A 130,830-nucleotide genomic window follows, 5' to 3' on the forward strand; every position below is an offset into this window, starting at 1 on the left:
TTGTGAAGTGGAAATGTCTAGGCCCCACAGTGCTCTGCCGCATAGTGGTAGGCCACACAAGCTCACAGAAAGGAACCACCAAGTGCTGAAGCGCGTAGCGTGTAAAAATGGTCTGTCCTCGGTTGCATTACTTACTACCGAGTTCCAAACTGCCTCTGGAAGAAGCTTCAGCACAGCCCTTTCCTGTTTTGACTCTTTCCTGTCTGTGCACAAAGCAAGGTCTATAAAGAAAGGGTTTGTCGAGATTGGTGTGGAAGAACTTGAATGGCCTGCACAGAGCACTGACTTAAACAATATCGAACACATTTGGGATGAATTGGAACGCCGACATCGAGCCACGCCCAACATCAGTACCCGACCTCACGAATGCTCCTGTGGCTGAACGGAAGCAAGTCCTTGCAGCAATGTTTTAACATCTCGTAGAAAGCCTTTCCAGCAGAGTGGAGGCTGTTATAGCAGCAACGGGGGACCAACTCCATATTAATGCCAATGATTTTGGAATGAGATATTCGACAAGCAGGTGTCCACATACACTACATGACAAAAAAGTATTTCAAATCTTCGCAATTACAAACATCAACAAATGTGTAAACATATCTGTGCCTTTACTTACAGACTTTATTGTACCCATGGGGAAATTTTGTTGCAGCGTCATGTACACTTTTAAAGTGGCATTTAAATGCAAAACAAAATAGACAATACAAACTTCATGACAGTTACATACCAATAAAACATTATTTTTTGAAGGAGTAGCCTGCTGGCCTTACTGAGTCGATAGGAACATTAGCCTGAGCTATTTAGGAGGGATATCACAGCTGGCACAAATGATTGTCTAGTTCTGTTTTTCCTGCTGAGGGTGCCCTATACCGGCACCCAGAAGGGAGTAGTTCAAAGTCCGGGTACGGGGGGTGGCTTGGGTCTAAAATGATTTTGTGAGCCTTGCGGAGGGCCCTGACCTTAAAGATCTCATACAGGCCTGTCTGTTTGACTCCCAAGTACCTTGCTTGCTGTGGTGATAATCCTTCTCAGCATATTTCTCTGGCTGACAGTGGCATTGCCAAAAGATCAGGTCTGTACATTTACTCCACTGACGCTTATTGTCCAAGAGGACACACAGGTATTTGTATTCCTCTACAATCTCTATATTCTGACCTCTGATAGATGTTGCAGAGATAGGTGTTGTACACTTCCTGAAGTCTATGCACATCTCTTTGGTCTTGTTGGTATTGAGGACCAAGTGTGACTCCTCACACCACTCTAGGACCGGGCCATGATGTTCCTCGTCATCATGCAACAGGCTGATCAAGGCAGTGTCATCAGCGAACTTAACAAGGTGTCTGTCAGAATGGGAACTAATACAACTATTAGTGTACAAGATGTACAGGAGTGGGGACAAAATGCATCCCTGAGGAGAGCCTGTGTTGGTATTGCGAATGTCCGATACGTGGGGACCTATTTTGACTCACTGTGAGCGTTGGCTCAGGAAGTCCAACAGCCACAAAACCAGCCCCCCCATCTAAGGAGAAGTCCCGAATGAGTCTCTGTGCCAGAATGTAGGTTCTGGATTGTGTTGAAGGCAGATGAAAAGTCAACAAACAGAACCCTAACATGGGATTTGGCACCCTCTAGGTGTATATAGATCATGTTAAGGAGGGTAAGAATGGCATCATCAACTCTTCTGCAAGGCTGATAGGCAAGCTGAAATGGGTCGAGAAGCTTCTGGGTGAAGATGAGAATATGACTTTTCGCAAGTTTCTCAAGGCATGTGTTGCTGGTCGAGTGAGGATTGGAAAATGTCTAAAAACACCAGCCAATTGTTCAGCACGGTGCTTTAACACATGTCCACTCATTTTGTCTGGGCCTGGGCTTTTGTATGTGTTACATCCCCCTGAACAACTTTAAAACATCAGACTGTTTAATAACAACTCTCTCAAACATTTGTAATGATGCTTCCATTTGTTTTACATCCGACACAAAGTTGTCTGATTCAAATCTTGAGAAGAAAACATTCAGTTCATTAGCCATGTTCTGGCCCTCATATCTCCCAAGGTCAGCACTCTTTTTTCCGCTGCCTGTGTGGAGGGCACTAGCCATGGATTTAATCCCTGGCCAGGCCAACCTTACATTTCCTGAGGAGAGGGTCCACTCCACCCTTTGATTGAATGCCTCCTTGTCCACCAGTATCTCTTTTCATCTCACGTTGTACATCTCTTACAGCCTGTCTATCACCCTCAACATAAACTGCCTTCTTCCTATCAAGTAGTGATTTTTGATACCCAAGGGTTATTGTTAAGGAAGATTCTACAGGTTTTCGTAGAAACAGCTGACTCAACACAGAATTGACATAGTTTGAAACAACATCTGTGAGTTCATCAAGATCAGAGCTGCTGTCCTCAAATACCTCCCACACAGAACAGTCAAACACCTGTCGTGTCTTTGGCTATGCCAGATTAAGTGATATGACATGCTATTCTATAAAATAATTTATCCGTAATTAATATTACCTGATTGAGCTCATCATGTAAATGTAATGAACTAGAGAGTCGGGGCACCACAAAATAATATTTATAGAGATGTTATCTTCCGAAAAAACTCTTAAAGACCTAGTAATATTTTTCATCAATAGCAGTCAATATTAATCGTCACCTTATTTCAGTCTCATCTGAAAGTTGTAAATTCTTGGATATCTTCACGAACCCTGGCTAACAAGTTCAATCAGCAATACAAAATTGATTTTCACTATTTATTTACTAAATACCTAACTAATCACACAGAATTACACATACACATAATTAATCATAACTTGATTACAAATTACGTCATAAAGTAAAACGTCCATAGCGGGCGGAACAGATATGACAGCTTGTTACATAAAAGAAAAGGGGCTGGCTTTGAGTGAAAGAGCGGGAAGACTGAGGAACAAAGGGCGAAGCTGTGCTATCGTACATTATCTTATGCATTCTAAATTACCGCCCATTTGGAATAGGAAAATGCAATAAATATTTACTCTGAGCTGCGCTTCAGTAGGTTGGTGGTAGATGGAAGGCCGTGTTGCAAAACCGAGTCCTTTGAAGAATGTTTCTGGTGGTCAATTGGATACGTTGTAGTAACGTCATTGTGTGATAGACGGGATACTCTGTCTGTTCCTTTCTAACCCTCGTTTGCAGCTGCTGTTGCTAACTCAACGGCTAGGAGGTATGTCTTCTGCAGTGAATAAGAGTTCAAAGTTCATACTATTTGCAACCAAAGCTCATGCTGATGTTGGCTTCGTTCTGTAGTTATTATCTGAACCATTCTGACATCGGGCCGTCGTCCTCACATCCTCGGAACAGGAGGTTATATTGTCGTCAAGGGCTTATATAGTGGAGCGAGAAGGGTGTGTCTGAATTTTTATAACCCATGACTCTTTACAGGGGCAGGCCACTGATTGAGCAGAGCCCTAACCTTATGGAAACCCAATTCTCACATTTTAGAAGCTGAAATCACATTTCATCCCATCACAAATAATTTCATATTCAAACATTTAAATTGAACAACAATTCCATGTGAATCCGATAACTCTGATGTGTAAACTTTCCACTGTAGTTTGTCATCTTATCATTGATGAGAATGTCTCAGATGCCAACCGAACTGACATCATTCATTAAGTACCACCGCATATGTTCAATTGGTTGGATTACCAGAATATAGTTCATTTCCCCCCACCTTCTGATGTTCCCAGAATCTCTATGTTAACCAAGGGGTTTGCAAATGTAACATCAGTAGGATAGAGAGAGGAAAAAGGGGGGAAGAGGTATTTATGACTGTCATAAACCTACCCCCAGGCCAACGTCATGACACACCCCTGGAGACAAGTGATACTGTTGTCATTCCAGATCGGGACAGTTTTAACTGTGGGTTTCTCCCTCTCCAGGAGCTGACAATAGGTTGACCTGGTACATTCATAAATTACGTACTATTTGGAGATTGGGTTGTCAAGATAGGACTGACTTGTGTCAGTCAGAGAAGAGATTGTGCTCATCACCACCATCAGTTTTTCTCTCAAGAATTCAGAAACAGCTCCTTTCTGCCCTTAGTGTATGTGGAGCCAAACTCCCTCTCCCCAGATATCAGCTCCTGGTTCCTATTCACCTAATGCATTATCGAAAGCTATTTTTGCAGCCAGTCTCTGAGAGCAAAAGTATTGCTGTTGTCCCTTTTGACATCACAGAGAGAGGGGAGTTATATTTTGGGATTCATCTTCGCGCCCTTTTTTGACTCCCCTCAAGCATTTCTTTTTTCAACATCTGCTTTTGTCTCAAGTGAGCCAGAAGAACACGGGCCAAATGGTTTTACCATAGTGTTGATGTCAGCGTTAGTTAACAAAGAGAACACGGAAATCATGTCACAGCAGTAAACATGTGTATACAAACGTATAGGACAATAGAGACAACTATTACGGTATTCATTTTCTATGTATAGAACAATATCAAGCAGTATCAGGAGTACCTTTGAGGGAACTGTTAATAACAAAGTTGTTCTTTGAGGAATAGAAATGTATCCTAATTGTAGCATAATTTTTGTGTGAATGGAATATGAATCACATCACTAATGCTGGCTTGTCACTCAAACAAACCCCATTGTGATTCTTGTAATTTGTGAGTTGAAGATCTATTTTCATCATAATTCATCATAATTTTGTTCTTCCCTCTTGTAATAGATGATTCTGCAGCTGTAGCATCTGTACAAGAGCTTGCATTCTTTGTCTCTTATTTCCTCTCTGCTTGTAGCGCCATGCAGCACTGTGGAACACATCCAAATGTTAAGCCCAAATAACACAGCAGAACTATCACTCTCCTTCCTTCCCTCCCTTCCATCCTTGCTCCTTCCCTCTACCTCCCTCCCTTGCCTTTCCAGCCATACCAAGATGTCACTCTATGCCTGGATTTTAGCTTAGTGAGACCCCTGAGTCACTCTCTGTGTGTGTGTGTGTGTGTGTGTGTGTGTGTGTGTGTGTGTGTGTGTGTGTGTGTGTGTGTGTGTGTGTGTGTGTGTGTGTGTGTGTGTGTGTGTGTGTGTGTGTGTGTGTGTGTGTGTGTGTGTGTGTGCTTTGCGAGTACCACTTCCCCCCAATTTCCGCTCATTCCTGGCTCGAACTCGGGACCTCTGCTTTGCTAACCCACAAGACCGGCCTCCTTGACAACATTCAGATGGGTTCAGCCACCCAAAAAGTGCCAATTGGATAGCCCCATCCACAACATTTCAAGCTAGCTGTGGAGTGAGCTAATGGTACATTTTTAACTCCATTATACTTGTGTGTATGTGTGCGTGCGTGAATGTGTACGAGCATGTGTATGTGTGTTTACTTGTGTGAGCACAAATGAAAGAGGGAGCGAGACAGTAATGGTGAGGGAGGGGAAAACTTAATAAAACACAGACTGCGCCGCAGAGCATTCTCCAGTGCCATGCCATGTCAGGCATTAGAAAAATATACAAATAAATTCTCTCTTTCTCTCTCCCTCCCTCCCTCCCTCTCTCTCGAGACTCAGTCTGCTGTGTGTAACAATGATTCATTAGATAAACAATTGTGATGCCTGTCTACCTGTGGTCTCGCTTGCTATTCTCAGAGGCACTGTGACCAAGACATCAGTAAATTTCAGGAATGGCTAGAATGGCTTTAACAGGGATGATAGTCTCCTTGGAGACCATTTTTGAGGATATAGACCTAGTGATAGGATGGTAGTGGAAAAAGCTATAGTTAGAAGGTGTCATGTCGACTACCTCTTCTCCCCTCCTGCATTCGACGTCGCCTGTATACTAACCACCGGTCCTGGGATAAATCATTACGCACACCTGGCATCCATCATTATACGCACCTGTACGTCATCATGAGGCACAGCTGGAGTCTATTACCTCACTCATGACCTCCCCTATATCTGGCACTCCCTTAGGTTCTTTCCTCAGTCAGTATTTATCCTGTGTTTATGCAAAAACACTACTGTTACGTTGTCTCGTTTGTTGTTATATTAAAGTAATGCAGAAGTGATTGGTATTTCAGGTGTGGTTGGGACGTATTGACCAAATTATCAGGAAAGTTTTGGGTGTATTTTCCCTTTAAAATTCACCAGAAACAACCATTTCAAAAACCTAGAAGGGTGATGACCCCAGAACCCATTGACCCTAAATCAATCAATCAATCAAATTTTTATTTATATAGCCCTTCGTACATCAGCTGATATCTCAAAGTACAGAAACCAAGCCTAAAACCCCAAACAGCAAGCAATGCAGGTGTAGAAGCAGACCCTAAAGAAGGCAGAATCACTTTCCTTAAATACAATACATCCATAATGGAAAGGAAATTGCCTTTATTAATGTGTATGCACTAAATTCACGTGATCCACATTTTTCTCTGAACAACATAATGTTAGAATTAACTGAATTCCATCTGGTTATTGGGACAGATATGAATGCCATTTTGGACATGCAGGACAAATTTAATAAGACCACCTACTATCCACACACACAACTAAGGCTCTCCAACATATTCTCTCTGATTACACTTCATGGATGCCCAGTGAGCACATAATCCAAAAGCAAACAAGTACACTTTCTACTCAAACAGGCATAAAACATCATCCTGAATCAATTGTATATTATCTACAAAAATTAATAAAATATACATTTGAAATATGAGTTTGTCCGATCACCATGCCTACAACTGCCAATTACACATTTCAAATATCCTAAAAAAAGTTTCATTACTACATAATCCTACATTCTGTGATCAATTTGAAATTGAACTAAATTAATTCATAATGTTCCATAAAACTCAGTTGATGACCCCCGTATTCCATGGGATGCCATTCGAGGTTTTATAGAAAGATAATGCAACTGCGTTTGCATCTGGGTTGAATAAATCACAATGAAATAAGATATTAGAATTGGAAATGGTTTTAGCTGTGTTAGAGTGTTCTAAAACAAAACAAAAATTCTGACCAGGTAGCTATCACTCTTTCCAAAGTCAAGACATAACTTAATGAGAGAGAGAGAGAGAGAGAGAGAGAGAGAGAGAGAGAGAGAGAGAGAGAGAGAGAGAGAGAGAGAGAGAGAGAGAGAGAGAGAGAGAGAGAGAGAGAGAGAGAGAGAGAGAGAGAGAGAGAGAGAGAGAGAGAGAGAGAGAGAGAGAGAGAGAGAGAGAGAGAGAGAGAGAGAGAGAGAGAGAGAGAGAGAGAGAGAGAGAGAGAGAGAGAGAGAGAGAGAGAGAGAGAGAGAAAGAGAAAGAGAGAGAGAGAGAGAGAGAGAGAGAGAGAGAGAGAGAGAGCAGAAGTTGCCATCCATTGAGTTAAACTCAACCATTACTTCCATGGTAATCGTCCCAGTCATTTACTGGCCAACAAGGTATGCAGTAACGATCAATTAGCTGATATACCAACTAATGAATCAGAAACATAGTGCAATACATGTATTGTTTAGTGTTGTGTTGTGTATTGGCTTTGCTGGCATGCGTCTAAAAAAGTGGGAGAGTATTTGATTGATTAATTTGGGTTCTGATAGTAATTCCCCTAACTGTGACAAATGGTGCCCACAAACTGTTAGGGCCTACATAAAGCTGTCCCAAAAGCAGCCCCAACACCTTAACACTGCTACACCTGGCTATCAACAGCCTTGTCTGGCAGAGAAACAGTTCATTCAGCCTCATTTACTGCCTTTTTTAAAACACAGCTGATATGGCTGACTTGCTTAAAACAAATGTGGTTTCTATTGACAATTGAGATGTACAAACTATGGCATAAGGGGACGACGAGTGGATAAGAGGCAATCCGTAATTTCTATTAAAACATTAATGAGCGTGCTAGGACGGATGTAGTCAATATAACTATTTGTTCAGCACTTTTGAAATGTACAGCAACAGAATTCAGAACATGGGCTGTTCTTCCATTATTCTCCCTGTAAACCAAGTCAGAACCGTAGGATAAATAAAGGGGGCATATAAGCAGACAAGGAAAGCTCTTACAATATTCAATGATTACATTTCTCTAAAACAGATTATAGGTTATATGTGCACCACCAAGTCAGTACAGTAGGCATAATTATGAGGGGGAAAGGGAGCTTTCTAAACAACATACACTTAGTACTACTTTCTTAGCTACAATATACATATTTCCCTGGCATATTACATAATTTATGCCGCAGCATACAATACATTTTTGGCCTCACCTTGTTGTGCTGTGCTCACTTGAACATGAAGGTGGCACGGTGGTCCTTAATGGGCAAAGTTTGTCATCAAACTTGGTCATCAAAGTCAGGCATTCACTGGATTTATGGTGCTTTCAAGACAACTGGAAAATCGGAAAAAACGAGATTGAATCATGATGATGTCACTGATCTTCAGGTCAGAGCTCTCGAAAGAGGCCAGAGTTCCCGACTTGCAATTCTGAGTTTGATGACCGTTCAAAATGTATTTTCCCCAGTCGGAGCTATTTTTTTTCTGAGTTTGCAGTTGTCTTGAACTCACTGAAGATTTCCCAATACCGAGTTTCCAGTTGTTTTGAGCGGGGCAGAAGTCATGCTGTATTGACAGCATGGCCAATGTTGAATGTTGATCCTTTTAAGCTTGGAAAAGAGACCCTTAAATCCAGACTTGGGACCACACACCCACTCCACTGAATAGAAGGCTAGTGATTGCTTTGCATTGCTTGCAGTTAGCCACTGATTCCTTCCAAACCACTCATTGTTGAATTTGTGATTTCCAACTTGTTGTATAATGTTTATGTCCAATGGACAATGAGCACCGATACGTTTTATCAATAATTTCTCCTCATTATTTCTCTTATGACAAGGATTGAAAATGATTTGCCAGTAGATTGCCAGACTTGGCTGTGTGTTTCGGGTCGTTGTCATGCTGGAAGACCCAGCCACGACCCATCTTCAATGCTCTTACTGAGGGAAGGAGGTTGTTGGCCAAGATCTCGCGATATATGGCCACATTCATCCTCCCCTCAATACGGTGCAGTCGTCCTGTCCCCTTTGCAGAAAAGCATCACCAAAGAATGATGTTTCCACCTCCATGATGAAGATTTTGAAAGTATGATGTTAACATGATCAGTCCAATCAAAGTTGCTGTAGATATGTGATCTGACGTAATTTTATCTGTGGCCAATGACCTTGAGCCTTCTTTGATGGGCACTTCTAATGTTACTCTATTGCAGCACCCAAAGGAATGTGCTTTGTCTCAACATACCTTTTCCCCCTGAAACTCTAACACATTCGAAAGCAAGTACTTGAACAACATAGAACGTGGTGAATAGTCAGAGGTGATATATAGAACACTAATGTCATTTTGTTTGTTATTTTGTGATGTCATTTAAAATGTTATAAAGGAAGATAGTGTTACTTGGAAAGTACACATACTACATAGCTGAAGTTTACATACTATAGGTTGTGCATGTAATATGGGAAATTAAAGTGTTTTTATTAAGAGAGGGAAGTAATTTGAGAAGCTATAAGAGATAATTGTTTTCCATAACTTTTCACAGTGAGTAATCACTGCCCCGGAGTGCTGTCAGGGAGTATGCCAGCCTGCCGGAATGCCCCCTTTCAAGCAAAAGGTATAAATGATGGGTTACGAATTAACACAGTGAACCAGAAAAGGCGTGAAGTGGCAGCTACACATTGAAAGTGGTTTGAACTTTGAATCTCAACATGAGATGGACACGTGTGTGTGTTCTCCCAGAGAATCACTGGTAAGGCTGATTAACTGTCCTATGTAAAGTATCTTCGAATGCGAATTAAGCTCAAACCATTGTATTACGCTACTCTCATCATCCCATTGGAGAACCATTGAAATGGCTGGCCAGCCTATCTTCAAAGAAGCATCTTCAAGAGTGAATGGACTGAAAATCAACTCTGTAGTTCTGTTCAGGACTACACAAAAAGTCGCCGGATTCCGGACAACTACGAAGAAGGACAACAGTAGAAGAGTTGTTGGAACAATTTAGGACAATCAGAGCCTTACAAGCGTGCCGTGAAAAGGTCCAATCCCATTTCCAAGGCTGCCCTGTTCACCGAGAGATCCCTGGCAAACCCAGGCATTTCACATAAATACATTCCTGATTTCTTGTTCAAATCTGGCAGCAGTTCATGTGCAAAGTATGGTTATTGTAGGTGAGTATTTTCTGAATAATAAGTAAGGCGCTGGTTTTTGCAGATGCAAGGAGGTTACGACTGTTCATAATGGTGATATGATAGTAGATTAATAAATTGACAGTTTATAGATAAAAAACCTTTTAGAGTTTAATTTGGGAGATTGTACAGTAACTCTTTAAAGAACTGCTCTCGTGGTGCCCCAGACCCTAATGAGTTAATTGTTACATTATCACTGCACCTGTACATAGGTCATCTGTAAATAGCCCATCCAATCTACCTCATCCCCATACTGTATTTATTTATTCATCTTCACCCCAGTATCTCAACTTGCACATTCATCCTCTGCACATCCTACCACTCCAGTGTCTAATTGCTATATTGTAATTACTTTGCCACCATGGCCTATTTATTGCCTTACCTCTCTTATCCTACCTCATTTGCACATGCTGTATATAGATTTTCCTACTGTATAATTGATTGTATGTTTGTTTATTCCATGTTTAACTGTGTTGTTGTATGTGTCGAACTGCTTTGCTTTATCTTGGCCAGGTCGCAGTTGCAAACGAGAACTTGGTCTAAACTAGCCTACCTGGTTCAATAAAGGTGAAATAAATAAAAATAAACATTTTTTTAAATTATTTAATTTAATCGGGTAACTATTAACTAAATATTGTTTGTTTTTTTACATTGTTTGCAAACTGATATTAGACATGTATACCAAAATAATATGCAAAACAGGCAAGATTAAAAATATATGTTTACATTTTTGCTAAAAAGGTGGGGCTCAAAACAGGTTGGGCTCTGAATGACAGGTTGCCACTGCACATCTCTGATTGTAAATCCACACCAAGCCAGACAAAGTTCTTTCTAAAATAATTAAGTTCATTCACCCAGTCTTCTCACTCGCCGAAGGAGAGCAGTTTTACAATCCTGTAAACAATTGTGCTATTGTGTATGCTTTTTGTGTTATTTGTCACTTATTTTGTCCATAATGTTTCTGCCACCGTGTCTTATGACCAAAAAGAGCTCCTTTATATCAGGGCAGCAATTACTCACTCCGTACTGGAGGAAGTCTTCGAGTCGGACGGGAAGGATTTACTTCAGACGCCTGACAGGGCCCTCATACCCATCAATCGCAGGAGGAAAAGACGGAGAAATCGTCGACGACGGTTCGGGTGCCTTGTAAGGATCCATAGCCGAGAGGGCAATCTACCTTTACCATCGGTCCTAGTAGCCATCTGCCTTTAACAATGGTCCTATTAGCCAATGTACAATCAATCGCTAATAACATAAACAAACTACGAGCACTTATATCCAACCAACAGGACATTAAAAACTGTAATATCTTAGGTTTCACTGAGTCGTGACTGAACGATGGCATGATTAACATACAGCTGGCGTGTTTTAAGCTTTGTCGTCAGGATACAACAGCGGCCTCTGGTAAGATAAGGGGTGGCGGCATATGCTGGTGCATGACATCTAAGAAAGGCTTGAGGTTTTGCTCGCCTTGGGTAGAGTATCTCATGATAAGCTGGAGATCACACTATTTACCAAGAGAGTTTACATCTACATTTTTCATAGCTGTCTATATACCATCGCAAACCTATGCTGGCACTGAGCTGTATACGGCCACAAGCAAACAGGAAAACACTCATCCAGAGGCGACGCTCCTAGTGGCTTGGGACGTTAATGCATGGAAACTCAACTCCGTTCTACCTAATCACTACCAGCAAGTTAAATGTGCAACCAGAGGGGAAAAAACTCTAGACTCTCCATTTGGCAAATCTGACCATGATTTTATCCTCCTGATTCCTGCTTACAAGCAAAAAGAAAGCAGGAAGCACCAGTGACTCAGTCAATAAGAAAGTGGTCAGATGAAGCAGATGCCAAGCTGCAGGACTGTTTTGCTACCACAGAATAGAATATGTTCTGGGATTCTTCCGATGGCATTGAGGAGTACACCACATCAGTCACTGGCTTCATCAATAAGTGCCTCAATGACGTCATCCCCACAGTGACCGTACATACATACCCCAACCAGAAGCCATGGATACAGGCAACATCCGCATTGAGCTAAAGTTTGGAGCTGCCGCTTTCAAAGAGTGGGACTCGAACCCGGAAGCTTAGAAGAAATCCTGCTATACCCTCCGACGAACCATCAAACAGGAAAAACATTGATACAGGACTAAGATTGAATCGTAGTACACCAGCTCCGACACACACTGCCCTTTTCCCACCTGCTATTCATTGACTACACAAAGGGATTCTGCCAAAAGATCCACAGTTATACACCACGGGTCGTCTGATGTGGCAGGGATTGCAAAATATCACAGACTACAAAGGGAAGCACAGCCACGAGCTGCCCAGTGTCACAAACCTACCAGACAAGCTAAATTACCTCTATAATTACTTTGAGGCAAGAAACACTGAAACATGCATGAGAGCACCAGCTGCTCCAGATGACTGTGTGAGCCTATTCCCCCTCAGGAGACTGAAAAGATTTGTCATGGGTCCTCAGATCCTCAAAAGGTTCTACAGCTGCACCATCGAGAGCATCACTGCCTGGTATGGCAACTGCTGAAAAGATTTGTCATGGGCCTCTGACCTGCACCAAGGTCACTACAGAGGGTTGTGCGAACGGCCCAGTTCATCACTGGGGCCAAGCTTCCTGCCATCCAGGAACTCTATACCAGGTGGTGTCAGAGGAAGGCCCTAGACACACTAGTCATAGACTGTTCTCTCTGCTACCTCACGGCAAGCGGTACCGGAGTGCCAAATCTAGGTTCAAAAGGCATCTTAACAGCTTCTACCCCAAGCCATAAGACTCCTGAACAGCTAATCAAAGGGCTACCCAGATCCCTCTTTTACGCTACTCTGTTTATAATCTATACAGTCACTTTAACTCTACCTACATGTACATATTACCTCGACTAACCAGTGCCCCCGCACATTGACTCTGTATACCCCCTGTATATACCTTTGCGTGTTATTTTACTGCTGCTGTTGAATTATTTATTAAAATTTCTTAAAGCATTATTGGTTAAGGGCTTCTAAGTAAGCATTTCACTGTAGACCTGTTGTATTCAGCGCCTGTGACAATTAAAATGTGATTTTATTTATTGCCCAGAGATATTAAACTGTTTTCTAAAATATTGTTGTCTCGTCTGAAGAATTACTTTCCCAAATTAGTCCACACGAACCAAAGTCGATTTGTTAAAAAACTCCTCAGATAACCTCCGTCGACTACTACATATACAGTAAATGCTTAATCAGAAACAACAGCTCCTCTCTCGATGCAGAGACAGCTTTTGATAGACTAGAATGGTGTTCTGTGGTCTGTGGAACATACTTTTTTTAAATCGTTATTTTACCAGGTAAGTTGACTGAGAACACGTTCTCATTTACAGCAACATCCTGGGGAATAGTTACAGGGGAGAGGAGGGGGATGAATGAGCCAAATTGAAATTTAGCAAATTCCTATATAATTAAAATACTATATGCCAATCCCTCAGCCATAGCTATAACAAGCAATGTATGCTCTGCTCCATTCAGAATCACTAGAAGCAGCAAACATGGCAATCAGATTTCTCCTTTGCTGTTTTTATTATCCATGGACCCTTGGCCCAGACAACTCATCAATCTAAGGAAAGAACACCAATTTCCCTCAAATCTACTGATCACTTCATCTCATTATACTCTGACAATATTAAATTATATCTAGGAAATGTATCTCAATCGCTCCCAAACGCATTGAAGATCATAGATACATTTAGCATTATCTCAACTTATAAAATTTAATTTATGGATTATATTAAATATTTGGGAGTATATATATACAGTGGGGAGAACAAGTATTTGAAACACTGCCAATTTTGCAGGTTTTCCTACTTACAAAGCATGTAGAGGTCTGTAATTTTTATCATAGGTACACTTCAACTGTGAGAGACGGAATCTAAAACAAAAATCCAGAAAATCACATTGTATGATTTTTAAGTAATTAATTTGCATTTTATTCCATGACATAAGTATTTGATACATCAGAAAAGCAGAACTTAATATTTGGTACAGAAACCTTTGTTTGCAATTACAGAGATCATACGTTTCCTGTAGTTCTTGACCAGGTTTGCACACACTGCAGCAGGGATTTTGGCCCACTCCTCCATACATACCTTCTCCAGATCCTCCAGGTTTCGGGGCTGTCGGTGGGCAATACGGACTCTCAGCTCCCTCCAAAGATTTTCTATTGGGTTCAGGTCTGGAGACTGGCAAGGCCACTCCAGGACCTTGAGATGCTTCTTACGGAGTCACTCCTTAGTTGCCCTGGCTGTGTGTTTCGGGTCGTTGTCATGCTGGAAGACCCAGCCACGACCCATCTTCAATGCTCTTGCTGAGGGAAGGAGGTTGTTGGCCAAGATCTCGCGATATATGGCCACATCCATCCTCCCCTCAATACGGTGCAGTCGTCCTGTCCCCTTTGCAGAAAAGCATCACCAAAGAATGATGTTTCCACCTCCATGCTTCACGGTTGGGATGGTGTTCATGGAATTGTACTCATCCTTCTTCTTTCTCCAAACACAGCGAGTGGAGTTTAGACTAAAAAGCTCTATTTCTGTCTCATCAGACCACATGACCTTCTCCCATTCCTCCTCTGGATCTTCCAGATGGTCATTGGCAAACTTCAGACGGGCCTGTACATGCGCTGGCTTGAGCAGGGGGACCTTGCATGCCCTGCAGGATTTTAATCCATGACGGCGTAGTGTGTTCCTAATGGTTTTCTTTGAGACTGTGGTCCCAGCTCTCTTCAGGTCATTGACCAGGTCCTGCCGTGTAGTTCTGGGCTGATCCCTCACCATCCTCATGGTCATTGATGTTCCACGAGGTGAGATCTTGCATGGAGCCCCAGACCGAGGGTGATTGACCGTCATCTTGAACTTCTTCCATTTTCTAATAATTGCGCCAACAGTTGTTGCCTATTGTCCTGTAGCCCATCCCAGCCTTGTGCAGGTCTACAATTTTATCCCTGATGTCCTTACACCCTCTCTGGTCTTGGCCATTGTGGAGAGGTTGGAGTCTGTTTGATTGAGTGTGTGGACAGGTGTCTTTTACACAGGTAACAAGTTCAAACAGGTGCAGTTAATACAGGCAATGAGTGGAGAACAGGAGAGCTTCTTAAAGAAAAACTAACAGGTCTGTGAGAGTCGGAAATCTTACTGGTTGGTAGGTGATCAAATACTTACAGTATACATATTGTGGATTAGAGGGAGCATGGCAGAGATGCGTGTGTCTGCCGCTCCCACCCACACATGAAATAGCCTATTTGAGGCTGTTGAGGGGAGGGCAGGCCCACAACAATGGCCAAAGTGAAATGGAGACAGTAGATACAGCTGGTCTGTTGTAATATAATAAAGACAGTAGATCTAGCTGGTCTGTCATAATATAATAGAGACAGTAGATCTAGCTGAAATGTCATAATATAAAATTACTTAGTAGAGATAGGAATAGGAATTGTGGGGGTGTAGCACTCTACATTCAAAATCGTATACCTTTAACGAGGAGGGATGACCTTAATGCATGTCAAATAGGGGGCTCCCGAGTTGTGCAGGCACTGCATCTCCGTGCTTGAGGTATCACGACAGACACCCTGGTTGGAATCCAGGCTGTATCACAACCGGCCGTGATTTGGAGTCCCATAGTGCAGCGCACAATTGGCCCAGCGTTGGCCGGTGTATGTTGTCATTGTAATTAAGAATGTACTTAACTGACTTGTCTAGTTAAATCAAATAAAAAATAGAGGCACTATGGGAGGGAGTCTGTTCCATGTTGGCCTCGCTCGTCCTCGATTTCCACCTTGCCTCCAAGGAATCCCCGAGTGGATGTGATGTCACCCAAGTTCTCTTGGAAATCATAGAGGGCTGTCGACTCATCTACTCCGGAGCCCATGCAACTGGGCAGGGCTAGAGCACTTACGCACACTAAACACCAGGAGCTGTCTGTATTGTGGAGCTATGGGACATTGTTACATTGTTGCCTAACTGCCCAATAAAAGACCAGGCTCATCAGTAGGTACGAGTACACTGGTGAGCCATATAGGGTGTTTTCAATCTCTCACTACTCGTAACCCCCTCTATGCTACCCTATTGTGGGGAGGCCAGTCAAAATCCATCTGAGTGCTCATTGACTCTTGGGCTGACGAGAACTTTATGGACACTACCCTGGTGTCAAAGCTGGGTATCTCCACTCAACCCCTTTCCATATGAAATCCTACGGTGGAGTGCTCTCCATGGGAATTTTGGTTTATGATACTTGGCATTTGCAATGTTCCACTTGCAATATGTTTTTGATGAACTGCCGTCCATTTGAGTGGTGTTTGCGATTGTGTATATGGTTCGCCCAATGCCAATAAGTAGCCATTACATTTTGTCCATTTCATGGGGTTCTTCCCTTACCATCCCTATGGACGTCAGAACGCTGGATGGGCGCTCTAACGGCAGAGTCACCCACAATATGGTTCCTATTCACCTGCGAGAGTCAGGCAACCACAGTGAGTCTATGCAGTTTCTGCTCCTGGAGTCTTCTCATGTACCCATGGTTTTGGAGTTTTGATTGCTCCAGAGACACAATCCCCTAATCGACTGGGCTACAGGTTCCATCAAGGGTTGTAGTCTGTTTTGCCATGCACATTGTCTGAAGTCGGCGCAGCCTGCACCGGTATGTAAAGCCTCGGATCTCTACTCCATTCGTACCAGGACTTACGGGAAGTTTTCAACTCTGCCCGCGCCACATCTCTTCCGCCAGATCGGCCCTACGACTGTGCTATCAACCTTCTCCCAGGCACCACACCGCCTCAGGGGTGACTTTATTCCCTGTCGGGTCTGGAGACCAAAGCAATGGAAAGGTATATTGAGGAATCTCTCACTGTAGGGATTATGCGTCTATCTTCCTCCCACACCGGCGCAGGATAGTTTGTGGAGAAAAAGGCCAAGACCCTGTGGCCGTGTATCGACTATCGGGGTCTTAATGACATTACGGTTAAAAAACGTTACCCGCTACCACTCATTGCCTCAGCTTTTGATCCACTCCCTCCAGAGGGTGGTCATCTTCTCCAAGTTGGACCTTCGGAATGCCTACCATCTGGTTTGGAGTGGAAGACAGCCTTTAACATGGCTAGCGGGCACTACGAGTACCTGGTGATGCTGTTTGGACTAACCAGCTCTCCCGCTGTGTTCCAGGCACTGGTCTACCTGAACGACATCTTCATTTATTCCCGGTCAGCTCAAGAGCACACCCTCCATGTTCGACAGGTCCCCCAGCTTCTCCTGGAGAACCAGCTTTTTGTGAAGGCGGAGAAATGTTAGTTCCATCGCTCCACCATCTCCTTCATAGAATACGTCATCGCTGCAGGGAATATTCAGATGGACCCTGACAAGGTGAGAGCTGTGGTGGATTGGCCTCAACCCACATCCAGAGTGCAGCTGCAACGTTTCTTGGAGTTCGCATATTTCGACCGTTGTTTCAGCACCCTTGCTTTCCCCCGCTCTGCACTCACCTCTCCCAATTTTCCGTTCATATGGTCTCCAACAACTGACTGAGCATTCTCAGACCTCAAGCAGCGATTCACTACAGCCCCCCATTTTAATCCATCCAGAACCGTCCCGTCATTTAATTGTGGAGGTCGACACCTCGGACGTCAGAGTGGGAGCTGTCCTGTCCCAGCGTTCTGCCCAGGACCAGAATCTCCATCACTGCACTGTGCATTCCCATCATCTTAACTCCACTGAGAAGAATTATGATGTGGAAAATTGCAAATTACTCCCTGTTAAGATGGTGTTGGAGGAGTGGAGGCACTGGTTAGTTGGGGAGGAACATCTATTCTTGTAAAACTTGGCGGTGCAGAGATATTCCAAGCGCCTCATCTCCAGGCAGACAAGATGGGCCCTGTTATTCACTCGGTCCAAGAGCATGAAGACTGAGGCACTCAGGGGGGCCCGGCTATATGAATGTTTGTCCCGGACTCTGCCCGTGCTCTGGTTCTGGAATGGGCATATTCCTCGAGACTCATCTGTCATCCTGGCTCCCATCGGACCTTGGCTTTTTTCCGACAACGTATTTGGTGGCCCACAATGGTTCCTGACATCTCTGTTTTCTTTGCTGCCTGCACTGTGTGTGCTCTGAACAAGAATCCACAGCAAACTCCGGCTGGTCTCCTTCAACCACTCCCTGTCCCTCACCGCCCCTGGTCCCATATATCCTTGGACTTCATCACGGGTCTCTCTCTGTCAGATGGCAACACCACCATTCTTACAGTGGTGGACAAGTTTTCCAAAGCCGCCCATTTTATCCCTCTTCCTAAGTTGCTCTCAGCTTAGGAGACGATCCAGCTCATTGTGCAGCATGTCTTCTGGATCCATGGTATTCCATTCGCGGTTCCCAGTTCTCATCACGGTTCTGGAAGGCGTTCTGCACCCTCATTTTGACGTCGATCAGCCTGTCTTCTGGTTTTCATCCCCAGTCTAACAGCCAGTCGGAGCGAGCGTTGTGTCATCTCCACCAATCCCACCACCTGGACCCAGCAACTGTGCTTGCAACACCCTTCTCTGTTCTGCTACAGGTCTCTCCCCTTTTGAGTGTTCCCCGCGATATCAGCCCCCTCTCTTCCTGGAGCAAGAGGAAAGTATACCTTCTGCCCAGATGTTCGTCCATCGCTATCGCCATACCTGGAACAGAGCCCGGGCCACACTTCTCAAGACATTACATTACATTTACATTTAAGTCATTTAGCAGACGCTCTTATCCAGAGCGAAGACCACCCCCAGGTATCGATGACAGGCGGACCGCCACCGGACCCCTGTTCCCCGCTACCTTCTTGGGCCGAGGGTATGGTTTTCCACTCGGGACCTGCCCCTCTGGGTGGAGTCAAGCAAACTTTCCCCCCATTTTATCGGTCCTTTCCCCATCTCTAAGGTCCTTAGACCCTCTGCTGTTCACCTTCTGTTTCCCCACACTCTCTGTATACATCCCACTTTCCATGTATCTAGAATTAAACCCGTCTCACAGCCCTTTGTCTTCTGTTTCCTGACCCTGATCCTACCTGCAGTCTTGTACCTGTCTGACTCTTATTTGGATTACTTTGCCTGCCTTGATTCTTTGCCTGCTCCTTGTACTATAATAAACTCTGAGACTCATACTATCCGCCTCCTGTGTCTGCATCTGGTTCTTAACCTGGGCTCAAGTTCATCTGCCACACCAGGCTCCCATATTGGTAGGATGTGTGTATAGACCTCCTCGCTCTAAGGTGTCCTATCTTGAGGACTTATGTACTTGGTTTAACCAGGCCACAGATAGTAACAGATGTATTTATCTTGGGTGATTTTAATATAAATTGGAAGGATCATAATAATTAAAATATAACTAAATTAATGAGATATGCCAAGAGCGGTGGTTTGAAACAAATGGTTAATGATACTGCTAGATCTTCAACTAAGTTAGGTCACCGTTCAGACATGTGCATTGATCTGATCTTCTGTAATATACCATTGCAATGCTTAAAAGCCCGGATCAATGCCAGTGGGCTGGACATACCATAATAGTGTGACCATGAACACCAAGGTTCCAAAGAAACCCTCAAGGATTGTGGTCAAGAGAAATTTTAAAACATTTAATCATGAGCTATTTCAGAATGATTTGACTGCTGTACCCTGGGAGCTAATTTATCTAGAGGATGATTTAAATCATGCTACAGAATGTTTAATTGATTTGCTCACTGAGGTAATGGACCATCATGCCCCAGTAAGAAAGTGTACAGTTGGGGCTCATCCATCTCCATGGATTGATGAACTGGGTGAGGCATTTTATCAAAGAAATATGGCAAAAGTCATAGCAGCCAAATCTAAAATAGAAATTGATTAACACAATTATAGAACACTACGTAATCATGCAGTTAAATTACATCGTAAGAAGAAAAAAAAAACTTTTCAAAAATTATTTAATTGATTGTAAAAATGATTCAAAAAAGGTATGGAATACAGTTAAGGTCTTACTTGGTACATCGATCTCATCATGCCAATCTAGTGTGGAGGTTGACGGGAGAACAATAACAGAACCAGCAGATATTGTCAAACATTTTGCTGATTTAAAAAAAACATTTATTTACTGAGCAATAATGTAAACACCCATTCTTCCAAACAAGCTATTGTCCAATGAATTTTAAAATATATATGATTAAAACCTGCTCTTTTAGTCTAGAAATGGTGGCAGTAGAGTTGGTGTTAAACCTATTGAAGTCATTACACAATGATAAATCTACAGGTTATAATCTTATGGAGAAAACATTTACTTCGCTATGCTGCTCCCCAGATTGCAGCTCCACTGAAATACATATTTAATTGGTCACTGGAAAAGGGGACATTTCCAAATGTATGGGAGCATGCTAAACTATATCCAATCCCGAAAGACAGCGAACAACCCTTTAATCCTGCCAATAGTCGACCAATTTGTCTATTCCCTTCACTCAGTAAGATATTGAGGGTATTGTGAGTAGACAAATATGGCAGTACATGGAAAATAATCATCTGATCACAGCCAATTAGCATGCTTATCGCAAAAATCATTCCACTACCACTACAGTGTTTGACATGACTGACCAGTGACTCAATGCTGTGGATAATGGTAGGTTTGTGGGTGTAATATTTTTTAGCGCAGCATTTGATTTAGTGGATCATTAAATCATTTTGACAAAATTATTGCATTTTGTGTTTAAGGAGGCAACATTTAATTGGGTACAGTCATATCTAACTGACAGGAAACAGTCCACCTATATCAAATGGGTTGTTTTCTTCCCCTCATGGTCTAAACTGCGGAATACCGCAGGGCAGCTGCCTTGCGCCTCTTCTTTACTTAATATATACCAACGACCTTCCTTATGCCTTATCTGAAACTCAAGCTACTAAATTTGCAGATGACACTACAATTTATACAGCAAGACAATCGGTGCAACTGGTAGAGCAAGCTCTACAAGTAGATCTGGGAAATATCAGGGAGTGGGTTTGCCGCAACAAACTTGTTTTGAACACCAAGAAAACCAAGGTTATGTTGGTCTGTTCCACCAGGAAAAGGCCAACACAACATGGGATACAATTATCTATGGGGGGGATCATACATTGTGGTGGCAGAAACCAAACTAATAGGGCTGCAGCTAGACCACTGCTTATCATGGTTGTCTTAAATTAGTTATTTATGTTTTTAAAAAAATGTTTTTAAAGAACTTCATGCATGAACAGAAGGATAGCTAAATATTTACCGGGAAAGATTCTTAAGCAAACAACCCAAGCGTTCATTGGGAGTCAGATGAACTACTGTTCTGTGGTCTGGGGAAATGCATCAGCAAGTGAAATTAGGAGGCTGCAAATTGCACAGAACAAAGCAGCAAGGATTGTTTTAAGGTGGATATATGGTTATTCTGTTGTAGTCATGCACAATGCTCTTGATTGGTCATCAATCAACAAGATAATAAAAACATACTTTATTTCACTATGTACACCATTTAAAACAGCCAAACTCCATTCGCAACAGTATTCAGTTGGTAAAAGACAGACATTCAGGAAATACTAGGAATAGATACAGTAGATGGTGTACAATGTGTTATCCAGACAGAAAAGAGAAATAGGCAAAATAACATTTTGATTGAGCAATAAAGAAATTGAATACTTTCCAGAAACCTTTCAATATATACATTCAAACAATATTTTAGAACCATTTAAATGTAATACATTGGAAGGTTGTGCAGGACTATGGTAGATGAAAGACTCAATCTATCTTTTCAGACTGTTAAAGTATTTATCTGGTCAATGTGTCAGTCTGTTTGTAACAGCGTGTTATGTGAAAATGTGACCATATTATAAATTGCATTTGAATGTTTACGGACTCTTGGAATATTAGTCCAAATAAGGACTAAAAGAGATTGGGTTCAAATCAGGGCTCTGGCTGGGCCACTCAAGGACATTCAGAGACTTGTGCCGAAGCCACTCCTGTATTCTCTTGGCTGTGTGTTTAGGGTTGTTGTCCTGTTGGAAGATTAACATTTGTCCAAGTCTGAGGTCTGAGCGCTTTGGAGCAGGTTTTGATCAAGGATCTACTTTGCTCCGTTCATCTTTCCCTTGATCCTGACTAGCCTCCCAGTCCCTGCAGCTGAAAAACATCCCCCAGCATGATGTTGCCACCACCCTGCTTCACCATAGGGATGGTGCCAGGTTTCCTCTAGACGTGACGCTTGGCATCCAGGACAAAGAGCTCAATCTCTCCCGATTGCTCAGTTTGGCTGAGTGGCCATCTCTAGGACGAGTCTTGGTGGTTCCAAACTTTTTCCATATAAGAATGGCGGAGGCCACTGTGTTCTTGGGAACCTTCAATGCTGCAGAAATCTATGGACAATTCCTTCGACCTCATGGCAGGATGCACCTGAACTGAATTTTGAGTCTCATAGCAAAGGGTCTGAATACTTATTTACATAAGGTATTTCTGTTTCTAAAAACCTGTTTTAGTTTTGTCATTATGGTGTATTGTGCATAGATTGACGTGGGAAAAAAAGTATATCATCCATTTTAGAATAAGGCTGTAACCTCCTGAGTGGCACAGTGCATCGCTAAGAGTCCAGGCCCTGTCGCAGCCGGCCACGACTGGGAGACTCATGGGGCGGCGCATTGGCCCAGCATCGTCCAGGTTAGGGGAGGGGTTTGCCGGCAGGGATGTCCTTTTTCCCATTGCGCACTGGCAACTCCTGTGGCGGGCAGGGCGCAGTGCATGTTGACAAGGTCGTCAGGTGTACGGTGTTTCCTCTGACACATTGGTGCGGCTGGCTTCCGGGTTATGTGGGCATTGTGTCAAGAAGCAGTGCGGCTTGGTTGGGTTGTGCTCTCGACCTTCCGACCTTCGCCTCTCCTGAGTCCGTACGGGAGTTGCAGCCAAAATGTGGAAAAAGTCAAGGGTTCTGAATACTTTTCGAATGCACTGTATATGGACACTGTTTAGTGCCAAAAATAATGGGTTAAATACATGTACAAATAATGTTTCCTTACATATCTCTCAGATATAGGACAGACACTTCAGAACATACTTTCTTTAAAACATTTTTGGGACTATCTGTTGTTCCATGCATTTTTAATGGGCTAATAGCAGTAAGGCCAATATTTTTCATCAAATAATTGTATTATATTTTTTTAGGATACTTCAAGGAGTTTTAAAATTCTAAATCAAATATCTGAATGATCCTTGATGTGACCTTCTTAAAGCAATTCCATATAGTTTAGTAGAACCACCCTCTGGATTAGACAGTGCAAGAGTATGTGAGCGAAGCTGAAGCGGTGCGAGGAGCGGAGCGTGACCGATTAGCCTAGAGCGCCAAGCGAGATTCCCAAAGGCCTTCTCGCCCTCTCCAATTTCGCTTAGAGCATGCCCGGTCCAGCATGTATTTGTAGTCTACTTGTGTGCTGATATTGCCTCTTGCTTTAGCTACTGTCATGGAGTTAGCTAAATATCTTCATAAAGAAACTGATAAAAACACACAGTTGCTAAATCAAGGTAACCAAGAGCAAGAGAAGGAGCGCGGTGATGTAATGTCCACAACAAAAGGATAATTTTGCCTAAAAACCTTTAGGCCTACCTAAAAAAATATATAAATAAAAAAATCTCCATCTCTGCCAAGCCTGGCAAGAGTGGCCAAAAAGGTGTTTATCATCCAAGTGTGGAGAGGATGTTCTCCGCTGCCGGACTGCTCTCCAGGTACCATCGCATGAGTGTGAAGCCACAGAATGGCCAAACTCGTGTTGCTAAAATTAATTATAAAAAAGATTTCAAAGGCACCAATAAATAATTTTTCATTTGATTTGTATTTAATTCTAAGTAAATCACAGGCTATATGCGCAATTTGTAGACTATAATTATTTAATGCATGAAATGTTATGTCCTTATTAGGCTCCCTGTCTTGCTCCTGGCCTATTTAAGTGTCTGTATGCTGTTTAATAGGACATGTAGCCTATTTGAATGATATGCGCTTCTTGCAATCACCTTTTCATGTTGATTAAAATACTTTATTCAAATCCATATGGTCTGGTTTCAATACTTTAAATCCAAATGGTAGGTCCAGGTAGTCACAAAAATAGATGGGTGTTGGTTAAATTGTGCTTTTAATGAATGGAGCAAATTTGGATTGTCCGTTTACTTCTCTCCTGCGGGCGCGAAATAAATTTTTTTTTTGCTGAAGGGTTGGAAAGGACATTGAGCGCCGGAGCTATTAGCGGAATTTCCAACCACTTAATTCCGCTCACATGCTCTGGACAGAGCTTAGACTCTTTTGGAATGCTCATATTGTGAGCTACAATTTAAAAAAGTATGGGTGGGAAGGGGGAAAAATATGGTTTCAGGCTGGGGGGCAGGAGGTGGGTGGTTTGGTTAGATGGAGACATCCTGGATGGGTGGGGTTGGGGGAATGGGATGGGAGGCTATTGTGTTTATTTCCCATTACATATTCAACTTATTCTTTTTTAACTCTTTAATATGATCATAACGATCAATACTTAAATGACAAAATAAGTAAAAATGTTGTTTAAAATAAATACAGCATGATTGTGTCAGAGTAAAAGGCTGCTCCGACATTTTGCATATCATATAGAGATAGATACACGGACTGAGCAGGTGACATAGTCATAGACATAACCAACTGAACATCAATGAAGCCACATGATGTAGAAACATCTTATTTGTCAGACAGACACAAGTGGATTCAGGGGGTGGGGGATCTTCATATGATACATAGAGGGTCCCAGGGTGACTGAGTGATATGTTCAACATAATCTATGGCGTCATCCTGAAGATGTGTCTCCCTATAAGTTTATGTACAGTGTGTCTGTGTCCCAAAGGACACCCTATTCTCTTTATAGTGCACTACTTTTGACCAGGGCCCAGTCTGCACCCTATTCCATATAGTGCACTACTTTTGACCAGAGCCCTATGGGACGCAGACTGTCTTACATGAGAGCATGGAAATCCGAGCAGGTGAAATCCAGCAGCTGATGGAAAGTTCAATGAGTTCCCTTTATAGGCCACAGTTTTTAAAGGAAGGAACATAGTGGGGCAAAAAAGTATTTAGTCAGCCACCAATTGTGCAAGTTCTCCCACTTAAAAAGATGAGGCCTGTAATTTTCATCATAGGTACACTTCAACTATGACAGACAAAATGAGAGAGAAAAAATCCAGAAAATCACATTGTAGGATTTTTAATGAATTTATTTGCAAATTATGGTGGAAAATAAGTATTTGGTCACCTACAAACAAGCAAGATTTCTGGCTCTCACATACCTGTAACTTAACTTCTTTAAGAGGCTCATCTGTTCTCCACTCGTTACCTGTATGAATGGCACCTGTTTGAACTTGTTATCAGTATAAAAGACACCTGTCCACAACCTCAAACAGTCACACCCCAAACTCCACTATGGCCAAGACCAAAAAGCTGTCAAAGGACACCAGAAACAAAATTGTAGACCTGCACCAGGCTGGGAAGACTGAATCTGCAATAGGTAAGCAGTTTGGTTTGAAGAAATCAACTGTGGGAGCAATTATTAGGAAATGGAAGACATACAAGACCACTGATAATCTCCCTCGATCTGGGGCTCCACGCAAGATCTCACCCCGTGGGGTCAAAATAATCACAAGAACGGTGAGCAGAAATCCCAGAACCACACGGGGGGACCTAGTGAATGACATGCAGAGAGCTGGGACCAAAGTAACAAAGCCTACCATCAGTAACACACTACGTCGCCAGGGACTCAAATCCTGCAGTGCCAGACATGTCCCCCTGCTTAAGCAGCAGTACATGTCCAGGCCCGTCTGAAGTTTGCTAGAGAGCATTTAGATTATCCAGAAGAAGATTGGGAGAATGTCATATGGTCAGATGAAAACAAAATAATAAAAAATGGTAACTCAACTCGTCATGTTTGGAGGACAAACAGGACAAAGAATGTTTGGAGGCAACAAAAGGAGTGGCTTCATAAGAAGCATTTCAAGGTCCTGGAGTGGCCTAGCCAGTCTCCAGATCTCAACCCCATAGAAAATCTTTGGAGGGAGTGGAAAGTCTGTGTTGCCCAGTAACAGCCCCAAAACATCACTGCTCTAGAGGAGATCTGCATGGAGGAATGGGACAAAATACCAGCTACACTGTGTGAAAACCTTGTGAAGACTTACAGAAAACGTTTGACCTCTGTCATTGCCAACAAAGGGTTTATAACAAAGTATTGAGATAAGTATTTGGTCAATAACAAAAGTTTATTTTCCACCATAATTTGCAAATAAATTTATTTAAAATCCTACAATGTGATTTTCTGGATTTCTCATTTTTCTCATTCTGTCACAGTTAAAGTGTACCTATGATGAAAATTACAGGCCTCTCTCATCTTTTAAAGTGGGATAACTTGCACAAATGGTGGCTGACTAAATACTTTTTTGCCCCACTGTATATCTATATCATGTATAAAGACACGTACAGGGCACATTCAAACTGAAATCAGAGCCAGAATGAATGTATTAGCCCTGTATTTGCTCAGATCCTGTATCTAGACATGACCTCAGACAGAAAACATGGAACATTTCAGAATTCAGACTGAGACTTCAAACTCATGACTGAGTTACTCATCAAGGGGTCAGCAATCTCGCTGTCGTGCAAAAGGAACATTGCAGACCATGACTACAGAGGGGGAGAGTCATGGAGAGTGTGTGTGTTTGCACGCACACTTGTGGCCATGTGTGTGTGAAAGAGAGGGAATATAGTTCAAATTAAATTAATTGTGCACCAGTTACACCCAGAGACCAGAAGTCAGTTGTTTGAAAGAGAAGGTTGATGTGCTCACTGATGTGTTCACTCTTATGAACCAGGCCAGACCTTATGAAAGCCCCATTGTGTTTATGTCACATAACACACACACACGCACGCACGCACCCGTGAACGCACACACGCTCTCATCCCCTGGGGGGCTGGGACTTTTGCACTCAGTTGAACGGTTGCTCCACTTTCTTAATGCATTTGGTCATGCGTACCGGGCACTCATTTTGGCATTTCAGCTGCAGAAAAATCACCAAGCACAGACAAGGACTGGAACTGGGGATGTTAGGGGGAGTTCATAAAAGATGTGTCCACCCAGCTTTGCAGTATATTCCCAGATACAATTTTGTCAATGTTAGGTTACGGGAAAAATGTATTAAGGTGCATGTATGACCTGTAGATGACTGACACTCCCTAGGGAGCGAAAAGGTTTAAGTCAAGTAAGTCATATAGGTTTGTTCTTCAATAACTCAAGAGATAGCATGCCATATTACAATTAGTAGGGGCATGTTAACAGTGTGGGTTTAGTGTCCTATTTCCCTCAATGTGACTCACCGTCATGTCTCCTCTCACGAACAGGTGTTAGTGCTCTCTCTCTCTCGGGACCACAGAGGCTGTTGATAAGGTCAGAGGTCAGCTTGTGGAGAAGGTCAGGAGGGACTTACATGGATATAGAACACCAACAACCAGTACGGCCACCAGGGACCAATCAAAAGCCAAAACAGTGCTGTAATTATATATATATATATATATATATATATATATATATATATATATATATATATATATATATAACCATAGGGATAGACTAGAGGAATGTCTCCTAGATTACCTGTTTTTGGACCCTAGTTATATAATAGGTTAAACTATTCTACCCTGGTTATATTATACTATAGTAAAGGATTTCCTTTCCTTTTTCAAAAATAGACCGTTTCCAGGCATGAGAATGCATGTACATACAACATAACTGCCTGGCTACAGCCAGGGACAAAACAGAAACCAACCAACCCAGGTGTTTCTTCAAGAGAAGAGTTTACTCGTAGACTTTGTAGTTAGTACTCTTTTTGACGCCTACCGTTTGACTATGTGCATTAACCAGCAGTAATAATACTTGTGTGACAACCATTTACAGGCAATCTGATAATCAGTTTATTTATTTTATCTAAATCATTGATTTCTCTAAAGGTACAGTTGAAGTCGGAGGTTTACAGACAGCTTAGCCAAATACATTTAAACTCAGTTTCACAATTCCTAACATTTAAACCGAGTAAATATTACGTTTTATGGCAGTTAGGATCACCACTTTATTTTAAGAATGTGAAATGTCTGAACAAAGGTTGAGAATGATTTATTTCAGATTTGAATTCTTTCATCACATTCCCAGTGGATCAGAAGTTTACATACACTCAATTAGTATTTGGCAGCATTTCATTTAAGTTGTTTAACTTGGGTCAAACGTTTCAGGTATTCTTCCACAAGCTTCCCACAATAAGTTGGGTGAAATCTGGCCCATTCCTCCTGACAGAGCTGGTGTAACTGGAATCAGGTTTGTAGGCCTCCTTGCTCGCACATGCTTTTTCAGCTCTGCCAACAAATGTTCTATAGGATTGAGGTCAGGGCTTTGTGATGGCCACTCCAATACCTTGACTTTGTTTTCCTTAAACCATTTTGCCATAACTTTGGAAGTATGCTTGGTGTCATTGTCTATTTGGAAGACCCACTTGCAACCAAGCTGATGTCTTGAGATGTTGCTTCAATATATCCACATACATTTCCTGCCTCATGATGCCAAATATTTTGTGAAGTGCACCAGTCCCTCCTGCAGAAAAGCATCCCCACAACATGATGCTGCCACCCCCGTTCTTTACGGGGGCTTGCAAGCCTCCCTCTTTTTCCTCCAAACATAAGGATGGTCATTATGGCCAAACAGTTCTATTTTTGTTTCATCAGACATTTCTCCAAAAAGTACAATCTTTGTCCCTATGTGCAGTTGCAAACCGTAGTCTGGCTTTTTTAACGGCAGTTTTGGAGCAGTGGCTTCTTTCTTGCTGAGTGGCCTTTCAGGTTATGTCGATATAGGACTCGTTTTACTGTGGATATAGATACTTTTGTACCCGTTTCCTCCAAGATCTTCACAAGGTCCTTTGCTGCTGTTCTGGGATTGATTTGCACCATTCACACCAAATTACATTAATCTCTAGGAGACGGAACGCATCTCTCTCCTGAGTGATATGAAGGCTGCGTGGTCCCATGGTGTTTCTACTTGTTCATCTGTACAAACAATAGTACACGTGGTACCTTCAGGCATTTGGAAATTGCTTCCACAGGATGAAACAGACTTGGAGATCTACAACAAAAAAATTCTGATGTCTTGGCTGATTTCTTTTGATTTTCCCATGATGTCAAGCAGAGGCACTGAGTTTGAAGATAGGCTTATTGAGAACATTTGAGTCAATTGGAGGTGTACCTGTGGATGTATTTCAAGGCCTATCAGAAGCTTCTAAAGCAATGTCATTTTCTGGAATTTTCCAAGCTGTTTAAAATGCACAGTCAACTTAGTGTATGTAAACTTCTGACCCACTGGAATTGTGATACAGTGATTTATAAGTGAAATAACCTGCCTGTAAACAAAAAATTACTTGAGTCATGCAAGTAGATGTCCTAACAGACTTGCCAAAACTATAGTTTGTTAACAAGAAATTTGTGGAGTGGTTGAAACATTTGTGGAGTGGTATTGTAGTTTTACTGACTACAATACAAGTATGTAAACTCCCAACTTCAACTGTAGATGATTTTTTTCAGTACTTTTTACCCCCTTTTTCGTGATATTCAAATCGGTAGTTACAGTCTTGTCCCATCGCGGGAACTCCCATACGGATTCTAGAGAGGTGAAGGTCAAAAGCCATGCACCCTCCGAAACACAACCCCGCCAAACCGCACTGCTTCTTGACACACAGCACGTTTAATCCCGGAAACCTGCCGCACCAATGTGTCGGAGGAAACACTGTACAGTTGGCACCCGAAGTCAGCATGGATGCCCCCGGGCCGTCACAAGGAGTCGCTAGAGCGCGATGGGACAAGGACATCCCGCCGGCCAAACCATCCCCTAACAAGGACGACTCTGGGCCAATTGTGCGCAGCCTCATGGGTCTCCCATTCACAGCGGGTGGGGGCGCCTGTAGCACTGCAAAGTAGTGCCTTAGACTGCTGAGCCACTCGGGAGGCCTGAAGGTAGATTTTTACAAGCACTATAGACCATCACTCTAGGCCTGAGGTCAGTATAGTTATTGATACATGTAGCACAATTCTCCTAGCTTTCATCAATATCAATCAACCGTCCCAAGCCATGGCAGCGTGCAACAAAATTGTCTGACTTCACTGTTGCTGCCTGACCCCTCCATAAGGAGCCATGACCAGAGGCTTCATTCGCATTTAAACTGATGTAAATTTTTAGGATATAATTAAGATACACAGAATATTCATCTGCAGAAAAAATGCAAATGTATACAAATTAAGCCAAAAATTATTAGTGTCCAGTGTCCATGGCAACCATCAACAATCATTACAACAGTTCTTTCTATCTTCCCTTAATTGCTCCCTGTGAGGTTGAATTCTCAGATGACGCCCCCCCTCTCTGCCTTCACTCCCCAGAGCAGCTGCTCTGTGGTTTGGCTAACTAGCCTTCCCTAGTGCTCTGGGCTCTAGTTATGTAATGACTGCAGAGCAGATAGAATCATAGAGCCACATCCCCTGGTCAACTGAAAAGCATCCCAAATGGCACCCTATTCCCTATAGTGCACTCCCAAAAGTAGTGTACTACATTGGGAATAGAGTGCCATTTGGGAAGCACACACTGACTGCATGCATGGCCATCGTTAAGGTGAGCTGCTACAACAGAATCATTACAAGCACTTAAGCTTATTAAAATTGGCATGGGGCCCAATGTGGGGCAAGCCCCTGAGATGTTAGACAAAGGCACAGTGCAAGAGCCCATGAGAATGACTGAGTAGACTCTAGAGCATGTGTAGGGCAGCATACAAGTCCCACAGAAGAGGAAAAACAAGGTGACATAAAAATGAACAGTACATTATTCAAGTAACCTAAATGAAATACAAGATATAGGAGTGAGGTGTGGTGGGGGCTTTGGGGGTACCTGAGACCCAAGTGGAGGTTAAAGATGATATAGGCCACTTGTAATGCAGAGGAAATGCAGCACCTCCCAACCAAGACACACTCTCCTCTGAGCGAACTGCAAAGTCTCTTATGGTTGATTGATGAGAGCATTCGCAGCCAGGTCAATGCAAAGTTGTGAGCGAGCACTTAGTTGTGGCACCACACCAGAGTGGACAGACAGAAAAGAAGCCCCAGAATTTGTGGCCTCAGCTGGGTCCACTCTCTGGACATGTGGAGGTGGCGTGGAAGAAAGCCTGAAGTGACCCCAACTCAAACCCACAAACTTAGGTAAAAGCCCCGGGCTCTTTTACCTAAGCTCAAATAGAGTTACGAGGCAGATGCTTTCAGAGCCAATGATCCCTTGCAAATACAGAATGATGGCAGATGTGTGAAATTTGCATGTATGCATGAGGAGTTCAACTAGGACACTGTTTGAGAAAAAGGAGAGAAAATAAGGAGAGAAATGGGCATCAAGGAAAATAGGACAAGACTGATGAATGCCTGAACATAATACCGCAAAGAAAAAAACATTTGATTGGACTCATGTCACTACTTTAAGACTATGCCCATGGACATTGAGATACAAGATTAGAAAAAGAATAGTTAAGGCCTCCTGAGTGGCACAGTGGTCAAAGGCACTGCATCACAGTGCTAGCTGTGCCACTAGAGATCCTGGTTCGAGTCCAGACTGTCGCAGCCGGGCCGCGACCGGGAGACCCATGGGGCGGCGCACAATTGGCCCAGCGTCGTCCAGGTTAGGGGATGTTCTTGTCCCATCGCGCACTAGCGACTCCTGTGGCGGGCCTGGCGCAATGCACTCTGACACAGTCGCCAGGTGTACGGTGTATCCTCCAACATTGGTGGGCCTGGATTCCAGGTTAAGCGGGCATTGTGTCAAGAAGCAGTGCGGCTTGGCTGGGTTGTTTCAGAGGAAGCACAGCTCTCGACCTTCGCCTCTCCGGAGTCCGTACGGGAGTTGCAGAGATGGGAAAAGACTAACTACCAATTGGGAAGAAAAAGGGGTTAAAAAAATTAAAGTTAGGTAACACTTGCAATTCACACACACAAATTCCTCTAGCCATGTGAGCTCACTGAAATGAATGACTATATTCCCTAGGTGTGAATTAAGATTCATTCAGGACACAAATATTGCTTTACCCAATGTTAATATTGAAAAACTCACACATTAAATTGAAAAGAAACAAATATAAATCAAACTAAAGTGCCATGGGTAAAACAAACACACTTAGGCTTCACAGATTAATTCAGCCACCCAATCAACAGTGTTTAATCAGTAACAAATGGTACAAAATATAGCAGCCACAATCACCATACCACAGAGACTACAAAAGTGAATCAGGTACAATAGCTCAAATTGAAACAACCAAGTCATTCACTTTACAGTGCAGAGTATTTGATCATGTAACTTCCTGACAGTACATAGTACTGGCCATAAACCACAGTTAGTTGTTCAGGAACAGAAGGCTTCACAGGTTCTGATAAACATGAGTAGTCCTTAATCATGATAAAGCTGGGCCCACTGTTCCCTGGCAGCCTGCGAACCCCTCGCCTGTGAAATTGAGCTCTGTTATCCTGCTTCAAGAGGCTGGAGGGGTGTAAAGTAAACAGATTTGCATTCCACCTGTGTGTGTGTGATGGATAGGTGTGGAAGGAGCCAAGGGTGTGTGTGCTCTCCCTCTATTTTACCTCAGGGACCCAAGGGGGATATCACTCATGTGATGTCATCACACAGAGACAGAGGACTCCAGAGCGAAGGCAGAGTTTTATCAAGGGTGTCTGTCGTGTCACGTGAACGTGACTGAAGAATCTCAACAGCAAGTTACAAAAATTCTCATTCCCCCCCCCCTCTCTGTATAGCTGCACTATCCTTTGCATCGGTTGCCATGATGCTGCTCTTTGGCGTCGCCAAATGTTTTAGTAATTCCAACACGTCGCCTCCACCTAAATGCAGCTGGGTTATCCATGAATCAGCGGAAGTTCAGTTGAGGCCACACCTGCCTCAGAGCTTATTACCTCCTATACTTAATACTGCAGCACACCCAAACTACCTATTCCCGACCAACTACCACAGTGAACACATGCTTCAATTTCTGCCTCAGCTTCTTTTAAAAACGACGGAGCAGCAGCATGCAGAGCAACTCAAAAACATAGCCATAGCTTGAGTGCTCCCTGGAGGACAATCACAGAATTTGACGCATAATACATTGCAGTGCAATGAGAGAGGCCTGCCTTTTGTAGGTGTGAATGGTCATCGTGGCTGCAACTACTGTATGCAGATAACCAAGAACATTCTAGACAAGAAAAATAATGTAGTTGGAACAACTGTCATGGAAGGGGAGAGAGTCTGACCTGATGACTATGAGGTGGTCATGCCTGCCGATCTTGGCAATGGTAGAAGCTCTTCACAAATTTTCTAAATGTTTGTTCTCGCCACTGTGCCTGGTGGCATTCCAGGAGCTTCCTCAAGGTCAGTCTTGGCTTTGCTGTCCCCTTTCTCTTCTGAGCCTTCTTATATTTCTTTGCGGTTTAGGATTCCTCTTAGCCTTTCGAGCCTCAGAAGTTACTCCTTTTCGGGCTGCCTTACCAACACCGCAGTACATGGAGGCATCTGGAAAAAGAGACAACAATGGATTAGACTACATAAGATGTCATACTGCCACTTTTCCACTTTCAAAACCAGGAAAAACTAGACCTAAGGATAGCCAAGCATGGTGGTTCAAGGAAGTAAACATGTATTCTTAAACTAATTGGATATTTTGCCGCAAAGTGCCAGTGCTGCAAATACTGATAATAAGTGGGGACATCTCTTCATTTCACACAACTGAAAGAAAGTAATACTCAAGAAAATAAAAGGTGTTACCGTTTAGCTTTACTTACAGTGAGGACAAAAGTCTCCAACCACAAAGCTCTTCACTTCCAGTAGCTCTCTATTCTCTGCCGAATCTTTCCTGGCCTGGAATGTTGAGAAGTGTATTGCTAGCCACCAGTCCTTTCTGTACTCCATCTCCTCTGCAAAAATCTTCAGCCATTGTTTTCTAAAGAAAATGTAATTGGCACAAATTAAGCATGACATAAGGACTTGCCAATTTGCCATGAGAAGAGATAAGCAATGTATGCCGAATTTAATTTCAAAGGGAGTGCATTTTCAATGTCCTCCTTTTGAGAGAGAGTAGTGTGGATTCATGCAGCCATCCTTACTTCATCCTCAGTCTCTTGATGATGTTCATCAAATGGTTCCAGACATCCAAGTTGCTCCTCCAACTGGAGTAGTCCAGGAGATCCAGAACCACACCTAGAGCCTTTTGAAGATCACCCTCATTCTCTGGGGGAAAAAACTCATCCTTTACTATGAACATCTTCATAGGACCAACATCAATGTGAAGAGCACATCCAAACACATGAATCTGAATGCGTAACAAAGCCCGAGGACAGAAACACGCACGAAAACATTGAAAAATGACTAAAACATCAAGATAGACTTTAAAATTACTAGTTTTCCCTCATTTTACACCCCATTGTCCCTTTAAGACACTCAAAATCAATATATTGTTATTATTATTCTATATTCACATACCCGACTGTACCAGAAGAGAACAGTATTCCGGCATCAACTCATGACTTGGGACCAATGTATGCAGGATCTAAGGCAAATGTAATCGAAAACATGGACTCATTAAACAGTACAGTACCAGTAGGCTATTGAGGGGCAGAGTGCAGGACTAACTGTAGCCTAGAGATTTCACCTTACTGTGATTTTTTTTTTAAATGAAATGGTCAAAAAGAAACAAATTGCTTCTTAGCAAAAAAACATTTCTAAAGCAAGAATTTTGCTAGTACTGTCTGGGAGAGGTATGTGTGGGGAGGAGAAATCCGAAAACTAGCTGTTATTGGCAGAGACGTTTGGAACTCTTTCTTATTGGTCTATTAACAAATTGACCACCTGGTGATGTCACCAGGCAGACCAAAACTCCACCCCACCAAAACAGGCGGACATTTCAGGCGTCTCTTCAAACAACTTATACACTAAAAGGACATATATTTTCACAGTATTATTCAAACCTGTGGAAATGTATATAAAACACAGGAAAATATTTTACTGCACTGGGCCTTTAATAATGATAATAGTGCCCAACATATCAGCTAGATTCCCCTGTTAAGGGGAGCAATGGTCTCAGTACTACCTTCAGCACTTTGAGAAGTTTCTTCTGTGGGTGGTTCTGTTTCTTCATGTACCGGTATAGGTAGACATGGGCATTGGGGTTGGGTGGGAAACTGTCGTCATAGGCATAGTCATTTAGAACCTTCACAGCTCCCTCGTGATCGTTGTAGAATTCCAGCATCTGCCATTGGCACACGCAAGTCAAAACATTAGATCATCATAGGTAGTCTGATAAGGGAAAGTAGTTCAATGATGGAAAATAAATACAATGATGGAAAAAGGGGATGCCAGGGGCCATGTTAAGTAGGGCAAATTGTAGTAAATCATTTTGAAATGGAAAAATGAAAACAAATATTTTTACTGGACAAATTCAGGTAGTATGTTACCGTTTGGTTTGGAAATTGTTCTTGTTTCATGCCTACTGAACACGAAGCAGTACTTACATCAATGTAACTCAGAACAAAAGGATCCCAGACGCCAGGAAGCTTCATGATCTCCTTCAGGTTCACAGAAGATTGTCGGAAGTAGCTATGCATTTCTTGGTTGACAGCTGCATCATACTCATCTAAAATATGTTAAAGTCCATGTTATGCCAAAGCACAACCACAGGTTATGGTTACATTTGATTTGGCCATGCTTTTTGAAATGTATTGGAATTGTCCCTAAAGACGCAGTTACATTATCTGGCCAGTAGATGGTGACGTAACATACAGATTTCCACTATTGCAATGTCATTGAAACCAATAAAAAATGGATACTTGGGGGTTGCCAGGTGTCCTCTTACCTGTGCTGGATGCAGTGGCTTTCTTGTCACACCAGATGAAGTAATCCAGGAACCCACTATAGGCCTGGATCAGCCTAATCCTCTGGGACTGACCGGCTGACTGCTTGCCATACCTCCAGCTCTCAGCGATGGACAGCTGAAGTTTGGCATCCTCAAACTGCCCATTGACCAGGAGATGGAACGAGTGCTCCAGACAGACCTTCAGGACAAACCAATTCTTCAATGCACATTGGCATACACTTCCATTGCAAACACATTGTTTACACATTCCATCTATTTGTTTGTTTTTGAAGGTGTCATAATTGCTTCATAACAAAAGTATAGACATGTTGACTGTCCTATTTAAACTTAGCCCGGTTCCTCTCTAGGTTTCTTCCTAGGTTTTGGCCTTTCTAGGAGTTTTTCCTAGCCACCGTGCTTTTACACCTGCATTGTTTGCTGTTTGGGGTTTTAGGCTGGGTTTCTGTACAGCACTTTGAGATATCAGCTGATGTACGAAGGGCTATATAAATAAATTTGATTTGATTTGATTTGTTTGTTTTTGAAGGTGTCATAATTGCTTCATAACAAAAGTATAGACATGTTGACTGTCCTATTTAAACTTTTTTTTAACCTATTGACTTAGGGTACTTTAGTTGGGCTGATAGGGTAGAGATCAAGAGGTCAATTATGGACCCTACCTTCAGGTAATGCTTTACTCCCGAGTGTTTCACTCGCTCATAGAAACTGTTGTAGTCTTCCAGCTTCGAGTCGGGATGGTGGTGTAGTATCTCTGTGCCTATCCTCCAAATTATCTGAAAGACAACGTTTGTTCAAACTTAGCATTTATACAGTACTTCTTAGCTACCCTTTGTGAGAGTTCAGTCGGTGCAAAGATTGACCTACCTCAGCGTAGAGTTGTGGCATGTTTGCGGTGGTATCCTCCAGTGTCTGTGAGTAACTGGCCATGTACTCTGCGGCATCCTGCCATCTATGGTGCAGCAAGACCTCCCTAATGTGCTGGAGGCAGTTCCTTGTGGTCTTGTGAAAGCCAGTCTCACGGGGTGTCTCTAATGAAAAACAGACATTGCCACTGGTTAATAAGAGCATCGTATAAAATCGGGCATTAACATACACTACATGACCAAAGGTATGTGGACAGCTGCTCGTCCAACATCTCATTCCAAAATCGCGGGCATTAATATGGAGTTGTAACCCCCCTTTGCTAAACATAACAGCCTCCACTCTTCAGGGAAGGCTTTCCACTTAATGTTGGAACATTGCCGCGGGGACTTGCTTCCATTCAGCCACAAGAGCATTCGTGAGGTCGGGCACTGATGTTGGGCGATTAGGCCTGGCTGGCAGTCGGCGTTCCAATTCATCCCAATGGGGTTGAGGTCTGGGCTCTGTGCTAGCCAGTCAAGTTAGTCCACATCGATCTCAACAAACAATTTCTGTATGGACTTTGTGCACAGGGGAATTGACATGCTGAAACAGAAAAGAGCCTTTCTCAAACTGTTGCCACAAAGTTGCAAGCACAGAATCGTCTAGAATGTCATTGTATGCTGTAAGCGCTAAGCCCTCTTCAATGGAACTACAGGGCCTACCCCAAAGCATGAAAAACAGCCCAATACCATTATTCCTACACTTTACAGTTGTCACTATGCATTCGGGCAGGTAGTGTTCTCCTGGCATTCGCCAAACCCAGATTAATTCGTCGGACTTCTAGATGGTTAAAGCGTGATTCATCACTCCAGATAATGTTTGTCCACTGCTCCAGAGTTCAATGACAGCGAGCTTTACACTACTCCAGCCGACGCTCCCGACAAACAGTTATTGTGCTGAAGTTGCTTTCAGAGGCCGTTTGGATCTCAGTAGTGAGTATTGCAACTGAGGATGATTTCTACGAGCTATGTGCTTCAGCACTCGGCAGTTGTTTGTGAGTGTATGGGCTACCACTTCACAGCTGAGCTGTTGTTGCTCTAAGATGTTTCCACTTCACAATAACTGCACTTACAGTTGGCAGCTCTAGCAGGGCAGAAACTTGACAAACTGACTTGTTGGAAAGGTGGCATCCTATGATGGTGCCACGTTGAAAGTCACTGAGCTCTTCAGTAAGACCATTCTTTGGCCAATGGGATTCTCTGGAGATTGCATGGCTGTGTATTCGATTTTATACATCTGTGATGGAGTGGCTGAAATAGCCAAATCTACTAATTTGAAGGGGTGTCCACATACTTTTGTGTATATATAGTGTATGTAGTACCAGTCAGTAAACAGCAGCTTGAACTAGCTAACTAGCTGGTTTAGCTTACTCAAGGGTTCACATATTCTTCTGCACAGTGCATTTTATAAATTACCTTTAAATAAAGGAGGCGCCAGGGGAAGGTTTGGCTTGTTGATTCGTTTTCTGTTGATTGATTCATCGTCATCTGAAGACTCATTTTCGCCCTGTTCTTCACCGGGCACCCTCAGTTCTGACTCTAGATCATCCATGACCCACCGTTCAAAGTTCGACCTATTTTCGTTAACATATATTTGATGTGAATTTGCGCCAAACACCATGCACGATAACAGCGTCTTATCAGCGACACAAAAAAGGTACTTCCGGGTCACGGAAGTCGTTTTTCAAAATAAAAGTCGCCCACGTAATAGTAGAAAAGTTGCATTAACCTATATTTATTCATGACACGAAACACAGCCCTTATTAAATGTTTCTAAAATTCCGTAAGGGAAAAATGAATTGTGGAAAAACGATTGGAACCATTTCCCTGTTTGGGTATTATGACATGGCCACTTTGGGGCTCTGTAGCTGGGATAGGCAACTCTGTTCCTGGAGTGCAGGAAGAACTACAGGATTTTGTTCCAACTAGGCACCACATCTGACAAACTGAGCTAATTGATCAGTTCAATGATTGCCTAAATTCAACACACCCGCTGTTCCAGGTTGGTAAATCAAAAACATGAAGTGTCTGGGGCACTCCAGGACCATGGTTGCCTCGCCCTGCACTATAGGCCCATAAATTACATATTGGCTTACATTGAAAAAACTATTCTAGATGCTGAAATAAAGTGGGGTTGGGATTACTCACTAGGGTATTTAATTTTAATTTGACTTTATAACAAGAGGGCTTTGTGTTCGAGCCTATTTAAGAAATAAGAGGTAGGCCTACCTGTTTCACAGACAATTATAGGCTATACTATCCATAGACCTAACCTATATAATAATGATTTAACAACAATATACTGGAATAAGATATAATAAATTAGGGAAGGGAGCACGCTGCAGAGGTCTGGTGTTGGTGGAAGAACTGGTAAAGGGTGGACCTAGTGCTAAAGTAGGAGTTGACTGTACTGATAGTGACGCTGTTGTCTGGGGTGATGAGGGTTAACTGTGGAGTTGACAGTACTGATAAATGCATAGATCAGAATAATTTTACACAACAGATGATAAATTAAAATAAGGCTGTTGAACCACCAAATCTGAAGCATAAATTGTATGGGGGGTGGCACGGATATTGTGAATGATCAGAATGTTAAGACTCAAATGTTTGTGGTGGGGGGGACATAAATGCATTTTGGGATTGTCATCATATTTCAATGGCAATACATACACAAATTTTGAGAGGAAGTTGCCAAAACCTTGCAATGGCCAATTGGAAAAACAATTGTCACTAATAAACATAGTGTAAAACATCTTAGGAATATGTGGGACAAGAATAGAGGTTTTGGTAATCAGCCTCAGCCTCAGTTTAGCCTAATTTTTTGTTAATCAGATTGAGGAATAGGTTGAATTGACCAATCCGTTGGGCCGTCATGAGGATGACTGCACAAATTTAAGTCAGTGCAACAGTCAGACTGAACTAATTGATACAAAAACACCAAACACAGAGGGGGGAGGAGAAATGCAGTGAAAGGTAAATATGGTGATGAACGTGTCACACAGCACAAGAAACCCCAAACACTTTTGTTTTTGTAAACCACCAAACTGTAAACAAGCACTGATTGTGTTGGCCTATCTACAGATAGTCAAAAGGATGTTGAATCTGCTATTTTTCTATGCAACTCAATCATGTTGAGTTCAAGTACAGCCATTGTAAAATGGATTTAGCCTTAAAGGGGACTGTGACACAGATATACAATCTATTGCTCGTGACAACAAAGTGAAATTAAACTAAATGGTAACAGAGAATGTAAATGAGGCTCAGGCACAAAATCTTTGGTAGGCTTAGTGCCTCACTTCCCTAGAATCATGTCGGTAAGTAGGCCTCAAATAGTACTGGGGAAAATATTAATATTATTATTATCAATATCTCAAGTATTGCCTTTATTGGTTAAAATAAAGGCCAGCATCCCGGAGTCGCCTCTTCACTGTTATCGTTAAGACTGGTGTTTTGTTTCTGGCCATTTTGAGCCTGTAATCGAACCCACAAATGCTGATGCTCAAAAATACTCAACTATTTTAAAGAAAGACAGTTTTATTGCTTCTTTAATCAGGACAACAGTTTTCAGCTGTGTTAACATACTTGCAAAAGGGTTTTCTAATGATCAATTAGCCTTTTAAAATGATAAACTTGGATTAGCTAACAACGTGCCATTGGAACACAGGAGTGATGATTGCTGATAATGGACCTCTGTACGCCTATGTAGATATTCCATTAAAAATCTGCCATTTCCAGCTACAATAGTCATTTACAACATTAACAATGTCTACACCCTATTTCTGATCAATTTTATGTTATTTTAATGGACAAAAAATGTGCAACAAGGACATTACTAAGTGACCCCAAACTGTGGCATTGGACGAAGATAGAGAGGCATAGTATAGAATGAAGTATATACATATGAGATGGGTGATGCAATATTTACACACAATTAAAGATACCTAGGAATGGTATAGAGTACAGTTTATACATATGAGATGAGTAATGCAAGACACGGAGACATTATTAAAGTGGCTAGTGTTTAATTTCCTTAAAGTGGCCAGTGATTCCTAATCTATGTCTATAGGCAGCAGCCTCTGATGTGCTGGAGATGGCTGTTTAACAGTCAGTGGTGTAGTATAGAATAAGAGTAGGTAACAACACATGCGCTATGCTGATCCTCAACACGGGAGCCCCTCAGGGGTGCGTGCTCAATCCCCTCCTCTACTCCCTGTTCACTCATGACTGCATGACTCCAACACCATCATTAAGTTTGCAGATGACACAACAGTGGTAGGTCTGATCACCGACAACAACGAGACAGCCTATACAGCGAGGAGGTCAGAGACCTGGCCGTGTGGTTTCAGGACAACAACCTCTCCCTCAACGTGATCAAGACAAAGGAGATTGTGGACTACAGGAAAAAGAGGATGAGCACGCCCCCATTAACATCTACTGGGCTGTAGTGGTGGAGCAGGTTGAGAGCTTCAAGTTCCTTGGTGTCCACATCACCAACCAACTAACATGGTCCAAGCACACCAAGACAGTTGTGAAGAGGCCACAACATAACCTATTCCCCCTCAGGGGAGTGAAAAGATTTGTCATGGGTCCTCAGATCCTCAAAAGGTCCTACAGCTGCACCATCGAGAGCATCTTGACTGGCTTAGTACATCACTGGAGCCAAGCTTTCTGCCATCCGGAACCTCTATACCAGGCGGTGTCAGACTCCAGCCACCCTAGTCATAGACTGTTCTCTCAGCTACCGCACGGCAAGCGGTACCGGAGCGCCAAGTCTAGGTCCAAGTGGTTTCTAAACAGCTTCTAACCCCAAGCCATAAGACTTCTGAACATCTAATCAAATGGCTACCCAGACTATTTGGATTGCCCCCCCCTTACACCGCTGCTACTCTGTTATTATCTGTGCATTGTCACTTTAATAACTACCTACATGTACATATTACCCTGACTAACCAGTGCCCCCGCACATTGACTCAGTACCGGTACCCCCTGTATATAGTCTCACTACTGTAATTTTACTGCTGCTCTTTAATTACTTGTTCCTTTTATTTCTTATTCGTATTTTTTAAACTACATTGTTGGTTAGGGGCTTGTAAGTAAACATTTCACTGGCATGTGACTAATAACAGTTTATTTGATTTATAGAATACAATACAGAAATACATATGAGATGGTGTGATGCAATATGTAAACACAATTTAAAAGTGACTAAGATACCGTAGAATAGTGTGGAGTGCAGTATTGTCTGCCGTATTTTTTCGCTTTGCTCTTGTTTTCCTTATTAGGATGTTGGCGGGCGGAGCTGGGAGGGTCGTCAGCGACATGGGACACACCTGGGCCCGGGTGTGTCCCCGGATAAATGCACCAATTCCCCATTCATTGGGGAGACTCTCCATGCATGCACACTTATAGATTTTGGTTGTGGCCGTTTGGTTGCTTTGGTACCTTTCAACACACTTCATTATCACCTTTATGCACACAAACACTCACCATTGTTAATTTATCTTAGTTTACTTCAGTTAATAAATATATTTTGTTATTCCTTATCTCCACCTTGTCTCATTTTTGTTACGAACTTCGAGCTGGTTCGTGATTAGATTAGTAATGCTAGATACGGAAATATTATTAAAGTGGCAGTGATCCATTTCTAAAATTGGCATTGATTCCAAATCTTTGTCTATAGGAAGCTGCCTCTGATGTGCTAGTGATGTTTCGCAGTCTGATGGCCTTGAGATCGAGAGACTGAAAAACAGCTTCTGTCTACACAGACCCTGGTTCGATTCCAGGTTGTATCACACGCAGCTGTGATTGGGAGTCCCATGGGGGGAAGCGCACAATTGGCCCAGCGCTGTCCGGGTTTATCCGGGGTAGGCCGTAATTCTAAATAATAAATTATTTTTAACTGACTTTCCTAGATAAATGTTAAATAAAAAAATGTAATTAAATAAATTGTCTTTTGTATTGGCCTGTAATTTGTTGCAATGCTTTTTTTTGTCATTTCATTGGCAATGACATGCATCTTGGATCATTACCGTCATTGAGGGTCCTCCCAAATATGAGTAAAATTATGTCCTCAGGTTTAATGGGGGGGGATTGTAGTCTAGTCGGGTGGGAGTGGCTACTATTTTGATAACAGGTGAAACAAAAACAACTGGATCGCCAACCCGTAGCTTCGTCCAGCAACTAGGCATTTGTATTAACATTTATTTGATCAATTCTGACTTTTACAGGTTAATATTAAATTAGTTTATAAAGTAACTACCCTAAAAATGTAGATGCACATATCCACTGGATGTCTGAATTTTTCAGGCTCTGGATAAGAGCGTCTGCTAAATGACTTAAATGTAAATGTAAAAATGTAATATAAATGTTTTGATGTATCAAAATGAGAAATCTGCGGTAGTCTTTTGATGATCGTCAAATCGTCAAATCGAATGGGATATTGCGTTCACTTGTCAGTAAACTTGTGGACGGTTTAGTTCTATCCAACAAAGACGTGATAAACCCGAAACAGAACTTATATCGTGACGCAATAAGAAGCTTTTATTATGCGTTCTGGTTTCATGTCCTTGCTCTTATTTGTGACATTATCTGCCCAGATTTTGATATTTGCCTCTACGATCAACATCCTACGAATTGTTCCAGCCTTGGATTTGCCGACGTGTAGGCTTCATCTGCTCATGCTCTAGCAGAACCAGCCAGCCCAATTACCAACATGGCTGTAAATGTTTCTTACGTATACATTTTTATTTTATGTGTTCATCATTTCATATCCAAAGCCGCAGTCGAAATCAGATTCTCCGACTTCAAAAGCTGTGCAGGCGAGGAATGCAGTAGTAAGTACTTGGCGCTGAACTCAAGCGAACTTTCAGGATGCTTCCATCTTTCCATAGCTAGCTAGCTTGACTGGTGTTGTCATTTCAAAGGGAAGAACTCGGCTAATCTAGCGCAACTGTCGTTAACGTTAGTTGTAAATACCAATACATAATAACCTAAACTTGCTTAATTGTAACTTAAGCTTGCTTAATTGTAGCCGAAGCGAAGTCTTAGCCTGTGTTGGCTACTGCCTGTCTAGTTGCCAAATTCTGGAACTACAACAACTGTTTCTGTAGTAACTACGTTAGTAGCTTGCACAATGTAAACAAGCTTTCGGCCTATATATTTTGAAACCAAAGGCAAAGCCACACAAGGGCCCATAGTTACTCCAAACTTGTGAACATTGACTAACTAGCTACATGACAACTTGCCAGTTGATCTGGCAGTCTTCTTAACTAACTAGCTAGCTACACATAATAAGAGATGTTAGCTTGATTGTAATCAACCTCTATATTGACTTACTAAATGGACCATAAATATATCAAACTTCTGTTGGCTTAGGAAGCAAATTGCAAGATGGTGTATAGGCCTGGTTAGCTATAAAGCTAGCTATTGTGTACATAAAATACTGGCATGTCATTAACTCCTCTGCTTGCAAGTTCTTCTCTTTTTACATCTACCTTATCAAGACAAAAACAATATTCTATTTAACCTTAATGCTTGGCTTTCCTTTTGGATACTATGGCTCTGTAAAAAGAGAAGCAGGTAAAACAAGGCTTGCTTTAGTGATTTGTATTCTATTTTGTGCATGGGGCACAAAGGATGGACCCTGAGGTAATGGGCTGAATTCTTTGGTAGGGGTGAAACAACTGATCTTTGAATCATTCCTCTCCACAGTGCTCTTGTGCCAGGGGAAAGCTTTTAGCGATTTCACCGGACCAGACTGTCGGTTTCTGCCATTTAAAAAAGGAGAGACTATATATGTCTACTATAAACTCTCAGGCCAAAGGACAAATATATGGGCAGGGAGTGTAAGTATGAGTTAATATTTAATTACAGTACCTGTCAAACGTTTGGACACATCTACTCATTCAATGGTTTTACTTTATTTGTACTATTTTCTACATTGTAGCATAATAGTGAAGACATCAACACTTTGGAAAACACATGGAATAATGTAGCAACCAAAAAAGTGTTAAACAAATCAAAATATATTTTAGATTCTTCAAAGTAGCCACCCATTGTCTTGTTGACTGCTTTGCACACACTTGGCATTCTGTCAACCAGCTTCATGAGGTAGTCACCTGGAATGCATTTCAATTAACAGGTGTGCCTTATTAAAATTCTATTTGTGGAATTTATTTCCTTCTTAATGCGTTTGAGCCAGTTGTGTTGTGACAATGTTGGGGTGGTATACAGAAGATTTGGTAAAATACCAAGTCCATATTATGGCAAGAACAGTGCAGTCGCAAAAACCATCAACTCCTATGATGAAACTGGCTCTTATGAGGACTGCCACAAGAAAGGAAGACCCAGCGCTATCTCTGCTGCAGAGGATAAGTTCATTCGAGTTAACTGCACCTCATATTGAAGCCCAAGTAAATGCTTCACAGAGTTCAAGTAACAGACATAGCCCAACATCAACTGATCAGAGGAGACTGTGTGAATCAGGCCTTCATTGTTGAATTGCTGCAAAGAAACCACTACTGAAGGACCCTAATAATAATAACAGACTTGCATGGACCTAGACACATGAGCAATGGACATTAGACTGGTGGAAATCTGTCCTTTGGTCTGATGAGTACAAATTTGAGAGTTTTGGTTCCAACTGCCGTGTCTTTGTGAGATGCAGAGTAGGTGAACAAATTATCTCCACTTGTGTGGTTCCCACCGTGAAGCATGGAAGAGGTGTGGGGGTGCTATGCTGGTGACACAGTCTGTGATTTATTTAGAATTCAAGGCTCACTTAACTGGCATGGCTACCACAGCATTCTGCAGTGACACGCCATCCCATGTGGTTTGTGCTTAGTGGGACTATTATTTGTTTCTCAGCAGGACAATGACCCAACACACCTCCAGGCTGTTTTGGGCTTTTTGACCAAGAAAGAGAGTGATGGAGTGCTGCATCAGATGACCTGGCCTCCACAATCTCCCGACCTCAACCCAATTTGAGATGGTTTGGGATGAATTGGACCGCAGAGTGAAGGAAAAGCAGCCAACAAGAGCTCAACATATGTGGGAACTCCTTCAAGACTGTTGGAAAAGCATTCCTGGTTCAACAACACAAGAAGCATTTTGGGACACCTGCAATAACATCTGCTAAACAAGTGTATGTGACCAATAAAATTTGATTTGATTTGGGCTACTTTGAAAAATATCAAATATTTAGATATTTTTTTGTACACTTTTTGGGGGTTACTACATGATTCCATATGTGTTATTTCATAGTTTTGATGTCTTCACTATTATTCTACAATGTAGAAAATAAAGAAAAACTCTTGAATGAGTAGGTGTGTCCAAACTTTTTTACTGGTACTTTATGTGATAACATTGCAGTCTAGAAGGAATGTTGAAGCTTTTTCTGTTTTGTTAACATGTTTCATTCTCTGTTTTGTTTCCATTTCTTACAATAGGTTGGTAACCGCTTTGGTTACTTCAATAAGGACCAACTCGTAATCAATCACATATACACTGAAAAAGAATTGGAGATTCCTGCTGAGGTAAGTCAATAAATAGATGTAGGCCTAGTTCACTACTGCCAATGCATCATTGCTTAAAACATTATCTGGAATGACTGAACTTCTTTCTGAAATAGGTAGTATGACTCAAACAATGTTTTCTTTTTCTTTTCAGGAAACCGACTTTGTTTGCTTTGACACTGGACATGATAAGTTTGACAGTTATGACATTGATTCACTGTTAGGTTCATCTTTATTGTTAACAGACAAGGAGGAATCTGTGCAAGTAACCACAGAGACTTTTTACCTAAACAAAAGTGCTGAGAGCACCACGGTGGAAGTGGATGAGCCTCCACCTGAAGTGACATTGTTAGAAAATGATGAGATTGATAGGGATGTTCCTGAGGACATTGATAAGGTTGTAGAGGTTCTAGATAATGATGATCTGAGACATGTTGAGGCTTTAGAGTCCTCTCTGCCTCAGTCTGAAACTCTTGACACAAAGGGAGTGGAATATAACACTGTATTTGAGACCACAGCTGAGAGGATCAAAGATTACCTTCAGAAAGATCAGCAGAGGACAGAGGACTCTGTGCCGTACAGTATTGTTGAACCAGAGGAAGGTGAGATCAAAAAAAAAACCTCAGAACCTCTATCCAAAGATGATCCTGAGTTAGAAACCACACTTGGAATAGCTTTTGATGCTGTCACTTGGAAGGTGACTCCATATGACGAGGAAAGTGACAAGACTGAATATCAGCAGGATGAGGAAAGTGATTATCATCTCAGGGAAACTCCATTGCTGGCTTTTTCTGAAGAAAGTTCAAATTTGGAACACGAGAACATTCTGGAATCTGATCATACAGAGGAAAACAGTCTATCAGAGGTACCTCATACACTGAAACAGGACTCCAAGGACAATAACCTGTGGTCTGCATTTGGTGATACAGTTTTCAACATTGTCAGTGGTGGGGAAAGAATAGCTCATGTTGCCGGTTCAGAGGAAGATGAGGAGGATGACGAAGGTGAGATTACACCAGAGCATCCTCCCAAAATTGAAGAACCCAAGGAGTCATTTGGCTGTTCTACTTCCTCTGAGCTAATCTTTGAGCAACCTGCAGACTCTAATTTCAGTGAGGATGTTGTCAAAGTAACTGATGAGGATTCTCAGATGTTGCAGTTTGAGGATGAAACTGAAGAAGCTGACACTGAACCTTCAACACCTCCTGCTGATGTGGTGAGTCCCTTTGAACACACTGAGGCTTTAGCAGAGAATCTTACAGTAGATGACAGCCCAGTCCTTAAACAGCTCTCACAGACAGACATGCTCTCAGACTTTGATAGTAAAATTAACGAATTAGAGCAGAAACAAGCTGTTGAAGAACTCCCCATACAAAAAGAGGAGTCAATAGATTTATCACAAGTAGAGAATACATTTAAACAGGGTGGTACAGAGCTTTTAAGACTATTGCGAGAACCATACCAGAAGATCCCAGATCCAAGTAAAAACACAATGGTGAAAGAGAGCCATCTTGAACTCCCCATAGAGGAGGATGATTCAATACACCTAGAGTGGGAAGAGATTGAGGAACAGTTGCTAGAGGATGAAAATGCAGTATTGTCTTCATCCAAAACTGAGCACACGGATGAAAATGACACAGAAAGTCTATCTGAATTTGGGTCAGAGCAACTCAATAATTATACACAAACCGATGTTGTATCCAGTGATGTGTTGGATGTGGTCCAACATGACGAGGCTATTGACATAGAACCTGAGGTGCATGAGACTGAAAATTATGCTGAAAGCCACACACCCTCACTTAAAGATAAAGTTCTGGATCCCCTTCCAAACAAGGAGATTGAATACAGTGACAATGTGTTGAGGCTGACACTATTGCGAGACCACTTCAAGGAGGATAGGGTGGAATTCCTGTTTTCTGACCTGCAGCTGAAGGCTGCCCGGCTGTCCCAGACAAACACCAGTGAGGACATTGAAAAGGTGCTGGAAGCCATTTTGGAAGCCTCTGAAACCCCAATCCTGGATGAGATTGAGAGGATGCTGGATGCCCAGGAGAACGCTGACCTGCAGCAGGAGGCTGGTGAGTTTGTTGAGGAACCTTCCATCTTGGACGACTTCCAGGAATTGGTGTTCACCCTGAGTCAGAAGTACACTACGGCCAGAAACAGTGCTCCCATGGCAGTGGGCAGTCAACTACACCCTGACACAGGTAATGTTTTTTTTCAGTTTATGTTCATGTTAGAGTATAGGAGGATTAAAACCTTTTGTTAAATAAATATTTGGAAAGTCTCATTACATTGCTAATGACATGATAATAATGCCTGGAGATTTGGTTTGCAGAATAAGCTGTATTTAAGAAATGCCCAAGAAGTACAACAAAGTAAATCGTAATCTGTTGACAGAACAAATACACTTCCTGACAATGCCATTTAGATTGTAATACATGAACATTTACTCACTGTTTGCACCTCTCTGAATGTTTCAAAAGATGGGAATATGTCTGATGATGCGGAGGAAGAGAAGACATTCCCGCAGTCTGTGGAGGACACAGACAAGGATAACCTCACTGTGACCGAGACGGGTGAAGAGACTAAGGCACCTGAGGAGCCTGCCCATGATGGTCACAAGATGCCAGATATGGGCATTGAGGAGGATAGTGGGTACTTGAACAGAAACAAAGACAATCAGGCAAGCTCTAAAACTCCAGAAGAAATCCAGAGGGGCCCTCAAACTATTTTTGAAAATACCTTGGACATGGGACTTAGCGTAGACATGGATCACCCTCCCTCAGGTAGGTGTTCATTATATTTCCCTACTTTTGAAATTGTGGTGAGATGTAAACTGTATGCATTAACCTAATTTGCTTGTGCTGTATTTCCAGGATCTCTGGAGTCACCTGTCACTGATTTCCATGAAGATGAGCAGAGTGGTTCATCATTCGTATCAGTGCTAATTTTATCTGGTCGTCTCATCACCCTGTTTTATGAGTATCTTGGAATATATGGTGTTATGGTAAGTTACTTCATATATTTCTCTCTTGTGAATGGGCTTTCCTTTCCATTGTAATTGACTAATTGCCTGCATGTAGTGTTTAGGACTCAAGTATTCATACTTATTTTATTATTGCTGGGACAATGCATGTATTATTTTTATTTGGGGGGGGGGGGATTTGCCATGCTGACAGCGTTACCCAACCCTTCCCCTTTTTTCAACTGGTAGTTGAGTACAGCACTGTTTCCGTTAAATTAAACGTTCCAGAACGTAAAAACGTACTGAATGCAGCCCCGTTCAGTGATCCTTTCCCATTTTTTTGTAGACAAATCAAAATCAAATCAAATGTATTTATTAATATAGCCCTTCGTACATCAGCTGATATCTCAAAGTTCTGTACAGAAACCCAGCCTAAATCCCCAAACAGCAAGCAATGCAGGTGTAGAAGCACTATACGTGTTCTAGTGAAGTGTAGGCTGAAGTGAAGTGTCCACAGCCGGTGTTTTGCTTATTGAGTGGGATATAAATGACTCCGCCGCTCGTTTTACCAGGCTTTGCGTAGAGAGTAATCGCGTTCAGAACTCTGAAAGGAGGCTAGTAGACATGTTGTTGGCGAAGCAGAGCCAGCATAGGCAAGCTAACCTTCAAGCTTAGGTTATAGTAGCTAGAAAGATAGGTACATATTGTCCTCTCCTGGGTAAATAGAACCACGATGAAGGATCCTCTACAGTAGTCGACAACGTTGATCAGTTGGTGAAATTAGGATTTTCGGGTTTACGCAAACGAGTTGCATTGTAAGTCACAAGCCAAACTAACTTGACTCAACTGTCAAAGTAACGTACGGTAGCGATGGATTCGGAAGAAACAACCCCATTACCCACTTTGCTGATGACAGAATCTGATCAACTGTCTGTCTTGTACTTCAATATGTAAGTAGTTGGCTACAATGTAGCTAGCTGGCAAGTCAAGTCTTTGGCTGCCATATGGCTGGCTGGCTAGCTACATTGAAACTGAATCTTGTTTTGCAACTTCATTGTCTTGGGGAATGATTTTGTCCAACAATACCTAATGCATTTCCCAAATAGTTGCAGCCTAGAATGGGTCACTTGATTGCTCTTAGTTTCAATTTTTTTTTGCCTGTCCTCTTCCTCATTAAAACAATGTCTCACTTTCCAGACTAGCAGTATCTGTTCTTCCTGTATCTGGGTCTCAGATCGAGAGGTACCTTCAAGTTGTTGAATTTAGCTTTGAAGGCTTCCCCTTACATAACTATCACCTGAGGTTACATGCCATTAAAATCTACACATGGCTCATGTCTAGTGATATGTTATGTAATCATCTGTTTTGTTTATTGGCCATTTTACAGGGTGAAAGGCTACATGACGCAATCTTTTGCACTCTCAATCCACATAGGCCTAAGGCTTGTTAGTTAGATCCACTCTGTGGTGATTCATTTAGCCTTTCCCTGAATTTCACTGAGAGTGCGATGGAAGTTCTGTATTGTGCAAAGGTCACCATGGATGGGCAGTGTTAGGACCCCAGGCCAATCCAATCCCAATTGATTACATACGGTCAAGGCATATCTTCTCTCTATTGATTTTGATCAACAACTAGGTTATAGGCGATGTCTATTTATAAACCCACCTTGATTTGATCTGAAGATATGCCTCTTTGCATTGACCTAGAAGGTGCTTAGTGGGATATCCATTAGCCATGCTTGTAAACAGAACACTGGAATGCCTGATGGTTTAGTTCAATGTTTTTAACATCACTTATTTTCTTCTGTCATCTCAGGCCAACTATTACCCAACTTATTTGATATGCCTGATATGTGCTGTCGTCATACTGATTGGACCTGTCTCTCCCCAGATGGTCACCAGCCTGCCAGAGCACTGGAAGCCAGGTCCAGACTTCTACAGCGTGTTCTGTGAACCCGTGCTGGTCACTGCAGGTGCCGGGGTCATCGGCTTCCTCTTCTGGAGGAGCATTCTATCTGTAAGTCGTTGTTGCACAGTTACTGTTTCATAATTTCTGATTGCTTCATGTTATTCTATGATGTATTGTATGCTACCATTGAGGAGGCTGTTTGCTGCCACTTTTCTTTTCCTCCTCACAGGTCAAAAGCAAGTCATATCTAAGTAAGTTCTTCTCTCTGGCTATTTAGGGTGCATAGTGAATCCTCATTCATATTGCTTACAGGCTGGTGTCCTTGTCATGTGTAAACCATGACTGATTTTATATTCTTGTCATGTATTTTATTAGCTACTGAAAAAGAGCTGGTGGAGAGGATGAAAATGCTTGAACAAGAGAAGAAGGAGATACTCCAAAAGGTCGCTGAACTGCAGCAACGGGTAAGTTGCAGAGACTTTTCACTGACTAAGATCCAGAATTTTGAGTTCAATGTGAATTAAGGGACATAATGTTTTGACAGTATATTTCTACTGGGTTCCCCTTAGGGTGAAGATCTTAAAGAAAATCAAAAGCTGTCTGAAAAATCTGCCACTTTATCTCTGGAGAAGATCCAGGATTTGGAGGTGTCTCTGAGAAATATTATCTTGATCACATGTCATTGTCATGCTGACAATTATTTTATTTTTCATTATAATTGTTTTCTTCTCCATAATGTTTAAATTAACTATGCATTTTCTTTTTCTATCCAATAGAATATTGTGCAAGAGATTGAGAGACAAAATGAGCGCCTGGATGCGGAAAATCACTTACTCGCCATATCCTTTGACAAAGAGCGGGCCAATACTGCGAAACATGAAGATATGGTGAGTAGTATTGAACGATTTGACTGTAATTAAAATGTTTCAGAACAACCAATTCTCTGATGTCAGTTCAATTATTTGAATCCCATTAAGTTAGTTTATTATGTGACCTCAATGTGCCGTTTCTCTAGAGAGAAATCAAATCAAGCACAAACTTCGGGACGTTGTAGTTTTCAACAGGCAAATAAATATTCAACATAGTTTAGTGCAGAAAATGTGGTAACTGACTAAAATGACCACAATCCATTACACCTACAGCTACCTGGACTAGTGCGGGCAGTCACAGAGAGAAAGTGACAGCCTGCAAACGAAAGAGACACCCTAAGAGAGCAGTTGCTTTCGTGATGTAGACAGCATAGGCAGCTACTATTAGCCAGCTACTATCCTAAATAGGATGGCTCGTTGATGAGCACAGAGAAAGATCGTTGTCATTATGCTTATCATTATCTTTGCCCATAGATGTCCGAAATGGACAAAACCATTGAGAAGTTGAAGCGCAGCAAGAAGAAGACCCAGGACGCACTCTCAAAGGTATATGTCATATACGTGAACATGCCCAATGAAAATATGTCAAATATATTAACATTGCAACAATCAAATGTAAAGTGTTTATTTCCTTTTAATTATCCTTATCATTGAATCTGTAGTCTACCATTCTGATGGATGAAGTCAAGCTCCGTGAAGATGCCCGGAATGTCCAGCACCAGGTTCTGGAGAAGGATATTGCCACCCTGAAGGAGGAGAACCTCTCGGTGAGTACCAATATGGAACAACGATTCACAATTTAAGCCTCAAGACATTGTGTAGGACTCATTGGCCATGCAGGGCCTGCATAGCACCGTCCTTATGACCTCATTTCCTTGTTACAGCTGCACCATGCTGCCAAGTTGTGGGAGGAGAAGCACAGGGAGACAAGAGAGCAGATCAAAGTCTACCACAAGTCTCAGAAAGACCTGGAGGATTCCCTCGTTCAAAAGGACCACAACGTTGAGGTTTATTTTTTTTACACATTACGATATTGTTACACCCATCAATTCCTGTTCACACCTTCTCAAATGCACCTTGATGACAAAGAAACATGTCACCTTTATTATGTTCCAAAAAAATACTTCTTTGACTGATTCTAGGGGAAAAGTGTCTCAATTGGTGCTTCTCAACCTCTGGCAGGTTCTATCTGACCTGCTAGGAGACCTGGAGGCCTGCGATGACCTGAAAGGTGGAGTTGTGGCTAACGGGGAAGCCTTTAACGGTAAGTCACCTGACACTGTGTCCTAATCAGAGGAGGCTGGTGGGAGGAGCTATAGGAGGACAGGCTCCGTGTAATGGCTGGAATGGAATGAAAAACATGGAAAGAGTGTGCTCGACTCTGTTCCGTTTACGCCATTATAGTGAGACAGTCCTCTTATAGCTCCTCCCACCAGCCTTCTCTGATTAGGATACTGTTATGTGATTTGGTCTTATGTATCAACATTTTTAATTGTTTTTTACATTGGATTAAGGTAGAGACTTGGAGCAACAAAATGGTATATCATACATTACAGTTGAGGAACAATGGGAAAGTAATTCTGCTTTGAAAGTTAATAGCTTGTAACTCATACTGGAGAGCTCTTCTTTGTCTATACCCATTCAGCATTGTTCACACCCTCTTTAACCTTAGACCCACCCATCTCTTTAAGGATTCACATGTGAGGTCGTGTACTAAACAACCAAAGATTTCAAGACTAAAGGCTGGTTTACACTACGTCTATCGACATGTCTGTAGACAGTTGTCGCAGTGACATGAACATTCTATTATGAAGAAAAAATCGAATCACAAAAACGACAGGCCGCATGACATCAGCAGCCTGGTGGTCCAAAATAGCATATTGGTGTATTTTAACACCAATAAACCCAAACATTTAAAAATTGAATTTTGTATATGTCAATCGAGCAAACCAAGAATTTCTAAACAATGGTTTTGTTTGTTTCTAGCTTATTAGTTGGCTAGCCAGTTCAAATAATGACCATATCATATACCTGACAGTCTTAACTTTAGCTAACTAGTATTCATTATTACAGGAAAATAAACTCCAACAAAATCATTCTATACAAATTAAGAAAATAGCTTACGGATATTAGTGTGACGAAGTAAAAGCAGGGTATTCTACTGGAGAATTTTAGTACTTGAACAGTGTCTCGTTGGCCTAACGTTATATCCTAATTTGGACTTTTATGCAGGTCATGTTCTTCACATATTACTGCCTCTGGTGATCACACACATATCAAATAAAATCTGGTTACTTGCATAGTGGAGTCTTTTGTTTAGACTAGCTAGCTAAACAATTAACCATAATCCCAACTCATAACGTTACTACCTTGAATGAATACACTGGTAGCTAAAACTAACCAGCTTGTTCGATGTTAACCTAGCTAGCTAACATTAGGCTATAACTAGAAATGCAAATGCATCTGTGATATGAATAATATTATTACACAGATCATACACTTAACATTAGCTGGCGATCCAGCCAGCTAACGTTAGCTAGCTAACAATATGCTTTATTTTGCAATGAGAAAACGACTTTCTGACAAAATTAGAAACTCTGCATATTTGCAATCAAACCACTGAATTTTCTCCATCGACTTTGCTATCATACTCTGCTTCCACCGGACAGTCCACTGATTTCAAAACTTGGTCCTCCTAAATGTGGAGAGTATCTTTTCAAAAAATCTGCGTTAGAAAGGATCATTTACACATACTGAGAAGCTCATGTTATAGACCAAAGCGTGCTACATGGCAGACCAATCCAAACTCGTTTAATGGCGCGTCCAGCTCATCCATTATCTCAGCCAATCAAGACAAAGGGAAGGTTCCTTCCTTTTTCCGTGGCTAAACTAACTCGGCTCGTAGTTTACAATTTTTACTCGTATTTACGGATGGTATACAAGTTTGTTGTTAAGGCACATGGAAGTTCACATACCAGAAGGCATTTTGCAAAACAAAAACGCATTTTGATAGTTATACATTCAAATGTTCCTGTGAATTATTGACGCGGTACATACGCCTACTTTCCTGAAACGTGTCACTGTGTTTACAATTATTTGTTTCAGACAAGCAGAACATCATCCAAAACCGCATTAAGCAAATGATGGTCGTCTCTCGGGTAAGACTGAGTTCTTTCTTGAACGGACCCAGATTTCTGTGTACCTGAAGGCAGGTAAAACTCGTGCTCAGAACCAAGAAGTGTGTCAGCTCTTGCACTAACTGTTGGCAGAACTTTCCACAGGTCCAGACCACTCTGTCTGTTGTGGAGGAAGAGCACGATCACTTCATGACCAAGCTGCTGAATGAAGAGAAGTCCAGGAAAGAGCTGGAAGGTATGTCCCAGCAACTAGAATTTGATATGCATCACTACCTTTTCTCTCTCAACACTATCAACTTGTTTTCGCCACAGAGCAATTTCAGAAGCTGGAGCATGACATCTTGTTGGTGAAAAGTGACAAGAACCACCTGGAGAACCAGTACAAGACCCTGCAGCAGAAGAATGACATCATGACCGAGATGTACCAGCAGAAGGAGAATGCTTTGCAGCAGTAAGTAGAATCAGAAGCGGTGCAGTTCATGCGTTAATACTATAGTAGGGTTTGTTCTCCATGGTTCCACAGCATGTAAAAAAATAAAATAAAAATGGTCTTTTACTGTATTCTTTAACTGTGAGGTTTTCAAATGGACTTTAAGTAGAGTTTGATTTAATTTGTGTGTTGCCTTACAGGAAGCTGACCAAGGAGGAGTTTGAGCGCCCCAACAAGGAAGACCGGCTGACGAAGGTGGACAGCAAGGCCCTAGAGGAGGAGGTCAAGGTGTGTAAGCAGCGCGTTAAAGAGATCCAGGATGAGCTGAAACGGACCGAGAAGTCTTACAAAGCCCAGATCATTGAGCAGGAGCAGAAATCTCACGAGAACTGGGTTTGTACAATACAACTTTTCTAGTCCATTTGTTAAAGAAACATGTCTCATTTCTCAACCTCCATCGATGGCACATAAATTAGGATCGGGACCTTTTTTTTTAAGTCATCTGTTTGGCCAGTCATTTGTAAGGTGAATTTAGTCCAAAACAGGAGATTTTAAATGTCTATTCCTTCTCTCTAGGTGATTGCACGCGCCGCAGAGCGAGCTCTGTTCGATGAGAAGAAGGAAAACACTAACCTTTGTAACTTGTGAGTGCAACACTAATACAACAGACTCAATTGGGCTATACCAATGCAGGGCTCAAGGCTTATTTAGTTGATGGCACCAGCACATGATTTGGTTGCATACATTTTTCGCCACTGCACGGATATAATGACCTGACCTGTGTCCCATAATGTACCTGCATTCCATACAGAACCAGGCTAATAATGACTAGCCATCTTTACATTAGCATGCCCTTGAGTTCTAACATTGATTTGGATAGATTTACTCAGGGTGCAATGTGACTTTTTTGTCAGTGGAAGTTTATAAATCCTTTGAGATGCATGCTTTCTCTCTCTACTCAGCTAGTAATAATAATAATATATGCCATTTAGCAGACGCTTTTTATAAATCCTTTGAGATGCACCCTGGCTTTGCTCTACCAACTCAGCTAGTAATAGGCTACATTTGGTTATTAATTAATGATATATTAAAAAGCTGTAGGATAGAATTTTGCAATGTAAGACATTGCAATGTTTGTTAGAATTGCGGAAATGTATTTTCTAAAGTAAGCCTGTAAAAGATTATTTTACATTTAGTATGTTGTCCCTTAATTAAGACAGACTGCTTTTTGAAGGAGAGTTCAATATGTCGACAGTAGGCTAGCCAAGACGAGTGCTAGTTGTCTTTGTAGCTTTCTTTTTTGTACACTATCAACAGTAGCCAGTAGAATATTTTTTGTCTCCAGTGACAAGCCAACTGAGGTGGTATTCTAGGATTCAAAAAGTAAGATATTTCTTCTAACACATCCAGGGAATGCATGATTGGTATTTTGATGTGAAACCTGTCCAATTAGGATCCAAAATGATCCGATATGTCTGCCTACACACCTTGACCTAGGCTATATTATACACCACCTGAGGAAGTGGAAACTCAAAACACTTATCTAGATTGCTAACTCTAAATATGTTAATGTTACTAGATAGCTAATCTATTAGCAAATGTAATGTCTTACAAAAGATTTCCAGCACTCGGCCCGTCCAGGCTACTGGATGTAGCCCTATTCACGCAAATGGTGCACTCCACGGGCGCATCAAAACCATGTACTACATAGCCTACTCCGGTTGTTAAGTGGTGCCATGAGCTCCATATTGAAAGCTGAGAAATGTAATTGTATACTCACAGAAAGCTGTGACTCTCCTCTCTGTAACTAGAACAACAGTAGCTGCTTTGCAAAATGCCTTTTTCCGAATTGCACTTTAAGCAGCGGTAATATGGTTGTGCTAATTAGAATGCGCACCTCACCTATTGCTCACTCAAAATGGAGACAGGCAGATCCTTTCATTTGGTTTATTTTTGGTCAATATCACATTTACTTTTTGAATGAGTCATAATAGTCAAGTAAAAAGAGAAGCATTGTGAACCAAAGGTTGCACTGCCAAGTCGAAGGGCCACAAATGCAAGTGTTTTGGTCACAGTTTTGCAAGCTGTATTAGTCTACATTTGGAGGTACAGTATTGAGAATCTAAATGCCTGGTCTCTTTTTCACCCTAGACTGACTGACATGTCCAGCAAGCTGAATGAGCTCCGTAGGCCTCTGTTCAAGCCCACCCCTGGGATGGCTCCCATGCCTCTCCGACGAGGTAAGAACCCATCCTCAGTTCACGTTATTTAGTGCTGGCGACTGGCACGTCTGCATTCAGTAAGGCAAAATTGTCAGAACATATCTTGCAGATAGAAATTAAATGAATAGGGCTGATATGACACTATTCTTGAGGACAGAGAATCATTCTATCTGAACGTTCTGTAACGTTCCTGGACATTTCTATTGTCTTGTCGGTTGGATATCAGCTGTGACTGCATTTCAAATTAGATCTTGGACTTTTTGACTGTCTGATACCCCATCTGCTGTTTGACTTCCACCCTCTGAAATGCATGTTTTCCTGAGGTTTTGATTTGTATTCCTTGTAGCTGGTCCAATGTGGAGAGACTGATGGTTTTGCTAAACAGGTGATTAGTACGGGCCCTCACCTGTGAGTGGAGGTGCCCCTTCCCCCTCCTCTCATGATCGAAGTTCACGGGTGCCACCCCCCTGTGGGGTGAAGGAACGAGCCCTATCGGGAGTCTCCTGAACCTCCGCCCCGGACAGCCTTGGCCCTGCTGATTGGCCGAGCAGTACCATCCCTCAGCCAATCAAACCCCCCTTGTTCACCCTTGTATGCCCTGACTCCCCGCTTTCCTTTTCCCTGTCTTTACCTCTGCTGTGGTGTTTCAATAATTCACTTATTTTTCTTCCTACTGCTCTCATTCTGCTCCTTGCTGGTACCCACCTCTGACCTTTTCCTCTTCCTAACGTTTGTCTTCTGATTACGTCCTCTCTGATTTTCGAAGACATTCTTTCCTATCTCTTTCACTGCCATCTTTTCTCCCTCTACTGCCATCTTTCTCACCTGTGTTTGCGTGTCCAGACGATCCAGAATGCTCCTATGCCCCCGTTTGCTTTCACAATTTGGAATAACCGCTCTTGCATGCCTCTTGCTCTTTCAGTATTATGGTGGTGTTTTTGTTGCGTTCAGCTGTTGTGTGTGTGGCAACTCGTTAGGTGACAAAAGCTTCAGCCTTTGCTTTCTCTTGTGGGGTTACTGCATTCCATACATTTTTATATTTAAAATATACACTACCATTCAAAAGTTTGGGGTCACTTAGAAATTTCCTTGTTTTTGAAAGAAAAGCATTTATTTTTGTCCATTTAAAATAACATCAAATTGACCAGAAATACAGTGTATACATTCATGTTGTAAATGACTATTGTAGCTGGAAAGTTAATTTTTATTTTTGATGGAATATCTACATAGGCGTACAGAGGTCCATTATCAGCAACCATCACTCCTGTTTTCCAATGGCACGTTGTGTTTGCTAATCCAAGTGTATAATTTTAAAAGGCTAATTGATCTTTAGAAAACCCCTTTGCAAGTATGTTAGCACAGCTGAAAACTGTTGTTCTGATTAAGGAAGCAATAAAATTGGCCTCCTTTTAGACTAGTTGAGTATCTGGAGCATCAGCATTTGTGGGTTCGATTACAGGCTCAAAATGGCCAGAAACTAAGCACTTTCTTCTGAATCTCGCCAGTCTATTCTTGTTCTGAGAAATGAAGGCTATTCCTTGTGAGAAATAGTCAAGACACTGAATATCTCGCACAATGCAGTGTACTACTCCCTTCACAGAACAGCGCAAACTGGCGCTAACCAGAATAGAAAGGAGTGGGAGGCCCCGGTTCACAACTGAGCAAGAGAACAAGTACATTAGTGTCTAGTTTGAGAAACAGACGCCTCACACGTTGAGGAACTGGCAACTTCATTAAATAGTACCCGCAAAACACCAGTCTCAACGTCAACAAATGAAGAGGCGACTCCGGGATGCTGGCCTTTCAGAAGAAAAGTCTTTGTTTCTGGCCATTTTGAGCCTGTACTCGAACCACGCAGCCGTTATACTGCTCAGGAAGGAGACTCGTTCTGTCTCCTAGAGATGAACTTAATCCTAACCGACTTGCCAAAACTATCGTTTGTAAACAAGAAATTTGTGGAGTGGTTGAAAAACAAGTTTAATGACTCCAACCTTATTGTATATACACATACACACAGTACCAGTCAGAACTTTGGACACCTACTCATTCTAGGGTTTTTAGTTTTACTATTTTATACATTGTAGAATCATAGTGAATACATCAAAACTATGAAACAACACATTGAATCATGTAATAACCAAAAGTGTTGAACAAATCAAAATATATTTGAGATTTTTGAAGTAGCCTCCCTTTGACTTGATGACAGCTTTGCACACTCTTGGCATTCTCTCAACCAACTTCACCTGAAATGCTTTTCCAACAGTCTCTTGTTGGCTGCTTTTCCTACACTCTGGGGTCAAACTCATCCCAAACCATCTCAATTGGGTTGAGGTCGGGTGATTGTGGAGGCCAGGCCATCTGATGCAGCACTCCATCACTCTCCCTGGTCAAATAGCCCTTACACAGCCTGGATGTGTGTTGGATCATTGTCCTGTTGAAAAACAAATGATAGTCCCACGAAGCGCAAACCAGATGGGATGCCGTATCACTGCTGTGGTAGCCATGCTGGTTAAGTGTCCCTTGAATTCTAAATAAATCACAGACAGTGTCACCAGCAAAGCACTATAACACCACACCACCTCCATGCTCCACGGTGGGAACCACACATATGGAGATCATCCGTTCACCTACTCTGCATCTCACAAAGACACGAAGGTTGGAACCAAAAACTCTCACATTTGTACTCTTCAGACCAAAGGAAAGATTTCTGTCAGTCATCTCCATTGCTCTTGTTTATTGGCCCAAGCAAGTCTCTTCTTATTGGTGTCCTTTATTAGTGGTTTCTTTGCAGCAATTCGACCATGAAGGCCTGCTTCACGTGGTCTCCTCTGAACAGTTGATGTTGAGATGTGTCTGTTACTTGAACTCTGAAGCATTTATTTGGGCTGGTAACTCTAATGAACTTTTCCTCTGCAGCAGAGGTAACTCTTGGTCTTTCCTGTAGCGTTTCTCATGAGAGCCAGTTTCATCATAGAGCTTGATGGTTTTTGCGACTGCACTTAAAGAAACTTTAAAAGTTCTTGACATTTTCCAGATTGACTGATCTTCATGTCTTAAAGTAATGGACTGTTTCTTTTTGCGTATTTGAGCTGTTCTTGCCATAATATGGACATAGCCCTATTTGGTAAAATACCATCTTTTATAACACCCCTACCTTGTCACAACACAACTGATTGGCTCAAATGCATTAAGAAGGAAAGCAATTCCACATGAACTTTTAACAAGGCACACCTTTTAATTGAAATGCAGTCCGGGTGACTACCTCATGAAGCTGGTTGAGAGGATGCCAAAAATGTGCAAAGGTGTCATCAAGGCAAAGGGTGGCTTCTTTGAAGAATCTCAAATATTCTGGTACTGGTACTTCTAGTTCTGGAAGAATAATATCCTACCATGACATGACCAAACATTTTCCTCAGACTGCAAATAGACCAGACTTTGCTGTAAATAGATGGTAGCATGAACCAGTAACGCGGTCTTGAGTCAGGTGCCTAATGACAACCAGGAGGGCCAAGGTTAGCATTCTAGAAGATTTGAGAATATTGCAGTGTTTTACGTTGATGTATCACCGTGTATTTATTGTCCAACAGGACCACGACCTCGCGGCCGTTACCCTCCTGACCACAAACACCCAGTGGCTTCTAGACCTGGTAGGGATTGTATTTTTTGTCAATGAGGGTTGATGTGGTATTATCCCTAATCGAGCCCTTATCCTAAATCTCCTCTAATCATTCTGCCCTTTGTTCCTCCACAGACACCATGGCCCCACGTACATCCTCACCAAGCGATCTGGGCAGCTCGGTAAGTGTCTCAAATTGACTGAAAATGTCCACAGGTTATTTACTTCCTTATTACGTAACAATGTCAGGAGGGAAAAAGTGACATGGAACTCGAGAAGGAAAGTTTCAACGAAACACCGTGAGTCCTTAAGGTCTTATGTGCATCTCTCCCCCCTGTTCCTCCATCATGCGGGTGTGTTTGCACTAAACAGACCGCTCCAATAGAGTCACAGGCTGAGGCCCAGGCCTCCACAGAGAACCCAGAGGCAGTGAGTATTATGTTGGAGGCAGCAGTGGCAGGGATGTGGATGTGTGTGTGAGCATGCTTACCCCAGCTGTGGATCAGTGGCTGGAGTGGCAGTCAGCTGGGTAGTGGCTTCACAGGGTTGTCAGCCTTAACATTGCTGGCTGGATTCTGACATGCGTGGTTGCTTGTTTTAAGGAGCTTGCAGACGGGCTGCGGTAAACTGAACATTTCTGCCTACTGTATGTAGATGCCAGCGTTCTCGGTTGTTGTCAGCTCAACGGTTGTGATTTAAAACATTGGTTGGTTGGCGAGATGGACTCTGCTCATTGGTCAACCATGCATATTTTGAAGCCTTGAGCGTGGAGCCAACGCCGCAGCTCACTGGAGTGAGTACCATGAACGGCAACAATTGCAAAACTGCTTGCCTTTTGCCGCCCTAGTCCCATTGAAGTCTGAAGACCTTTGCCGCTCCCCGTGGCCCGTCTGTAAGCTCCTTTTTATTTTTTCCCGATATTACAACACCCACCCTCCCTCTGACCCCCACTGAATGAATTGGTGACACTGTTCTACAAAGCCACAACTACATGATGGATATCTCAAATGTGTTATCATTTAAAGCTGTGTGTGTTTTGAGGTTAATGATTTGTGGAAACGGTCCTGATTCTGAATCTGTGTGTAGGACTTGGTTGTGTGATTCTTGTGGGACTGTGTAACTTTACTTATTATCGTGGGATATTGTTGTTTTTCTCACCAGTGCATAATTGTTTGTTTTGTTCTAACCTAACGAAACTGTTTGAATCAGATGAAAGGGGCTCTCATTGTTAGTGCCAGCAGCAGGGCTACAAGCACAATGGACCTATTGCTATTCTTTGTTTTAATATTTTTTGTTGTTGTTCCTCCAGAACACTCGACCTCAGGGTCCTGGCTCCCTGCTGGTCTCTCCCATCAGGTCCCCCCCCGACTCAAGCCCCGGCGCCCTCAGACCAGTCATCAGCCAGCCCTCCGGACTCTGCTACCGTCCCATTCCCAGACCCCACCACATCCCTCCTCCCCCACCCTTCATGCCTCAAATGTACCGACCAGACAACGGACACACAGGCATGATGCCTCCTGGACCCCCACCGCCTAACGGACACCCGCCTGGTCCCATGATACCACCCGGACATCGGCCTCCAACTCCTGGTGCTTACAGTCCCCTTTCCCCACACAACCGGTACCTTCCTCCACCTTCTCACTATGAACCGGTGCCTCCCCCATTCGGTAGGTGGTGAATTCTGGCCCCCAGCTTTTATCTCAAGTTGAGTCTTTGTTATTCGCAACGCTAACCACAACTGAAATACTATTGTTATGTTGGTACTACAGTGCACACATGATTGTAAGTCGCTTTGGATAAAAGCGTCTGCTAAATGGCATATATTATTATTATATTATTATATTATATTTCATTTGTATGTTCATTTTTCCTTCTACCTTGGTGTTTCCGGCAGCCCTCCTATGGCCCGACCCATGGGACCCCCACATACCTACGTGCACTATGGACCACTTGATCACTCCATCCTGCCCCCTGGGGTCGCCCCATACCCTCATGTCGGCCCCAGAGACTTCCCTGTGCAGCCACAGGTCCCACATGGCCATGACTCTTCAGTGGGCCCCCAGCCCGGCGCTGGCCCCCAGGGCCAAGACTATAGGTCCCAGCAGGTAACAGCTGCCCCCCAGGACTCAGACAGCTCTGCCATGGCAGAGCCTTAGACACCTACCACCCATTAACGACCCAGCTACAGTTAATCAACCACGATACATCTCTTTATTTTTTCCTTTTGTGTTTTTTAATTAGCTGAAAATAAATATATGATATACTTGCGAACAACAGAAGTATCTAAAAAAGTTTGTTCCTAATAAAGCATCAGAAAATCAATGTCTTATGTTTCGTGTCTGAAATGTAATAGACTTGAAGGAGTAGTACTGAGGCTTGTTACTCTGCAAGAAGTCCTATTGTGCAATAACATTTCTATTGTGTGACTGAGCTTTTTAAAAAGGTTATGTTGATTTTGTATTCATTTCACAATGTTATCATGGTTTCCTGTGGAAATTATTATTAAAAACAAATGGACCCCAAGCTTTTGGGTTGCTTGATCAATCATTTCAGAAGTTCCATATTATCTGAGCTCTTCCCAAAACTCTCTTCAGAATGAACTGAAAGGGAAAGTTGGGTAAGTTGAAAGTCAGATGTACTTTACTGTTCTTAGGACATTTTATTAATAAAACTGGTAAAAGGTACTGCAGTTTTCTATTACGCATATGACAACTTTTACGATCCATTTTAGTTTGAAAGGAAATGTCTGACAGTGCATTTTGTTTTGTATGGGTAGCTGTATTACATGTGAAAGGCCAGTAATCACCCACTAACTGAACACCTGTCATATTACATTTGTTTCACGTGTGTTTCTTTTTGTTTTGTTACATCAGGAATGCATCACATTTTTCTATTTATCAATAAAAAGAAAATAACCCAAACATTTTTTGCACGTGACTAAAGACTATTTGCATTAAATGTATATCATTGCATGCTTTGGTTAGAAATGTTTTACTCTCTGTAGGTCCCAGAACTTTTCTTTGTACCCACTGACTATTTACTGCAACCAAAACACTTGACTGATTATTGGCATATCTGGAATGTTATGATGTACACTGTTATCGAGGCTGTCAAATTATTGTGTAGCTGGGCTCTGCTCTGCCTGTCACCATACTGTACACTGAAAGTGGTTCTGAATGACACAGGGAAAAGTAAGGGCATACAAGGGTTTGAGTCTTATTCAATAGCCCAGGGTTTCCCAAACTCTGTCCTTTTGCCCAAGCACTACACAGTTGATTCTATTAATCAACTCCTCAAGCTTTGATTATTTGAATCACGACCGAGTTTGCGAAACCCTGCTCTCGTCTACAGACAGTGCAGATTAGAATGAACAGGGTTTGTCAATCACCTTCCAGGTTTGTATTGACATTGTACATTTCTACAGTATGTAACGCCATAAATGGAGTTACTGAAGGTTAATCATGATGACTAAGTGGATTTTCTGTCGACACACAACACTTGAATTTCCTGTCTTTGTATATGCTAACAACTGCTACAGTAAATACCCATCTGTTTATTCCTGATTTAAGTGGATAATTCTGGTAATTACTATGGGCACTGCTGCAAAGCCTTCGCTAGTCTTACACGGCAGTGGCTATGTTCGTGAGAATCAAATATGACTAACTGATCTACGAATAATGAGTCGTTTATTTTATGATGCGAGGTCATTTGTTTATCAGTCAGCGGTCACCTGCAATGTCAAACAAGCCCAGTGAAAATTTGACATGTCTGGTTTCGCTCCTTTAGTAAGTGTAAAGAAGGACCACTATTCAAACAGCATTTTGTTTATTAAAAATGAAAGTAGTGTAAATTGTCAGTCCAATGATAAATGTTCATTTTCTCACAACCTGTTACCAAAAGCACAACACTGTATTGACAATCGTCAACCCTGTCGGACAGCACTGATTAGTGTCTCTTAATGCCGTGTTCAAAACGACTGGGAACTCAGAAATCTCCGACTTCAGTGTGTTCAAGACAACCGGGAACTCTGGAAAAAAACAAGCTCTGACTGGGAGAAATATTTTAAGTCATCCAAGTTGGGAACTCTGGCACCTTTCTAGATCTCTGACTTTCCAACCCGAAGATCACTGACGTCATGATTTGACCAAATTTTTTCAGAGTTCCCAGTTGTCTTGAAAGCACCATAACTGTATTCAGTTAGTGCCATTACAACAAAAAAATATCCACATTTTAATAAAATGGAGACAATGTTTAAATAGTGGTTAGCCATTGTGGCCTTGATGGGAACAGCATTCAAAACAAAGGTAAAAGTCATCTTCAATTCATGCAGCATCCTTTTCAACTCCCTTTATAACAGGATGACATAGCATCTCAGAATCCTTTTTGAATGCTAAAAAAATGCATCTTTCCTCCCATCCTTGGAAGTAATCACACATATGTGATAGGATAGATTAAAGCAAATATCCCAATATATTACTTTTACCTATTAAATAACGCTAGATCAGTGATAAGGATGTAAGTAAATGAACAGGGCAGTTATATATTTTCACTGTGGCAGTGTCAAATGGGCACAATGAGATATTTTGACATTTGCACCAGGATATGACATCATCAATACACCACTTGAGCACCAATGACCATGTTGATCCTCTTTCATCCCCAAAGGGAAAGGCAGAGGAAGACTAAAGACGAGGCAGGGTAGCCTAGTGGTTAGAGTGTTGGACTAGTAACCGAAAGGTTGCAAGTTTGAATCCCCGAGTTGACAAAGTACAAATCTGTCGTTCTACCCCTGAACAGGCAGTTAACCCACTGTTCCTAGGCCACCATTGAAAATAAGAATTTGTTCTTAACTGACTTGCCTAGTAAAATACCATTTTCTGCTGTTTGTTTGACATACAGTACCAATTGCTTTCTCAACTCTTCTTTTCCATTGAGCGTCATGCAGAGAAGAGAGAAAAAAGTGATTTCTAATTGGCACCAGAGGGGTCAAATGCGTTTGTAACCAAGTGGGAATTTACCATATACAACTGGGAAAAATCCATTTGAAAGGCCCTCCAACTGGTAATTACTAGTGGGAAACTCATACATCATCCTGAGCTCCCACTTCTCCCACATGCTGACCTCTGACGTCACCTACTTGACCTGAATAACAGCATTTTTCTGCAATTAAATGCAACAAATCATTGTTTATAAAAAGCAACCTATTAATATGTTTTTTTTAACACTCATTTGTTTACCAACATGATAGCTTTTAGTTTATGGTTTAGGTAGCTTGTTGGCCATTAGCCAAATGATCTTTTCAAAGCACGTGAATGCATCCAACTGGTATTTACGACTTCACAACTGGTAAATTCCCACCTCCCACTTGGTTACGAAGCAGCATTATACAGTAGTGTGTTGTCATCGCTGTAGTTAATATGTGTCATACAGGGTCGTCCTATCACAGAGTTGAGGTTGTGGCATTTGGGCCAGCTGGGTTTAGTATTGCTGATGTGAGTGGAGGCGGATAGGGAGTCGGTACACCAAACTTTGCTGGATGTCTGATGACTACAGTGGAATTCTGTGGCGCTTCTGCATTCTTGATGTGCTCTACTCAGTGACCTCGGTTATTAATCTTTGTGCAACGTCTGGTGGAGGTGGAGATAGAGTGGCTTCTTGGTCAGGAGCTGGAGCTTCTTCCTCTTGAAGTCAGTAGGCTTCTTGTACCTGACATCCGATAGCATAAATACATGATTCATTCAAACGGTATATTCAAAGAGCAGACTGAACCCTATAACCCCCCCCCCCCTCCCAGAAAAATAGCTGAAATCTGACATTCTCAAAATAAATAGTTATCAAATGTCATTTATTTTCATCTTAAAATAAAATAGTGAGTACATTTAAAGAAAGTTAATCTGGAAAACACAAAATGTGTCACTCACAACTCGATCACAATGGGACCAGGTTTGATCTCATCCATTTCCATGAAGGCAAAACATTTTGTGCTGGTAAACCCCTTCTTGGGTTTATAGTGCTTGAACTCAAAGAAAATAGCTGCCCCTGGAACATGAACAAAATTCAGGATTAACAATTGAGCATAAACTGACACTGTATTAGGTTAATATTGCATGATACTGGCTAAATAGAGGCCCCCACTACTAATTCAGTAGAAATAGAACGTTTGACTACCTTTTGGTAGTCTCTCGATATGTCTCTGGATCTCAATGTCTACGCTGAAGTGAATGTATGTGTCCTCCTTTCGTGTTGCCACAGGTGTGTCTTGCACTGGGTTCAAATCAATGCCACTCAAATCTGTTGGGAAACAAAATGTTCAGATTCACTTGGGCTGTTCTGTAGGAATAAATTATATATATATTTCTTTTAAATGTACTGTCAAGTGTCAACTCAACAGAGATAATTATTTAAACATTTTTCTAGATTATCACTGCTTCAGACCTTACCATTTCAGATGTGAAGGTAAGCAACTCATTTCAGCAATGTAAACAATATAGCCTATATATAGTACCTTTCACACTAACTGTCATGTAGGGATCAATGCATTGCCCTGCATCTTTCAGCCCAATCTTGTCAATCTTTATTGTGAGCAGCGACATCCTGGGCTCTGAGGGTAACCGTGGCAACAATGTCCCTGTTGGAGACATGAAAGCTGTAACTTTCTAAGATACAATAATTGCAGAAAACATTCCCACGTCCCCAGGACTAATGCAGCTGAAATCAAGATAATGGTAATGTCCCAAATGGAACCCTACTCCCTATATTATTATTTTATTATACCTTTGTTTCAACAAGGAACACAGACAGAGACCAAGGTCCCTTTTACAGCTGGGCCCTGCGTATACATGTTTACACATACCGTTTATGTACAATGATTAAGAAACTACACAAGACAAACAAAACGATCACAAATATCACAAAAACATACAGCAGCAGATTGTTACATTTACACATAGGTTATTCCCCTAACAGCACAAGAACTTACAAGGAATAAAAAAATAAAAATAAAATGGGCAAGGGGGACAAGTGCACTACTATAGTGCACAACTTTTGACCGGGGCCCGTAATGCACTGCATAGGGAATAGGGTGTCATTTGGGACGTAACCAGTGTTTATACTTACAGATCCTTCTTCAAGTCATTACTGTCAGCAGTATTTTACTTATACAATAATAGGCAGCAGAAGAAGTTGTAGACTGACTAACAGATAAGGCTAAGATGACATACACGTTTTGGTGAATGCTTATAAAAAAAAGACGTTGAAAAGTAGATTCAACAACTAAAGCTATCTAGTAGTAGTAGGATAGGGTTTTTGATAATAACAAACTGTCCATCAGTAGGCAATCATATTCATGCTATGACAAGACTATAAAAAGACATAGACTCATTCAGACCCATGCAAGCCCCTTACTTTTCAACCAAACCATACCTTGCAAAACTGTGAATGGAGCAGGCAGTGAGGACAGAGCGACGAAGCCATGCAGAGAGACAGGGAACAGAGGAGACAGCAATCACAAAGGCACTCGAAACAGGGCCACACAAAGCCAAAATAAATAACCATGGCAAAATTACACAGTCAACAGATTCAGAATAGTGACCAATGATTATGAATGCTCTATATACATCATAGATTACAAATAAAACACTGTATTTGTTGAGTACTTTGCAAGTACTTTGTGAGTACTTACCTGGTACTCTGTTGGGAAAGGACTCTGGGGAGCCTGCTCCTGTAGCAGCATCCTCCTCTTCTTCCACCTCCAAGTTCTCCTCCTCCCCCGGGGCCAGGATTCTCCTGAATGTAAGATTTCATTCATTAGATTATTTGTTTTGAATATTTACAGACTCAGCACATTGTTAGGAGATTAGATTAGGTCATTCAGGTGGGGAAGCCATTGTTGAATTTTTAGTAATACCATTTGCTTTACTCCATAATTTGCTCTGATTTGTTCTGATTATTGTGTACTTAAACAAAAAAAACTTCTGGGTTTTCTCTGCAATTTACATTGGGCACGACAATAAGTGGCCTGCATTGTGATGGTTCATCGATCTTCATTTACCTCAAGGGCACTGGCTGCACATCAAAAGGAAAATCTTTGTTATACGTCAAAATACTCTTGATAACTGTTGAGAGAAAAGCACAATTAACACATACCATTTCCAAAACATTCAACTTATGATGAATAAATCATTCAGATGTTGACGATATCAAATTCTTCCTAGTATACACACTAATTTCCAGTTTCTTCAGATCTTCCAACTTGAACTCCTCCTGAGATTGTGTGCACTAAAGGAGCAAAAGAAGATGGGAAATACTGAAATCAAGAATTCGCTGAAGACGTGAATACATTTGGGAGCCAATTGTCACAGCCTTGGAACATCTGACAACTCTGACAAAATCTTCCTGTGATTCACTGACAAGGCTGTGTTACAGAGTTAAATGCATATCATGGAAATCATTCAAAAAAACAGAATGAGTGTAACATCATCTAATCAATCGTATGTTAGTCATAACACAGACACTGGATTTTCATCAATATGATAATTGGCCGGCGAGACGTAACATGTCCACATACACACTTAATTAGATGAATACTCAAGACAAAGGAGATGAATGTGGACTACAGGAAAAGGAGGACCGAACACACCCCATTCTCATCGACAGGGCTGTAGTGGTGCAGGTTGAGAGCTTCAAGCTCCTTTGATGTCCACATCACCAACAAACTAACATGGTCCAAGCACACCAAGATAGTCGCGAAGAGGGCACGACAAAACCTATTCCCCCTCAGGAGACTGAAAAGATTTGGCATGGGTCCTCAGATCCTGAAAAGTTTCGACAGCTGCACCGTCGAATGCATCCTGACTGGTTGCATCACTGCCTTATATGGCAACAGCTCGGCCTCCGGCCACAAGGCACAACAGAGGGTAGTGCGTAAGGCCAAGCTTCCTGCCATCCAGGACCTCTTATACCAGGTGGTGTCAGGAAAGTCCTAAAAATTGTCAAAGACTCCAGCCACCCTAGACTGTTCTCTCTGCTACCGCACGGCAAGCGGTACCGGAGCGCCAAGTTTAGGTCCAAGAGGCTTCTAAACAGCTTCTACCCCCAAGAAATAAGACTCCTGAATATCTAATCAAATGGCTACCCAGACCATTTGCATTGCACCCACCCCTCTGTTACGCTGCTGCTACTCTCTGTTTATTTTCTATGCATAGTCACTTTAATAACTCTACCTACATGTACATATTACCTCAATTACCTCGACTAACCGGTGCCCCCGCACATTGACTTTGTACCGGTAACTCCTGTATATAGCCTCGCTATTGTTATTTCACTGCTGCTCTTTAATTATTTGTTACTTTTATTTTATTTTTTTGTTGTATTTTGTTCTTACTACTGCATTGTTGGTTAAGGGCTTGTAAGTAAGCATTTCACTGTAAGGTCTACCTACACCTGTTGTATTCGGGACATGTGATAGATAAAATGTAATTTGATTTGCCATCACAGATTGGTATTGGATGCATTCATCACCTCGCCTATAGACAGTTCAACACTGATGAATAGGTAGAAAGAGAGCATTCATTTAGTGGTATTAGGTAATCAGAGGTACAAACCTGCAAGGCAGAGCTTCTCATCTCCAGGCATGTTGCAAACTTCCCTAATGTTTTCTAAAAATAAAAAAATAATATATAAAAAAAAATCAGGTTTCACATCATTACTGAATGTCAAACCTTTTTCTGTTAATAAATATGTTGTGATGAAAAACTGTATCTTTCAGCTATAAAAAGAAGGCATATGAAAATCCACATAGGCTATATGATAATGAGATAGAGGAAAGTGAGGTTGAGGTAGCCTAAGCCTATAAGTAGTCATTAATTCACCCAGTGTTGAATATGAGTATTCATTAATTCACCTGGTGTTGAAATTAGTCTGAGAAAAGTATGTACCTTCTGGTCCTCTGTGAAGTCAGATGGGTTTGTTGACTGTACCTCTTTCTGCAGCTGCCTTGCGAGTCTATATACATATAAATTAATAGAAACATCAGTTAAATGCATATTCTTAATCAAGTTAAACTAATAGTTCCCAAAATATGGAAACAATATGTTAACAAATATGCTGAGTAAAAATTGTTGTAACCTACAGCACTAGTCATCGTTGAAGGCATCTAAGAATGGGTGTTGTGGCAATGAAATAATTAAATGCATTATTCTCATGCCCCCTCCTGGGCCAAGAGAAGAGGTACAGTAGCCTCAAAATTAGCATGATTGTCATTCCTGTGTAATACAGTATACTATTTTAAGATAAACTTATTTAATAATGTCTTGAATATATCCTCATTTGTTTTTGTTCATCAGAAGCAGCTTATGACACATCCACAGATCAGAGCTCCACCCATTAGAATAGGAGGGTGTGGCAGATCATTTCCCTATGCCCATATGAGTGACTTGCTCTGTCATATAAATTGCATTTTAAGAATGCATCAACCCAAATTCTAATTGTGATTTATAAACTAATATGATAGCAACATTGTAACAGATGCAAATAGACTTCCCATCTTTGTGATAATGTAACGCAAATAGAAAATAGTTACAGTTACACCACATCAAAGATCATGCAATGGCTTTCTATTGCTGATGGTTTTTAGATTTGCTGGCTTTCCTGATACTTCATGAAAACGATAATGATATATTTTACTACATATTTCGAGATGAGCGGTGTAAACATTATCTTGAATAGATAGTAAGATGCAGCCATCCTTTCGCATTCTTGTCATTCTTCTAAACACTGTGACAGATGATGCAACTTACATTTGGTACTCATCTATGGCCTCTACTAATTGTCCCCAAGAATCAAAGTCCGTGCCTTTTGTGAAACTCGCGTGCCATTTCTGGATAGTCTTGTTGACATCAGACATGTTCACAGGGTGGAGTTGCACAAGACGTTTCAGGTTAGCATCGCCGATACGGCCTACTATGTCCCTCGCCGGAACATTGTATCCTAGTAGTTGTGCTACTGTACTGAGGCGTTCACATAAACCTGTGATAGGCCAACCAATAGTTGATACAGTAACGATCCCTTCTATGTTCTCACCTAAACCTCTATCCGTAAACGAAGGGAAATCCCGCCTCTCACAATATGCAGTAGAGTCACAGATAAACTTTTGAGACAGATATTTCACCGGATGTATGAATGTGAAGCATCCGCTTGGCGTTTCCACTTACTAATATGGTAGTGACTGGAAGCCCACTGGCCGGCAGTAGGAGAAGATGGAACGAGATGGATTTTGACCGACATTATGCAAATTTCCTCATCGATTAAACATTTGATTTAAATACAGTTTTCTGTTCCCAAAACGAATATCTGTCATGAACAGAGTGGACCAGGTTTTGTAGACTGTACCCTTTGCAAAAGTTTTTAAAAATCGCGTTGTTTGAAATGAGTGCCAAGGCGAATTGAGTTTTTGCACAGGCGCACTTCACAGAGTAGGCGTTCCCTAACTAAAATATGCAGATAAATGCCAGCTCGTGCATGGATTCTACCCACCTTTGTTCTGCCAACTGTGACTAATTTGTTTCCATTATAAACGACATGCTGTTGTCTATCTTGGTCTATTTATAAAACATATTTGGTATATTCAGCAAGTGGAGGTAGCTGCATCGCCAGAGTGACCCTTTCAATAGGCGTGTCGAGAGAAGTGAGAGGATAGGGAGCACTGTTGGGAGGATCTGGCGTTGGACGGTTTCTCTGTGATTGGTTACGGTTTTGAATGAGCTGTGTTCCTGACCGTGTGTCACTTCCGGCCAGCCTGGGAGGACGTTATCACAGATAGAACATTGAGACAGATATTTCACGAATGTATAAATGCGAAGCATCTGCTTGGTGTTTCTACCCACCACCAAATATAGTAGTGAGAGGAAGCCAAGTGTATTTGGCCCGATATTCTGCAAATGTTTATATCAATTAAACATTTCATCTCAATATACAGTAGTCTGTTCCCTAAACTAGAATCTGTTACAAACAGAGTGGACACATTTTTGTAGACTTTACCCTCTACTAAAGGTTTTTCAAAAGTGCATTGTTTCAAAGGAGTACAAATGCGAATTGAGTTATTGCACACTCGCACATCACAGAGTAGGCATTCCATAATGGTATATGCAAATATATGCTACAACGCACCAATAGGATCTCAAATAAAATTGTGTTGGTCACATACACATGGTTAGCATATGTTATTATGAGTGTAGCAAAATTATTGTGCTTCTAGTTCTGAAAGTGCAGCAATATCTAACATACAGTTGAAGTCAGAAGTTTACATGCACCTTAGCCAAATACATTTCAACTAAATTTTTCACAATTCTTGACATTTATTCCTAGTAAAAATACCCTGTCTTAGGTCAGTTAGGATCACCAATTTATTTTAAGAATGTGAAATGTCTGATTAATAGTAGAGAGAATGATTTATTTCAGCTTTTATTTCTTTCATCACATTCCCAGTGGGTCAGAATTTGACATACACTCAATTAGTATTTGGTAGCATTGCCTTTAAATTGTTGAACTAGGTCAAAAGTTTCAGGTAGCCTTCCACAAGCTTCCCACAATAAAGTTGAGTGAATTTTGTCCCATTCCTCCTGACAGAGCTGGTGTAATTGAGTCAGGTTTAGGCCTCCTTGCTCGCACATGCTTTTTCAGTTCTGCCTACAAATTTTTTGTAGGGTTGAGGTCAGAGCTTTGTGATGGCCACTCCAATACCTTGGCTTTGTTGTCCTTAAACCATTTTGCCACAACTTTGGAAGTATGCATGGGGTCATTGTCCATTTGGAAGACCCATTTGCGACCAAGCTTTAACTTCCTGAGTGATGTCTTGAGATGTTGCTTCAATATATCCACATAATTTCCCTACCTCATGATGACATCTATTGTGTGAAGTTTTGTGAAGTTGTGAAGTGCACCAGTCCCTCCTGCAGGAAAGCACCTCCACTACATACTGCTGCCACCCCCATGCTTCACGGTTGGGATGTTGTTCTTTGACTTGCAAGCCTTCCCCATTTTCCTCCAAACATAACAATGGTCATTATGGCCAAACAGTTCTATTTTTGTTTCATCACACCAGAGGACATTTCTCCAAAAAGTACGATCTTTGTCCTCACGTGCAGTTGCAAACCGTAGTCTGGCTTTTTTATGGTGGTTTTGGAGCAGTGGCTTCTTCCTTGCTGTGAGGCCTTTCAGGTTATGTTGATATAGGACTCGTTTTACTGTGGATATAGATACTTTTGTAGAAACAGAACATGTCTCCTTCCTGAGCTGTATGACGGCTGGTTTGTCCCATGGTTGTCCCATGGTGTTTATACTTGCGTACTATGTTTGTACAGATGAACGTGATACCTTCAGGCATTTGGAAACATAATGGGCAACATAACATATTATGAAAAGACTGTCAAATTAACCTAATGACTTTTACATAGTTTGGCTGAAACTGTAAAGTGTGTTAACATGCTCAAACATCTTGAAGAAAAATGTGGCCTTAATTGGCCACGTGTACTCTTAAATCCTGGCCTAAACCCCCCAAGAGCAAGCAAAGCATACCGTAGTGGCTAGGGAAAACTGCCTAGAAAGGCAGGAGCCAAGGGGAAAACCTAGAGAGGAGTGACCATTCCTCTTTTGGCTGTGCCTGGTTGCTGTATAAGCACTTAATGATAACTCCTGATATAAAATGGGCTTTAAAAAGAACATATGATTGATTGGGAGGTTTGTGCAGTGGTGTGATTACCACCACTTCATACATAAAGAAAATGTTTTTTGTTTGGTGACTACTCACCGGTGGTGTGATGCAGGGTTTTTGGAGTTAAACCCAAGGTCATGTTCCTTTTCTACCAGACTGTTATAGAGAGCTTTCTATTATATGTCATTTTTGCTGGTTTGTGAAATTTTCAGTTACTTTAAAATTACTATCCAGACATCAATTAATATGATGGGTGTGAACACACAATCATGCGACAGCCAAATAAAATTGTCTCAGACCCTTCCTATGTACTCCACCCAAAATTAAAACTTCTCTCCTCAGGCAGATGCAGGTTTGTCATTGTAAACTGAACAGATAGAAGAGCACTCCTTCATCCTGTTAGTAATACTCTTAAACAGCAGTATGTAGGAGACCATGTGCAATGTGATAAGAACATGTGCGGTATATACATACTGTACATTCAGGTTCATGCAGTTGTGTGAGGATGATGGTTCTGCTCAGTAGTGCTGTGTATTTGCACTCTGATCATTCATTAGTGAAGTCACAGCCATGGTGTTAGATGGTATTGCTCTGTGCAGCAGAACCTATTGTAGCCATATTATTTATAGCTTATGTAATGGGTGGTTGTACTAAGCCTATACCTGCCATTTACTATTGTATTTAATTTCACCCTTTTCAGAACCACACACACTCTTGGTTAACACAATTGTCAAGCCATACTGCCATGCCGTTAATGCTCTATGTGAATCTGCGTCATTCAACAACCTCAACTGGAATCCTACCGGTCTGTCATCTGTGCCCTTATAAGCACTTGGTAGGGAACACATAATGCTAAGTAAAACCTGCCCGAAGAGATCTTAGTCGTGCAATTTTTCATATGAGTAGGGTGTTTGGTGCAGTATTTTTCAAGTGGATAAATGTGCATGAGGACGAGTCGTCTCTCATTGAATGACAACAACATGCGCTTCATTGAAAATCCCTGTTGACCAGTCGCCGAAGAGGGGGCGTGGATTTGCGTGCCCGTGTAACACTATAGCTTTCGCCCCTCTCCTCGCCCCCACTTGGGCTCGAACCAGGGACCCTCTGCACACATCGACAACAGCCACCCTCGAATCATCGTTACCCATAGCTCCAAAGAAATGGGTTAACAGCATCAATGTAACAGTTTAGCTTTTGTCCCTCTCCTCGCCCCTACCTGGGCCCGAACCAGGGACCCTCTGCACACAGACAACAGTCACCCTCGCTCCACAAAAGCCGCGGCCCTTGCAGAGCAAGGGGAACAACTACTTCAAGGTCTCAGAGAGAGTGAGGTCACCGATTGAAATGCTATTAGCGCACACCACAGCTAACTAGCTAGCCATTTCACATCGGTTACACCCGATCTGTCTAAAGTCCAAAACGAACAAAAACGTCACAAAATGTCGTCATAATAAATGCTTGAACGGTTCCATATGGAAGTGTTTAGGCTGGGATGCATTGGGACTCATTAACAATCAGTTAGTGTGAGGTCTGACACCGAACCCCAGGCCCAGTTTGAATTTTTGGGAAACACATTCTTTAATCCTATCTATTTTCCGTGAAATAATCACTGATCTGCCGAGGTTTGATGGGAACAAGCAAAGAAGAAAAGCAATTATGCATTTCAAAAATATTTCTCATGAGGGCCAATAAAAAGAATGCAGGTATTGTACTGTACACTCACATACCAGGAATTATGGTAATCTGTTATGTTATGTTGTTACACGTGTCAAGCTTATGGGCATGTGGCAGCAGTATGTAGGAGGGAGGGTCCAAGGTGTGAGAAATGTGCAGAAGGGCATGAGACAAAAGAATGTGGAGTATTAGGGAAAGTAGTGGAATGTGTTAATTGTACAGGTGACCATGGAGCTGGGGATCAGAAATGTCCCATGCAGGAGAGGTAGGTTGAGGTTTCCACGGTTAGAGTAGTGCAGAAGTTGTCATATGCTGAGGTAGTGAAGAAAGTAGAGGAAGATGGGTAAAGGGAGGAGTGGTGAAAGTAGTAGAACATACCAGTACAGAGGGATAGGCCAAAAAGTGATATAAGTTTCAGTATAGCAATGGTTATCAATTGTACTACAGGGATGGATCGGAAGTCTCTGCCACCATAATTAAAGTTGTGGTGGCAGCTGCAGAGAGGTATTTGGGTGTGCGACAACAGAAGAGTTACAGGCCGTGTTAAGTGGTGATATCCCATCCTTTTGGGATGATGGCATGAGGTAGGAATTAATGGAGTAGGGTGGTGTTAACTTTATTTTATAATATTTTGAAATTAGTGAGTGTAGTGTTAGATGGTAGGGTGTTTATTTAGTACATTTTGATTTTTCAAGCGAAGTATAAGAGAGTTGTACTCCAGTCTAGTAGGTGGCGGTAATGCAACATGCCAACTGTCGTTAAACCTCATAGAAGAAGAAGAAGAGAGGCATTGTGGGACTTTTTTTAACGCGGTCATTTACGCTGGCTATAGAAGGCATTCTCTGTCAATCCAAAGGGAAAACAAAACATATTTTGCTCAGCTAGCTGTAATATGTTGAAAAATTGACTAAATAGAAAGCTCAACTTCATCTACGTCTGTCTGAATGTGAATGTGTGAATATAAAACCAACTTTACCTCTAATTCAGATTACATCTCAGTTTTGGTTATCTGAAAATGAAATCATATCCAACCTATCACTATTTTTAATACAATAAATATATAGATATATAGAAGTCTTTTTGCAATTTCAGTTTAATCCACCAGAAAATACTAATATTAATGGTATAATCTTTGTAAATGATATGAATAGGACTGGTGGAGTTATGACACACTTAACAAAAGATACAATACATGACCACAAATATGGACACCTGCTCGTCAAACATCTCTTTCCTATATCATGGACATTAATATGTCATGGACATAAATATTTTTTTCAATGATGTGACTCCGCCAATAATTACATTTAGAGGATTGGATGATTCTAAATGAATATCTAAGGCACTTCTGTTAGGATCTGTGAGAATATCTAAGGGGCTTTTAAAAAATGTATTTAATAATACTAATATATATTTTTTAAAGTAATGATATTTTAGAGGTTCGTTTTCATTTAACCTAGTGTGAAGAAAAAGGCAATTGTTGAACATGGGGTGAGACATTCTCACTAATTTGTAAATAAAGGCAGTTTGTTATTTAGAATGATTTTTTTCTGGAGAAACCTAACTTCATTATTTAGCATACATTGCTTGCCTATATTCAATCTACACATCTTAAAAATATCATGGAATATAAATGGAACATTTTCATTTCTCCATGCTTGTCTCAGAGCAGCGCGAAACAGTGCTGAAATAGATGTCCACAGCAGGAAGGCTATATATTATTTTGTTTTCAAAAAAACAACAGATCAATTTGTAATCTGATGAAACTTTCTGCCGCAGGCGTTCCGCTAGCGACTCACCTTGACAACATCCAGTGAAATTGCAGAGCGTGAAATTCAAATTACAGAAATAGTCATATTTAACATTCATGAAAATACACGTGTCAAAAAAAAGCTTAACTTCTTGTTAATCCAGCAGCTGTGTCAGATTTCAAAAAGGCTTTACGGCGAAAGCACACCATGTGATTATCTGAGGACAGCGTCCTGCACACAAAAGCATTAAAAACATTTTTCAACCAGGCAGGTGCACCACAAAAGTCAGAACTAGCAATAAAATAAATTACTTACTTTTGAAGATTTTCTTCTGTTGGCACTTCAAAAGGTTCCAGCTACATCACAAATGGTCCTTTTATTCGATAAAGTCCTTCTTTATATCCCCAAAAACTCAGTTTAGCTGGCTCGCTTCATTCAATAATCCACCGGTTTCCCTCAAAATGCATACCAAATGAATCCCAAACTTTACCAAAAAAACTTCTCCAAACAAGTCAAACAACGTTTATAATCAAACCTCAATAAAATTTAAGACAGAGAATCGATATTGTCTTTACCGGAGATAAACAACAAAGAATGCGCTCTCATCCACACGCTTGAAAACACTACAGCCAAAATGGGAGCCACTTAGAAAAACTACAAATTCTCATAATTTTTTCCAAAAACAAGCCTGAAACTCTTTCTAAAGACTGTTGACATCTAGTGGAAGCCCTAGGAACTGCAATCTGGGAGGTTTTCCTTCATTATAAATATGACAGCCATTGGAAACAGTGGTAGGCTGAACAGTGGCGCTGTACAATGTGAAAGGGTATTTGAAAGAGTATTTTCCAGTAAGCAACAATTTGTTTACCTTCATTAGACAACTTTATTCCAATATTTCTTTAATTCAGTGACATTTATTCCCATAGTAATTCGTTATGATCTACAGTGTCTTGCGAAAGTATTCGGCCCCGTTGAACTTTGCGACCTTTTGCCACATTTCAGGCTTCAAACATAAAGATATAAAACTGTTTTTACATTTTTTGTGAAGAATCAACAACAAGTGGGACACAATCATGAAGTGGAACGACATTTATTGGATATTTCAAACTTTTTTAACAAATCAAAAACTGAAAAATTGGGCGTGCAAAATTATTCAGCCCCCTTAAGTTAATACTTTGTAGCGCCACCTTTTGCTGCGATTACAGCTGTAAGTCGCTTGGGGTATGTCTCTATCAGTTTTGCACATCGAGAGACTGACATTTTTCCCATTCCTCCTTACAAAACAGCTCGAGCTCAGTGAGGTTGGATGGAGAGCATTTGTGAACAGCAGTTTTCAGTTCTTTCCACAGATTCTCGATTGGATTCAGGTCTGGACTTTGTCTTGGCCATTCTAACACCTGGATATGTTTATTTTTTAACCATTCCATTGTAGATTTTGCTTTATGTTTTGGATCATTGTCTTGTTGGAAGACAAATCTCCGTCCCAGTCTCTGGTCTTTTGCAGACTCCATCAGGTTTTCTTCCAGAATGGTCCTGTATTTGGCTCCACCCATCTTCCCATCAATTTTAACCATCTTCCCTGTCCCTGCTGAAGAAAAGCAGGCCCAAACCATGATGCTGCCACCACCATGTTTGACAGTGGGGGATGGTGTGTTCAGGGTGATGAGCTGTGTTGCTTTTACGCCAAACATAACATTTTGCATTGTTGCCAAAAAGTTCAATTTTGGTTTCATCTGACCAGAGAACCTTCTTCCACATGTTTGGTATGTCTCCCAGGTGGCTTGTGGCAAACTTTAAACAACACTTTTTATGGATATCTTTAAGAAATGGCTTTCTTCTTGCCACTCTTCCATAAAGGCAAGATTTGTGCAATATACGACTGATTGTTGTCCTATGGACAGGACAGAGTCTCCCACCTCAGCTGTAGATCTCTGCAGTTCATCCAGATTGATCATGGGCCTCTTGGCTGCATCTCTGATCAGTCTATGAGTCTATGAGTGTATGAGCTGAAAGTTTAGAAAGTTTAGAGGGACGGCCAGGTCTTGGTAGATTTGCAGTGGTCTGATACTCCTTCCATTTCAATATTATCGCTTGCACAGTGCTCCTTGGGATGTTTAAAGCTTGGGAAATCTTTTTGTATCCAAATCCAGCTTTAAACTTCTTCACAACAGTATCTCGGACCTGCCTGGTGTGTTCCTTGTTCTTCATGATGCTCTCTGCGCTGTTAACGGACCTCTGAGACTATCACAGTGCAGGTGAATTTATACGGAGACTTGATTACACACAGGTGGATTGTATTTATCATCATTAGTCATTTAGGTCAACATTGGATCATTCAGAGATCCTCACTGAACTTCTGGAGAGAGTTTGCTGCACTGAAATTAAAGGGGCTGAATCATTTTGCACGCCCAATTTTTCAGTTTATTATTTGTTAAAAAAGTTTGAAATATCCAATAAATGTCGTTCCACTTCATGATTGTGTCCCACTTTTGTTGATTCTTCACAAAAAAAACAGTTTTATATCTTTATGTTTGAAGCCTGAAATGTGGCAAAAGGTCGCAAAGTTCAAAGGGACCGAATACTTTCACAAGGCACTGTATAGCTAAATAAACATTGGCATTTTAAAAGAGTATTTTATTAACGAAAGCATAGATGCTGATGAAGAAATACAGTGCTGTACATTTGGATAATAAAGCATTATTTACATTGACTGGCCTACCCCGGCCAAACCCAGGTGACGCTGGGCCAATTGTGCGTCGCCCTATGGCACTCCCAATCACGGTCGGATGTGATACAGCCTGTATTCGAACCAGGAACTGTAGTAATACCTCTTGCACTGAGATGCAGTGACTTAGACCACTGCTCCACTCGGGTGACATGACATACACATATATGTATGTCTGTGTCATGAAAACTAACCGTGTGTAGGTAGATGTGGAAAGGTAGATACAAATTATTTATTTGGGGGTTCACACCTAGCTCGACTATGAGACAATTCTTTAGTAAAGGTTGAATAGTCTATTGTTCAGCTAATAGCCCATCCTAGAAACGTTGTCAGCAGAATTCACAGCCTGTTATGCTTGTGAAAAAGGATACTTTTTCCCCTTTCCACTTTTTAAAGATTCCAATTGATGGTGTTTTTAGCCACAATTGGCCCCAACCCCAATTAATACATTTAGGCACAGTCGATAGCATGCTGGACTTCGGGCTAGAATGTTAAGGGTCCGAAACCTGCTCCCTGCTTGTTACATGCCGGTCTCAGAGCAAATAGCCTGGATTGTTACTCCCATCTCATTCCTCACCCTCCACCATGCATAATTCTCCGCCTGAGTGGCTCGCTTGTGGGCCTGCTGGCAGGATATGGCAGCACCTTCGGTTGTTGAAGGTCTGGTTATTTACATGCAAATAGTAATATGCTCTAAACTGCTCTGGTGACAAACTTTGCTGTCCTGTTTTCAATCGTCTACATGGCTGGGAGAACATCCTCAGATTAATGCAGATGAAGGGAGTTAGATATGCATAGGAAGTGTAATGTACTGTTTTCTTTATGTATATATGAATTACAAATCAGCCTTTACTTAAATCATGTTTCTTTTACTTAAATCATGTTTATAGTCTATTGTATAGTTACAATGTATAGTCATTGATGTCCCAGGAGCAGGAGTGGTAAACACTGTTGAAGAGTATAATTGTAATACATACATGCAGATACAGCATCATTCAAAGAATGCAGTTGGATACACCTGGTGTTGGATATGACTGGGGAAAAAATAGCTAAAAATGCGAGTTTCGTAAATTAACCTTTTTCATCATTTCTCCACATTAACTAACACATTTTTTAGCTTGACTCGTTATGACGTTATAATTACATACATTTGCTTCCACCATAATGTTTTTGTCAGACAATTTTGCTGAAGAAAGCGTTGGGGCACTTAACAAATCTCCCCCGGGCAGAAGAGCTTAAGCAGTTAGCGTCTATGAATGGGGTAGCCTAGTCCATGGCTAACGGAGTAGCCTCCAATGTACAAATGACTAACACTAGTCGCAGTTCTCACAAACCGAATGTTGGCTAGCTAACTTTAGTGGTACATAAACCACCTTGTTTAACTAGCTAACATCACAATAAAATCACCTCTTTATGATAGAAACATCTATGGAATCTTACTCTGCTGTCTGCACATGTTTCTTGTTAACACTTTTTCTTGGCAAAGCTAATATAACAGGAGCTACTATAAATCAAATTCTCTGGCCTAAGCTCCACTCTTGTCTCAGGTTACAATTGGACGTGGCTTGAATGTCACTCACCAGCTCGTGTCCCCAAGCTGCCTCCTAATGATATCCAGACTGCACTGTATGTTAAAGCAACGAGACAACGGCCGATGGACAGTGACCGACAAGAAGGTACAGCTTCTCCATTTTAAAATGAAACCACTTTTTTTAATGTGACGCTGGTAATAAGCTGTCAGCATTGTACATTCATTTTTTTCTATAGCCTTAATGGTGTGTGGGTGAATGGAGAACGAATTCCTGTGGATAAAGCTCTATTGCTTAGGCTTGGGGACACAATAAAGCTGAAAGTGACCCTTGTTGGCACCGAAGTGGAGCATGAGAACATACTGATTCGGCAGCGCCTCAAAGACATCAAACCCTACCTAGCGAAGGGACCTAGTGAAGTGGCCTGCACCGCCTCCAGAACCAAGAAGAGTAAGAGGAAATTGAATTCTGATGAAATGGAGCCTTCGACCTCATTTAAATCGAAGCCCTACGCTCTGCCACAAACAGTCACAGGGCCAGCCCTGTCCTACAGACAAGCCCCGGGAGGGACCAGGGTACGGGAGGAGGCTGGGCCCAGCATGCGGCTGCATCAGTGGCTGGACTCGCCTTCAGAGGGACCCAGCAGTCCTACTTGCAAACGTATGTCTGTTGCTGTTGGTGCTTACCCATGTCTAACCCCTTGGACAGGTTTTATGTAGTAAAAGTGAATATCTCTCAATTGTCAAAAATCTGTCCTCCCCTTTGTCTGCACCGATTACGTAAATACTTGACTATTAAAAAAATATGGTGAAAGCTTATCATTAGGCTGGCTTTCACCAGGTACATTTTAGATCATACATGGGAATAGATTTCTTAAATTAAAATCACTTGGAGCTGATTTCCTGGTGGTTTTACAGTCTTATGTCCCACAAGGATTGCCTTTTTTGCTTAAACTTGGGGGCCCAAATAAAACCTGCGGGACACAAGTTGGGAAACCCTGCTCAGTGGTACTGTGTGCCTCTCATAGTCTGTTCTTGATTATGTGATTGTGAAGAGACCTTTGGTGGCATGTCTTGTGGGGTCTGCATAGGTGTTCGAGCTCCGTGCTATTAGTTTAAACAGACATCTCAGTGCATTCAGCATGTCAACAAGTAGTGAGGAAGTCAATCTTTCCTCCACTTTAAGCCATGCGAGATTTACATGCATATTATTGTTAGCTCTCAGTGTACATTTAAGGGCCAGCCGTGCTGCCCTGTTCTGTGCCAATTGTCATTTTTTGAAGTCCCCTCTTTGTGGCACCTGACCACACGACTGAACAGTAGTCCAGATGCGACAACTAGGGCCTGTAGGACCTGCCTTGTTGATAGTGTTGTTTAAAAGGCAGAGTAGCACCTGTTGTATCAAAATGTTTTTGCCATGAGTTTACAATTCATTGTTATCCAAGCAGTTCAGTCACCTCAATTTCCAACATTTTTTTATTACAGGATTTAGTTGAGGTTTAGGTTTTAGTGAATGATTTGTCCCAAATACAACGCTTTTAATATTTGAAATATTTAAGACTAACTTATTCCCTGCCACTCATTCTGAAACTAAAGCACAATATTTATCCAACAGTTTACTAATGGGTTGGTAACAGGCTGATTTTGTAAAGGGGGCTTTAATGTTCTTTGGTAGCTGAATGACCTCTGCTTCCCCCCAGTCCTGAGTGCACACACTTTCCAGTAGGATTAGATTTAAGATGTGGCAAATAGGAGTGGCAATATCGCCCACCATTATCCTCAGTAATTTTCCATCTGAGTTGTCAGACCCCGGTGGCTTGTCATTGTTGATAGACAAATGTTTCACCTCTTCCACACTTACTTTACGGAATTCAAAATTACAATGCTTGTCTTTTGATAATTTGATCGGTTATACTTGGATGTGTCGTTTCAACGTTTGTTGACAAATCTTGCCTATTAAAAAATCATTAATTGGCATTATCATTAGGTTTTGTAATGAATGAGTCATCTGATTCAATGAATGATGGAGCTGAGTGCCTTTCTGCCCAAAATTTGGTTTGGGATCCAAAGCTTTTTAAGATAATAATTTTATATAATTTATCTTTGTTTTATAGTATAGTTTATTTTTATTTTTTCAGTTTAGTCATAAGATTTCTCAATTTTCAGTATGTTTGCCAATCGGTTGTGCAGCCAGACTTATTTGCCATTCCTTTTGCCTCATCACTCTCAACCATAATTTGTTTTTTCATTCCTCATCAATCCACAGGGATTTAACACTTTTTAGTACTTTTCTTAATGGGTGCATTCTTATTAGTAACTGGAATAAGCAATTTCATATGTGTCAAGTGCAGCCTAAGTAAAAAAAAAAATCTAACCTGTTTTTGCTTTGTCATTGTGGGGTTTTGTGTGTAGGTTGATTAACAAATATTTAATCCGTTTTAGAATAAAGCTGTAATATAACAACATGTGGAAAAAGTCAACGGGTTTGAATACTTTACGAATGCACAGTATGTTAACGTTGTCACACCCTGGCCATAGTTTGCTTTGTATGTTTCTATGTTTTGGTTGGTCAGGGTGTGAGCTGAGTGGGCATTCTATGTTACATGTCTAGTTTGTCTAGTTCTATGTTTGGCCTGATATGGTTCTCAATCAGAGGCAGGTGTTAGTCATTGTCTCTGATTGGGAACCATATTTAGGTAGCCTGTTTGGTGTTGGGTGTTGGGTTTTGTGGGTGATTGTTCCTGTCGCTGTGTTTGCACCAGATAGGACTGTTTAGGTTTTCACCATGTATTGTTTTGTTAGTTATTTCATGTCTAGTTCCTTTATTAAAGAACATGAATAACCACCACGCTGCATTTTGGTCCGCTTCTCCTTCACCACAGGAAAACCCTTACAAACGTGGGCTATTGTTAGCACTTTTCTGTGATGCTTGATTATTTAAATTTCTTTACTGGGAAGCTTAGTATAGGTAGACATGCTCATGTTATTTATGTTAGTGCATTGTGTGAGCTGCATACAGTGGACTTCCTGCTAGGGCACATCGCTTCTGGTTCATAGGCACATGGTTACTGCATACAATAGCTGTAGGGTAGGGATTAACTGAATTGAGCTGGGATTGGGTCATTGATAAGTCATTGTCTCAACGCAGCCAAAAGTTAGTAAAAGGATGATCCCATCACTATGCAGTAAAATGGTTAATAGACCTATAACAAAGAGTTTCATGTTACCCAGAAATGATTTGATTTTGAGATTACAGCCACGTTGGGTCTTTAATACTTTTAACATATGTTTGGCCAGAATTTTTCCTAATTTTAAAGATTGAAAATTGTTAGAAATGCCTAAAGTTGACTGACTGACTTACATACCGGCAGAAAATGCTGGTGCTGCGGGAGCGGATGAATGACACCCAGCAGTGGGTGGAGGCCCTGGAGTGGCAGCAGGGCGACCCTCACCAGGAGGAGCAGGTGAGGGACCTGCAGAGCCAGCTGGAGCTGATCTGGGGCCAGCTTCACAGAATGGAAAGGTCCATCAGCGAGATGGAGTAGCTCCTCTGGGTGAGACTCACTGGGGGATATCGGGATCTGACAAATCACAATTCCTGCTTTTTCACTTTAATAATGTTTACATATATTGCATTACTCGTCTCATATGTATATACCATATTCTATTCTACTTTATCTTAGTCTATGCTGCTTTGACATTGCTCGTCCATATATTTATATATTCCTAATTCCTGATTAGTGTGGGTATATGTTGTGAAATTATTAGATATTAATTGTTATATATTACTACACTGTCGGAGCTAGAAACGCAAGCACAACCGCTATGACATCTGCTAAAGATGTGTGTGACCAAAAATATATATATATCTGACATTTATTCTCCATTCATATAGACTGAACAAAAATATAAACACGATAAGTAATGTGTTGGTTACATGTTTCATGAGCTGAAATAAGATGCCCAGAAATGTTCATACGCACAAAAACGTATTTCTCTAAAATATTGTGCACAGATCTGTTTAGATCCCTGTTAGTGAGTATTTTTTTGCCAAGATAGTCCATCCACCTGACAGGTGTGGCATATCTGGAAGCTGATTAATCATGGTCATTACAAAGGTGCACCTTTGCTGGGGACAATAAAAGACCACTAAAATGTACTGTTTTGTCACACAACATAATGCCACAGATGTCTCATGTTTTGAAGGCACATGCATTTGACATGCTAACTGCAGGAATGTCCACCAGAGCTGTTTCCAGATAATGTAATGTTAATTTCTCTATCATAAGCCGCCTCCCATGTCATTTGACAATTTGGCAGTACATCCAACTTGCCTAACAAACGCAGACCACGTGTAACCACGCCAGCCCAGAACCTCCACATCCAGCTTCTTCACCTGCGGGATCGTCTGAGACCAGCCACCCGGACAGCTGATAAAACTGAGGTTTTGCACAACCAAATAATTTCTGCACAAACTGTCAGAAACCGTCCCAGGGAAGCTAATCTGCGTGCTCATCGTTCTCACCTTGGTCTTGACCTGACTGCAGTTCGGTGTCCTAACCAACTTCACTGGGAAAATACTCACCTTCGATGGCCACTGGCATGCTGGAGAAGTGTGCTCTTCACGGATTAATCCCGGTTTGAACTGTACCTGTCGTATGGCGTCATGTGGGCGGGTGATGTGGTGAAGGGAGTGCCCCATGGTGACGGTAGGGTTATGGTGTGGGCAGCTACAGACAATGAATACAATTACATTTATTTATGGCAATTTGCATGCACAGAGATACCGACGAAATTGTGAGGCCCATTGTCTTGCCATTCATCTGCCACCATTACTTCATGTTTCAGCATGATCATGCACTGCCCTATGTCGCAACGATCTGTGTACAGTTCCTGGACGCTGAAAATGTCCCAGTTCTTCCATGGCCTGCATACTCACCAGACATGTCACCCATTGAGCATGTTAGGATGCTCTAGAACGACGTGTACGGCGGCATGTTAACTTCGCAAAGCCATTGAAGAGGAGTGGGACAACATTCCACAAGCCACAATAAACTGCCTGATTTAACACTGTGAAGGAGATGTCACACCAGGTAATGACTGGTTTTCTGATCCACACCCCTTTTTAAAAACTTTTTTAAAGGTATATTACATGGCCAAAAGGATGTGGACACCCCTTCAATATTGTGCATCCTGCTTTTTCAGCCATACCCGTTGCTGACAGGTGTATAAAATTGAGCACACGGCCATGCAATCTCCACAGACAAACATCAGAAAAGCTCAGTGACTTTCAACGTGGCACCATCATAGGATGCCACCTTTCCAACAAGTCAGTTATTCAAGTTACTTCACCATCTGGCAGTCCTTCGGACGAATCTGGGTTTGGCAGATACCAGGACAACTCTACCTGCCCCGATGCATAGTGCCAACTGTCAAGTTTGGTGGAGGAGGAATAATGGTCTGGGGCTGTTTATCATGGTTCGGGCTAATCCCCTTAGTTCCAGTTAAGGGAAATACAATAACATTCTATGCTTCCAACTTTGTGGCAACAGTTTGGGGAAGGCCCTTTCCTGTAAGTCCCCACAGCAATGTTCCAACATCTAGTGGAAAGCCTTCCCAGAAGAGTGGCGGCTGTTAAAGCAGCAAAGTGGGGACTAACTCCATATTAATGCCCATGATTTTGGAATGAGGTGTTCATAACGGCATATGCTTGTTTTAAAGGTGCAAAAAAACACAGCATGAAGAGGATGGTTCGAAAAAACAGCTGGAGGAGGCTTTGCAAGAGGTAAGCAACAGAAAACATTCAGTTTTTGTATTAAAGGTGACCTGATGTAACCATAATAGTGTAACCAATGTGTTTGCAATCCATATAGCAAAGAAAAGTAATAGAGGAAATTGCACTCTCGAGACGAGGACATCGTTGAGGCCAAAGACAAAGAGCTAGAGGTGACAACAGTAAGCTAACCCCACCTCACTCAATTTAATTTCCTAACCCAGTTGAATTACTGACTTCACTTGACATACCTGGATGACAATAAATCGGTGAGGTTTCAAGCCAATGTTTTGTCTTGCAGGAAAAGAAGTAGGTCGAGAGCTCAAAAGGAGGAGGTGGTAACGCAAATGACGGAGGTGCTGGAGAACGAACAATGCATCATTTGTTCTGAGCTCTTCATTAGTGTAAATACCAGTCTTACATCATTCCCATTTGATAGCAATAAGTGTCTCGTACTGTTCAGTTTACTTCTCTGTCTGGAATTATAGCTTTTGACTGGAAGATGCTTTACTGTAATCTCAGTCTCAATCTGTAATCCCAATTTTATCACAATGAAAGATTACCTTAAAGGCCCATTGCAGATGTTTTTATCTGAATATCAAAACATTTCTGGGTAACAATTTAGTACCTTACTGTAATAGTTTACCATTCAAATGGTAAAAAATTAATATGTATAAATAGCAAAAAATATATATTTAATAAATTTGCTAGGGCTGTCAGAGTGGTTTGAATGGGGAGGGGAAAACTAGTTGTTATTGGCAGAGAGGTTTGGTGCTCTCTTTATTAGTCTAATTAAATTTATACCACCTGGTGATGTGACCAGGCAAGCCAAAACTCAAAGCATGCCAAACCTGTTGATCAGAAAATAACACCGATCAAATATTTTTGTGCTTTTACAGTGTTAGTTTCATCTGTTGTACAAGGATACAAAACACAGGTAAAACAGAATTGATTGCTCTGCGCATTTAATCAGAGTTGTTTGGTTTCGATCCTCGATCTCCCCTACAGGCAGACGCTTAACTGCACCCACAGCATCTGACTGCACTGCATCAGAGAGTGGCGTAAGCGGAAGGACGAGTGCCCTATCTGCTGGCAGGCCATCCTGTCGCAGAGCCGTTCGCATGTGCTGGTCAACTGCATCGACCGCATGGTGGAGCAGTTCATCCCCGACATGAAGCAGCGTCGCCTGGTGCTCATCACCGAGACGAAAGGTGAGAGGTATGTTCACCCTGCTCCTAGGTTCGCTGAGGTTGTTGAAATTCATTGATGGCGATGTGGATGGATAGATTGATGTTTAAGTGAATTGCAAGGACCATATCCACTTGTTGTAAAAAATAGAGCTTTGGTCCCTGCAATTCCCTATGCACTCATTTTGATTTCTCTTTTCACTCAGAAACATCCAACCATCTGCCACATCTCCACCCATGAATTCTAGGGTCGTGTTCAGTAGGGAGCAAACGTTTTTAAATGGGGAGCTACCTGTCCAATAACAGATTCTCATTTTCCATTGCAATACATTTTGCTATGGTGTGTCCTACCGAACACGACCCAGGTCACTGTGGGTCTATGAAGGCTCATGATGCCTTCCACTGTCTCTTTCCACACAGCCCAACCGGGGGAGCTGATGGTGATCCATGAAGACAGTAGCAATAGTAGCAGCACAAAGTGACCTCTCCATGGATAGCTTCAGCTCCATAATCTCTCTGGAAGAGTGCGACCATTGGGGCTCTAGCGACAATTCCCGATGAGTACAATGACGAGGTTTAGCCCATTTGACATTGTTACACGTTACTTTTTTATTCATTTGAAATGAAATGTTCAGGCTAAGACAGTCGTAGAGAATGCAGAGAAGGGAAGAAAGTCCGTCCTTGCCAGGAAACCAACGCACTCGATATTGTACGACAAATACCATTTGTGTTCATATATATTTTTTGTAAAAATGTATTTTTTTCCCAATGAAACAGAATATAAAATGTTACTTCATTGATTTGAATAGTCACAAAATGAATCTGCCAAGAAATGGAAACTTGGTGGCGCCAGGCCAGTTAAACATTTTTGTGAGCTTAACCGTGGTCATTGTTCATTTACCTTTTTTTATATGATGGTGAGGGTCTTATTGATAAACAAATGACAAAACTATAGAATATTGATACAATATAATCTGCTCTTATAACCAGATAGGATGACTTTGGTTAAGAACATTGGACTAGTAACCGAAATGTCGCTAGTTTGAAAATACCAATCTGACTAGGTGAAAAATAGTTCTGTGCCCTTGAGCAAGCCCAACTTAACCCTAATTGCTCCTGTAAGTCGCTCTGAATAAGTGTATGATAAATGCCGAAATGATTACATTTATTTTTTAGAAGTGTGTCCCATAGAATGCCTAAGTCTGACTTGGAAAGGCAAAGTTTATCTATGTAAGCCATGCCTTGAATACACAGAGCATGGCATGCATACATCCTGACAGTACCTCCGAGTTTGCCTAAATTCCACTGATCTCAAATTGCACTTTCCATCTACTCTTTGGCAATTTTACACATCACCACATTGCCTAGCAACTAATGCAACTGCTCTTTGTGCCATGAAGGCAAAATGGAAAACTGTGATTGCACCACTATCCCAACAATAATGCAGGAAACATTACTGGTACTCTTCATAGACAAACAGATTCTGTTTGTAAATAAAGATGGCCTGTATTCAATTTTCCAAGAGCAAAGCTCTTATCTGTATGAAACTGGTGGCACTCAGTGAGCTATATGGGCCAATATCCTACTGAGCTGTATGGGGCAGCAGTTCTGGAGGTTTGATGGCATCCCATTTTAAACTTTTTTTTTTCAACCATAGATTTTGTGTCCCCGGCCAATTCTACTTTAACTACCAAAGTGAATGATGAAGTTCAATGATTTGTTAGTTCAACATATTGTGGAAAGACCACTAGAGGGCAGGCTGGGCTCATGGATAGTAGCCCAACAAAGCATGGGAGACAAGGTAACCAGAGTCAATTAAGCACAGCTGATGGTACTAATGAGATACTCTCCTTCCCCTATAAAAGAGAGAATGGAACCAGCAGAGAGTGGGGAAACTATCTCTGGAAGATGGCCACCGAGAGAGAGAAGCTGTGCTGAAAGAACCACGAAGACGGTGACAAACCCGTGATTTATGTTTGTTGTAGTTTAAAGATTATCCTATTGTGTTCTTGTTTCATCTGGAGAAGAAGATGTGTGTTTTTTCCATGGAAGATTTTTCATTGATTATGTTAATGTTTTTGTTGACAAAATACCCTCAATAGAGAACCGTGTTCAATCAGAAAAACCTACTCCTGACTCGTTTATTCCACCTTCCCGCTTTAGAGTGACGCCTAATTACTTGGTACGCTCAAATTGGTGGAGGATGCAGGCATTAGGTGGACGAGTGACACAAGGATAAGTGAGTAAATTAATATTCTTCCAGAAGACCCGGAGGAACCATTCAAGAACGATGGATAACGTCCAACTACAACAATTGATCACGGCACAGCAGACAACCATAGAACTCCTGCAACAACAGCTGAGTCGACGAGAAGAACCTAGAGTTAGGCCAAGAGCGGCTGCTCACGCCATCTTACCTCGTCTCTCCAAAGAGGATGATATTGAGACCTTCCTCATGACCTTCGAAAGGACGGCCACCTTGGAAGAGTGGCCGCCCACAGAATGGGCTAGCGCATTAGCTCCTCTTTTGACCGGGGTGGCTCAGGAAGCCTATTTTGACCTGGATTCCCGCGAAGCTGCGGACTATGGGCGACTAAAAACCGAGATCCTGTCCCGGTACCAGCTGACTGCCAGAGATAGGGCTGTAAAGTTCCATCAATGGACCTATACAGCTGATCAACCTGTCCGTGCCCAGATCTTCGCCTTAATACGACTGACGAAACAGTGGCTAGAACCTGGAAAAGGAGTAGGACATGTGATAGAGACTCTCGTAGTGGACAAGATATTGAGAGAATTACCCAGTGACTTAAAAAGGGTTGTGGGGCAAGCCAACCCGTTGTCAGCCGACGACATAGCCCAGGTGGTGGAAACATATCGGTCTACAGGGGAGCTGTTAAAAAGTGACAAGGAGGAACGGAAGGATTCTTCCAATCCCGTACCACGACTCACCCCGACGCGCCCGCCACCGAAACGTCCAAGCCCCAACCGGAGGTGGGAGAAGTCAGCCACCACACAGCCGGGTCGGTGTTATAAGTGTCAGTCTCCCAACCATTATGCCCCACAATGTCCTAGCAAGGATGAGCCCATGGTCACGGAGTCGTCACTGCCTACCCCCACACATCCCGTTTTGAGGGGGCAGGATCAACACTGTTGGTTAGCAGAGATATCCCCAGCCTCAGAGATTCCGGTGCGAGTTGAAGGACAAGATGTGGTAGCTATTCTCGACTCGGGAAGTATGGTTACGTTAGTAGAGGAGCGGATGGTGACCTCCGCAACACTGCTACCAGACAAAGTAGCCGTATCCTGTATCCATGGAGACACCCACTATTACCCCACTGTGAATCTGCCTATTCTCACTCCAAAAGGAAGGTGTACAGTCAGGGCAGGGAAAGTGCCCCAGCTGAAGGTGCCATTATTGATCGGGAGAGACTGTCCCCTATATAAGGAGCTTCGGCAGATGACGTTATGCACGGGAAGAAGGGGGACAGGAAAGAAGAGAATCTCCAAGCCCGAGGTAGTAGTACTACAAGGAGACGTAGCCGCGTCCTCGTCCTCTACTGCAGAGGAAGAAATAGCGACCCAACGTTTACGACAGATATTCCAGGAAACCACCGATGAAGACACCTGTGAAGGGTTATACACAACGCAGGAAGGAAGGAGCAACCAGGCACTAAGGGATATATTTGAAGCTCCATCCGAGGAGGGAACCTGGAAGGGATTCTCCTCGGTCTCCCCTGATGGGGATGTGGAACAACCTCCACATCCCTCTACTGAGGTTGACCTGCCCCAGGAATTAAAGGGACAGTTTGGCACCTCGCAGCATAGAGACCCAGACCTAAGGGAGGCTATGAGGAAGGTGAAGGTGATCGACGGGAGGAACGTCGATGGATCAGGTGAGCCCCCTCTTCCTTACTATGCAATCAGGCGGGGTCTCTTATACTGGGTCGTACGACGAAGGGGGGAAAACCAGGAATTACTAATGGTGCCTAGACCATACAGGGATACAGTTCTACAGTTAGCCCATTCCCACGTCCTAGGAGGACACCTGGCACGAGACAAGACTATTGACAGAATCATGCAGAGATTCTATTGGCCCCGTGTCACCCGAGATGTGGCCAGGTATTGTAAGACGTGTGATCAATGTCAACTTACAGCCCCACGGCCACACCTACGTAACCCTTTGATTCCTCTCCCCATCATAGAGACTCCCTTTGAACGCATAGCTATGGACCTCGTAGGACCCCTCCCAAAATCCGCCAGAGGACACGAGTACATCCTAGTGGTTATAGATTATGCTACCAAGTTCCCGGAGGCCATACCCCTGCGTAACATGTCGTCAAAGGGAATTGCCAAGGAGTTATTCCTGATGTTCTCTCGTGTGGGCCTTCCCAAGACGATCTTAACCGATCAAGGAACCCCGTTCATGTCCCGGTTGATGAAGGACTTGTGTCGGTTATATCAGGTTCAACAGATACGTACAAGCATATTCCACCCTCAAACAGATGGGTTGTGTGAACGCTTGAACAAAACAATTAAAAGCATGTTGAGAAGAGTGGTGTCCCGAGACGGGAAAAACTGGGACATGCTTCTCCCACACTTAATGTTTGCCCTGCGAGAAGTACCTCAGGCATCCACTGGATTCTCTCCGTTTGAATTGCTCTATGGCAGACCCTGTCGAGGAATCCTCGACTTAGCCAAGGAGACCTGGGAGACCCAACCATGCCCCTTTCGATCCACAATAGAACACGTTACCCTGATGAGAGACCGCCTGTCAGCAGTGTGGCCCATAGTCAAGGAGCATATGGAGAAGGCCCAAAGGACCCAAGGCCGGGCCTATGATAAATCTGCGACCCCGTGAGTTCACCGTGGGAGAGAAAGTGATGGTGCTTGTGCCCACGGCCGAACATCGCTTGCTGGCGCAGTGGAGGGGGCCCTACGAGGTAATGAAAAGGGTCTCACCGGTCAATTACCTCATCAAGCAACCTGACAGGAGGAAGAAGGTCCAACTCTATCACATAAACCTGCTGAAGACGTACCATGGACGAGAGGAGGAGGTGGCTTTGATGGCCCTGGAGGGCAAAGAAAAAAAAAAGAGGCTCTACCACAGGTGCGCCGTGGCCAAACTCTCCTACCGGAGCAGTCAAGACAGCTAGACAAGCTGATTATGAACTTTGGTCGAATATTCTCTCCATTCCCAGGACAAACAGATGTCCTGTTCCACCATATCCACACTGAACCCGGCAAGAAAGTGCATATCCGCCCTTACAGGATTCCTGAGGCTCGCCGAGTCATCGCTAAGAAAGAGGTGAGGGAGATGTTGAGGATGGGCGTGATCGAGCCCTCGACGAGCGAGTGGTCCAGTCCCATAGTCCTGGTCCCCAAAGCCGATGGTAGTATGAGACTCTGCAACGACTTTAGGGGCGTGAATGCCATCTCTACATTCGATGCGTACCCCATGCCCCGCGTGGATGAACTCTTGGAGCGCTTAGGAAAGGCCAAGTTCATCACTACCCTGGATTTGACGAAGGGATATTGGCAAGTGCCGGTGGCTCCGGAGGATCGCCCAAAGACTGCCTTCGCCACCCCAGAGGGGCTTTTCCAGTATTTGAGGATGCCCTTCGGACTGCACGGAGCCGCTGCAACCTTCCAACGCCTCATGGATGCCATTCTACGGCCCCATCAAGAGTATGCAGCGGCGTACATAGACGATGTGGTCATCCACAACGAGGACTGGGATAGTCACCTCCTGCGCTTACGGGCGGTGCTCGTGAGTTTGGAAGCCACAGGGTTGACAGCCAATCCAAGTAAATGCTGCCTGGGCCTGTCCGAAGCGGAATACCTGGGGTATACCGTGGGGAATGGGAAAATACGCCCGCAGGCAGAGAAGACCAGGGCAATTCGTGACTGGCCTCGACCCCGGACCAAGCGAGACGTTCGGGCCTTCTTAGGGATAACAGGATATTATCGCCGTTTTATCCCGGGATATGCAACCATTGCCAACCCCCTCACAAACCTCATCAGGAAAAACCTGCCAAACCAGGTAGAGTGGAAAGACGAGGCGGAAGAGGCTTTTCAATTGTTAAAAGATGGCCTGTGTTCTGATCCCGTTCTACAGGCTCCGGACTTCTCACAAGAGTTCATTGTGCAGGTCGACGCCTCGGATACAGGGCTCGGGCCGTACTAGCTCAGGGTGAAGGTGAAGCAGAGAAGCCGATTCTCTTCATTAGTAGGAAACTCAGCGATCGGGAACAGAGGTATGCGACCGTAGAGAAAGAGGCCTTAGCCATCAAGTGGACCCTCGATTATCTCCGGTACTACCTACTGGGTCGGAGGTTTGCATTAGTTACTGACCATGCGCCCCTCACGTGGATGGCTGGTAAGAGAAACAATAACAACAGAATAGCCAGATAGTTTTTGTCTTTACAACCGTTCTCTTTCCATGTCATCCACAGGGCCGGATCGAGGAACGAGAATGCAGACGCGCTGTCCCGACGCGACCAAGACGGTGCGTCTGGCGCCCGACCCTCCGGTTCGGTCCTGGGGGGGAAGGTATGTGGAAGGACCACTAGAGGGCAGGCTGGGCTCATGGATAGTAGCCCAACAAAGCATGGGAGACAAGGTAACCAGAGTCAATTAAGCACAGCTGATGGTACTAATGAGATACTCTCCTTCCCCTATAAAAGAGAGAATGGAACCAGCAGAGAGTGGGGAAACTATCTCTGGAAGATGGCCACCGAGAGAGAGAAGCTGTGCTGAAAGAACCACGAAGACGGTGACAAACCCGTGATTTATGTTTGTTGTAGTTTAAAGATTATCCTATTGTGTTCTTGTTTCATCTGGAGAAGAAGATGTGTGTTTTTTCCTTGGAAGATTTTTCATTGATTATGTTAATGTTTTTGTTGACAAAATACCCTCAATAGAGAACCGTGTTCAATCAGAAAAACCTACTCCTGACTCGTTTATTCCACCTTCCCGCTTTAGAGTGACGCCTAATTACTTGGTACGCTCACAATATGCAGATTTTCCCCACAGTGTTTCATGAAACCTGTTTGGTTCTTCAGACACAATGGGGCGAAAGTCCAAGCAAACAACATAACCATGCCGTGTAGACTCATGGATGACACTGGAATTTCCCACAGATTATTCTACTACCAGTTCCAGGCAAGACCAGATGCAGCCTGATATCCCGAGTGCATTTCAGAGCCTGCTTCCAGAGCTCTGCTCCTCTCCTGCTCTGTCAAGCCAGCCATTGTCAAGCCAGTCCATTTGAAGCTGAGTACAATGGAAGCGTGTCTGTCATGCTACGTTACATGAGGACGACAGGGACGGACAGCTCCGGGGCCCAAGTCAGAGCTTCCTCCCGCCTTCCTCCTCCAAGAGCCTCTGCCATGATGTGTCGTGAAAAGAGCGATGTAAGCAACAGTTACCCCATCCCGCCATCTCTTGTGCACTCTCTCTCTCTGTTCCGCCTGTCTTTTTCTGTCTTCCCCCTTCTTCCCTCATTGCATTGAAGCGTTTGGGTCGTGTCCTATTAAGCTACTGAGTAGGGTTACCCATCACATTACATAATTAAACAAAGATCCTCCTAATACACCATATAATGGACCTTAGGCCTACAGTGTCATGATAACGTTAAGCACTGCCCCTGCCTAACCCCTTCACCCACTATATATACTGAACAAAAATATAAATGCAAAAATCCACAATTTCTATGATTTTACTGAGTGTACAGTACAGTCGTGGCCAAAAGTTTGACAATGACACAAATATTAATTTTCACAAAGTCTGCTGCCTCAGTTTGTATGATGGCAATTTGCATATACTCAGAATGTTATGAAGAGTGATCAGATGAATTGCAATTAATTGCAAAGTCCCTCTTTGCCATGCAAATGAACTGAATCCCCCCAAAAAACATTTCCACTGCATTTCAGCCCTGCCACAAAAGGACCAGCTGACATCCTGTCAGTGATTCTCTCGTTAACACAGGTGTGAGTGTTGACGAGGACAAGGCTGGAGATCACTCTGTCATGCTGATTGAGTTTGAATAACGGACTGGAAGTTTCAAAAGGAGGGTGGTGCTTGGAATCATTGTTCTTCCTCTTTCAACCATGGTTACCTTGAAGGAAACGCATGCCGTCATCATTGCTTCGCACAAAAAGGGCTTCACAGGCAAAGATATTGCTGCCAGTAAGATTGCACCTAAATCCACCATTTATCAGATCATTAAGAACTTCAAGGAGCGGTTCAATTGTTGTGAAGAAGGCTTCAGGCCAGCCAAGAAAGTCCAGCAAGTGCCAGCACCGTCTCCTAAAGTTGATTCAGCTGCGGGATCAGGGCACCACCAGTACAGAGCTTGGTCAGGAATGGCTGCAGGCAGGTGTGAGTACATCTGCACGCACAGTGAGGCGAAGACTTTAGGAGGATGGCCTGGAGTCAAGAAGGGCAGCAAAGAAGTCACTTCTCTCCATGAAAAACACCAGGGACAGACTGATATTCTGCAAAAGGTACTGGGATTGGACTGCTGAGGACTGGGGTAAAGTCATTTTCTCGGATGGATACCCTTTCTGATTGTTTGGGGCATCCGGAAAAAAGCCTGTCCGAAGAAGACAAGGTGAGCGCTACCATCAGTCCTGTGTCGTGCCAAAAGTAAAGCATCCTGAGACCATTCATGTGTGGGGTTGCTTCTCAGTCAAGGGAGGGGGCTCAATCACAATTTTTCCCAAGAACACAGCTATGAATAAAGAATGGTACCAACACATCCTCCGAGAGCAACTTCTCCCAACCATCCATGATGAACAGTTTGGTGACGAACAATGCCTTTTCCAGCATGATGGAGCACCTTTCCATAAGGCAAAAGTCTATATATATATATATATATATATATGCCATTTATATATGCCAAAGTGACAACTAAGTGGCTCAGGGAACAAAACATTGACATTTTGGGTCCATGGCCAGGAAACCCCCCAGAGCTTAATCCCATTGAGAACGTGTGGTCAATCCTCAAGAGGCGGGTGGACAAACAAAAACCCACATATTCTGACAAACTCCAAGCATTGATTATGCAAGAATGGATGTGGCCCAGAAGTTAATTGACAGGGCGGATTGCAGAGGTCTTGAAAAAGAAGTGTCAACACTGCAAATATTGACTCTTTGCATCAACTTGTCAATAAAAGCCTTGGACACTTATGAAATGCTTGTCATTATACTTCAGTATTCCATAGTAACATCTGACAAAAATATCTAAAGAAAATTTAGATTTGTGTCATTCTCAAAACTTTTGGCCACGGCTGGTTTCAAATGACCCTGCTGGTGAAGAAGCCAGATGTTGAGGTCCTGGGCTGGCGTAGTTACTGGGCTGGTCATGAGGCAGGTTGGACATCCTGCCAAATTCTCTAAAATGACTTATGGTAGAAAAATAAACATTAAATTCTCTGCCATTTGCTCTGGTGGACATTCCTGCAGGCAGCATGCCAATTGCACACTCCCTCAACTTGAGACATCTTTGGCATTGTGTTGTGACAAAACATTTTAGTGGCCTTTGTCCCCAGAACAAGGTGCACCTTTGTAATGATCATGCGGTTTAATCAGCTTCTTGAAATGCCACACCTTTCAGGTGGATGTGGATTCGCAGTGGTAATTACACATAGTAGCCCACTGGCATGGAAGAAGAAAAAAACAGCATGCTGGCAGATCCCCCCCCCCCCGCGAGCCCCAGATGTTCCTCCAGACAACTGCTCCGTCCACGGACACCACACAAAAATAACAAACAAAATAACCATGCCCAACGTATTCCAAAGTGGAATGAGTCGCAAACCCTAACGGGAAAAGACATCTGTAGCTACAGGTAGCAAGTAGCACTACCCTACCCAAATCTCCCACCGAGGTACACAGCCGACCGTATTCACCACCTCAGACCGATGTCCCAACAGCCTCCTCCCGGACACCCTAGACCCACTCGAATTCCCATACTTCCCCAACAGATCCACAGATCACGCAATCTCAATCACACTCCACACTGCCCTTTCTCACCCACAACTGCGTGGCCGAACACGACTCCAACACCAAGTTTGCTGTCGACACAACAGTGGTAGGCCTGATCACCGACAACGATGAGACGGCCTATAGGGAGGGTGTCAGAGAACTGGCAGTGTGGTGCCAGGACAACAACCTCTCCCTCAATGTGAGCAAGACAAAGGAGCTGATTGTGGACGACAGGAATAGGCAGGCCGAACAGGCCCCCATTAACATCGACGGGGCTGTAGTGGAAAAGATTGAGAGCTTAAAGTTCCCAGTGTCCACGTCACAAACAAACTATCATTGTCCAAACAACATACCAAGACAGTCGTGAAGAGGACACGACAACACCTTTTCCCCCTCAGGAGACTGAAAGGATTTGGCATGGGCCCCCAGATCCTCAAAAGGTTCTACAGCTGCAACATTGAGAGCATCCTGACCGGTTGCATCACCGCCTGGTATGGCAACTGCTCGGCATCTGACCGTAAGGCGCTACAGAGTGCAGTGCGAACGGCCCAGTACATCACTGGGACCAAGCTTCCTGCCATCCAGGACCAATATACTAGGCATTGTCAGAGGAAAGCCCATAAAATTGTCAGACTCGTCACCCAGGTGACTGTTTTCTCTGCTACGGCACGGCAAATAGGCTCCTCAACAGCTTCTACCCCCAAGCCATTACACTGCTGAACAATTCATAAATATCGCTACTTATTACAATTTACAATACATTTAGATTTACATTTAAGTCATTTAGCAGACGCTCTTATCCAGAGCGACTTACAAATACTTATTTACTCAAGACATTTCAGCTTTTAATTTTAAATTAATTTGTCAAAAATTCGAAAAACATAATTCCACTTTGGTATTATGGGATATTGTATGTAGGCCAGTGTCAAATCTAAATTTACTCTATTTGCTATTCAGGTTGTAAGTCAAGTGGTGTGAATACTTGCTGAAGGCACTGCATGTAGCCTTGATCCCAGCTGTTCTAGGTTTCTTCAGAGTAGATTACGGTGTGATGTCAGGCAGTGTGAGACATAGGGGTAAATCCTAAATTCCACTTGAGTCTAATTTCCACTTGGTCCCGCATTGATGTCAATAGGAGACTGTGAAAATTTTACTTGAGTGGAAGTTATGATTCGTCGCTATATCAAGTGTCTGTGCTGTATTAAAAAATCAAATGTCATTTGTCACATGCTTCATAAACAACAGGTGTAGACAAACAGTTCCTGCTTACTTACGGGTCATTTTCCAACAATGGAGTGTTAAATATAAAAAGTATGGAAATAGTGACACGAGTAACAGAAGTGTGTGTGTGTGTGTGTGTGTGTGTGTGTGTGTGTGTGTGTGTGTGTGTGTGTGTGTGTGTGTGTGTGTGTGTGTGTGTGTGTGTGTGTGTGTGTGTGTGTGTGTGTGTGTGTGTGTGTGTGTGTGTGTGTGTGTGTGTGTGTGTGTGTGTGTGTCAGTGTCAGTGTAAGTATGTGTACACTACATACATCGAACATCTCATTACAAAATCATGGGCATTAATGTGGAGTTGGTCCCTCCTTTGCTGCTATAACAGCTCCACTCTGCTGGGAAGGCTTTTCAAGAGATGTTGGAACAATCCTGACAGGACATGCATCCATTCAGCCACAGGAGCATTAGTGAGGTCGGGCACTGATGTTGGCCGATTTATGCCTGGCTCGAAGTTGGCGTTCAAAATCAACCCAAAGGTGTTCGATGGTTTAGAGGTCAGGGCTCTGCAGGCCAGTCAAGTTATCCCACACAAATCTCGACAAGCCATTTCTGTATGGACCTCGCTTTGTGCACAGGTGCCTAGTGGTTAGAGCGTTGGACTAGTAACCGGAAGGTTGCAAGTTCAAACCCCCGAGCTGACAAGGTACAAATCTGTCGTTCTGCCCCTGAACAGGCAGTTTAACCCACTGTTCCTAGGCCGTCATTGAAAATAAGAATTTGTTCTTAACTGACTTGCCTGGTTAAATAAAGGTAAAAGAAATTGACATGCTGAAACAGAAAAGGGCATTCCCCAAACTTTTACTACAAGTTGGACGTACAGAATCATCTAGAATGTCATTGTATGCTGTAGCTTTAAGATTTCCTTTCATTGGAACGAAGAGGCCTACCCCAAACCATGAACAACAGCCCCAGACCAATATTCCTCCTCCACCAAACTTTACAGTTGGCTATATGCATTCGGGAATGTAGGGTTTTCCTGGCATCCGCCAAACAAAGATTAGTTTGTCGGACTGCCAGATGGTGAATCGTGATTTCTCTCCAGAGAACGCCTTTCCACTGCTCCAGAGTCTAATGGCAGCAAGCTTTACACCACTCCTACTGAGGCTTGTCATTACACATTGTGATCTTAGGCTTGTGTGCGCTGCTCAGCCATGGAACGCAATTTCATGAAGCTCCCGACGAGCAGTTCTTATGCTTCCTGGGGCAGTGTGGAACTCTGTAGTGAGTGTTGCAACCGAGGACAGATGATTTTTACACGCTACTCACTTCAGCACTTGGCGGTCCCGTTCTCTGAGCTTACTTGGTCTGGGCACTTGACCCTGGTTTCTCCTGTGGGTCGCTTTGGATGGGAGTGTCTGCTAGATGACTGTAAGCAATGTAAATGTTGAGCGGCTTGTCTGCAGGTAGATTCTATGTTATATTGTTAATTAAAAACTAGCCTAAACCTTCTCTAAACCTGAACATTATCAAATAGAAACATACAATCTATGCATGTTCACCAAAGTGCCACTTTGTCATATATTGCAGATAGTATGTATCCTATTTGTTTCATTGCTTCAGTTGTTAAATGTAGCCATGTCTGTAATGTGAACAGAAACCAGAATTTAAGATCAAGATCGCTTTATTGGTCATATGTACACAAGGTCCAACCGAAATTTGACTTCCGCTTTAAACCAAACCTCTCCGAAAGACACACATACATATACAGATTTTGGAGAGGTGCAGGGGGCTGCCACACTGGGTGCTCAGGAAGCTGTTGTTGTGGGTGGTTAAGTGCATTGCTCAAGGGCACAACGGCAGGCAATGGATTTGTTACTATCGGTTGCAGCTCACTTCCCGTCAGATTCTTCCCGTTGGACCCGGGATTTGAACTGGCAACCCTACAGTCTTTATTAGAATGTGATCAATGGGCATGGTCAGAGATGAACACAGACAGGAGTTTGTCTGGGGTGATTCCAGGGGTTGAGGGAAAAGGATCTGTAGATTACTTCATAATCCTAATAATCTACCACTGAGCTATCGGGCACCTTCACTGTATGCACTCACTGTTTACACGCGCTGTTAAGTAAATGCACAATGTGGATGTGTTATAAATTAGCATAACAATGAACACAATTGGATAGTTGGATGTATTGTTAAACACAGGCTTCATATTCTTCTACCACTTGGGCTTCAAAGTGTATACAGTTTATACGAAGTATGTAAAAAGACATTATGTTTCAACAATTTCATTAACTTTGAGTTAGCCTTTTCCCCCTTTTGATACACAGATTTGGCTTGTGGTCATTGCAACTGTATTTTGCAACATGAAGGCAACATTGTGTTCGTGTCAATATACATACAGATTTGCAGTTGTATGTATTGTTTTGCAGTCACACACCCAACCTCTGATCCACGTTACCTAGGTAAATAGCCCATCCAATCTACCTCATCCCCATACTGTATTTATTTATTTATCTTGCTCCTTTGCACCCCAGTATCTCAACTTGCACATTCATCTTCTGCACATCCTACCGTTCCAGTGTTTAATTGCTATATTGTAATGAATTTGCCACCATAGCCTATTTATTGCCTTACCTCTCTTATATTACCTCATTTGAACATGCTGTATATAGATTTTTCTACTGTATTATTGATTGTATGTTTGTTTATTCCATGTGTAATTCTGTGTTGTTGTATGTGTCAAACTGCTTTGCTTTATCTTGGCCAGGTCGCAGTTGCAAATGAGAACTTGTTCTTAACTAGCCTACCTGGTTAAATAAAGGTGAAAAAAATTAATTACCAGATTTCACAAAATATGTCTAATTTTGTAGGTAAAGCTAATTAGCTGGAACTGGAATTGCTAGGGGGCTGTCCCACGTGGGAGAAAATGTAGGGTAAATAGCGCTGCACAGCTTCCAGCAAAGAGTCGCTTTCAAAATAGGGATTTTTTTGGCTAAGAGGTAAACCAGTAATTCTGCCTGTAGATTATGCATGTTTGAACTACACATTGACACATTCAGCCCGAAGCGGAAGTTTAAAAAAAGACTTACTAGTTACCAAAGTTCTGGAACATGTCTTTAAGTGATCGATCCAGTCAATCCAATCACATAACCACACCAGCAGATAATGCTTGTCATTTCTGAGGTAAGAAAGTAAGAAGTGAGAATCTACCCTTGATGTATAGATCTAATAACGATTTATGAATTGCAAGCGTGACTCCCTGGGCATAGATTACTGAGTTCTGCCGGCACACCCCCCTGAATTGACCAGTTCTTTTCCTATTAAACTAGCAGGAGGCTCTGTGCCAAGGATGACTTGCTGGCTATCAGCTTAGCTCTTATCCTGGGCCTTATTGACTCCAGATTCTTAGGTAAGCTTTATTTTTATCACAGCAACAAAACCCTTTGACTGCTACCTTCAAAACCATAATATTCCATTGATGTTTCAGGGGACTGGGGGCAGTGGGTTCGTTGGATTCTTCAGTTTATAAACTGAGCACCCTTTCTGTGTAGTTTATAAGTGATTGGTTCTGTACACGTTTATTGAACTTATTTACAAATATTATTTACATGTCTTGAAAAAGGTCATGCAAATGTGGTTTATGCCTGGGCTTGCCTTGAAAAAAAATTATAGTGGAAATTAGACATTCGTACATAGAAAATTATATCAGTTGTGATTATGCTTATTCTCAGATCTTCAAAAATCCTCATGGTTTATTATTAGAGCTGACATTATCCATGTTTGAACACAGGCCATAATCTATTTTAGATCTCTGTGATGGCTGATAGGCATCAGCAGCAGAATCAGCATGTGGTCCAGCTTGTTAGATTTTTCTGACAATAGACAAAGCACATCTTGAATAATTGGTTGCCCGCCTCACTTTGATGTCCTGTCTCATCAGAAGCCACTGAAAACTAGAAAATACAGTATACAGTATATTGCTATCAGCAGTGAATGTTGAGTTGATCTGTTACTAAGTTTATTTCTGGTTGGTTGGTTTGTTGGTTGTATGAATGTGTAGGAAAGATATAGTACCAGTCAAAAGTTTAGACACACCTACTCATTCAAGGGTTTTTCTTTATTTGTACTATTTTCTACGTTGTAGAGTAATAGTGAAGACATCAAAACTATGAAATAACACATATGGAATCACGTAGTAACCAAAAAAGTGTTAAACAAATCAAAATATATTTTATATTTGAGATTCTTCAAAGTAGCCACCCTTTGCCTTAATGACAGCTTTGCACACTCTTGGCATTCTCTCAACCAACTTCATGAGGAATGCTTTTCCAACAATCTTGAAGGAGTTCCCACATATGCTGAGCACTTGTTGGCTGCTTTTCCTTCACTCTGCGGTCTAACTCATCCCAAACCATCTCAATTCTTGGTCAAATAACCCTTACACAGCCTGGAGGTGTGTTTTGGGTCATTGTCCTGTTGAAAAACAAATTATAGTCCCACTAAGCGCAAACCAGATGGGATGGTGTATCGCCGCACCCCGACACGTCACAGCTCCTCCTCCATGCTTCACGTTGGGAACCACACATGTGGAGATAATCCGTTCACCTACTTTGCGTCTCACAAAGACACGGCGGTTGGAACCAAAAAGCTCAGATTTAGATTTATCAGACCAAAGGACGAATTTCCACCGGTCTAATGTCCATTGCTCGTTTTTCTTGTACCAAGCAAGTCTCTTCTTATTATTTATATTTTTTTATTGAACCTTTATTTAACTTATTGTTGTCCTTTTTCGTGGTGGTTTCTTTGCAGCAATTCGACCATGAAGGCCTGATGTGTCTATTGCTTGAACTCTGTGAAACATTTATTTGGGCTGCAATCTGAGTTGCAGCTAACTCTAATGAACTTATCCTCTACAGCATAGGTAACTCTGGGTCTTCCTTTCCTGTGGCGTCCTTATGAGAGCCAGTTACATCATAACGCTTGATGGTTTTGCAACTGCACTTGAAGAAACTTTCAAAGTTCTTGACATTTTCCAGATTGACTGACCTTTGTGTCTTTAAGTAATGATGGACTGTCGTTACTCTTTGGACTGTCGTTACGCTTATTTGAGATGTTCTTGCCATAATATGGACTTGGTCTTTTACCAAATAGGGATATCTTCTGTAGGCCACCCCAACCATGTCACAACACAACTGGCTCAAACACATTAAGAAGGAATTAAATTCCTCACATTAACATTTAACAAGGCACACCTGTTAATTGAAATGCATTCCAGGTGCATACCCCATGAAGATGGTTGAGGGAATTCCAAGAGTGTGCAAAGCTGTCATCAAGGCAAAGGGTGGCTACTCAAACATAATGTGTATTTTGATTTGTTTAAGACTTTTTTGGTTACCACATGATTCCATATGTGTTATTTCATAAGTCTGATCTATTCACTATTCTAATAAAAGAAAGAAAGAAAAGCCTTTGAATGAGTAGGTGTGTCCAAACTTTTGACTGGTACTGTATGTTGTTTAGGTGTGTGTTTTTTAAGCCAAACTTAAGGTTTAAAGGACCCATAGTCAGGCACTTAAATCCCTAAACAAAGAAGAGGTAGTTTGAAGCAAATTATTGTATGCATAATGAAAATAATTTTGAGAAAGAATAGTAAAATTGAAAATAGGGGACATGCTGAGGTTATTATTGACAGCTGATGTAATTATTTAATCAGAAATATATTAAAATGAAGTGAAGAGTGACAGAGTAATATTAAGAGTAAGGAACATGATGTGATGAAAGACTTCTCTCATGGATTCAGTTTGAAGTCCTTGTGTCCTTTAGTCCCCCTGTACTAAATTATTCATGGCTCTGACTATGTTGCTATATTTAGAGGGCCAGGAAGTGGAAATGCCATTGCATCCTGTGATATGTTACTCCTGCTAATATCTCACATCATCATCATGAAAGAGCATTAATTCCAGAAAAACGTTTTGACCTCGAAACAAACAAATACACCATTCCATAGCCCAAAATGAGTTTAGATTTTAATGTTTAAATTGAGAACCATGAGCAAGAGGGAGAATTAATTATAGACGGTTTGAATTTACTTTGATACATGCAGCAACATTTTTAAATGTCCAGAAATGCATTTACGGGGGAGGAAAGGTCTGATTGTTTTCAACTTTTCCTGCTTGCAATAATTTGTGTGGTATGATGGTTTTCCTTGCCATCTCCAAATTGCTCTCTAAGGCTTGAATAAATATTGTTTATGTTCCTTAAATTCACACCCCACTTATGAGTCATCTCCAAATGGAGGCCTCTACTGTTGAGCTGTGTTGGGATTTTCAGTCACAAGATATCCCTTCTAAGCCTCTCACAAAATAACCAATTTAATCAATTTAATCCAACATCACAAACAGATGTTCTCATTAAAGTTGCACAAAATGCACTATGATTTAAGTTGGAGTTTATTCTTAGGCCAAATGTCTGTTAGTGTACCTTGCTTACACATCTCCTCTATTTATAGGTCATGTAGAAGCTAGCATGAACTGATATGAACAGAGCATTGTGATTGGTCCAGAATGGTGGTGTTGTGCAACATCATTCTCAGAACACTAAGTCCATTTCTCTCAGACTGACTATGCTTGTGAATGTCGTTTTTTCAAACATTCTTTGAGATAGTTACATTGTCTATTACTTACTATGATGAACATATCACTGGAGGACACCTCATTTGAGATGGGCTGGGCTACAAGGGAAGGTATTGGAAAGGTGGAGTGAACATGCAAAAGGTGCATTTAATCCAGTACTGTATGGAGTTTGTTTTTGACAAACTGTTGAAAGAAGTCTGGAAGGGGTCCGGAATGCCATTGGTGTGTCGCTCTGTGGTCCAATTGGGGGGAAAAATAGATCCATATAAGCCTTCCCTGTAAGGGAAAAAAATATCTATTATTCAGTCATCAACCTCCAGAGAGAAAGGACAGTGACATTACATTCCTTGTTCAGGTTTAGACTAGGTGGGAGTCATAGGGTGGTCTCCACGCAGGATCCGTTCATGTGCAGCGAATGGTTCAGGCAGCCCTCGTTGCGGTGCACAATGAGCACGGGGAAGTAGAGTGCATCCTGGTAGTCCGGCGGGTTCTCCTCACTAGCTGGCTGGTCCGACGGTGTCAGGCAGCGCGTGCTCTCTGTGGGGCACGACGTCTCGTTGAGGCTTCCGCTGCTCCGCCTCAAGCAGCTGCGCCATGAGCCGTACAGCCGCGACAATGACAAACGGCTGGCGCTGAAGGGGATATGTGGGCTAGTCCCATTGCAGATACTCAGAGCACTGCGCGAGAAGATGGATGAGCTGCTGATGGTGCAGTGGCAGCGCTCGCAGTTCTGTCGGTAGCTGCCATAGCTGCCGCACACAGAGTAGGTGTTCGCATTGCTGCCGCCACCTGAGGAAAGCTGAGCAAGGTCCATGAGCACAGCCTCGGAATAGCTGGGCACCAGCTGCTGGTTGGAGCGGATGTGCCACTCCAGCTCGGTGCTTTCGATGGTGTTGACCCTAGGGATGTGGTGGCAGTATGGTCGCTCCTCGGATGGTCTGACAGGGACACAGTCGAAGCCGAACAGCTTCTCCACATGATAGTGGAGGTAGGCTGTGCGGTACTCGGTCAGCACACGCAGCGGCCAGGAGAAGGTGAAGGCAGCAGCTGCCCAGAAGACGTAGTTGGACACGTACCAGGGCAGGTGGTCCAGGTCTGAATAGGCAATCATGTACTCCTTAAAGTCTACATTCTTCAGGTGCATGCCCTCGCGGGCCTCCATGTAGTCGTCCAGGCCCTCGTTCTCGGTGAAGAAGCGGGCCCGCTGGGTTAGGTAGGAGTTCTCCGACTCCACATTGGCAAAGCTAAAGCACTTGGTGAACCTCAGCTTGGTGACGGGGAAGCTGTCCAGGCCCTGCAGCTGCTTGGAGATGTCGTTCACGCCACAGTTGCCATAGTTAAACTCCGCCTCGGCCACGTGCGTGTTGACACGCTGGTGATACACTTGCGTGGTGGTGTAGGCGTCGCCGTTACGGTAGCGCGTCACTTGCCGCGTGCGCCGCACATAATGGTAACTGATGGCCTTCCACCAGATGCAGGGTGTGGCCTGCTGCATGCACCCGATGCGCTCGCCCACACTCTCCACGTCCACCTTGTACAGCAGTGCGTTGTGGGTGCGGCAGTGCCAGCACTCCACCAGTTGGACCACATATAGCATGACCATGAAGGCCACAGGAATGTAGATGTATCCGTTGGAGCAGGGGCTTTCGTGGTACATCATTGACTTGACCTTGTAGGCACTGTCGAAAGAAAGCCGCGTCACCTTGGTCACGTGGCACCAGGTCATGGCCCCCACGCAGCCGTACATGAGTAGGGACAGGAGCAGGCATTTCCAGTGGCTATCCCTGCACAGGGACGTACTGAGGGACTGCATCAGGGGCCGCTGCTGCACAGGGGGAAATGGAGAAAGAAAATAGCAATGAGTCTGGGAAAACATACCTGTAAGCATTGTTGTGTTAACCATTATACATACAGTGAGAAAATACATATCAAATGCACAATGAGTATGATGAATTGATGGATATTTGAAGCAATGGCTATCTTTTAAATAACTCTATAGAAACAGTAAACTTGAAAGAATTTGAGGCAAAAGCAACTACTCTTTGCAACACATTAAATATTCAGCTTTCTAAGTGCTTTGACATACTGTATCTTATGTATGAGCAAAGAGCTGCGTGCTCATGTCTTTGCTTGTTATGATCAAACGGTTCAGACTTTATCTGAACTTTCCCACGATCAACCTCCCCACGAGAATCTTTTTGTTTCCATTTCTTTTTCAAATTTATACTATTCAATTTTTCATATTTTTTCCAACACCAGATACAAACATACACATGCGAACATTGATTTACAGACGCACACAAACAACGACTACATCTCATCAGCCCGGATCCGCATGCTCACACTCCCTTCCCTAGTGTCTGCATTATTGTTTGCCACATGGCCTTAAATTGTACAGATTTGTTATTCTCGGTCGACTATGTATACATTTTTTTCAAGATGAGTGATGAGAAGAGAATCAGCCCATTGGGTATCTCACTATACCCCCATATGCCATGTCTTGAAATATGCAGACAGACAGATTAAAAGTGCATTTACATTGTAATACTTCTGTCAGACAACTTTATAGCTCTGACCATTACTTTTGGACTTCATAGCATTCCTAGAAAGCATGGATTATTGAGTCATTTTTAGTTTTACACTTAAGATATGACTCTGCTGAGGTATATCCATCAGTGCTGTAGAATTTTTTATTTTGTCTCTTGTATAATATATTAATTCTATACAATAGTTTATACTGGATTAAGTTTACATTTTCGTTTACTGTCATTTCATTAGTTATGCTCCAACATTCCCTCCATCTTGTGCCAACATCAGTTATTTTTAAGTCTTGGTTCCAATAGTTTATATTTTTTCTAATTAATTGGATAGGTTGGATACTGTATGCTCTCTGCAAGATTTTGTATGTCTTACCTATCATGTAAGGGGTAGCCTAGTGGTTAGAGTAGGTGGACTAGCACCCCGCTATCATCCAGAAGGCGAGGTCAGTACAGGTGCATCAAAGCTGGGACCGAGAGACTGAAAAACAGCTTCTATCTCAAGGCCATCAGACTGTTAAATAGCCACCACTAACATTGAGTGGCTGCTGCCAACACACTGTCATTGACACTGACCCAACTCCAGCCATTTTAATAATGGGAATTGATGGGAAATGATGTAAATATATCACTAGCCACTTTAAACAATGCTACCTTATATAATGTTACTTACCCTACATTATTCATCTCATATACATATGTATATACTGTACTCTACAACATCGACTGCATCCTTATGTAACACATGTATCACTAGCCACTTTAACTATGCCACTTTGTTTACTTTGTCTACACACTCATCTCATATGTATATACTGTACTCGATACCATCTACTGTATGCTGCTCTGTACCATCACTCATTCATATATCCTTATGTACATATTCCTTATCCCCTTACACTGTGTATAAGACTGTAGTTTTGGAATTGTTAGTTAGATTACTTGTTGGTTATCACTGCATTGTCGGAACTAGAAGCACAAGCATTTCGCTACACTCGCATTAACATCTGCTAACCATGTGTATGTGACAAATAAAATTTGATTTGATTTGATTTGATTTGAAATTCAAAACTCCCGAGCTGGTAAGTTTGTCGTTCTGCCCCTGAACAGGCAGTTAACCCACTGTTCCTACGCCGTCATTGAAAATAAGAATTTGTTCTTAAAGGTAAAAAAATATATTAAAAAATGTGAACATCTCTTTCCCTCAAGGTTGCTCTGATGTCCAAAAGATTTCAAATAAAACATGTTGTGATATGTCACTTTTAAGTTGCATCAATTTGAAAATATCTACATTGGTCAGACCAAAATAGATTTTGAATTATATAATGGAAATAAATGTATTTCCTGTTACCAAGTCATTTGCGGTATCTATGCCTTTAGTTTTCCATGTGGACCAATTTATTGGTTAATTCTGAAAAGCTATTCAAGGATTGTTCCGTAGGGTTGCGTTTTTAGGGAGTGATATTTGTTCTTGTAGAATAAGTGTATTTTTCTTCCATATTGTTATAGCGTTCTTAACTATGAAGTTGTTAACGTTCTTAGCTTTATCCTTTGAAAATAAAAAGATTCTGGGGATGAGCATGAGCATCTTCAATATGTACCGATTGTTCCCCTTTAGTGCATTTAACTATATGGCACAAGTAAAAGCCTTGAGTAGTGAGTTGATACAATTCCAAGTCTGGAAGCTTAAAAACTCCTTCACACTTAGGAAGATGTAGAACTTTATTTTTTATTCTATGACCGGGTATACTTTTTTAAAGAATGTCTTCGGTGGGTAATTGGTATTACCAAAAATAAATACATTCCATTACATTCTGAAGAGGCTTATACTAGCTGTAAGATTTATAGGAAGATTGTACCATTTAATTAAATCTGCTTTCATATGTGAGAGCCATTTTGGAACATGTGAACTTTCATGTCCCTTAATTACAAACTTGTATGCTATCTGGAAATATGAAAAAAAAATGTTAAATTACGAGTTAGTTTAGCTACGGAAAAAGTGAGGAACCTTCCCGCTAGCCATGATTGGCTGAGATAATGGGGGGCTGGACATGCCGAGAGATGAGTTCGGATTGGTCTGCCAGGTTGCACGTGTCTGTCTATAACATGAGCTGGTCAGTATATGTAGGTAATCCTTTCTAACGCTGCTTTTTTAAAAGGTATCACGTAGTAGAACTGCAAAACTGATGCTCTCCTCTTTCTGGAGGACTGAGATTTGAAATCAGTGGAATGCCGGATGGAATTAGAGAATGATAGCTAAGGAGATGGAGAAAATTCTGCCATTTGATTGCAAATATGCAGAGGAAGTGAAAAAGAGAACACACAGAAGGCTGTTGTTCTGTTTCCGGATTACTTCAAATTTAGGTCAACCATGGCATCCGTGACAGAGAGGGAGAAGCGTCCATCCAGGTAAGATAGTCTTAACTACATTTTCAGATATTACACGTTTCTAATTTTGTCAAAAATAATTACTTTCTCATTGTTCCCAACTGTAGTGTATGATATACAATTTTCTAGCTCTGAGTCTCTATTATTATCCAATGTAAAAATAAAAAAACATTTCAAATTTTGCAACATAAGACCGAATTGAGCCGGTTGGTCACATAATTGTTAAGTAAGTTATATATTTGTTTGTTGTCAGCTAATATTTTTTTGTGGTCCACTTAAAGGATTGCTGTGGAGTGAGTTATTCTATTTCTTTTCCCTATGACTATTATATTGATTTTTCCAGATTAATTTTATATCCTGATATTTTTCAGTATTCTGAAAATATACCAAGGGGACATTTAGTTTTCAATATTGGTCAGGTATATCAGGAGTTCATCCGCAAATATGTTTAGTTCATATTCATGTTTACCAACACTGATACCTGATATGTTTGGGTCCTGTCTAATTCTTTCTGCAAGAGGTTCAAGTGCCAGTGCAAACAAGAGGGGGGAGAGGGGACATCCCTGTCTTGTGCCACTTTGTAAAGCAATTTCATCTGAAAATGTATTATTTGTGTATATTTTTGCTTTAGGACATTTTCTATAATATCTTTATTAAATCTATTATTTCAGCAGGAAAATTGAAAGCTTCCAAAGTTTTGAATATAAAAGGCCATTCAAGACCGCCAAAAGTATTTTTGGCATCAACATCCATTATTCAAGGTCCATTAGTCTAAAAGGCTTTGGACAGTCTATTGCTTGAAAGATTTGTGACCGACTGCCATGATCCGGTCTTATGTTGCAAAATTTGAAATTGTTATTTTTACATTGGATAAAAGCAGAGACTCAGAGCTACAATATGGTATATCATACGCTGCATTTGAGGAACAATGGGAAAGTAATTCTGCTTTGAAAGTTGATCAACTTGTAACCTCACTTTTGAGAAAATGGCCTTTGAATGTTTTGCTACTACTACTGGAGAGCTCTTCTTTGTCTAAACCCATTTAGCATCGTTCACACCCTCTTAACTTGTTATGGCTGCAATCTCGTTAACGGGATAATTGTCATCAACAACCGCTGAATTGCACAGCGCTACGTTCAATGAATATTACTAAAAATATTTATATTCATGAAATCACAAGTGCAATACAGGAAAACACAGCTTAGCCTTTTGTTAACTTGAAACTACACATCCCAGATCCGGGAGAATTGTCATCAACTACACTAATTAGCATAGTGCAACGGTCAAAAAATATTACTAGAAAATATTAATATTCATGAAATCACAAGTGAAATATAGTGAAACACAGCTTATCCTTTTGTTAATCACCCTGTCATCTCAGATTTTGAAATTATGCTTTACAGCCAAAGCAAGACAAGCGTTTTGTAAGTTTATCGATAGCCTAGCATAGCATTATGTCCAGCTAGCAGCCGGAAGCTTGGTCACGAAAATCAGAAAAGCAATCAAATTAACCATTTACCTTTGATGATCTTCGGATGTTTTCACCGACGAGTCTCCCAGTTAGACAGCAAATGTTCCTTTTGTTCCATAAAGATTATTTTTCTACCCAAAATTCCTCCGTTTGCTTGTCACGTTATGTTCAGAAATCCACCGGAAATAGCGGTCACGACAACGGTGAGAAAAAATAATCTAATTATATCATAATATCGACAGAAACATGGCAAACATTTTTATAATCAAACCTCAAGGTGTTTTTCAAATATCTATTCAATAATATATCAACCGGGACAATTGGCTTTTCAGTAGGAGCGAGAGGAAAAATTACTACCTCTGTCTTTTACGCAAGAATCACTCTGAGAGCCCTCAGCTGGCCACTTACGCAATGTAGTCGTTTACACTACACGTGAAACTACGTCACAATGCTGTAGACACCTTAGGGAATACGTAGAAAAGAGAATCTGGTTGATATCCCTTTCAGTGGCCAATAGGGGTGCATAGGAAGACAACGGTTTCAAAACATGAGTCACTTCCTGATTGGATTTTTCTTAGGCTTTCGCCTGCAATATCAGTTCTGTTATACTCGGGGGCGACAGGGTAGCCTAGTGGTTAGAGCGTTGGACTAGTAACCGGAAGGTTGCAAGTTCAAATGCCCAAGCTGATAAGGTACAAATCTGTCATTCTACCCCTGAACAGGCAGTTAACCCACTGTTCCTAGGCTGTCATTGAAAACAAGAATTTGTTCTTAACTGACTTGCCTAGTTAAATAAAGGTAAAATAAAAATACTCACAGACAATATTTTGACAGTGTTTTCTATCCTAAGCTGTCAATTATATGCATATTCTAGCATCTGGTCCTGAGAAATAGGCGGTTTACTACTAGTGCCCCCTAGTTTCAAGAGGTTAAGTTAAATCTGTCGTGTCAGATTTTGAAAATATGATTTACAGCGAACGGAATCCAAGCGTTTGTGTAAGTTTATCGATCGCTCGACAAAACATGAAGTACACTTAGCATCAAGTAGCTTTTTCACGAAAATCAGAAAAGCAATCAAATTAATCGTTTACCTTTGATGATCTTCGGATGTTTTCACTCACGAGACTCCTAGTTACACAATAAATGTTCCTTTTGTTCCATAAAGATTATTTTTTATATCCAAAATACCTCAGTTTGTTTGGCGCGTTATGTTCAGAAATTACATTTACATTTACATTTAACCTCATAGTCCGACCCACACCGCATGCGGTCGCGTAATCATAGCCTCAAGCTCATTACCATAACGCAACGTTAGCGATTTCAAAAAATCGCAAATGAAATTAAATAAATATGCCTGCTCTCAAGCTTATCCTTTTCTTAACAATCCTGTCGTCTCAGATTTTCAAAATATGCTTTAGAACCAGAGAAAATCAATAATTTGTGTAAGAGTGGTGATAGCTAGCTTAGCATTTAGCGTTAGCATTTAGCGTTAGCATTTAGCACGCAACATATTCACAAAAACCAGCAAAGGGATCAAATAAAATAATTTACCTTTGAAGAACTTCAGATGTTTCAATGAGGAGACTCTCAGTTACATAGCAGATGTCCAGTTTTTCCTGAAAGATTATTGTTAGGACACAACGTTCCGTTTGTTACTATGCATTTGCTACGAAACTAACCGAAAATTCAGTCACCTACACGTTCGAACTTTTTTCCGAATTAACTCCATAATATCGACTGAAACATGGAAAACGTTGTTTGAATCAATCCTCAAGGTGTTTTGTCATATATCTCTTCATTGAAATGCCGTTCCTGGAAGCCTGCATTGTTCTCAGATTCGGATGGAAAAATACTGGTAGGTGACTTTTTGCGCACCAACTTCCACACAGACACCGTGTTTTCGGGACCCCTGGTAAATGTAGTCTCTTATGGTCAATCTTCCAATGATATGCCTACAAATACGTCACAATGCTGCAGACACCTTGGGGAAACGCTAGAAAGTGTCCGTTCATTCCTGTCGCATTCACAGCCATATAAGGCGATCATGGAAAACGTACCGTCAGAAATCGCTCAAACATCTTGGTTTTGCCTGTAGCTTTTGTTCTAAGGCACTCACAGTGAAAATCTTTGCAGTTCTGGAAACGTCAGAGTGTCTTCTTTCCAAAACGATCAATTCCAAGCATAGTCGAGCATCTTTTCGTGACAAAATATTGCGCTAAAAACGGGCACGTCTTTTTATCCAAAAATGAAATACTGCCCCTAGAGTCTTAAGAGGTTAAGTCATTTAGCAGACGCTCTTATCCAGAGCGACTTACAAATTGGTGCATTCACCTTATGACATCCAGTGGAACAGCCACTTTACAATAGTGCATCTAAATCTTTTAAGGGGGGGGGTGAGAAGGATTACTTCATCCTATCCTAGGTATTCCTTAAAGAGGTGGGGTTTCAGGTGTCTCCGGAAGGTGGAAATCCACAGGAAAGAGCGGTCACGACAAAAGAGACAAATTCCAAATAGTTTCCGTAATGTCCACAGAAACATGTCAAATGTTTTTTATAATCAATCCTCAGGTTGTTTAAAATATATAATCGATAATATATCAACCGCAAATGTCTTTATCAGTAGGAGAGGGAAAGCAATGGCTGTCCAAACTCTGTTGCGTGAGCAAAACTCATGCGATCACTTGACGGGATGTTATCGTTCTGGCTAATTTTTCAAAATAAAAGCCTGAAACTATGTCTGAAGACTGTTGACACATTGAGGAAGCGATAGGGAAAGGAATCTGGGTGATATCCCTTTTAAATGGAGCAAAGGGAGGAGTTTTCAAAATAGAGGCCACTTCCTGGTTTGATATTCCTCAGGGTTTCTCCTGCAATATCAGTTCTGTTATACTCACAGACAATATTTTGACAGTTTTGGAAACTGTAGAGTGTTTTCTATTCAATACTAATAATAATATGCATATATTAGCAACTGAGACTGAGGAGCTGGCCGTTTACAATGGGCACCTTTTCATCCAAGCTACTGAATACTGCCCCTGCAGCCAGAAGAAGTTAAGCTTTAGCTCCACCAATCTCCTTAACCTCTTGAGACTAGGGGGCAGTATTTTGATGTTTGGATGAAAAATTCTCAGGCCCAGAAGCTAGAATATGCATATAATTGGCAGATTATGATAGAAAACACTCTAAAGTTTCCAAAACTGTCAAAATATTGTCTGTGAGTATAACAGAACTGATATTGCACTGTGAAAACCTGAGGAAATTCCAACCAGGAAGTGCTGTTATTGTGAAACCTCTCTGTTCCATTGCATGCCTACCCTCCATTTGAAGGGATATAAACCAGATTCCTTTCCCTATGGCTTCCACATGGTGTGGAAAACAGTCTTTATACATAGTTTCAGGCTTTTATCCTGAAAAATTAGCGAGAATGATCACATCGCGTCAGTGATAGCTGGGTGTCCCCAGATTTGTGCATACGCGAGCAGCCTGGAGCAGATCTTTTCTCTCTCTCTCCTATTGAAAAGGCTACCATCCGGTTGAAATATGATTGATTATTTATTATAAAAACAACCTGAGGATTGATTATAAAAAACGTTTGATATGTTTCTACGAACTTTACGGATACTATTTGGAATTTTCGTCTGCCCGTGGTGACCTGCACGAGCCTGTGGATTACTCAACAAAACGCGCCAACCAAATGGAGGTTTTGGATATAAAAATAATCTTTATCGAACAAAACAAACATTTATTGTGTAACTGGGAGTCTCGTGAGTGCAAACATAAGTTGAAGCTTACTGGTGTAAATGAAGATTTGTGAGACTCAAATCGTGTGCATGAAATAGCTTGATATTCAATAACGGTATGATTGAGGTCGGGGACCAAGCGAGTGTGGTACATTAGGTATTACAGTTGGAGCTGGTACCGGGGAGAATGTTTAAAAAGTCGCGGACTTGCAAATGAGACGTTTGCACAGAGTTATATCATTGAATATTGATGGGGTGTGCATGACTGTTGGAAAAAGTGTTCAACTCTATTAACGTAAAATTCTGTGTGTAGATTCATATGAGGTTTGAACTATACTAATATTGTAGAATTACATAATCAACATCTGAACATACTTACGTTACACATTAATTGAGCCACTGAGTAAGATGTAACGGGAGACGGGACGATGGGTGTGGTCGATGTAAGACGGGAGTGGTGTTCTAACCAAGTGCTGAGAAATAAGGTAGATTAATTTTTTTCTTTGAATTAATTTACACAAGTACTTCCCGGTTATTGATTTTGGTTTGATTGATCAGATAACACCATTGAAATTAAACAGGGGGTTAAGGTATACTAACATTAGAATCTGTTTTCATTATGGGGAACAATGAAAGGCCCACAGAGTGGATTGCAGGCTGATTTTTATGTTAAAGGGACAGTGTACGTTTATCACAGTTGTGTGTGTGTGTCTAATGGCAGGGTATTTAAGAAGTATTTTGGGGAGACAATTTGGAGAAACACGAATGTATGACATGAAACATCGAGACGATTATTTGAGTTTGAGGGGATTATCATAATTATTAGGTTTTGTTTTTGTAGTAAATGTTTTGGGTTTAAGGGGATTTCCATGTTCCCAGAAACAAGATATCTTAAAGGGGTACACTCACATATGGAATATTAGGAGTTTTATTTTCTGAGTTTTAATTACACAAGTGATTTTTTTAAGATAAAGGGTTCTTTAATATGTCTAATATGGTATGGAACATGAATGTAAGGGGATGGTGTAACCTCTGACCTGCTTTCATGGCTCTCCCGGGTGGTCTGATCAGCCACAAGGGGGTGCCATTTGAATACTGTTTTTTTAAATTATAGTGGAGTAATTATAGTAGAGTATAATTAACCTATATAAGGACTTTAGAAATTGCCACCATAGACATGTTTTTCTTTTAAAAAATCCATGAGTTTAGATAAAGCCAAACAGTGAGACATTTAGTTCAAATTTGGAAACATGAGAAAAAGAGCTACAGACAGATAGCGGGAAAGGGCAGAAAGAAGAGCCCTCCCCCGCACTGCAGATACCTTGAAGGTTGGAGAGCAAAGAGGAGAAGTTTTAGAAGGGGAGACAGGACGAGCAAAGATAACAGATACTGAGTGGAGACAAAAAGGGAGAATTGGACATATGGAGAATGAAAGGGGAGCTCCTACATGATAATGTCAGAACAGAAGGATAATATACTAATCTTACCTAAGTCATTATTTAGAGTAGGTAAGGTTGTTTTTACCTGGGCAGAGCCAGGTATCAAAAGGGGGATGGGTAAATTGTGGTCTAGGATAGGATGGGGCCTATTGGATAATAAAATCATTTTTAATAAAAAAAAAAACATATTTGTCATGAGTGGCGCTCGGTGGTCGTTGTCACCGGCCTATTAGCTGCCACTGATTGTCTTTCCTCCCCCTCCTTGTATGTTTATTGGTAGCACCTGTTTATGTATGATTAGTTTGTCTTTATTAGACAGCCGGCCCACCTGGTTGTTGTGTGGGATTATTTCAGTGTAACCCTCGGCTCTGTTGTAGAGGTACGGTTTAGTGCCCGGTCGTGACTTTTCCGTTGTACATTTTTCATTCCCTGTGTTTGGGGCCGTTACTATTGTGAGCACCCTGTGGTGCGTTGGTGCTATTAAAGACGCACAGCATTGCACTCTCTGTCTCCTGCGTTTGACTCCACACCCACGACACCCGGAGCATTACAATATTCTAGCTAACAAATAGGCATAGAGGTTAAAGATATAATCAGAGAGAACAAATGAGAAACTGTTTGTTAACCAAACCTGTATGTCCAAGATTTTATGCATTGCAGGTGAATTAAAGGAGAAGGTGATTCACTCAATCCAGTCCCTGTGGAGAATAGATGTGAAGCAGCCCGTTGGGAGGGCCATACCAAGTGCTCCTGGTGACAGCCTTCGTGGTAGCTACCTGGGGACATATTACACATTGTTGAAGGGTAGGACACTATGACACTGCCGAACCACCACAGAGTTAGAGTGAAGAACCAAAAACAAATATGGCTCAGGGTTACACTCTCTTAGGGAAGCTTCCCTGACCCCGCCCTCCCATCACTGTGTAGCGTTCATAGAAGTGAAAGTGTGGTTTGGCCTCTGTCTGCTGATGTGTTCTCTGGGAGAGGGTGGGGCTTTACAGGAGTGTCAGTGTACCTGTGTAATGGGGGAGGGTGTCCGTATGGGGATTACATGATAACCAATTTGGGACGGTTCTAGGATTGGAGAAGAGGGTATCCTTATAGCATAGGGGATCCCACAAAGGTGGATAGGTTTTCAATCATATGGGGGAAACCTGGGAGCACTGTTGAACTTTGTAAATGTGATGAAATCCTACTAGCCATCAAAACTATTAAGCTCTCTGATGCAGGGGCTTACACCCTCGGACTACAAAGGACCAGGACAGACACGATGGGTGTGTTTTCTATTAAGGTGCTGCCAAAACCACAGAGGTCCCAGACGAACCAGAGCCAGACACACTCATCTACCACCCCTGGACCGAACCTGCCACCTACCACCACTGTGTCAAATCTCATTCAGGTAATTAACGTTAGAGACTATTCAGCTATTGATCAATTAGGCACGGAGACTGGTTTTGATGGTAGGGACACTTTGTGGCTGTCTTATATGAGGTATACAGCTAAGACCCTGAAAAGAAAGGACTGCATGAGTTACATGAAACATTGGTCATGCTAGACCTGTTCATAGACGTAGTGCTCCATGGACAGAGGATGTAGTTGACATACACACTAACCTGTTGGTAGTACCAGTGGGGGTTCCTCATGAGTTTCAGGCCTTGGGTAGGAATGATGGATTCTGGCACTTACTACCTATTATAGGTCCAGCCATAGTGGATGCAAGACAGACTGCATGGATTAATTACATCTACTATAATTAACAGTGTTTTGTGAATTACTCCCGTGATGCACTCACTGGTATGTCTGAACAGCTTGAGGCCACATCTAGGGTTTCCAGAATAGACTTGCTTTGGATATGCTTTTTGCCAGTCAGGGGGGTGTCTGCAAGATGTTCGGTGAACACTGTTGCACGTATATTCCTAATAACACCAGTCCAGATGGTAGTTAAATGTAAATGTAAATGTAGTATATCTAAGGCCCTTAGTGGGCTTGATGCACTATCTGCTGAGATGAGGACCATGGCGGGGGTGGAGGAGTCTGGACTGTTCTCTTGGTTGGGAGCCTGGTTTGGTAAGTACACTGGTATGGTGGTTACTGGATTTCTGACCCTAATTCTTGTATTTTTGTTATTGCTTATGTGTTGTGCTGCTTGCGTCATACCGTGTTTTAATTAAGATGTCTGTTACAGATGTGAAGGCTTCAGGCATGATGCCTTTGCTTGATACTCCAGTTGGAGATGCTGATACTGAATCATGCTTTCAGGGGAGGATGGGACTGACTGAGGATGACCCATGGTATGCTGTGGGTGAGGTAGTAGAATAAATATTACACCACCACAGTTCCTTGTTTTACATTTTTGTTTTATGATAAGTTTTCTTTCCAGTATGTTTGTTCTCCCTGTTGTGAAGGTTTGGAGTCCCTGGGTGGCATGGTGCCCACCTGGTGCAGGATAGGAGTAGCTGAGAGGACCAGATGGTTTATAATAATGCTTTGCTCTGCTTTACTCTGTTTTCCATGACCAAAGTTTTATCCTACATCTTACATGTCAATAAACAATAAAGTATTATCCTGTTTTTGTCAAAAGGGGGAGACAAAAGCATATATCACTTGATTTTGATTTTTTCTTGGTTGATTTTTCTTTTCTGTTTTTCCTGTAAAAAATAAATAAAATAATAATAATTATGTTTTATTAATAATACACTTTTTGTTATTTTCATGAAATGCTATTAACATATTGCTATGTTGGGACCGCTGAAATAAAGGATAATGAGTGACACCCTAGCAGGTGTCAAAAGGGGGACTTAAATTTGACACCATTTTCTTTGATTCTGTTTTTAAATGAGCTGTTCTCTTTTGACATGAGGGTTTTAAGTTCCTAGGTGGCTGGTAGCCAATCTAGTACATAGTGGGATCGAATGGAGGACATGAAGGTATTTTAAACTTTGTAACTGTTATATGATTCATTGCTGAATTTTTATTCACACCCTTGGGGGTGTGAAAAAGGGAGATTGTTGGATCCTGTATTTTACATTTACATTACATTTAAGTCATTTTACATTATAGCCATTAGATATATATGATTAAATATTATCTGATGTTGGTTGTGTGAGGTGTCTGCATTTGTGCACTGGAGCATCATTATGAGATTAAACAACTGCTTGCTACTTGCCTGTTTGTGTGTGACAAGAACTGAGTAACATGGTGTGACCTGCATGTTGCAAAACGGTAGATAAAAGCCCAGCAGATGCTTTGTCCTTGTGTTTGTATGTAACAATATTGAGCACATGGTGTGACTTGCTGTATCTTACAAAGTTGTGATAGGGAGGGGTGGTCATCACTAGGTTTAACTGACATGGAAAAATACTGAACAACACAATAGCAGGAACTGAGCAACTGTTCTAACTAGGCTGCGATACCAGAACAGTAAGGATCTATACATCGACGGTGGGGGGGACTCCAAGAAGCGCCAAGAGGCGGGGACCCGCCTGAGCGCCTGCAATAGGCTGAGCAAGTTTAAACCACGCCCAGTCTCTACTGTGATAGGCCAACAGACGGGTTGGAACTGTCTATCACAGTATAAAGAATACTGTTTACATACATCTTGTCAGTTCTCTGTTCTACCCTGCGTGGTATTACAGTGAGCCCGTATATACGAAAGTTGCATTTGCCATTTATTACTTAGCTAATAAAAAATACATAGTATACAATCGGTGACTCATTGTTATATTTATCCTGATACCAGATTCGAATTTACGCAACTCTAACATGATGATCCTCTCAGGTGATCTCATTTTCACCAGAGGTGTGTTCAACAAATGGTGTTGATGAAGCACAAAGTGAGGGTGTTAGATAAGTCAGCGATTATTTGAGGGTTTATTTGGGTTCACAGGCTTTCATTCATACTTCTTGTTACATGGTATTTCATTTAAATTATTTATTTTTATAGGCTAAAATAGTCCACATTGTATTTTAACGATTTCGAGCAATGGCTTATTAGTGTGTTCTATCTAGTGCCTCCAACTGAGTTCCTTTCAAGCTGACACTTCTATATTGTTAAGACTGGCTCTGCGTTACATTTTTTTTTAAACAATTGTGTAATAGAAGGGCTAATGGAAGAGATATTGCTTGCCCAACTTCCATGTTGATGGTTAGAAGTCAGAATTGGCCCAATGTAGAATAATGTAGAGTAAAACAAAAGTTTGACTCAACATTAGCACCTCTCAAGATTTAAACCTCGATTGGAAATGTAAATTCTTCAATCCTAGGTTTAATTCAGAGGTGTGATAATAGGAACTGTGAGTGTAAGGTAATGAATACTCACACATTAAAATGGTTAGTGACACATCCTATCTACTGATAATAAACCATTCTACTAAATCATCATCCAATCCCTGGCTATACAAAGCAGATCGGAATATAACCAGCCAGCAATTAAACATTGTTATACAATTGAGTGTTTCCTGATGCAAATCTATTCAGAATGACAGTAAAAACAAGAGGGCCTGATTGTAACAATTATAAATAATAATAGTTTGTGAAATTCCCCTAAATGTTAAAATTGTTGTGTAAATTAACATTAAAAGGGCTTTCATAATCCCTTGCCTTGGAAGACCATGACAGGAATAGCATATAGCCTGTCATATGTCCTCAGACAGGTGGCTGTCAATAGTTTTTGATACGCACCAGAGAGGGACCATTTCATGGGGACATGACCATTTCAGTGACTGGAAGGGAGAGAAAAACAAGCACACACTCACGTAGTTTACCTACGCTCACGCGCAAACACATGCGCACACAAACTTGCAGTCAAACTCCACCACATATTTAATAATATGGTCAAAACCATATACGATTTACAGTGATAAACGGTAGCCTAAGAAACGTATTCAAAACAAGATTGGAGCAGATGTGCTGATGCAGCGCATAATGCGTTCATTTTAAGTGGGTAATTGAACCGATATCTCAGAATCGGAATAGGGCTCAGGTTACGTGGGTTTTAGCTATGATATGAATCATTTGCCAAATGCACGATTCGTTTAGCAGCTCTCGTACAGCCGCAAGCTAAACAAAGCGTTTCTCTTCTCTCACCTCCTCGCGGGCGCTCTCTTCTGTGTCCTCCTCTGGAACGGTAGTGGTGCTGCTCTCACTGGCCGTTGCAGCCGATGCTGGGGACATGTTGACAATAGCAAAAACACAGGGGCATGGATCACCTTAGTAAAACCGAGGTCCAAATCACAGTCCAACGTAAACTAGCCAGCAAGCCTACCCCAGGCTACATAATCCAACCAATATAGCGGGAGGAAACCCCTACGACATGCTCCCATTGTAAAAGCAGCATCTTCTCCCCCACAGCATGGGGTGCCACTGCATGGCTACAGCAGCCTATATCCAAAGCGAAATGTATTGGGTTCATATGTCCACTGTAGAAAAATGGGCTCCTTTGCGCCTTGATGCAGGTGCTTCCGAAATACTCTTGCAAGTGATTAAGGCACTGTTTCCCAACAAGGGGTACTAGGACAAAAAAACACTACTAGGCTGTAGGAAAAAGGCAAGTAGGCTTGTCTGTAGACTAGGCGACATGTGCTTCCCCCTGAGATGGCACAGGCAGAATGTATAAGAGCACAGCTGGTGATGTGTGGTGATTGCAATCCTCTCCAGGTACTTGTATTGAGAAGGCATTTGCATTCTCATTTCAACGCCAACCCCACCACTGATGCTCATAGCCAAAGAGCTCTATGTTCAGGTAATTTTACCAAAGCACCGGTTCCAATCCCGTTATCAAACTCCAGGCGTTTACATTTGTTGGATGACATGAAAATAGAGCTCCAGTGGTGGGTTTGGTGTCGAAATGACGATGCATGAGCAGAAAAGAACCTCAAACCTACTGTAAAATATGGTGGTTGATCTTTGATGTTATGGGGCTATTTTGCTACCACTGGTCCTCAGGCCCTTGTTAAGGTCAAAGGCATCATGAACTTTACCTAGTACCAGGACATTTTTGCCAAAAACCTGGTTGCCTCTGCCAGGAGGCTGAAACTTGACCACAGGTGGATCTTCCAGCAAGACAATAACCTCAAGCACACATCAAAATCCACACCAAAATGGTTCTTTGGCCACAATTATTTATTTTTTAATTGCCATCTCAGTCTCTACACTTGTAACCAATTGAAAACCTGTGGTTTGAATTGAAGAGTGCAATTCATAAGCACAAATAAAGGATATGAAGGATCTGGAAGGATTCTGTATGGAGGAATGGTCTAATAGCCCTATCAATATGTTCTCCAACTCGTAAAACATTTTAGAAAAATGCTCAGTGACGTTACCCTCACAAGGTAACGCCAGGGTAGTGGGTTCGATCCCCGGGACCACCCATACGTAGAATGTATGCACACATGACTGTAAGTCGCTTTGGATAAAAGCGTCTGCTAAATGGCAAAAATAATAATAAAAAAATAAGGTAAGGTATTGAAAACAGGGGTGTCAATAATTTTGACCCCTACCTTTTTGAGAAGAAAAAGTATTACTTGTTGTTAAGCAAGTAATACAAACAAAATCTATTCCTCTGAGCAATTGTATTGTTATAAAATAAGGGCCACAGTTTTTAGAGCATACAATATAGCTCAGTATTTGAATTATTTATTTTATAGAGTAATTTTTTCTCCATATATAGCCTACTCAATGAAAAACATCCTTGGTTCAGTGAAAATCCAAGCCTTTACCATTAGTTTCCAACAGGCTAGTTTGACCTTATCCAGTTATATGACTCACCCCAGAGTGAAGTTATTAGATGGCACAGTGACTATGTGAGCATGATGTAATCAACTTACAGCATCTAATCATTCAAAAAGTATGGCCAGGTAGGATTGGACTTGGAACATTAATGACATTAGCTGCAGGAACAAATATGCAACAGCTAGCCTACTTTTGACAGCAAGTTGAAATGCCAGAAAATCTGCTCAAAAGCTAGTATGAATAGTATTAAATAATGAATAGTATTATTAATGAATAGTATTGAAGTAATCCTTGGTAACACTAACACTTTATGTTGCTGTAGTTGGTTACAACATATTAACATGTTTTACCAAATCATTTTGTATTATCGCCTGTAGCCTGCTGTAGGCTGATTTTGCCCTTTAATGGCTACAATGTTGAGGCCCTTGCTCTTAACATTTTGATGTGAAATGAAAGTAGAGGGCTTCATGTTTCTAGAACTGTACTGCAATTGAGAATCGATTCACGTTTAGATGGAGTATTTGGCTGTCAGCGCCAATTTGCCTCTAAACAGAACATGTAAGGTCCTTGGACTATAAGGAGTAACGTTAGGCTCCTTTAGTCCATTGGGATAAATTAGAGAGCACCCACCAGAGAAGAATAATACAGTATTGAACATCATAGGCTAACATACTGACTACGCTGCTCTCGTCACAAAATAAATGTACACATACATGTTACATGCTGACCGCACCACTCGCATCGCGTATGCAAGCGGTGCCAAATAAATGTACTAAATCATTGCACCCACACTGCTGGTGTGCGTCAACGAGCATCATCTGCATAGGCAGGTGCTAAAATAGAACTTGGTTCTATTTGTAATGCTTGACTTGCAAGTCCCATCTCTCCCATCTCTTCATTGGGTTTTAGGGCCATATACCCACGTGGGTGATTGATAGATGAACTGAGGTCTACACTCCAGTTGGTAGTGGTAATGCACCTTAAAGTTGGTTGCCAAACGCCATATAAAATCAATAGAAGAGGCCTGAAGGAGTAGAGATTATTAGTAACAAACTTGTTTTACCCTTTTATTTTTGGATTAATTGACGGATTTGAGGACCTTGTGTATTTCAGGTAAAATAACAACCCAATGTTTATATCCCAGGACAAATTAGTTAGCAACAGCAAGCCAAATTTCCATAAATGTTTCATGCTTTTCGACCTGTCCCCGAATTAATATAGTTGGTTCAGAGTTCGTTTTGATATTTCAACTTGCATGTCCTGATTGCATCTGGTGTTTGTGTACAAAATCATCATGCGCATGTGCGAGTGGTCTGGTCAGCATCTTAGTAGGTTATATTAATAGACCACTGACGTTTTACTTCCATGTTTGTAATAGGCCTATTCTAAATGCTTACTTATAGGTCAACTCATAGGCTACACGTTTTGAATTCTGTCTCCATATTTCAACATTAGATTTGGCTGTCTGTTTTTAGGTCTAAGAAAGGGCCTCTTGCCTACTCACTGAAAAATGAACTCCCTATTTAATTAACTTGTGAATCTCCCGGTTGGGACATACTAGTTTATAAATAGACATATGAAAGCACGGTACAGGGAACATTGGTCAAACATATCCTGTAAAACCAGGGAGACTCCACGGCGTTGGTGGGTGGTTGTAAAGTAAACGCATACCACGCCCTTCGGGGATTCCCCAATGTCAGACCTGAGCGCTTACCCAATCGCCTTTCATTGCTCACGTGCTCTCAACTATGTAGGCTGACCTCAGTTTATGAGCGTACCAAATTTATTTGAAATCCTGTTGTTGATTTTTAAGTATTTTTATGGTTTGAACTAAATGGCCCATTTTGCATGTATACGGTGTTGCAAGATGACTTCACTTATTTTTATTTAACTGCAGTTTTGCGGGAAAAGAAAAGCGCTCGACCCGGTGGCATGAAAAGCAACAAAGGAACAGTGATTTCCTTCCTACTCCGGTGTGATCGACTTTTCCACGAAGGACTGCTCGCACCATCAAGCAACAGTTAGTCCTTTTAGGGTTTAAACCTGAAAAGCCGACCTGCAGTGACTGCGGGCCGGAGGCCACCATGGCAAGCGCTGAAGATGCAAATGGGAAAGTTAATTTATTAGAGGATAACCGAATAGACTCTGGTGTTGAATCATTCCAATATGTTACGAAAGATGATCCCTATAACAAACCGGTACGGGATTCGACTTCTGAATCCAGTGAAGCCAGGGACAAATGTAGCAGCAACACAGAGGAGCGGTTGGATTCTGCTTATGGCTCGTCGTCACTAACTGTTGAGAATTTCAGTGAGATATTAATAGAGGGCTGCAACATTTCGGAGTCTGAAGATGACAGTGCGAAGAATACAGAATTGGAACATAAAGAGAACCTTCTCACCAACATCACTGAAGATGGAGACACGTACGTTTTTTAAATTTACATACGTACGTTTTTTTAAAGTAATACATATTTAAATGTATCCTATGCCTATGTTTTTGAATAAGTAAAGTGTCCGTGTCGACGACCTTAAAGTGAAACGATGTATCAAGAAATACACGTATATGTGGATGTGTGCAATCATTAACGTGTATATTATGCATTTTTCAGTATAGATAAAAGTAGGGCCAACCGTATATGAGTTTGATTTTCCAATCTCCTTTAATGCCAATCTCTTTGTCCATAATATGAATTTTCACAGTCTAAAATGCATAGCATAGACGATTGAGTTACTAATTGGGCCATGATTACAATTATCAACCAACTTAATCCTAATGCACAATGTGATGTCTGTTCTACCCCATACATTTGTGTTCAATCTAAAACTCAACCCTTCGCCCCTAGAGACACCCCCAGACACACCCTGTACAACTGACAGAATTGGATTGGTGTTGCTCTTTGGTTGTCCTTTTAGGGGGGGTTCAACTGGCCATGAGAGCATAGACTAAAATGACCACTGTCAACAAACCGGTGATGGTTTTTGACATCATCATGTGTGTTAACCACCATAACAATTTGAAGATGGATGCATTTTTGTAGGTTAGGCCTAATGCATGAATTTGCAGCAGAACAGTCAAGCAACCCACAGTGCTGTTGCTGTCTGAATGAATAAAAGGCTTGGGGGATGGGCTGTAGTTTTGGCCTGCGCTGGAGAAATTCACCTCTTTGCATATGTCATGTTAATCCTATTCCCAGTCATTATGGCATGTGATGTCGATTTAGAGAGTTTAAGTTTAGAGTGATACACTCACGCCTGTGAAAGCTGTCATGATCGTGGATGGACTCCTGTGGGGTGCCTCGACTTGGAAAGCAGAAGTGTAAGAGACATGGCTGTGGAAATTCCCTGTGATAGACAAGGCAGGGCACATGTTCACATAGTACTTCTCTCGCTAGGTCCAAGAATAGGCTGATCAATGAAATTCATACTATTTCTACACACTCAGTCACAGACATGCAAACGGTTGACCTTTATCTGCCTTCTACATGTGATTTTGCGTTCCACTCAGTCCTGGCTTTGTCTTTGGAGTCAGCATACTCAGAAATACATTATGTTGATCGCTATCAATTGTTCAACGTCGAAGTGAGTCTGTGTAACCATTCCATTGATAGAGTAACAGCTTTTTTGTCTCTCTGACATCCTTTCATATCCTTGCTCTCGTTGTCTGACTAGGTCACAAGGAAGCATTCTCTGACCTGTACTATATTAACCTAACAATAGAAAGAACCCACAATACATTACATCAATCCTGTGACTTGAGAAAGTACCATGGTGCAGGCATTTAATTTCCCCCATGGGATCTTTTCTTTGTTTTATCTTACCCAACTGTTCATACTAGGAAGTCCCATTTGAGACTTTAAAAAAAAAGTTTATTTTCCAAGGAAGATCTTGCATTTGACCTTGTACCTTTCAAAAGTCGAAAGAATGCCGGCAAGTTCTGTGGTCTGGTCCCATATGTCTGTCACACCAGACATTGACCATAAGAGTTGGCAAGACAGCACAAACCGATATGGGACCAGGCTACTGGCTCTGCTTTGAAGAGGAGTTATTAAATAATCTACGGTCTTACTTGTGCAAGTAAATGTTTTTCGTTTTGTTTTTTAAGTTGCTTTTTTATATGTCAAATGGATTGTCTTAAAATGAAGTTACAAGATAAATAGATTTGCATGGAACAAGGATAGGCTAAACGAGTTACTACTTTCACATTAGTTAGTTAGGTAGACAATGAGTGCCCTGGTCAAAAGTAGTGCACTATGTAGGGAGAAGTGTGTGAACAATGTGTTCTGGAAAGCCTTATTGTAGGGTTAAATAAAGTACTGCAGTGGCCTTGTTCCATTTCCTGCATTTGGCTCTTTTGTCTGCTAGAACTTCCCCTTTAGCTTTTGGGGTAAGGGTTTCTTGTTTTCCACTTTGATTGAATGTATCAAATGTCATGACTTTGTATATGGGCCGCAGTAAATAACAAAATGCATTGCATTTGCTATTTTAACTGAGTAGTTCATGTTCATAGGCGTGAGGCTTGTGTTTGCTGAACATTCAGTAATAACCCGATGGTTCTGTTTGTTCGATCTTAGGATATTATCCAAATAACTTGAGTTCAATTACAACAAATGATAACTGAGAAGAGAAATATTTTGAG

At 41.8% G+C, this 130,830-nt stretch overlaps 4 protein-coding genes and 1 pseudogene across 9 annotated transcripts; 2 read left to right on the top strand and 3 right to left on the bottom strand.

Annotated features, from left to right (window-relative positions):
• Window positions 1–29,493: 29,493 nt before the first annotated feature.
• On the bottom strand, window positions 29,494–38,699 carry taf1a (TATA box binding protein (TBP)-associated factor, RNA polymerase I, A). 2 transcript variants are annotated; one of them, XR_006831743.1, is made up of 11 exons: window positions 38,466–38,699; window positions 37,012–37,175; window positions 36,807–36,920; window positions 36,127–36,325; window positions 35,786–35,907; window positions 35,365–35,523; window positions 34,758–34,824; window positions 34,382–34,505; window positions 34,061–34,218; window positions 33,533–33,791; window positions 29,494–32,161 (listed from the first exon to the last, which is right to left on the bottom strand). XR_006831743.1 is itself a non-coding variant. In XM_046297918.1 (10 exons), the coding sequence occupies exons 1-10, from the start codon at window positions 38,668–38,670 to the stop codon at window positions 33,652–33,654; spliced, it is 1,452 nt and encodes a 483-aa protein (XP_046153874.1). In that variant the 5' UTR covers window positions 38,671–38,699; the 3' UTR covers window positions 32,423–33,651. The 2 variants fall into 2 exon arrangements, 1 of the variants encoding a protein (XP_046153874.1); XM_046297918.1 differs by lacking the exon at window positions 29,494–32,161 and having other exon boundaries at window positions 32,423–33,791.
• A 4,777-nt stretch (window positions 38,700–43,476) lies between these two features.
• On the top strand, window positions 43,477–64,234 carry LOC123994863 (transport and Golgi organization protein 1 homolog). Of its 4 annotated transcripts, none has more exons than XM_046297919.1 (25): window positions 43,477–43,882; window positions 44,760–44,893; window positions 46,496–46,582; window positions 46,716–48,768; window positions 49,048–49,350; window positions 49,441–49,571; window positions 51,420–51,545; window positions 51,667–51,688; window positions 51,813–51,901; window positions 52,007–52,084; window positions 52,214–52,324; window positions 52,781–52,852; window positions 52,969–53,073; window positions 53,191–53,313; window positions 53,489–53,570; window positions 55,412–55,464; window positions 55,588–55,678; window positions 55,756–55,894; window positions 56,074–56,266; window positions 56,450–56,517; window positions 58,025–58,113; window positions 61,683–61,742; window positions 61,847–61,893; window positions 63,021–63,378; window positions 63,606–64,234. In XM_046297919.1, the coding sequence occupies exons 1-25, from the start codon at window positions 43,762–43,764 to the stop codon at window positions 63,818–63,820; spliced, it is 4,950 nt and encodes a 1,649-aa protein (XP_046153875.1). In that variant the 5' UTR covers window positions 43,477–43,761; the 3' UTR covers window positions 63,821–64,234. The 4 variants fall into 4 exon arrangements, with proteins under 4 accessions (XP_046153875.1, XP_046153877.1, XP_046153878.1 ...); XM_046297921.1 differs by having other exon boundaries at window positions 53,191–53,307; XM_046297922.1 differs by lacking the exons at window positions 63,021–63,378; window positions 63,606–64,234 and adding an exon at window positions 62,084–63,014.
• A 1,285-nt stretch (window positions 64,235–65,519) lies between these two features.
• aida (axin interactor, dorsalization associated) lies at window positions 65,520–72,866 on the bottom strand. 2 transcript variants are annotated; one of them, XM_046299283.1, is made up of 11 exons: window positions 72,508–72,866; window positions 71,647–71,713; window positions 71,314–71,367; window positions 69,934–69,988; window positions 69,762–69,825; window positions 69,393–69,496; window positions 69,134–69,142; window positions 68,217–68,339; window positions 67,880–68,002; window positions 67,633–67,750; window positions 65,520–67,417 (listed from the first exon to the last, which is right to left on the bottom strand). In XM_046299283.1, the coding sequence occupies exons 1-11, from the start codon at window positions 72,612–72,614 to the stop codon at window positions 67,321–67,323; spliced, it is 921 nt and encodes a 306-aa protein (XP_046155239.1). In that variant the 5' UTR covers window positions 72,615–72,866; the 3' UTR covers window positions 65,520–67,320. The 2 variants fall into 2 exon arrangements, with proteins under 2 accessions (XP_046155239.1, XP_046155240.1); XM_046299284.1 differs by lacking the exon at window positions 69,134–69,142.
• A 9,976-nt stretch (window positions 72,867–82,842) lies between these two features.
• LOC123995519 lies at window positions 82,843–90,539 on the top strand (annotated as a pseudogene).
• Window positions 90,540–107,325: 16,786 nt separating this feature from the next.
• LOC123995911 (transmembrane protein 151B-like) lies at window positions 107,326–120,302 on the bottom strand. Its single transcript, XM_046299572.1, has 2 exons — window positions 120,095–120,302; window positions 107,326–109,713 (listed from the first exon to the last, which is right to left on the bottom strand). Exons 1-2 carry the CDS (start codon window positions 120,116–120,118, stop codon window positions 108,262–108,264), a joined length of 1,476 nt encoding a protein of 491 aa, XP_046155528.1. The 5' UTR covers window positions 120,119–120,302; the 3' UTR covers window positions 107,326–108,261.
• Window positions 120,303–130,830: the final 10,528 nt, after the last annotated feature.

This window comes from Oncorhynchus gorbuscha, linkage group LG14, assembly GCF_021184085.1.
Source record: "Oncorhynchus gorbuscha isolate QuinsamMale2020 ecotype Even-year linkage group LG14, OgorEven_v1.0, whole genome shotgun sequence".
In the NCBI taxonomy this organism is placed as follows: Eukaryota; Metazoa; Chordata; class Actinopteri; order Salmoniformes; family Salmonidae; genus Oncorhynchus; species Oncorhynchus gorbuscha.

Coding starts and splice junctions, on each gene's coding strand:
- taf1a (XM_046297918.1), bottom strand. CDS start 38,670: ATGGTGTTTGGCGCAAATTCACATCAAATATATGTTAACGAAAATAGG. Junction 37,176..38,465: donor GGCGCCTCCTTTATTTAAAG/GTAATTTATAAA, acceptor GTTTTTCATTAG/AGACACCCCGTGAGACTGGC. Junction 36,921..37,011: donor TGCCACAACTCTACGCTGAG/GTAGGTCAATCT, acceptor GTTGTCTTTCAG/ATAATTTGGAGGATAGGCAC.
- LOC123994863 (XM_046297919.1), top strand. CDS start 43,762: ATGGCTGTAAATGTTTCTTACGTATACATTTTTATTTTATGTGTTCAT. Junction 44,894..46,495: donor CAAATATATGGGCAGGGAGT/GTAAGTATGAGT, acceptor TTCTTACAATAG/GTTGGTAACCGCTTTGGTTA. Junction 55,679..55,755: donor GTCCAGGAAAGAGCTGGAAG/GTATGTCCCAGC, acceptor TTTTCGCCACAG/AGCAATTTCAGAAGCTGGAG.
- aida (XM_046299283.1), bottom strand. CDS start 72,614: ATGTCTGATGTCAACAAGACTATCCAGAAATGGCACGCGAGTTTCACA. Junction 69,989..71,313: donor TGAGAAGCTCTGCCTTGCAG/GTTTGTACCTCT, acceptor TTGCTCCTTTAG/TGCACACAATCTCAGGAGGA. Junction 69,826..69,933: donor TCTGAAGAAACTGGAAATTA/GTGTGTATACTA, acceptor TTCTCTCAACAG/TTATCAAGAGTATTTTGACG.
- LOC123995911 (XM_046299572.1), bottom strand. CDS start 120,118: ATGCATAAAATCTTGGACATACAG. Junction 109,714..120,094: donor ATAAAATCTTGGACATACAG/GTTTGGTTAACA, acceptor CCCCCTGTGCAG/CAGCGGCCCCTGATGCAGTC.